This window comes from Musca vetustissima, unplaced genomic scaffold, assembly GCF_032173495.1.
Source record: "Musca vetustissima isolate MV318-11 ecotype Yass unplaced genomic scaffold, APGP_CSIRO_Mvet_v1 utg14208, whole genome shotgun sequence".
Lineage (NCBI taxonomy): Eukaryota > Metazoa > Arthropoda > Insecta > Diptera > Muscidae > Musca > Musca vetustissima.
The window spans coordinates 259,362-393,572 of NW_026882685.1; the positions used below are offsets into that span (position 1 = coordinate 259,362).

Sequence of the window (134,211 nt, forward strand, 5' to 3'; positions counted from 1 at the left end):
TTGCATAGAGTCGTCTTTTGTCTGCAGGCAGGTCAAGTTCGAAGATGGGATATATCGGTCCACGTTTAGGCATAGCTCTCATATAAGGGTACCCCAATTTTCAGTATTTTGAGGTTCTTGAGCGCGTTTTTCAGCCGAATTCGCTGAAATTTGGTACATTGGGTCCTTATTTTGTCTGCAGGCAGGTCAAGTTCGAAGATGGGATATATCGGTCCACGTTTAGGCATAGCTCCCATATAAGGGTACCCTCAATTTTCAGTATTTTGAGGTTATTGAGCGCGTTTTTCAGCCGAATTCGCTGAAATTTGGTACATTAGGTTCTTATTGGGTACCAAATTTCTCCACTAAAAATTATAAAAATAGGTCCACTTTTTCTGGTAGCCCCCATATAAGGGTACCTCCCAATTTCCAGTTTTTGGGGGGTTTTGACCGGATTTTTTACCGAATAGGCTGTAATTTAGTACTTTGAGTTCTTATTGGGTATCGAATCTCTCCACAAAAAATTATAAATATAGGTCCATTTTTTCGGGTAGCCCTCATATAAGGGTACCCCCAATTTTCGGTATTTTGGGGTTCTTGAGCCCGTTTTTCAACCGAATTCGCTGAAATTTGGTACTTTGAGTTCTTATTGCGTAGCAAATCTCTCCACTAAAAATTATAAATATAGGTCCATTTTTTCGGGTAGCCCCCATATAAGGGTACCCGCCAATTTTCGGTATTTTGGGGTTCTTGAGCACGGCTTTCAACCGAATTCGCTGTAATTTGGTGTAATTTGGAAAACACAAAGTAGTTGCTAATTCCTACACAATGTTGTCAATATTGGTCCCGCTTTAGTATGCCTCATATATAATATTGGAGTATTTTCAGGATTTTATACACATGTTTCACCGTACCATGCGTTAATAATATATTTCAACATTTTAGGGTATTAAGATTTTAGGAGAACCCCCATTGAAATTGCTGAATTTTCTATTTGGTTTACAACAATCGATTGGAAGAATTGTAGTTATATGTATGTTCCCTATGTTTTCATTTCAAAAATTTGTCAGTATTTCTATGGTGGAGGGTATCCAAAGTACGGCCCGGCCGAACTTAACGCTTTTTTACTTGTTTTTAATTCACGCCTTTGTACAGTTTTTGAAAAAATATTAAAAAAAACTCGAGTCTGTATTGAGCCCTTGAAAAATACTTTAAAAAACCACCCCAGGATTGAGTCTTTAAAAAAATATTTTAAAAAAAGTACACGCATATGTAGATTATTTAAAAATATTTTTAAAACTCCACACCTATAGAAACATATTTAAAAAATCTTCGCCTATTTGGGGTCCTTGAAAAATATATTTTTTTAAATTCTATGCATTTGTTGAGTCTTTGAATATTTTTTTTAAATGCATGTCCTTGAAAATTTAATTAGAAAAATCCACTCCTATGTTGATGACTTTAAAAAATATTTATAAAACCGGACGAACCTTTGTTTTCTGTCTTAAATGATGGTACCTCCGCAATATATTCGCGCATTTTGGTCCATCCAGTTCCATCCATTTTAACCGCTTCCTTTTTGTTATTTTATTTAAAATCTCTTGTTTCCCTAGGAAACATAAGCACCATCATCACCAGCACCACTGCCTCGGTGTTTTGTTAACTTTTGTTCGTCCCTTTATATCCTGGCAGACCGTGTCGCACAGACACACTCAAACACACACACACAGCGACAACAACAGAACAAAACATTTATTGTTGTTCATTTTCCCCAAAAGGCTTGATTCTCTCTCTATCCCTTTACACACCGCCTTTGCTGATGTTGCCCCGCTGCTACGCCGCTTGGCTTATTTAGTTGTGTGTGGTGTGAACCAGCCAGCCAGTCAGTCGTCTGGAATGGGTTATGTCCATGTGGTTAACACAAATGTACTGCTAACACAATTGTAACACAAACGGATGGATCTCTGCACATCTGTACATCCGCATTTATTTGAATGAGAGAGCACGCGGATGTGTTCTGATGGTGTTGTTTTTGTTGTTGTTGCTGTTTCTGTTGTTTCGCAACATTATTACTTTTGTGATTTTTTTTTTATTTTTTATTTTGGTTTGTTTTGTTATTTGATGTTGTTTTGCATTTGTAACAGCAGCAGCAACAACAACAACAAGAACAATAATCATATTCGGGTCGGAATGGGAAAAGTTTTGTAATACAGAACATCCTCATTCACACCAACAACAACAACAACATTAGCTTCCATATGAACTCTGAAGCTTTACGCAAAATGTAGGCAGCTTTGTTACAACCAGAAACCACCACTTCGGAGTACATATATTCACAAAAATATTATCCTACATTCGAATTCAGTCAACCGGACCGGTTGCCTTCCTTGTATTCAATTATATCTCGGTGCCCTCCTCGGCCTATCCTGTATTGAGGTGCAAATTTTTGTTGCTTTTGTTTTTGTGCAAAAAGTTATAATTAAAATACCATAAAATGTTGATATGTGAGTTGTCGATGGTGGCAAGCGGGGCGGTCGTAGCCTTTGTCGAAGGAATGGTAATGGCCTAAAGTGTTTTTTTTTTTTGTTATTTTGGAATAAAATTGTGTTGTGTAGTATGTGGGACAAGGTCCGGTCATGTTTTTCATAAGTTTTTTTGCGGTAAAGTAAACTTTACTCATTAAAAATAAATAAAATTTAACAACATTTTAATTCGTACGAATGTTTGTTGTTGCATGCGCTTTGGATAAGCTCAGTGAAAATTGACAACAAATTTGTAGGTTAGGTTCGTCTAGGATGAATGAATTTTACTGAATGTTACAGGAGCAAGCGGAGAGGGTAGTGTGTTTTGAAAATTTCCTCAGGGCGAATGAATAAATAAATATAAAAATGGATTTATATTAATTTGTATGCAAAAAATAAATAAAAAATAAAATAAAACCAGTGAGCGGGGCAGTATAGTCGGACAGGGCCGACCATACGATACCCTACACAACTTCCATGAAAATCTAATTTTGTGGTTCTATATTCTGAGATTGGGCAATATTTCGCGATATTTGCACACTTTTGACCTGGCTGGAGGTCAGAAAATGTTACTAATAATCAGTACAGCCCCTCTAATTACTTGTCCAGATTCCCTTCACCGTAAGTTGTGTTCTGATGTTCGGCTTTCGACTCGAAAAGTACAAATAATTACGTTTTCGGTCCACTTCATCAGAAAAATTATTATCTGATCATCACCTAACAATATAGGCGTTATCCTTGACCATAACTGGAACCTCATGGAACATTTCAAAGCGATCAGGCTATATATCCACCCTAACGTGTTGTAATAGGTTACTAAGTAATATATGAATACGTAAGCACCTGTAAATATTTAAGTGTAACTCCCGCATCCGTGTACCTACGACAATATGATTGGTATCAATTTAAAGGTCAACCACTCCTCTTGGATATACTATCAACTTCTCGGGTCTAGTCCTTCAGGAGTAAATATATATGCCATAGAAGGCAAATTTTGTAATTTTTCACACAAAAATCAGGGTCCATATGACCCGCTGAATATTGACCAATCTTAATGAAAACAGGCATGCTAATTCTTTGGCCCGACCTCCTTCTCCATGCAAAAATTCGCGGTGTTTGGGCCATAATTGCGGCCTCTGGAGCGACCAGAAAAACCGACAAAATTAAAGTTTTTGGTCCATTTCATCCCCTAGATATTAACCGATTTTTACCAAAAACAATAGGGGTCTTCATTAGCCAAAACCCATCCTACATACAAAATTTCGTTAAGATTGGTCTATATGTAGCCATTAAAATATTTTTCAAAAATCCACCTCTATGTTGAATACTTCAAAAAATATGTGTAATAAATCCACGCCTATGTAGAGTCCTTAAAAATATGTTAAGTTCTTGAAAAAATATTTGTAAACCAGTAAGGAAAATAGTAAAATAGGACTGGACCGACTATATGATACCCTTCACCTTCACTTTTGTATATTCTACATATGTATCCTAACAGACGTCGCCTTTTCGAAGGAACATTGACAGGAAATTGAACGAACTTAAATGTGCGATATTTATCTATATGTAAACCGACAAACATCAATCCCAACACATGCCATTCTGCAACCTGTTCTAAATTTTGTAAATAGATTAACCCTACGGTCAATAAATAAAAAAAGTATATGCAAATCAATAACCGTCGTACATTTGTACCCATCCAAAGATAGCTCTGTAACTGATTAAAAATTGGACTATCGTGAGTTTTTTTGCTTTAAATTAGTCTATACGGATCTGATCTAGATGTAGGAACTCAAAATTATATATACATTTAAATAAAATATATTTAAATCCATGCTTAAATGATAATCGATCTAAAACAATCATAGTAAATCCGTTATAGCTTTCGAATGGGTTAAGCTTTTTTAGTTATTTTTTCATTGGGATCTTATTTAGGTGTTCCTCAACCCCTCTGCAAATTTTTGTGGCCCTAGACAACATGGGGCCATCAGGGCGTCTCGTGGAAATCAGAAACTACATTGGAAACTATCTTTGGTATACAGGGACTAAAACAAGGGCAGCTATATATACAAATCATTCTGGACCTTATTCAGTACCCTATGTCAAATTTTATGCATATCGAAAGGTTTGTAGAGACTTTGGAGCCCCATTTACATTAAATCGGACGAAAATATATATGGCAGCTATACTTATATCTGAACCGATTTTCTTGAAACTTGGCACACGCCATTCTAGACTCAATTCAGTACACTATGCCAAATTTCGTGCAAATTGAGAGATATATATAGGGACTTTGATGCACCATTAACATAAAATCGGACAAAACTAAATATGGCAGCTATATTTCATAATATCGGACAAAACTATATATGGGCGCTATATCTAAATTTGAACCGATTTTTACGAAACTTAGCACACATCATTTTGGACTTAATTCAATACCCTGTGCCAAATTTCGTCCATATCGAAAGATAAATAGGGTCTTTGGTGCACCATTTACATAAAATCGGACAAAACTATATATGGGAGCTATATTTAAATCTTAACCGATTTTCTCGAAACTTGACACACATCATTCTAGACTCAATTCAGGACACTGCAACATTTCGTGCAAATCGAAAGATTTGCAGAGACTTTGGTCCACCATCTACATAAAATCGGACAAAACTATATATGGGCGCTATATCTAAATTTGAACCGATTTTTACGAAACTTAGCACACATCATTTTGGACCTAATTCAATACCCTGTGCCAAATTTCGTCCATATCGAAAGATAAATAGAGTCTTTGGTGCTCCGTTTACCTTAAATCGGACGAAAATATATATGAGAACTATATCTAAATCTGAACCGATTTCTAAACTCTATTCAGTACACTATACAAAATTTCGTCCAAATCGAAAGATATATAGGGGCTTTTGTGTAACATTTACATAAAATCGGACAAAACTATATATGTGAGCTATATCTAAATCTGAACCGATTTTAACGAAACTTAGAATACATCATTATGGACCCAATTCAGTACTCTATGCCAAATTTCGTGCAAATCCAAAGAGGGACTTTGGTGCCCCATTTACATTAAATCGGACAAAACTACATATGGGAGCTATATCTAAATCTGAACAGATCTTCTTCAGTTTCAATAGGGTTCGTCCTTGGGCAAAGTAAGGGATTTGTGCCAAATTTCATCCAAATCGGATCATAAATGCGACCTGTACTTTGTTTACAATTTAACATCTACAGACGGACGGACATGCATAAATCGACTCAGAAAGTAATTCTATGCATATTCTTAATAGGAACCATATGTCCATCTCGCTTCCTTTTGCCTGTTACAAACATATGCACAAAGGCATAATACCCTGTACCATAGTGTAAAAATCAACGCCTATGTTGAGTCCTTGAATAAAAAATGTTTCAAAACTCCACGCCTATATGGAGTCCTTAAAAATATTTTTTAAAAAATCCACGCCAATATGGAGATCATAGAAATATATTTTAAAAAAATCCACGCCAATATGGAGTCCTTAAATCCACGCCTATGTAGAGTCCTTAAAAATAATATTTTTTTAAGAAATCCACAACTATGTTGAGTCATTAAAAAAATATTTGTGAAAAGTTCGAGCCTATGTAGACTCCTTGAAAAAATACTTTTAGAGAAATCCACAATTATGTTGAGTCCTTGAAAAAATATATTTTTTTAAAACCTTGCCTTTGCTGAGCCTTTGAAAAAATATTTTTTTATGTGGAGTCGTTTCGGCGATTTGTGGGTACTTAAAAAATATATAGAAATAGTCCTAGTCCTTGATGTTTGTTGAGTCATCGAATGAGTATTGTTTAAAAAAATCAAGTCTATGTTGAGTTTTTGAAAAAAAGTCAAAATCTCAAATTAAAACCAAATGGATTGAAAAATATGTCTAAAGTTCTCAAAATAAGGAAAATGTGGGGTACCATTATAAGGGGTCTATACTAAACGGACCATGGGGAAACTGATTGCCAAGATTTCAGAGAGTTTTTTGATCACTTCTACAGTAAGCTGCTCATCACCTCAGATTCTCAAATAAATATGTTTTCTGATCCTTCTTAACGACAATATCAAAAGAGCTTTGCACCTAAGAGCTTCTCTTCACCATATACTTAGATGCAATATTTAAAAAAAAAAAACTTTTTACTTCATGAATTTAAAATTTGTTTCCTTTCTTTTTACAAATTGTTTCACATTATCGAATAGAAATTTTCAAATAAATATTAAATCGAGCAGCTTCAATATCACTTAATCGTAGAATATCTTCATGTCAATAAGTTGTTTCCTTTCAAATTATCCCTTTAAAGCTTCAACTCAATTTTTTTGCAAAACAAAAAACCAAGATATCCCTACAGATAACTTTTCACATTTGCACAATAAATTGAAGCTGAGTAAGTTATTTATTAATCCTGCAGCAGAGCCTCAACTTACATGCCTCCTTAAAAAGCTACAGCATCGTTCAAAGTTTTTTGTTTTTCGATTTTCTATTTTTTTTTTCGTGCAGTTGCACTGCTCTTGGTAACGGTACAAATTTAACCTAGTTGGACAAGTTTATTCCTGACAGCAGTTATCCTTATTGTTGCTGCTGCTATTCTTACTTGTAGTGCATGTTGTCGATTATGGCCCAAAAAAAAATCCTAGTTGCCGTTGTCGTTGCCATTGGTGTCCTTGTCATTGTCATTCATTCTATTTTCGGTGTTGTTAACTTGGCCCAAAATAGAGGCGATTGCTTTTTAAACTTGCCTTGCCTTCCAATCAACTTGTACTACTACTTCGTCGTATTCATGCCCTTTCGCTTCCTAGCCCTAGATATTCATTTGATTCATAGTAGACGTTTATTAAATGTCAACGTACATGACTTTATTACCCTCATTTCGGGGTTTTTTTGTGGAAGCAGCACCAGTAGCCGAGGCAGTCGGGGTGCAATACGGAGAACAGCAAAATTTTCGAAAATGTAACGTTGCTATTTTTTGTGTGCAATCCATTGTTGTTGTTGCTGCAGCTGTTGTTGTTTTTTCTCCTCTCAGCTATCTTAAAAGTTTAACGATTGCATCAAGATTTAACACCAACTATAGTTTTTTTTCGCTTTAGTTGTTCAATTATTTTTTTTTAATATGGGACGTGTTATAGGAAGCGACATGGGCATTTAAAGAAGACAAATACATACTGCTCTTCTATAAGAAGACCTCCTGCTCTTCTATAAGAAGACCTCCTGGCCTTCTATAAGAGCACCTCCTGGCCTTCTCTAAGAAGTCCTCCTGCTCTTCTGTAAGAAGATCTCCTGCTCTTCTATAAGAAGACCTCCTGCTCTTCTTTAAGGAGACCTCCTGCTCTTCTATAAGAAGACCTTCTGCTCTCTTCTATAAGAAGACCTCCTGCCCTTCTATAAGAGCACCTCCTGCTCTCTTCTATAAGAAGACCTCCTGCTCTCTTCTATAAGAAGACCTCCTGCTCTCTTCTATAAGAAGACCTCCTGCTCTCTTCTATAAGAAGACCTCCTGCTCTCTCCTATAAGAAGACCTCCTGCTCTCTCCTATAAGAAGACCTCCTGCTCTCTTCTATAAGAAGACCTCCTGCTCTCTTCTATAAGAAAACCTCCTGCTCTCTTCTATAAGAAGACCTCCTGCTCTCTTCTATAAGAAGACCTCTTGCTCTCTTCTATAAGAAGACCTCCTGCTCTCTTCTATAAGAAGACTTCCTGCTCTTCAATAAGAAGACCTCCTGCTCTTCTAAAAAAAGACCTCTTGCTCTTTTATAAGAAGACCTTCTGTTCTTCAATTATAAAAATAAAAAAGAAACTCCTGGTCTTATAAGAAGACTTTAATTAGAAGACTGGTTTTCTAGACGAACTCTTCCGTGTCTACTATAAGAATTCTTCGTGGATTATATAAAAAGACTTTCCGACCTCGACTCGTATCTATAGGCCTGAGGTCTTCTATTATAATATCTCTAATGTTTAGATAAGGCCTTTTATTATACAAAAAGAAGACCTCAGAAAGACCACCGGTGCTTATTTGAGGAGACCTAATGCCTTAGCCTAGTCTTTTTGGCCTTCACTAGGAAAGCCTTTTGGTTTTGTATATGTCTTTTGTATGGAATCACCCATACTCTATGCATTAACGTCATGCATATTCAAGTCAATGCACATACATTTTTATGAACTCAATAGAGGTACCGGGGGAAACTGGTCTTAACCATTGACTGCTCTGGCATTTGGACGGCTCTATTTTGTTGCTCGCTACTACACACACACACAACGAGGCGAAGCAAAACAAAATAACTTGGTATAACATCATATTTGTTGTTGTTGCTATTATGCTGATGATGTCTGAACTTTTACTTTCTGTCGAGTCTTGTTTTTAAAGTTTGAGCCAGCCACTTGGCTGTTGTTTTAAGTTTACGCTTTTCTTTTTGGTTTTGTTTCGTTGTAGTCTTGGCCAGCCGTTGCTTCTTGCAGGTCTTTGTTGTTAACATTTAGTTTCTTTACACTCTGCTGGCCAAATGTGGGTAACAAAGAGAACTCCAGCGATAGAGAGCGAACAAGAGAAACAATGGACGAATGTTAACTATTTACTTGCAAATATCTTTATAAATAGTAATTAACATAAAATGGGTGGTTGGTGGTGTTGCCACCTTGAACAAAATATTTCTACCAAAATACGTTTCTAAAGTAGAAAATAATGATCTTAGTTTCAGTTAAAGTGACTATGAAGAGATCTCCCCTCCCGTGGTGAACACACAATCAAATTAGGTTTCTATAACTAAAAATTGGATCATGTGCTACGAATTAGGATCTATCTTCTGAAGTAAATTGTTAACTTGCATGGAGAGGTATATCAGACTTACTCCCAACCATGTCGTTTCCCGATGCATGTGAATGAACATGAAATCATCTAAAAATCCATCTTATAAAATTAAACGATCAAAATATATATCGAACCGTTCCTTAATGTGATATAACAATATTTCAAATAAAGCTTTGCATTTACCCATTGCGTTTCTTCTATTCCCAGAATGTTTGGTATTAAAAATGTATGTATAGCACTTATAAACAGCACTCCTAAATATTATTGTAGGCACGATATTCAACCAAATCTAATCTAAATTGATATTTTTGTTTTTCATTTGAGGATTCGAGTGGCAAATCCTCCTAACAAAAAGTTATTAATATCGGTCCATGATTTGGTATAGCCACGAGACATTTATCCTGGGGCTTTTACGTGATTCCCGCTTTACGGCTTTAACCATGGTGTTCTAATTTTCGAAATTGAGCGTCGACCAGCGTCCCATTAAAAACCCCCGAGTACTTAATGAGACCTGTGAAGTCAACTCGCAGTTACCAATTCGAAATCCGCCTTAATGTTTCCTCCTTGGTGAGGAATCGAGGACTACTTAAATAACTGACTTTATATATGTTAGGCACCCGGTTGATAATGCAACTACACATCAAGCCGAAGTCCTTAGTCCCAAGACAGGCTGGAAGTCTGACATGGCATTGACCCCCATATAAATGTTCCAATCCATTTTTTTTTTTGAACGTCCACTACATAATAAAGGGTATACAAACATCGACCGACCGAACTTATAGCCTTTTTATTTGTTTTTTTTTCATTCACAAGGTCCTCGACGAATTATTGTTTTTTTTTTGCCTGGTGCATAAGAGATCGCTGACTTTTTATTTAGTCACTACTTTGGCGAAAGACGACGGCTAACTATTTACTGCATTCTCAAAGTCATCCTCAAAGACGGAATGACCAAAGACTCCTTTCGGTTTTTTGAAGTGTCGGTTCTGATGTTTGAGAAAAGAGTGCGTGAACATATTCCGAGAGTTTTGCAATGTTCAAATCTTCGTCGTATCTAATATACTTCGCTGTTTCTTAGTGATTCCAAACAAAAATGTTTGATGGTATTGTTGTTCGTTAATATAAAACACTGAATATCTAAAGCCTGATTACTCTCTTTGAGAGTTAACAAGCACACCTATCCGTCAGGCATAGCTTTTTGGACATCAGTCGGTGTCAGTAGGTGTTGCCGACAGATATATACCCTCAGTCTATGGTTTGCGTAGGTCTTCGAAACTACAAATAGGTTCAATTATTCGATTTATATAAGGTATATGTATATGGTATATAAGGTATACAAGTTTATAAAATACTAGCATATACCCGTTAGCGAATATTGGAATTCTTAAAAACAGAAATCCAGCTCTATACGAAATTTAGTATCATTTATAACCCTTTATGCTCTTGTAATACTTATATCCAAAACCAGTAAGGAAAGTAATAAAGTCGGCCTGGGCCGACTATATGATACCCTTCACCACTTTGGGGATATTCTACATATGTATCTTTACAGATGTCGTCTTTTCAAAGGAACATTGGCATGAAATTGAACGAACTTCAAAATGTGATCTTTATATATAAGTAAACCGACTAACATCAATCCTTACACATGCCATTCTGCAATCTATTCCACACTTCGTAAATAGACTTTAAGCAAACTTTACGCACAATATTTGGTATGCTTCACTGTTTAAAATGTAACATCAATCAAGCACCCATTGATTATTTGGTTTATAATCAACATGAATAGGTCGAAATTATATATGGAAGCTATGCTATATCTAAATCTGGCCGAGATTAATTTATATTAATTTCAGTACGTTTTGCCAATCGTAAACCTGAACCAATTTCAAGAAAACTTGTCACACGAAAAGGTTACAGTAATGTACTTCAGTACATTGGTTCTTTAGTGCACAATTTACATTAAATCGGACGAAAATATATATTGGAGCTATATCTAAATCTGGACCGACTTTCACAAAACGTAGCACACATCATTCCGGACCCAATTCAGTATCCTATGCCAAATTTCGTGCAAATCCAAGGATATATAGGGAGTTTGGAGACCGATTTACCTTAAATCGGACGAAAATATATGGGAGCTATATCTAAATATGGACCGATTTTCTCGAAACTTAGCACACATCATTCTGTACCTAAGTCAGTACTCTATGCCAAATTTCGTTCAAATCGAATGATATATAGGGACTTTGGTGCACCATTTAATTTAATCGGACGAAACTATATATGGAAGCTTTATCTAAATCTGAACAGATTTTCTCGAAACTTGGAACACATCATTCTGCACCTAATTCTGTACTCTGTGCCAAATTTCATGCAAATCGAATGATATGTAGGGACTTTGTGCACCATTTACCTTAAATCGGATGAAACTATATATGAGAGCTATATCTTAATTGAACCGATTTTCTCGAAACTTGGCACAAATCTTTCTGGACCTAATTCAGTACTTTGTGCCAAATTTCGTGCAAATCGAAAGATATAAAGGGACTTTGGTGCCCCATTTACATTAAATCGGACGAAAATATGTATGGGAGCTATATGTAAATCTGAACAGATTTTTCCCAATTTCAATAAGGTTCGTCCTTGGGCCAAATAAGTGACTTGTATCAATATTTCATCCAAATCGGATCATAAACAAAAATACATGGACGGACGGACAGACGGATATTCCTAAATCGACTCAGAAAGTGATTCTATGCATATTCTCAAAATAGGCCCAGGGTTTATCTCGATTATTTTTGCCCGTTACAAACATATGAACCAAGACATAATACTCTGTACCACAGTGTGGTGAAGGGTATAAAAATTACCATTACTACCTACATTATGCAATCCAATGGAAATCGTAGTAGCCAATTTTAGGATTCCGGTTCTTTCAGTTCACTCTAAATCAAATTGTATCAAATTTAGTGCCATTTAGTACCCATAAGTACAAATTTCCAAATCCTACACTTCAACAGTAATTTTAATTCCAAATTTCACGATTCCAGCTCTATCGGATCACCTAAATACAAATTGTATCAATTTTAGTATCATAAGCCCAATTGTCCATTACTACCTACATCATACAATCCAATATCAATTATATATCCCAAATTCAGGATACCAGACTTATCGGTTTATCCTAATTCCAAATTGTACCACATAATTACGAATTTCCATAAATATTAACATACCTCAAATCTATCTCACTAACAGTAATTTAAAGTATAAATAATTAGTATCAAATTGTATGAAATTTAGTGCCGTTTAGGAACCATAAGTACAATTTTCCAAAAATCCCATCTATGTCCACCATCCTACACTCCAATAATAATTTTATTTCCAAGTTTCAGTGTTCCAGCTCTATCGATTCACCTAAATCCAATTTGCACTAAATTTAGTACCAATTAGAAAATATTAGTCGAAATTTCCCAAAAAACAAATTTCCAAAACTACTTAAATATCGCTATCCTACACTCCGACGGTAATTAATTAATTTCAAAATTCAGGATTCCAGCTCCATCCGTTTCTCAAAATTCAAATTGTACCAAATTTAGTACAATGTAGTACTTTTCGTATATATGAGTACACGCCTTCAAAACCGCCTACTTATATCGACCCTACATCTTAACCATAATACGCATACCAAATTTCAATCCATTAACATGCTACGAAATTGTAACAAATTGAGTACCTTTTAGTACTTTTTGGATACTTCGGATATGGAAGTTCGAATGTCAAAAAAAAACTCCTTTGGTACATCTATCTTACACTCCATCAGTAACCCTCAATCCAAACTTCAGAGTTCTAGCTCCATCATTCCCCAATAAATGGTACCGTTTTAGTATTTTTTAGTACATTTCGTGTCGTTCTAGTACGAAATTCCAAAACCCAGCCTTATCTGTAGCCTTTGGACCAAGAGTGCCACTCACCTAAAATTTCAGGATTCTAGCTTCAGCCGTTTCGTTTGGACGTTTATGAATCCATAAGTGAGTCAGTCAATCACTTTACTCTTTTATTAGTATAGATTGATGTTTTGTGAATGTACCAGACGGAGCGGCACGACGGGTCCCAACTTTCGGCTGATATTGGATTTATAAATATGGAAAATTTTGACTCCTTGCGGGGGAGGTGCCAGACGGAGTGTAAGGATAGGCCTCCCCCCGCCCCCTAGGCATTTGTAATAGGTTGTAAGTTTGGTTAAAATCGGATAGTCCCTTCGCAAGAAATTATTTTTTGCACAATTTTGACCATTTTAAGGGAATGATACCAGAAGGTGTAGACCGATATTCCCCATCTTTGAACTTTAACTAAGTTTGAAAGAAATATAATAATGTGCTAAGTTTGATGAAATCGGTTACTCCAGATTTCAAAGTGACGAATAAAAATAATAGATGAGATAATACATGAATACAATAACCAAAAACAAAACAACATAAAAAACGATATTCAGAAAATTAATTTTATCAGTGTACCTTACATACCGAACTTGACTGAAACAAAAAACTTGCGAAACATCATAAACGACGTAACAACAACAATAGCGCACAGATCAAACAGTACAATCCAAATGATATTTAAAAGAACGAAACCAAAAGAAGAGAAACAAAAACAAAACAATGTTGTATACGAAATAACATGCAAAGGCAGCGAAGATCAAAAATGCGGTAAAGTTTATGTGGGTACAACAAAACGTATGCTAAGCGTGAGAGTAAGTGAACATCAAAACGACATAAATAAAGGAACAGAAAAAACAGCACTCTCACAGCATATAAAAGAGACTGGCCACACAGCTGACTTTAAGAACGTCAAAATATTAGACAAAGCTAAAAATGAAAACAAACGATACACATTAGAAAGTCTGCGAATACAACAAAGAATTGCCAGATCAATAAACACAAAGGAAGACAAAGACAATACCAAGCTTCAGTATTCTATTGCAATTAGTTAACACCAGTTCTGTGATATACCTAATTTTTAACTGTGATTTATTTATTTATTATTTATGTTATTATTTATTTTTATTATATAAATGTTGGTGGAGTCCCGTTTTTTTAAATATAAGTAAATAATAGAAAAATGACAAATAATTAAAGTAAGTTAAAAATAAGTGCAATATTTAAAATGTAATAAAAGAAATTACATCTTCATTTTTATTTTGCCAATAGATTAATAAAATCAGCTCTTGATAATGTTGGAAAAAAGCCAACGAAACGTCGAGCGAAATATGGAATAAAAATCGTTTTATTTTCATAAAAAATTATCTGACCGAAAAAGCCCAACAAGAAACATAAAGATTCAAAAATATATGAGACCTATATCTTAATCTAAGCCGATTTAAACTTTTGTAACGATACTTTCATTACAAAATATAATTGACAGATGAGGACATACTTAGCTAGATCGACTCAGATTATCGAGATCGGTATACTAAAAGTGAAGGGCCAACATTTTTTGCGTCCACGAAATACGGAAAATCGCGAGTTATTTGGGGGACCATACTTCAGGAACTTGGTAACTAAAATTATGGCTAACCCATTGAAGTGAATATGTAGATCATCTTCGAACTTGACCGGAATGCAGACAAAATATATTAGTGAACAAACTTTTAACATCCTGTTGCTATATGTTAGAAGATAGCTTCGTGGTTTCATGGTTATATTATCTTAAAATTTACCCCAATCAATAGGTATTTCGAAGAGTACGAAAATATTGAAATAATCGGTCCATACCAGAAGGTGTGGACCGATATTCCCCATCTTTGAAGTTGAACTAAGTTTGAAAGAAATATAATGATGTGCTATGTTTGATGAAATCGGTTACTCCAGATTTCAAAATGACCAATAAAAATATACGAGACCTACATATTAATCTAAGCCGATTTAACGATGTAACGATGGAATTATAACTGCGACCTATACTTTCATTACAAAATATAATTGACAGATGAGGATCGACTCAGATTATCGAGATCGATATACTACATGAAGGTGAAGGACCAACGGAAAATCGAAATACGGAAAATCGCGAGCAGTTTGGGGGGCCATGCCTTAGGAACTTCCAAACTAAATTATAGCTAACTCACTGGAGTGGGTAGGTAGATCATCTTCGAACTTGACCGGAATGCAGACAAAATATATTGGTGAAGAAACTTTTAACATCCCACTGCTATTCGTGGGAAGATAGCTTCGTGGCTTCATGGTTAGATTATCTTAGAACTTACCCCAATCAATTTGTATTTCGAAGAGTATGACAATATTGAAATAACCACCATTCTAAGATGGAAGACCCAGATGTAGTCGAATATACATAGTCCGTAGTGTTACGAATGTTCGGGAAATATAATTTTTCACTTGCTGGAAATTATGAAAGTTGTAGTCCTACCACTTTATATCGACCAAATTCAACAGCAACGATGTCGAAGATGAGGAGATGCGTCGAAAAGGTTGGCAAAAATGTCAAGTCTTAAATTCTCTCTTGCCTTATTAGTTGTTTTATTGTTGTTTGTGACTAATCGTTTGTTACTGTTTATATTATTCCCATAGTCGTTGTTGGCGTTGTTTTTGTTGTTGCTGCTGTTATTACTGGAGCTTATGCTCTCTCGTAACGTGGCTAAAAACTTGTTTGGCGCCTTGTAAATGCCACTCACACCAAAAGCGTCTGCCTTTCTTCTTCTGTCTGTTTTTGGAATATTTCGTAATATTTATTGCAATAAATTTACATAAACAAAACAACGACAACAACAACACCACCAACAAAGCAACGACTATTTATAAACAATTATGCGCAGCAAGAGCGGGAGATTGGGGGACAAAGAGGGCTCATAGACATCCATGTTGACAGATCTGCGAAGAAAGCTCACAAAGGAACGTTGAAGAAAAAGCAATTAACATTTAATAAAACTCATCAATCACGCTTTTTGCCAAGTGGGTGGGGTGGGGTGTGGTGGGAAGAGTGTGGTAGAAGGAGAAGATTAGCTTGCTAATCTCTATAAATCGACAACGAAGACGACAACGACAATGGCGCGAGTATATTAAACTGTCATTTGATATTTAGACCATCAATTATTGTATGAAAAAAAAGGAAAAACAAAAACAAAGAAACAGGGAAAACAACAAAATAACGTCCCTAGAGACATGGCTGTGGAGGTTCAAGCATCACAAATCTGGTACATAAATCTTCAATTGACATTGGGAAAAATTTTCTGTAGGAAATTGAAAAAAAAGAAAACGTAATTTATGTCTTCAATATAAATGGGACGTAAATTGAAAAAAGTGATTTAAATTCGTTCGCCGTCCTAAAGGTTAGGTTATAAATTTTGTTTTATAGCAAAAATGTCCGGGAAATTAAAAATTAATTGAAATTAAGGACAAAGTAAAATTGCGGAGCTTTTTGTTGGTTATTGGGTCAGTAATTTACAATCCTACACAAATTACAATATTTGAATGACTGTGGAGTAAAGTAACAATGGCAAAAGGTACCTAAATTCAGTCTGGCAGGATTTTGCACACCTCTATTAAATCAAAATTAAATAATTAATATGAAGAAGTAATGCAGATTTTGATTTATTTTTCTGCGGAATAAATCCTAAATTAAGTTAACATCTGGCGAAAATAATATGTATTCTCTTGTTCGTTACTCGAAGACCAATTGTGGTGTACCATTCCAAATTTAAAGCCCTACGCTCGATTGAATTTTTAAATTGGTTGAAAATTGAGTTTAGCACTAAAATGAGTTTTATATATTTAGGATTTTAGACGTTTGGGCTTATTTTCGAGTTGTTATATATTATGAGACTTGTAGTAGAACTTTATAGCAAACATTTCTGTAGAATATTTTGACCTGCGTTTAATAATCCCGTTTTAAATGAGTTCTCAATCATTTCTGAGACAAAAGGATCAAACGTATTAGACAAAAATAATCCACACATGTATATCAGACATATACCTTAAATGCAAGGTTTTCAAGAAATCCTAATCCGAATATTTCCTAATTTCTTAAAATGATACCTTTCTTTAAAGATACCTCCCGAAATAAGCTTTCAAAAATTTTCGTCTTGAGTCGGATTTGAATTATTTTTTCCGACTGATAATCCATCAAAATTGGCCGACAGCAACTCCACATCCCGGCTTGAAACGGTCATTTGTCTATGAATAAAATAAAAATTTTATAACACCACAGTTGACTTCTTTAGTAAAAAAATACAACACTTTCTCTGTAGGATGTTTCATTGGTTATGGAATGCATTTACATATTAGATATAGTTAATGATTAGTTTTAAAGAAGCAAAGAAGGTATAAACAAGTAAAAAAGTGGCAGTCGGTGTTGCGACAGATATATGCCCCCAGCCTATGGCTTGCGGAGTTCTTCGGAATTACACCCAGATTTTATAATTAGCTTCTAATTAAATGTATACGTTTATAAATATTGACCATTTGTGAGGGAGATACCGGAAGGAGTGGACTACTGGGTCCGATCTTCGCAATTGATGTAGGCTTGGTACAAATTATAGGTTATGCAAAGTCGTATCGGACATTCCATTCGCCTGATATTGCCTTTATAAAGGTTGAAAATTTGTATCATTTGTGGGGAATGTACCAAAAAGAGTGATTTAGCGTTGGTACAGATAATAGATTGTGCAATTGTTATAGTACGTTCGCATGATATTATAAAATTACCAAATTGAGGGGACCGATATTCCCCATCTTCGAAATTAAACCAAGTTGGAATGAAATATTACCATGTGCATAGTTTGGATGAAATCGGTTACTCCCTTCAGCTCGCCAATAAAGATTCCATACATCTCACTTATAAAGACATAGTTTAGCTCGTATATGGAGGCTCCATTCGACTCGTCTATATTAAGACCCTTTAAATATTCTTTGAGGACACCCATCAGATCGTCAATATAAATTTCATGTAATCGGTTATTGATACTTTCATCATCTCACCTATATCGTTTATAAAGATTCGCTTCCAATTCTCGATTGAGACTCATATCAGCTTCCTAAAAATACATTCAGGTCGTGTATATAACCTCCTTAGCCACAAGGCTGAGGATATAAAAAATATGAACACTATTAGGTTGCATATGCAATTAGGTTGCTTTTGGTGCTTTGAGAAAATTAAATGCCATGGATCTATATTGAATTTTTTTGGAATTTTATGAATAACACCACTTTGCGGGAAAATGGGTTCAAATTAAAAATTGTGAAAACTCTTTATATGAGAAATATGTCGAACGTGGACGTATATGGAAACCTTCTGCAAAGATGTTTTCACCCTATGAAAACTTGGATCGCCACTTTGGTGGAGAATTTCGTTTAAACTTTAAATATATCGAAAAAGGGCTGGATCTTTAAATGTGGTCAATATCAAAATATTAATCATTATCGCCATAATTCTGCCGAAATGTTTCTAAAACCGTAAAAATGCCGAAAATGATACGAGACCTTAGGTACAGAGGATGAGGTATTTTTATAGCAGTCTAAGGGGACTTCAGTCAGGCCTTTTTACAGAAGGACTACCAACATATAAACACTTTTTAATGTGTTTTGAATTTAATACTTTCCAGACAGTTAGGAGTCGATTTACAAATGGCCGTCCGTCCGTCTCTCTAACCGATTGGAAATTTTGGATATCGCAATTTTACTTCCAAACTTTGTTCAAGTTCGAAGATGCCGAATTTCGGTCCACTCTTTTTGGTATGTTCAAAATTGTGCTAAACATTATTTTTTTAATATCAGGCAAACGACTATCCGATTTGAAACAAACTTTGTCCAAGCTAATATCTTTATCAAGTCTATATCAAGTCTGAAGATGGGACCCATTTATCCACTCCTTTTGGCACAAATGGTTAAAATTTTCAATATTTATAAATCCCATACTAAACGAATGGAATTTCCGATTTAAACCAAACTTTGCATAACTTATTATATTTACCAATATTAAAACCCGACAGGCCTCTCTTTCTGGTACCTCCCCCGCAAAGGTTCAATATTTTACAAACTGGTAAATTATATTTGAAGCGAATTGAATAACCGATTTGATCAACATTGAATCGGAAACGTCTTTGATAATAACATATGTCTTATATAAAGCGAATAATAAAACCTGTGTGTAATTCCTGGACGGACACTTTTTTACTTATTTAAAATATATTATTGTAGGGGCTATCACTAAGCGTATATTTTACAATATTTTCAGACGTGAATTAAAAAATATGGGGAATAAGAAATCCATTATTTTCATACGAACTATAGGACTGTACTTAACATGCTTCGGAATGTCCACCACATTGTTGTATGATTTGTTGGCATTTTAGAGGTAACTTCATGAAGTCCTGCTCTCTATTTGCAAAAAACTCTAGTAGCCGATTTTCACAATCCTCCCTAGATACCAATTTTTTATCATTAAAGATATTGTGCAATCCAAAAAAAAAAAAAAAAAAATGATGATAATCGCTTGGTGCTTAGTCCGGGCTGTATGGCAGATGCATTTAAATTTCCCAACCAAGCTTCCGAAGTTTCTGGCGAGTGGGTGGCCTAGCGTTGTCCTGGTGGAACACGACACCTCTCCTGTTGGCCAATTCTGGCCGTTTCTGGTCAATTAGAATCTTCAAAGAGTCCAGTTGTTGACCGCTGAGATTAGAATTTAGGATTGGGTCATATGGAAGCAACTAATAATAAATAATCCCCTTCCAGTCCCACCAAATACATAGCAGAACCTTCCTGGCCGTTAGTCCCGGTTTGGCCACCGCTTGAGTGCTTCGCCGCTCTTTGACCACGATCGTTTTCGCAAAGGGTTGTCGTATGTGATCCATTTCTCATCTCCAGTCACCATCCGTTTAAAAAATGTGCTTCGCAGATAGAAACTCGATCCATCCTATTTTTTTTCTGTTAATTGGTGTGGCACCCAAACATGGAGCTTATTTTTGATATCAGCTTTGTGTAAATGGTTTAAAACAGTGTTATGGTCGATTTTGAGCTCCTGGGCGATGTGACGACTGATTACATGGCCGTCAACTTCCATCATTTCTCCCATTTTATCGACATTTTCGACATAGCTTTCTTTTTCCCCAACCTCTTATTTTATTAATGAGGCTTATCGACATTCCCTAAGAAAATATTTTTGACATATTTTTTGTAATCCACCCTTTCAGAAAATATTCTTGATAGTTTTTATACCCTACACAACTATGTTGTCAGAGTATCGATCTGGACATGTGTGTCCTCCGTCTGTCCATTATAATTTGTAAAAACGATACAGGCCACAGTTATGGACCAATCTTCACGAAATTGCATGTAGAATGGGTTCTGGCCATGAAATGGACCAAATACTTTATTTTTGTCTTATTTTATGGTAGCTCCAAAGGCCTTAATTTTGGCCCAAACATCGCAAGTAGTTGATCTTTAAATTGATACGAATTATATTGTCGTATGTACTCGGATGTGGGAGAGTGAAAATATTTACAGGTGCTTATGTATTCAGATATTATTTAGTAAGCCATTACCACACTAGAGGGCGGAAATATATGGTCAAGGACAATGCATTTAATATTCGGATAATACAATTTATTGTTCAGATAATAATTTTGGGATGAAGTGGACCGAAAACATCACAACACCGAACATCACAACACAACCCACGGTGAAGGGGATCTGTACTGAAGATTAGTAATATTTGTCGGTCAAGAGGGTGCAAATATCGTGAAATATTGCCCAAGTCCAATGGACAAGTAATTAGAAGGGTCTGTACTGAATATCTTCTATATATGTATATAAAAATTAATTGCTGTTCGTTAGACTCGCTAAAACTCGAGAACGGCTGAACGAATTTTTCTTATCTTAGTCTTGAAATGTTCGTGGAGTTTCAGGGAAGGTTTAAAAGGTGAAAATCGAAAAACGCGAAAAATTTGCAAAAAATATTATGAAGCATATTTGCATTTCCACGAATTTAGTATCGAGCTATTTTGATTGGACCCCTTCGTTTTTGTTATTTGAAGATATTTTGGGCGAAATTGGTAGCGTATCAAGCCTTTAAGCCATGATTTGTCAATTTATGGAAATTTTCAAAATACCTATGTGTGTATGTATGTATTTTATTTTTTTTTTCAATTGGATTGTCATTGTATTGAAAATACTTGAGGTGAGAATACAAAAAATAATTCAGAAGTATATCATTGAATGTACACGCGATCATTGTATGCACACGTTTTCCAAAGAATTCACGAATTTTTGGGGCAAATATATATGGATGCTGTGTCTCCATCTGCGCTAATTTCACCAACACGTAATAACGGCATTCAAGAGTCAATTTGATACGTTTTGCAAAATTTCGTATCGAGCTATATCAGTACATTGTACAAAATTGCGTGTCAATCGTACAAACTTTGGGTCTTTAGTGCACAATTGACCTGAAACCGGAAGAAAATGTATATAGCAGCTATATATAAATCATTTATTTTCATAAACTTAGCACATATAATTCTAGACTAAGTTCAGTACGCTATGACAAATTTCATGTAAATCGAAAAATATGGTGCATCATTTACATAAAATCAGACGAAACTATATATGGCAGGTATATCTAAATTTGAACCGATTTTCACGAAACTTAGTGCATCATTATTCTAGACTCAATTAAGTACGCTATGACATTATTTAAATTTATTGCGTGTGTGCTATAGCTTCCAATGTAACGATCAAAATCGGTATATGGCGAAATATATTTCTTACCCAGAAAAATTTTGTATGCAAGTATGAATAAAAAAGCAAAAAGAAAAACAAATCTGATATACTAAGAATTATTTCTTAACAATATTGTTATGGCAAGACAACGTTTGCCTTGAGCTCAGAACTACTCCGCAGAAAGTTAGATTTTCGTGGAAGTAGTGTAGAGTATCATATGGTCGGCCCCGTCCGACTATACTGTTCCGCTCACTGGTTTTGATTGTCTTTCAGGCTGCCATTATTAACCCAAGCTTGTTGCCATTTCTTCAAGAAATACTATTTAAAATCCATGCTAATCCACTATTTAAAATCCATGCTCTTGGGAAAATACCTGTAAACATCTACGCTTCTTGAGATTCCAAAATATATTTAAAATCTCCACGCTTACTGACAGTCCTTAATAGTTTTAAAAATGCACTATTATTCATCATCCTTCATATATTATTAACTTCAAAGAATACTTTGTGGAAATCCAGGCTATTTTGATCCGAATTTCCTTGTACAAATATTAAAAAAATCATCGCTTATTTAGTCCTTCATAAAAATAAATCTAACTCTATAAATCCTTAATCGTCCAAGATATTAAATTTATATGTCCCTTCTAATCCGATTTTCCTCTCAAAGAATTATCTTCACTTGATTTGTATAGGAAATTTGACTCCCCCGCTCAAAGTGAAGGCGCTAAGAGTATGAAGGGACATTCCCCTTGTATCCCCCACTAAACTAGCTTCGATTGTTGTGAAAATTGTCTTTTTGAAACTTTATTATTTCCATGAAATAATTTCGTGCTTTTATTGTTGTTGCTGCTGCTGTTCTATAGCAGTTTGCCTTGTTATTGATATCCTGCTTCATCCTCGGCCAGAACTGTTGTCGTCATTGTCCTTCGTTCTGATACTGTTAATATTTGCTTAAAAAATTATTACATTATTCTTGGCATATTGTGATTGTTGTTATTGCCGTTGTTGCTGCTGTTGTTGTTGTTGTCGTTTTCTTTTTATTGTGGTTATTGGCGGCTTTCGGCAGCATCTTCTTTTCGTCCTTCTTGGAACAATTTGCCAAAAACTGAAATCTCCAGTTGCCTAGATGTTTGTGTTGGTCGGTGAGTGTCTGTGTGTGTATTTGTGTTACAGGATTCTGTTGCTTTTTAATTACGTTGTGTTGCTGTTGTTGTTGATGAGCTGTCTTAATGGTGGCTGCTGGAAACTTTAACGTTCAACATGAGCAGCTGCTAATTGGCTTTCTTGTGCAACTTGTTTTCCTCCTGCCAACCAACCAGCCAACCAGCCAATGTTTTGTTTTTCTTTCCTACTTCTTATCCTCTACGCTGCCTAATTGGTCTTGGTTATTTTGGTCTTATGGTTCGAGATTTCATGGGTATGATGGAGCTATGCATCGTTGGGCGATATGACTGTTTAATTTTTTTGTAGGGTTTGGTTTTTTCTTTTGGGTTTTTGGCTTGGCATAGCTTTTTATAGCGAGAGGGAGATTTTTTTACTTTTGAAAAGAGTTGAGTAGAGTGAAGTAGTAATATTTCATGTTAGACGATTTGCCGTTGTAATCTCTGGGCCAGCTAGAGTTCTGTGCCTTTTTTTGGTAATGGCTTACGATAAGGCTGCCCTCCCAAAAAACTACAAATTTTGTGTTGGTTCGGCTGGTTGGGAAATACCAACAGCTAAACAGTTGTTGATTTTAAACTTCCACCCGAGCTGGGGTAGCGGATTTGATGTTTTGTTGTTGCTTTAGTTGTATTTTTCCTTTGCTCTGTGATTCTGGGCAGGATGGCTGTCTGTTTGCCGTTTGCTAATTGCTGTTCATAATTCATTTTCATGCATTTGTGCAGCCATTGTTTAGTTTGGCCTAATCGCTGTTCACTTTGTTTTTCCTGTTATCCGCTGCAGCTCCAGCTCTAGCTGTTGCTGTTACTCATGCTTTGTTTCCGTTTCCGTTTGTACTTTGAAATTTACCGTAATGCAACGATGACAACCCCGTCGATGTTGTTGCCACTGCTGTCGTTGCCATTGCTGTTGCTGTTTGGCCTCCAACGTCTTTTTCTTATTCGTCCGCATAACTACAAATGTCGGGTATAAATCTTCTGGTAGATTTCTGTGAAAGGGGTACGGAATCATGCAGGGGGATTTCTTGTTTCTGCTGTTTGTTACCATTCATTCATCTTCCAGTTGAAATACACAAAACATAGATGGGGACCAGCAACAGCCAACATCATATAATGGGGAAACTTGTGATGACGACAATACAAAAGACATTCCCGGCAAAGCAGCAGCAGCAGAAGAAGAAGATGATGACGACGACGTCGATGGCAAGAAAACAACTGCAATTTCAAATATGAATGAATGAATGGATGAAGGAATGAATGTTCTAAAAAACCAGGAGGGTTAGAATGGGGTCCACCAGAAATAATGCCAAGCCGAACAGAAGCCAAGTTGAAATAATCATAAGTTTTCTTATTCCAAGAACAAATAACGTCAACGGTCCCTTGTTTAGTGACCAAAAACCAAGAAAAAAAATTGTTTCACTGCAGTATTTCTTTTTTGGAGAGGTTGCAAAAATTCATGATGATGGTGTTGATGATGCTGACGTTGCAGCATTAATAGTTGTGTCCTTCTTAAGATTTGTGGAAATCGTATTTCGTATTGCAATTAAGAAAATATACAAAATTGTCTAATTATTTTTCATGTTGTTTATTATTATTGTAAATATAACAACTATAAAAGGTAGACGAAACGTTTCATCTATAACAACAAATAATTAAACAAGCAAAATTTTCTAAGACCAACGACGATGTAAATTATTAACATTAAACAATTGAAAAAAACTTTAAGTTCGGCCGGGCCGAAATTTAGATATACTCCACTGTAGGAATACTGAAATAAAAATATGGGGAACATATCAAAAAATTGACCTATAACAACATTTCTACCAATCGATTGTTGTAAACCATACTTTAGACCATAATAACCCTTAAATTTGGACCTATATTATAAAGACATGGTAGGGTGAAACATGTGTATAAAATTCTCAAAATACTGCAATTTAAAGGGCAAAGTTATATGAGGCATACCTATAGCGCGACCAATATTGATAAGGGAAGAATGATTACAACAGATGGATAAATCGACTATATCTTCTTACAATTCCATACTATGTAGGGTATAAACGGAAAATTTCGAGTACAGCATATCCCTCGTACTATGGTGGAAAACTGGTGTATGGAGGCAACCCCAAAAGCAGGAACAAATCAGTTAACTATTTTAATATAAACAGTAAAAAAGCGTTAAGTTTGCACGGGTCAAACTTTGGATACACTCCACCATAGATATATTGACAGGTTCAGGAAAATATAGGGAACATACCAAAAAGTGGACCTATACCGACATTTCTAAAAACGGATTATGTAAACCATAATACAAATTTTAGACATTTTTAAAGGATAATTAACACGGTGAAAATGTGCCTCATCGAAATATTGGTTCTAGACCCCATGTTTCTTTGGACCAAATCCGTTTCAGAAAATTTTAATTTCATCCGAACTTTGCCCATCTTATTATTTCTTCCAAGCTTATATCAAATTCTGGAACTTCCAATCAGGGACTAATATTTTATCTCTCTATCCTCCGCAGGTGAAATGATTACAAAAGAGTCTTAGAATCAAACTCAAAACGCGGAACAAATCCGACAACTATTTTAATATAAACCAGTAAGGAAAATAGTAAAGTCGGACGGGACCGCCTATATGATAACCTTCACCACTATGGGTATATTAAACAGGACTATTAACATGTAATGGGATGAAATAAAATATGTGATATTTGTCTAAATGCGAATCTACGTTGATCTATCCATAAAGTATGTAAATCGACTTCAAACAAATATAAATAGGTCATCCGTTGGGCTATGTCTGTACTTCTAAAAAACGCATCTACGCAATTCAATGCTCAATTTTGTACGTTGTAAAAAAATTGATGTTAATCTGACTAACATGAAGAGTTTGATGCCCAATTTACTTGAAATCGGGCAAAAATATATATGGAAGCTCTATCCAAATATTAAGCGATTTCAAACAAACTTTTCACAGGTTAGGTTATAATAATTTCAGAACCTTTTGTTCCTATTGGTTCCTTGGTGCGTCAATTACTTAAAATCAATCTATAATAAAAGGGAGCTATATCACAGGTTAGGTTATAATAATTTCAGAACGTTTTGTTCCTATTGGTTCCTTGGTGCGTCAATTACATAAAATCAATCTATAATAAAAGGGAGCTATATCTAAATCTGGACCGATTTTCACGAAACAAGGCAGACATCACTCTAGGCTCAATTCAGTACGTTATGCCAAATTTCGTGCAAATCGAAAGATATATAGCGACTTTGGTGCACCATTTACATGAAATCGGACGAAACTATATATGGGAGCTATATCTAAATCTGGACCGATTTTCTCGAAACTTGGCTGACATCACTCTAGGCTTAATTCAGTACGTTATGCCAAATTTCGTGCAAATCGAAAGATATAAAGGGACTTTGGGGCTTCATTTACATGAAATCGGACGAAACTATATATGGGAGCTATATCTAAATCTGGACCGATTTTCACGAAACTTGGCAGACATCATTCTAGACCTAAATGATTGGGCTGTACCAAATTTCGTGCAAATCGAAAGATATATAGGGACCGTTTACATTAAATCGGTTAAATATATATATATGGGAGCTATATCTAAATCTGAACCAATTTTTCCCAATTTCAATAGGGTTCGTCCTTGGGCCAAATAAGTGACCTATGCCAAATTGCATCCTATTCGGATCATAAATGCGACCTGTAGTTTGATTACAATTTAACATGGACAGACAGACGGACGTACATACATGCATAAATCGACTTAAAAAGTGATTCTATGCATATTCTCAAAAGGAACCATGTGTCTATCTCGTTTCCTTTTGCCTGTTACAAACATATGCACAAAGACATAATACCCTGTACCACAGTGTGGTGAAGGGTATAAAAAGCGTATATACGTCTACAAAATACCAAATTGCAGCGAATTCGGTTGAAAAACGCGCTCAAGAACCCCAAAATACCGAAAATTGGGGGTACCCTTATATGGGGGCTATCCGAAAAATGTGCCTATATTAAGAACTCAAAATACTAAATTACAGCCAATTCCTTGGAAATATACGATAAAACCCCCAAAATACTGAAAATTAGGAGGTACCGTTATATGAAGGCCAGTAGGAAATGTGGCGAATTCTGTTGTAAAATGCGCTCAAGAACCCCAAAATACCGAAAAATGTGGGAGTACCTTATATGGGATCTATGCCTAAACGTGGACCGATATATTCCATCTGCCTGCAGACAAAAGGCAGACCTATGCAAAATTTCAGCACCCTATCTCAATTCCTTTAGAAGATAGAGTGATTACAACAGACGGACCGACATTGCTAGATCGTCTTAGAATTTTACCCTGATGAAGAATATATATACTTTATAGGGTCGGAAATGAATATTTCGATGAGTTTCAAACGGCATGACAAATTTAATATACATTCCGTACTATGGTGGAGGGTATAAAAAATTCTGAAGGAATATAAAAAGCGAGGATTAAATATAAATATATAATGTAAACATCAGGCGTGGATTTATTAAAAATATTTTCTTTTTTATAAATCTCTTTCTATATCATCAAGCGAATAGCATGTCTGATTTTTTCAAACAAAGCGATGATCAACTTTATTCTTTTATTCCGAACTTACTTGTTTTTTTTTTTAATTTTTATTTCCACTACCATCTACCTATCCGGAAATTTAATCATCCTCCTCCTCGTCTGGAATATATTTACCACTTCACTCACATATATAAATACAAATAAATACCCATACGTAAACAGTGTGTGTTTGTGGGTATGTGTTGTGCTCCTGCTGCTGGAAGTTGGGAATTAATGAAATTATAAATTAAATAGACACCAGTGTTGTTGTGGTAGTTGTTGTTGTTATTGCTGCTGGCACGAAACAGAACGAACGAAGAAAAAACCTAGTTCGATAAGTTCTTGGAAATTTTACGATATTACCAAGATGCAGGGTGTAGAAAACCCAAACTACAACACCAACAACTATTAATTGTTAATGAAAAGTGCATTTTCTCAATTAAATTGGAAACATGCAAGAATGTTTCTGTTCTGCTGCTGGAAAAACTTCTTATGTAATTACAGTTTATTAAATTGTTTTCTTTTCCATTAGAATTAAGTAGAGATTTTTTTATTTTTTTTTTTTTTTTTGAAATTGAATTACACTGATTGAAAACTTATGTTTGTGTTTTTTTTTCTTTTCTGTATCTTTTCAGATTTCTCGATTCTCTGGACAATTGAAAAAATTAAAATTCTTTGGAAATTTGTATGAAGGGGGAAAACAATGAATTAATCGGATTCATTTTTGTATTTTCGATGGAAAGGAGTTACATGGAATAACAGTTTGTTCTTTGAAATTACGAATATTAAATATTATTACAAAAGTTGAAAATGAGAAGAGATTGTATTTAATCTCTTAAGATGGCGATAATCGCATTTGAAAACGTTTAAACCGGGAAAGGGTGGCAAAAAATAAAATATAAAATGTCTTAAATTAATTTTTCTTTTCAAAAAAAAAAATATTTTTGTGTAGGCATAAGATCAGAAAAAAAATCCAATACTTCAATGACTGTGAAAATCAGAAATTAATTATTCTCGAATTAATTTTTTTTTCGAAATAAAAATATTTTTTGTGTAGGAATTTGTTGCATAAAATCAGAAAAGATTGCTAATACTTCTAATGACTGAAAACATTTACGGTTAAAACCTTCAAAAACATAAAATGCAACTGAAAATTTTTATTGAGGTATTTATATGAAATGCTGCTAAATACCTATACATGCCAACAATATGTATACATTTTCAATACAAAATAATAGCATTGCAGGAACACAGTTCCAAAGCTCCAAAACATTCAAATCCGCCAACAGACGGACATTAATAACCAACCTACCTGATGGCCATGGGTAGCGATAGTCGATATATGAATATCAGTTTACTAAACAAGGTCATAAAAAACTCTTGGCGCCACACAAACTCACAACATAGTTGTGTAGGGTATGAAAATTTCGCCAATCAATTTATGTGGACCCGTGTGTTATACCGCCATATCAAAAATCTGACCTTTATTGACAACTAGCATATTCCCGCAACTTCGTCAGCGAATGTAGGAATTATTTAAACGTGAATTCACATCGACCATAAATTAAATTTGAGTACCATTTAGTACCAAATTTCATGATTCGAGCTCTAAAGATTCACCCAAATCCAAATTTTCCAATTAGCATCCATTATTTCCATAAGAACCCTGTTCCACAATCCAACAAAATTTCATGCATACCCCAATCCTACACCCTCACAATGATTCTAGATTCAAATTTCAGGATTCCAACTCTATTGATTCACCCACAATTTAAATTGTACCAAATTTAGTACACATTAGTACGAATTTCCAAAACTTCCTAAATACCCCAATCCTACACCCCGACAGTGATTCTAAACCCAAGTTTCATGATTTCAACTCCATAGGTTAACTCACAATTCAAATTGTACCAAATTTTGTACACAGTAGTACCAATTCCAAAACTTCCTATATACCCCATCCTACAGTGATCCTAAATCCAAGTTTCAGGATTCTAACTCTATCGGTTTACCCACAATTTAAATTGTACCAAATTTAGTACACAGTAGTACTTATTTCTAAAACCTCCTTCTTACCCCAAACCTACACTCCCACAGTCATCCTAAATCCAATTTTCAGGACTCCAACACTATTGGTGCACCCGCTATTCAAAGCGTACCAAATTACCAAGTTGTACCAATTTCCAAAACTTCCTACATACCCCAATCCTACAACCCCACAGTGATCCAAAATCCAAGTTTCAGGATTCCAACTTTATGGGTTGACCCACAATTCAAATTGTATCAAATTTAGTACACAGTAGTACGAATTTCCAAATCTTCTTACTTAACCCAAACCAACACCCCCACAGTGATCCTAAATCCAAGTTTCAGGATTCAAACTCTATCAGTTCACCCACAATTTAAATTGTACCAAATTTAGTACACAGTAGTACGAATTTCCAGAACCTTCTTTTTACCCCAAACCAACATCCCCACAGTGATCCAAAATCCAAATTTCAGCATTCCAACACTATCGGTTCCACCCACAATTTAAATTGCACAAAGTTTAGTACACAATAGTACCAAATTGCAAAAATGCCTACTTATCCCAATCCTACACCTTCACAGTGATCCTAAATAAAAAGTTAATGATTTCAACTCTATCGCTTCACCCACAATTTAAATTGTACCAAATTTAGTACACATTAGTACAAATTTCTAAAACTTCCTAAATATTTCAATCTTACAATTTAACTGTGATCCTGACTCCAAATTTAATGATTATAGCTCTATTGATTCACCTAAAATAAAAATTTACCAAATTTAGTACCATTTAGTACCCATAAGTAATAATTTGTTAAACTGAATCCTGACCCTAATCCTACACCCCTACAATGATCCTAACTCCAAACTTCATTGTTCCAGCTCTGTCGGTTCACACAAATCCAAATTGTACCAATTATAGTACGATTTAGTACTTTTCGTACACATAAGTAAAAATTTCCAAAACTGCGTACATATCCCAATCCTACACTCCGACGGTAATGTTACGTTCAATTTTAAGAATTCCAGCTCGATTTGTACCTCCAAATTAAATTTGTACCAAATATATTAGGTCCATACTGATGTCTGCGAAGTTTTGTTAAAATCAGTTCATATTTAGGTATAGCTCCCATATACAGGGTTGCCCATATTCGACGGACCCATCTGCCAACGCCATAACTTTTGACAGAGATGTCACATCGCTTAATGACATACCGCGTTTGAAGCGTCAGTCCAAGCAGATTTTTACCATGAACCAATACACGCCACGCTAGTGCTCTGAAATAGTTGAAATTTACATTCAACAGAAGAAGTCAATTGTGAAAACTCAAATGTGAGAAGTGCGCCTTCTAAGAACACCATTAAGCGTTTATACGAAAAATTTTCGACTCTTTCTAATCCAAAGAGGCCATATAAAAGTCGACCAAGGCCATCGGCCGAGAATATCGCTGCCGTACGAGCCAGTGTTGAGAGGTCCCCAACATCCCAAAAACGCCGTTCTCAACAGTTGGGCATGGCTCGGTCCATTTTACAACGGATTATTCGCATTGATTTGCATTTGTTCCCTGACAAAATTCAATTGACGCAAAGAATGTTGCCTGCGGACAAGCCTCGTCGATTGGAATGGACCCAAAAAGTCATCGAAAAGTCATCGAGATGACGAGCAATTGTGGAACAAAATTGTCATGTCCGATGAAGCCCATTTCACATTGAATGAGACCGTAAATAAGCAAAATTGCCGTTTTTACGCCACTGAAAATCCTCAGGAAATCCAAGAAGTGCCTCTTCATGACGAAAAAGTCACAGTATGGTGCGGCGTTAGGGCGAAAACAGTCATTGGGCCGTTTTTCTTCCAAAATGAAAATGGCCATGCTGTTACCATCAATCAGGAGCGTTATCGCGACATGATGACCAATTTTGTGATGCCAATTATTCGTCGAAAGCGTATGAGGCAGTTCTGGTTTCAACAAGACGGCGCTCCACCTCACACAAGTCGCATAACAATCGATTTTCTGAAGAATTTGTTTCCGGGCCGTTTGATGTCGAAAAGTGTTGATTTGGACTGGCCACCGCGTTCGCCCGATTTGACGCCGCCTGACTTCTTCTTGTGGGGATATTTGAAGTCAAAGATTTACGTTAACAAGCCAAGGACCGTAGAAGAGCTCAAGGACAAGATTCGTGAAGAAATAGCCGCTATTCCGGCCGAAATGTTGGCAAAAACGATGGAAAATGCAGCAAAAAGGGCACAATACGTCATCAACGCCAGAGGCGGCCATTTGAGAGATATCATATTCAAAAATTGATGTAAACAAATCGACTTGGAACAAATTAAATGATTAACATTTCCAACCGCCAAATTTTTATTTTTTTCTTTGATTTAAACAAAAAAACATGGGTCCGTCGAATATGTCTATCTGTCCATGTTAGTTTCGACCGATTCGACTCCCAATATTTGTCCGATTGAGACAACAATTAGATCCAGATTAAATAAATTAGATCCAGACTAAATTAGATCGGCGAAGTTTTGTCAAAATAGGTTCAGATTTTGATGGTGGTCTTATATATATTTTTATTGCAATGGTTGCTCAATTAGGTAAATGTGTTTATATATATATATATATATTGCATGCAAATGGTACACCAAAGAATCCAAGTCTGCCCGTTTGACATGCAATTTTTCATTGATTTCAGAATGGTATGTGTATAGGTTTTTTTCAATTTGTTCAAATATCTATCTAGATATCACATTTATGTAAATGGTGCACCAAAGTCCCTACATATCTTTCGATTCGCACGAAATTTGGCATAGCGTAATAAATTATATCTAGAATGATGTGTGTTAAATTTCCTGGAAATCGGTCCAGATGTAGATATAGCTCCTATATATATTTTCGTCCGATTTAAGGTAAATGGTGCGCCAAAGTCCCTAAATATCTTTCGATCTGCACGAAATTTGGCATAGCGTAATAAATTATATCTAGAATGATGTGTGATAAATTTCCTGGAAATCGGTCCATATTTAGATATAGCTCCCATATATATTTTCGTCCGATTTAAGGTAAATGGTACGCCAAAGTACCTAAATATCTTTCGATCTGCACGAAATTTGGCACAGCGTAATTAATTAGGTCTAGAAGGATGTGTGTTAAGTTTCCTGAAAATCTGTTCAGATTTAGATATAGCTCCCATATATATTTTCGTCCGATTTTATGTAATTGGTGCGCCAAAGTCCCTATATAACGTTCGATTTGCAAGAATTTTGGTATAGGGTACTGAATTAAGTCTAGAATGATGTTGCTAAGCTTCGTGAAAAGATGCATATCTAGGCCGATTGACACAACGTACTGATGTAATATAAATTAGTCTCTGGCAAGTTTCCTTCAAAATCGGTTCAGATATATTCTACATATGTTAGGATACATATGTAGAATATACCGAAAGTGGTGAAGGGTATCATTTAGTCGGCCCAGTCCGACTTTACTACTTTTCTTACTGGTTATATTTACCAGATGATAGAATCGAATTTTGCTTGCAAACAAGCAATAGAAAGTCGAAATTGTAGAAAGACTTTTTCTGTTAATAAACTAAACACAAGTTCTGATTTAATCTAGACTGCCAATTATTTTCTATGACTTCTATTTATACAATATTTTTAATATTTACAGGAATTACATGAACTTTTAATGAACAAATTAAACAAAAGTTACCAAAAACAACATTAAAAAAATTACTTCTTAAAAAAAATGCATAGACCCGTCATGGTCAACCAATAGAGTCCAACATAACTCCAAGCAAAATATGACAATAATAACGATTTTTTCATGCACCAACAACAACCAATTCACAAAATTTTGTGACTAATTAAAAAGAATTGCCTTGGCATAAAGTTCGAAAGTTCACAAACATTCCCCAAACACCCAGAAAGTAGACGAAGAAAAATACGGAACGGAACTTGATGGTCATTAAAAAAACGAGGAAAGGCCATTACAGCATCAACAGCTCTCTGAGTCATTCACTCACTTTCACGGTTATTGAAAGAGAAGAGTCAGCCCGACTAAAAAAAAACACTAATTGACAAACGTCCTTTGCAGCCAGTCAGTCAACCAGTAAACCAACCAACTAACCAGCTGCACCAATAGCCCACGGCGGCATTCTTCTCCTCCTCATCATCATCATCAACATCATCAGAAATTACAACACTAATTACGAAAATTGCCTGTATCAAGGGAAACAACGGAAAAGTGCCAACGATTTTTATTTGGACACCCAACCAGCAAACTTGCCATACTGACGCTGCCACGTGCAACACCATCACCACGGTGACATTGACCAACCAACCAGCCAGCCAGCCAAACGCAGTGAAACAAAGAGGATCCGAAAAAGCAGAACAAAAAAAAACATTGCCCATGAAATTACTTTCTCTGCTACTTGCCAGCAAACACACACACGGACACGGGCACACACACCACCACCACCATAACCACCACAGCACCAACATGTCCCTTTTAAATAAGTTAAGTAAAAAAATGCGCTGGTTACGATGGTCAACGGTATTCGCCATTCTCTTTTATATGTTCTTCATCGGTGTGATATTGCATTCGACCACCTACAAATTACAGCATTCCTTGAAAAACAATCAACAGCATCGACATGGCCACCACAGTAGCGAGGACAGCCAACAGCAACCTGACCAAATGCCAGAAAACCAACACATTTACCAACACCGACTGTCACAGACACAGTCGCGGCATAATGACGAGGAATTCGCCTCACTCTATGAGGACCTGAAGTCGGCCACACATCAAGCCGGCGGAGGTGGTGGCAGTAGCAATGTGTTAACGGATACCCTGACACGAAGTGCTGTGATGCCAGTGCCAGCCGAGGCAGCATCATTGGCCTCGTCCTCATTATCCACAGCGAGCAAACAGGAAAAGAAAGGTACCTCAGCGTCAGCTGCATCATCATCAGTAGCCTCACCGGAAACGGTAATATTGGTAGCAAGTTCGGCTAATGAGAAGCATATTTTGGAAAAGGCTTTTAAAAGGTAAGTCAAATGTTTTTACTTTTTTTTGTAATAAAAGTTCACATTTTAAGAGTAACTTTATTTCGATGTTCCACCCGTTTCGCATAGTCGTGACTTAAATTCTGTTACTGGTTCTGATGGGCGAGGGGGGTAACTGAGTTAAAAGGTGTTAATTTCTTGGCCAAATTTTATTTACGACCTGTCAACGCAATTTTGCTGATGCCTGCTGAGCTTTGATTTACATTATTTTTCAACTAAAAATTGTTATGCATCAGCTTGTTCTACTTTTATGGTGAATTTACACTGAGAGGAATTTTTAATAATATATAATTTGAAAGGACTTCGAGTCAACATATGTGAACTTCGAACCATTGCATACTCATTTCGAATCTATAACTCTAGAAATCGTGTCAATTGCTATTGACTCCGAGTCATGATAATTGACTCCGATTTAATGATTATTGACTTCGATTCAATTACTATTGACTTCGAAGCAATGCTCACTAAATTGATTCAATGTCTATTGACATCAAGTCAATCACTATTGACTTCAAGTCAATGACTATTGACTTCTACTCGATGCCTATTGACTTCTAGCCAATGACTATTGACTTCTAGTCAAAGACTATTGACTTCTAGTCAAAGACTATTGACTTCTAGTCAATGACTATTGACTCCTAGTCAATGACTATTGACTTTTAGTCAATAACTATTGACTACTAGTCAATTACTATTGACTTCTAGTCAATTACTATTGACTTCTAGTCAATGACTATTGACTTCTAGTCAATGACTATCGACTTTTAGTCAATGACTATTGACTTTTAGTCAATGACTATTGACTTCTGTTAATGACTATTGACTTCTAGTCAATGACTATTGACTTCTAGTCAATGACTATTGACTTCTAGTCAATGTCTATTGACTTCTAGTCAAAGACTATTGACTTCTACTCGATGCCTATTGACTTCTAGCCAATGAGTATTGACTTCTAGTCAAAGAATATTGACTTCTAGTCAATTGACACGATGTCAATGTCAATTGACATCGTGTCAATGTCAATTGACATCGTGTCAATGTCAATTTACATCGTGACAATGTCAATTGGCATCGTGTCAATGTCAATTGACATCGTGTCAATGTTTATTGACATCGTGTCAATGTTAATTGACATCGTGCAATGTCAATTGATATCGTGTCAATGTCAATTGATATCGTGTCAATGTCAATTGATATCGTGTCAATGTATAATGACATCGTGTCAATATATACTGAAATCGTGTCAATAGCTAAGATATCGTGCCACTCTCAATTAATATCGAGTCAATGTCTATCGGCATCGTGTCAATGTCAATTGACATCGTGTCAATGTCAATTGACATCGTGTCAATGTCAATTGACATCGTGTCAATATCAATTGACATCGTGTCAATGTCATGTGACATAGTGTCAATATCATTTGACATAGTGTCAATGTCTATTGACATCGTGTACATGTCTATTGACATCGTGTACATGTCTATTGAATTCGTGTCAATGTCTATTGAATTCCTGTCAATAACTATTGACATCGAGTCCGTAACTATTGACATCAGCTCAATAATATTGAAATCGAGTCAATAATATTGACATCGAGTCAATAATATTGACATCGAGTCAATAATATTGACATCGAGTCAATAACATTGACATTGAGTCAATAATATTGAGATTGAGTCAATAATATTGACTGTTGAAATCGGGTCAATGACTATTGAAATCAGGTCAACAGCTTTTGACTCCAAGTCAGTACGATTGAGTCCAAGTCAATACTGTCAATACCAATGACTCGAATTTCAATGTCGATATGTCAATACTCATTGACACCCAGACTATACTCATTGACTCATTGAAGTCATTAATCAATGGCTATAAGTCAATACTCATTGAGTTATACGCAATAGACTTGATGTCATTGATTGCTGATCTGTCATTAATTTGAATGTAACTCTTCGTGCGATTTAATTTTTTTAATTTTTCTCAGTGTGTCCACGATTGCGAATCAAGAACACATCACTCATATGACAAGAGTTTCGTGTCATGTCATTCTACTTTTGGTGTAATCAAGTATTCCAATCTGACAGTGGATTCGCAAATTGTGCTCGATGTAATGCTCGACACCAACATCGACACAGTGTTGGTTTTTGGGTGTGCCTACAAGCTCGTTATCAATGGCCCCAGCATCAGATGCAGCAATCGAGCAACACCATTATCATTACCACCATCATCACAACATCGTCGTCGTGGTAGTTGTCGTTTCCCTCCATCATCGTTATCTCTATCAGCAGCGTAGCCATCATCAACGTCATTATTCTGCAACACACCATCATTTTTGGATCTCTCTTCTTCTTCATGATGATGATGATGTTATTGTTGCTGTAGCTGTTGTTGTTGATGTGATGTCCACTGTCACTTTGTCATTCAGTCATTGTATTCCATCAATTTGTTAGCAGTGTAGGTTGTCAGAATGCATTTTGTGCATTGTTGCCGGCCATAGCAGTAGTAGTGGGTCATTAACAACTGGGCCCCCAAAAGGACTTCTCCTGATATATTGCAATTTATTATATGTTGTGTGAGAGTTTTTTTTTCATGTTTCCTCTTCATCTGCTTTTGTTGTGCATCCAACAACAATGGCGACCGGCCGTGTGTGTGTGTGAGTTATATTGTCACCATGATGTGTAAAACTACATTGATGAGATACGAGATGTGTTTGTGCGTTTGTGTATGGATGTGTGTTTATGTGTCACACAATTTCGAAAAGTGAAATTGGAATTAATTATTTTTCCGTGTCCATTTACTATAAAATATTTTTTTCGTTTCATGTTTGACCGACATTCAGTTTGTTTCATTCATAATGCATACGTACTCGTATGCATGTATGAATGTATGTGTGCCGCAATATAATTCCGCAGATGATACCAAATTGTTATGAATAATTATGATTGTTAAAATGGAGAGTTTAATTTCTATATATAAATATATATTTTTTTTACAAGAGAATAAGTTATTTAAATTATTTGAGGAAGTGATGATGAGAATTGTGGGAAAAATGTTATTATCCTTTTTAATTCATTGGAATTTTTTGTATAGGAAAACTTTTTTATCAGTCACTAATCACTATTGATTTTTTTCCAATCAGAAAAAAGTATTCCTTGGCCACTCATTTTTTTCGTATTAGAAGGAATCTCCTTCGGCCATTGAGAATTTTTTCCTTACGTATTTTTTTCTTATTGGAAAATATTTCTAAAGTTCTTGTAACTCATTTTCGCATAGGAATTTTTTTCTCCGCCACAGAAAATATTTTTCCTATTGGAAAAAAGTTTCCTCCGTTACTGCATTTTGTTCCTATTGCAAAAAGCCTTCATTAGTCACATAGAATTTTTTTCAGTATAAAACCTCTTCCTCCGTCTCTGAAAAAATTCTTGCTCAGTCACTGAGTCATTTTTTTTTTTAAGAAAAAATCTTCTTAGTTAATGAAATATTGGAAAATATTGGAAATATTTTTCCTTAGCGCCTAGGGAAGATTTTCTTATAAGAAAATGTCATCATATATAAATAGTCTTCCTCTTTCTTTGAGGAATTATAGGAAAAAACCATCCACAATGACTAAGGATTTTTTTCCAATAGGAAAATTTTTTCTTTGACTCTGAAGAATTTTTTTAGGGGAAAAATTTATTCTCTATCACTGAGGATTTTTTTCCTATAAAATCTTCCACAGTCACTAAACATAGGAAGGAGGATTATTATTTTTGTCTATAAAAAAAATACTTTTAATTTAATAATATTTTTTCATATAGGAAAATGTGTTTCTCAGTCAATGAGGAATTTTGTCTACAGGAAGAAGCGGACATTTTTTCTTATAGTAGAAATTCTTCTGCAGTTCCTGGGGAATTTTTCCTATTAGAAAAATTCATCATCTGTCACTGAGAATTTTTCCCTAAAGGAAAAATACTTCCTCAGTCAGTGAAGAAATTTTTCCTATGCGAAAACACATTCCAGAGTCACCGGAAAAATTCTTCCTCTATCACTGAGGATTTTTCCCTAAAGGAAAAATACTTCCTCAGTCATTGAAGAAATTTTTCCTATGCAAACATATTCCCGAGTCACCGGAAAAATTCTTCCTCTGACACTGAGAATTTTTCCCTAAAGGAAAAATACTTCCTCAGTCAGTGATGAAATTTTTCCCATACGAAAAAATATTCCTGAGTCATCGAAGATTCACTTCCTATTGGAAAATATATTTTTCGGTCCCTGAGATTTTTGTCTTATAGGAAAACGTTTCCTTAGTCACTAGAATATTTATACCCTACACAACTATGTTGTCAGGGTATTATAGCTTTGTGCAGCCCCAAGAGTTTGTAACGCCGCGAAATATTGGTCCTAGACCCACCTTTAAGAGATTTTTGTCTAATAGGAAAAAGTTTCCTTAGTCACTAGAATATTTATACCCTACACAACTATGTTGTCAGGGTATTATAGCTTTGTCCAGCCCAAAAGTTTGTAACGCCGCGAAATATTGGTCCTAGACCCACCTTTAAGTATACCGATCGTCATATCTCGACTAGCTGAGTCGATCTAGACATGTGTGTCCGTCCGTCCGTCTGTCCATTATAATTTGTAAACATGATACAGGCCACAGTTATGGACCAATCTTCATGAAATTTTGCATATAGAATGGGTTCTGCCCAATGAAGACCCCTATTGTTTTTGGTAAAGATCGGTTAATATTAAGGGGATGAAATGGACCAAAAACTTTATTTTTCTTTGATTTTCTGGTCGCTCCTGGGGCTGCAATTATGGTCCAAACATCGCGAAATTTTACATGGAGAAGGGGATCGGGCCGAAGAATAAGCATGCCTGTTTTGATAAAGATCGGTCACTATTTAGTGGGTGAAATGAACCCTGACTTTTGTGTGAAAAATGACAAAATTTGTATTCTATAGCGTATATATTTATCCCTTAATGGCCTAGACACGAAAAGTTGGTAGTAGGACAACGCCTAAAATGTTAGGTGATGATCAGATATCATTTTTTCGGATGAAGTTGACCGAAAACTTGTACTTTTCGAGTCGAAAGCCGAACATCACAGGGGCTGTACTGATTTTTAGTAACATTTTCTGACCTCTAGCCAGTAAAAAGTTTGCAAATATCGCGAAATATTGTCCAATATCAGAATATAGAACCACAGAAAGTTAGATTTTCATGGAAGCTGTGTAGGGTATCATATGATCGGCCGCGTCCGACTTTACTGCTCCGCTAACTGGTTTTTCTATATGTCTCTCAATCATTGAGAATTTTTTCCTATAGGAAAATATCTTTCTTTGGCAATGAGGATTTGTTTTCCTATAGGAAGAATTTTTACTGTCACGGATGATTTTTTCTTTAAACATGTTCTTCTTTAGTCACTGAGGAATTTTTTCCTATTTTTACAATATTAATTTTGTCCTTATAAGAATGTTTTCCTATGGGAATAAGTCTTTATCAGTCACTGAGGATTTTCCTATAGGAAAAAAATCTTCCTCAGCCACTGTGAATTTTTTTTCCTATAGGAAAAATTCTTTCCAGTCCCTGAGGACCTTTTTGCTATGGGAAAAAATCTTCCTCAGCCACTGTGATTTTTTCCTATAGGAACAATTCTTTCCAGTCCCTGAGGGTCTTTTTCCTACAGGAAAAATCTTATTCAGTAGTAATTGAAGAATTTTATCCAACGGGAAAAACTCTATTCGGTCATTGAATAATTTTTTCCAATAGAAAATGTCTTCCTTTGACATTGAGAAATGTTTTCCCATACAAAAAATTCTTCTTCAGTCACTGAGGATTTTTCCTATACAAAAAATTTTTTCATCAGTCCCTGAGGAATGTTTTCTATAGGAAAAATTTTTCCTCAGTCACCTAGGAATTTTTTTCTAAAGGAAAATTTATTTTTTTCTTAGAGGAAAAAGTTTTCTTAAGTTGCTGAAGATTTTTTCTATAGGAAAAAACCATTGTGAGTATATAAGAATTTTTTTCCTGTGGGAAAAAATTTCCTCAGTCACTGAGGAATTTTTTTCCTATAGGAAAATGTTATAGTATTTTTTCTCATAAGAAAAAATCTTCTTTAGTCTCTGAGAAATTTTTTATATTTTTTTCTAATAGGAGAAAGTCTTCCTTAGTTATTAAGGAATTGATTCCTATAGGAAAGAGTCTTACACGACCACTGAGGATTTCCTCCCAATAAGAAAAAGGTTACGTCAGTCAGGCTCGTTTCTCTTTGGAAAAATTCTTCCTATTTTACAGCTTATTTTTTTCCTATAGGACAAAAGTCATCTTCAGACTCCTATGAATGGTATCCTATAGAAAAGTCTTCTTCAATCTCTAAAAATGTTTTCCCATAAGAACAAATATCTCTTCATCATTAAAAATTTTTTTCCTATAGGAAAAAATCTTTATCAGTTATGACCTTAATTCCCAGCTAATAAAATACTTAGCTATTCACTATGCATCATCACAAAATTAATAATATTCATAATAATTTTATGAAAATCCAATTACAACAAAAATCTACGCTCGTTTGTAACATTTTGGATTGAAATTGATCTCCCCCTTCGATGGCCTTTCACACCGATATGTTTACATAAACTTCTCACTTAAAATGGCTTTTGAAAAATCACAGAGAGAATATTTAATAAAAATTTAATACGTTTTTGTAGCTTTCATTTAATTTATTATTTAATCGTTTATTATAAAGTCTCTTATCGGATGGATGAATCGACGATGCTGGCAATGCACACACAACCCAACACAACACGACAAACATGTGCAGTTGCAGGTACACCTGTTTGTAGCAACTGCCTAGATTCTCATGGTGATGCACTTGTCCTAGTGCCACACTCTGAGCTCTGGAAAATATTCAGAGTTTATCCAGGCGGGAAAGGCAGGCAGCCATGACGAAGCGGCAGCAGCTGCAGCATATGCTGCAGTCAAAGTCATCTGACTGACATCAGAGTAATAATGCCATTGAAAACTGTTTAATCCTATTTTGACAATATACTATAATATGAATATATTTACATGTATGTTTGTTTGTATGTATGAGTATTTAAATATATGAATTTATGGGTAAATAAACCTATACACATAGTTTAGCACATATGTTTATATGTATGTGTGTGTATTTATAAATATTTGCTCTTAGCTTCATGACGATGAAATATGTGATGAAAATATGAATATATGTGTGTATGTACGTATGTATGGTGCACGTATAAATAAAGAATTGCCTTGTTATGATCACACACACACACACAAACACAGATACTTACGTATTACGTGTAAACATGTTTTATAACTTGTATATGTTTAAAGAATACAACAACAACCAACCAACGACGACGAAAAAATTTATGTAAACATGTGTAAATATGTATGTGTGTTTTTCCCATTAGGGTCACTACTACTGGATAAAAATATTTTTTAATAACATAAATATGTAACAAAAACAAAAAATGGAAAATGATATAAAAAACCTGAAATCTCTTTCATATAGAAAATTACTGAAATAATGAAGCTATTATCCGGCTGCATACAATGAAATCGAGTAGAAGAGGAAAAAAATCAGCAACTCATAAAGGTTGAAAGTTATGATGAAGTTTTTTTTTTTTGTAAAACATGAATTCTTGCGAAATGAAATTGTTGACTGCGGAGAGCCTCCTGTGAAGGTAGAGGGAAGTTAGTTGGTTTTAAAGTGCAGCTAATTAAATGCATGTGTATACGCGAATTTATAATTATAATAAGAATATGACCTGATTGGAGAATTGTTATATTGTAATATAATAATATATCAGGGATATAGATTTTGGAAATTTAAACTCCATTCCTATTTCCCGATGGGAAATAATCACAATGAAAAATAACTGAAATTAAAACGAGTTTCAATTCATATAGGAAAAAGTCTTCCTCAACATTTTCCTATAGAAGCATATTTACAAAGACTAGTTATACCCTACACAACTATGTTGTCAGGGTATTATAGCTTTGTGCAGCCCCAGGAGTTTGTAACGCCGCGAAATATTGGTCCTAGACCCACCTTTAAGTATACCGATCGTCATATCTCGAGTAGCTGAGTCGATCTAGACATGTGTGTCCGTCCGTCTGTCCATTACAATTTGTAAACACGATACAGGCCACAGTTATGGACCAATCTTCACGAAATTTTGAATGTAGGATGGGTTCTGGCCAATGAAGTCCCCTATTGTTTTTGGTAAAGATCGGGTAATATTTATGGGATGAAATGGACCAAATACTTAATTTTTGTCGCTTTTTCTGGTCGCTCCAGAGTCCGCAATTATTGCCCGAACATCGTGAAATTTTACATGGAGAATGGTATCGGGCCAAAAAATAAGCATGCCTGTTTTGATCGGTCAATATTTAGCGGGTCAAATGGACCTTGACTTTTGTGTGAAAAATTACAACATTTTTATTCCGGGGCGTATATACTTGCTCTTAGGGACATATACCCGAGAAGTTGATAGTATATCCAAGAGGAGTTGTTGACCTTCAAATTGATACCAATTATATGGCTGTATGTACTCTGATGTGGGAGTTATACGTAATTCGGTAAATGTGACTATGTGCATAGTATTACTATTACTCCATTAGAGGACGGAAATGTCGCGCTGATCGCTTTGAAATTGTACATGAGGTTCCAGTTATGGTCAAGGACGACGCCTATAGTTTTCGGTGAAGTTGAGATTTCATTCAGGTGGTGTAATGAACCGCAAACATTAATTTTGTCAGATTTTCTAGTCGCTCTAGAGGCAATTATTATATGCAGAGCATCACATATTTTACAAGGTGAAGGGGATCTGATCAAATACTGATGACCGGTCAATATTCCGAGGGTCAAATCAACTAAAACCTAAAGTGACCAATTTTTTTATTTTATGGCGTAAACATCACTTCAAGAACAAAAAAATGGAAAATATGACAGGATTAGAACGTGGAGTTGTTGATATGTAATCGGTAAAAGGTAACAAATATCATGAAATATGGCCCAGGCTCAGAATATAGAACCGCAAAAGTTTGCTTTTCGTGATAGTTGTGTAGGGTATCATATGGTCGGCCCCGTCCGACTATACTGCTCCGCTCACTGGTTTCATATAGGAAAGTGTTTTCTTCATAAACTTAGGATTTTTTCTGTAGAAAAAGAGTCATATATGAAGATGTCTTCCTCAGTCACTGAGTATTTCTTTCTGTTAATATTTTCTTATTGGAAAAAAGTCTTCGCATTAACAGATGATTTTTTTCCTATGGGAAAAAGTCTTCTTCAGACATTAATGGATTTATTTCCTATAAAAAAGTAGTTCAGTCATTAAGGTATTTTTTCCAATTGGTAATATTCCGACTGATTTTTTTCCTATGGGAAAAAAGTCTTCTTCAGACATTAATGGATTTATTTCCTATAGGAAAAAAATATTTCCTACGTCACTAAGGTATTTTTTCCAATTGGAAATATTCCGCCTGAATTATGTTCCTATAGAAAAATCTGTTTTACTAACGAGCAATTTTTTCAATGGAATTTTTTCCCATTGGAAAAAGTCATCCTCATTCTTATAGGAAATAGTCTACCTTAGTCACAGAAAATTTTTTCCTATAAGGAAAATACTTTCGAAAGAAATGGGTTTCCTCTAATGTGTCATTGCAAAGCATGAGGTGTGATGAAAAATAATCATTCGCTGATATGTTTCTTTTATAGGAAAAATTTTTACTTAGAACGGAATTAGCCATATCACACACTGCATTTCTTACGTTTCGATAAATTAAAAGTGAACTCAGTGGCGTATAAATGTTGTCACAAATCATACGCCACATATGACTGTGAAATATTTTGATTGGTGTTAAATGGGTGCAGATAGTTTGTTTGAACATATAATCCGGACGCACCTTTACATCAATCATAAAACTATCTCAGTCAATTTATTCAGTAAACGGAACATTTTCGTCATGAATAATCATGAGCTATGATTAACAACAACTTTATTAAAACCCTGCCTAAGTCTAATACTAATAAAAATTATTAATACATGTTTGAGCCTGCTTCAGATACAATGGCACTGTTATGATCACTTTTTTGATCATATGTGTTAAGCAGAGTCCCAATATTTATTGAATTTTTAATACGAGTGATTTCCTTAACTTGTGCGAGTACAATAGTCCGTAATGGGTTAAATTCCTTCAAAGTAATCAGCATCAGACCAATGCCAGATTGTTTTTCCCAATACTCGAAACACAACATCGATGAGTGATCTGTGATTCCTCATTGACCATACGCTCTTTTGGCAATAATTACCGAATAATTGACCGGTATTCAAGTGCTATATACAATCTTGGCACTTCTGGGCGCATCCATTAGGCATCACCAGTTATAACCAATTTGAGAAAATTTTGGATTGTCGGTATTGACGTTCAACACTCCCTGCGCTATGTTGGTTTTAAGCAGAATTAAATAGAAAACAACCTGACAATTCAAAACCTAGTCCAATACTGATAATTTTGTCCAATGAGGATCAAAACTATAACACAACAGACAATTTGTTTGAAAACCATACCCAAAGCCCTCAAATTCCCCACTGGAACTTCTTTCTACACTTCTATATTAGTTGAAAGGGACTACAGTGACATATATGTACATTCACATATCATACGTCATCTATAGTTGCTAAAGAATATGGCACATCTACCACAGCTTCAATTTCAATTATTCAGCTTCAATAATATTATTTCATCAAAATATTTTAGATTAATTCCAGGTGGCGTATAAGTGGTATCGCAACACTTATACGCCACGTAGTTGACTTTTAAGTATTGTGGAAGTGTAGAGTATAAATAGATCTCAAGTCGCACAGAAAACCCATATTCCCGTAAAGAGATATTTTTGGCGCTTGTAATGTTTTCCTTTTGGTCCTGGCTTACTAGTGACATATATAATGGCAGTTAACTTCTTATTCTTTGATTCCAGAATGAAATGAATACGTATCCACATGGTCGTATTAATAAAAATTCTTCTGGTAGCAATAACCTTCTAGATATACCTTCAGTGAATCTGAAAAAGATTGGTAATCTACATAGACTCCTACACCGGATCTCTCCGTCAGATTTAAAAAATAGCATTTTCAATAGCACTTCAAATAATGGAATTTGATGTAAGATTTCGAAATTAGGAAGAAATCAAAAAAACTTATAGCAATAACTGGTGGCGTATGATTTGTGATAGCAGTCATGCGTCACTGTGTCGGCTTTATATTATTTTTGATTTGTAGGCGAATGCTTTGGTATTTTCTGTGAACCGTTTCGATAAGATATTCCATGGAAATTAATATAAAAACAAGAAAAAAATTTACAGTCGATATTGCGGAGGGTTTTATTTAGGATTTATTAAAGAGTTCACCATATGTGGAAGGTACCAGAAGAAATACCGCTGTATACCACACCTTCGGATTTAATCAATGGATAAAATCGGTTACTCCATTCGTTTCAAAATGTTTAAAATTTTAACCCTTTGTTGGGGAGGTATCACAAGGAGTGGAAGGACTTGAAAAAATATTAGGTTGTGCAAAGTTTGGTTCAAACCCGATGTTGATACTTTGTTTGGGACGTACCATAAGGAATGAAATGATGAGTCCCATCTTCATTCGTATTGGATTACCATTTTTTTTATAATTTTGATATTTTGTTGGGGACATACCACAAGGAATGAAATGATTGGTCCCATCTTTGAACTTAATCTAGGTTGGGTGAAAATATTACAATTTGCAAAATTTGAATCAAATGAAACATTCCATTCGAGCTATAAATATTCATAATTTGAATACTTTTTAGGGGACAAGGAGCGAACCGATGGGTTCTATCTTCGAAAGTGTTGGTAAAATATTACGATTTGTAAAAAAATATTTGAGCAGTATTCGTTCCAGTTTAGGAGAATATCATTGAGCTTCATAAAGGCACATTCCATTTGGCAGCTGCAGATTCCTTTCTTGGCTTTTATGTAGATCGCTTTCAAAGGATTGAAACCTAACTCATGCTCATAAAAAAGAATTTTCGGTACTACATACAAGTAGATTGCTCTTCAGGTCATCTAAAAATAAATATTCTTCAAGTGAGATGAAAGGAGCACTTGCTCATAATCAGTCCAGACCTTTGATTCCCTTCTGATCCACTGAATTGACTACATAGTGTTCTATCCTGCCTTCTGCTTGTTCCTTTACACTGCTCTTCTATAATCACTGGCCCTTATAATTTCAATAAATCCACCCGTCGGCTCATCTTTTCAGTCTCTCGTCAGCTCATTATCAGTTCACCTAAATAAACTCCAATCAGCTCTATAAAGATTGTTTTATGGTTATATATAGGACTACCGTCGTCTAAGGACTCTCACCTAGTCAATAGTCAATAAAAATTGACTATATTATTATTTTGTTATAAACCTCTCAATCCACGCAAGCTTAATATCAGTATGTTTTTTTTCATCTTCTTACCTCCATAGAATTTAATTAGCCATTTGTCATTAAAAAAATAAAACGAAAATAAATAAAATATATTGCTTTTAACAAAAAATTGTATCGGACATCTATAACCAGAAGCAATTAAAATCCATCATTTATTATCAAATATATAGTTGTTAACAACTCTACATAAATACATACATATGCAAACAATCCGTTCTTGTTTTTGCTGTTGTTGTTGTTGTTTACAAACGCTTTAACAAGAAGTTTACACTAAATTCAACACAGATTGCCACTTTTTTTGTTGCTGTCGTTGCCGTTGTTGTTTTTGCTGTTGTTGCCATTAAAACAACATCAATTAAAGTTTAAACATCGACAATTAAAATCGACCAACCACAGACCAGCAGATTGTTTGGAAATATTCGATTAGGGTCAAAGAAATTTAAAGTGTTCGTTCTCTCACTCTGTCTATCTCTCTTCATGCTGGCCAATATTAATATTATTATGCACTCAATTTATGGCAACGCTTAGAAAAGTGCAACAACAAAAACAAATGGCATGGAAAAACTAAATAAATTTTAGTTTTGTTGTTGTTGTTTTTTGTCTTGGCAAATAAAACAAATTCAATTCATATTCGAAAGAAATTTCTATTTGTATTTCTTTGCATCCTTTTGAATAGACTTTGAAATGAAAGAATGTTTAGAAATACATTTTTTGGTATTTGGAAAAGAAATCCTTTTGGAGATGTTTTGTATTTTCTAAATGCCAACAGAAATGTTTACACAAATATATACATATGTTCATATGTATGTATGTGATTGGCCATTTGCATATGTAGGAAGGTAGAGTTGTATGAAAATGCTCTAGGTGAAGTTAATTTTCGGAAGATATATTGGTGTTCTATATACAACAAGATTTCTATATATTCTATATGTAAGACCTTTTCCTTATAAATAGAGATCACTTTTTATCCAAAAAAAAAACCTTTTCCTCCCTGAAGGTCTCATTTAATCTGATATGAAATTTTGAAACAGTTTTGTAACAATTCCTGGTGGCGTATGATTTGTAACAACACTCATACGCCATTAGAGGTCTGGAACAATTCCGTTGAACCATCTGACATTACCATTAAAAGTTTTGAAATTTTTTAGCAACAAAAAATTCTTAGTATGGCCATGTGACGTGGACTATCACAACAAGAGTGAATCGATGAATTAATATCTTTGTAAGCCATTGAAGCACCATCCGTTAACATCGTTTCCGATGCTCACTCAAATAGGGTCATCTAAAAACGGCCTTTGTGTTACAAAACATTAATGCCGTGCGTACCTTGAGAATCCAAATTACAGCAATTTTTTAAGAGACATACCAAACCGCGAACCGATATATCCATTTCTATACATCCTTGCAGTACTGAAAATGTCTGAGCAAAATGTGAGAGCTCTATTGCGATTTCATTAGCCGGATAGACAAATAGACGGACATGACTAACTAGATATAGAATTTTATGTTTTCGACAATAATTTCAAGGCGTTGCAAACGAAAAGACAAATTTAATATACACTCCACCTTATGGTAGAGGTTATAAAAATATTCCTAAAATTAGGAGGAATTAGGCGAAGGAAGAAGAAGTAAAAACACTTCGGAACAAGTAGGTTGTTCCATTCTAAATAGTACACCACTATTTGTTTGCCTGCAGTCATGAATGAATGAATTCAAAGACGCCCTTAAGCTCGTCTACAAAAGCCCATCAGCACTTTCACGAAGGAGGCCTTAAATAAGCCCCCTTCTGATCGTCGCCAAAACACTTGAGCACGTCTATAGTGACTACCTGACGTTCAGCTCTTCTACAAAAACGTCTTGGCCACCAGCTCTTTTATAAAAAAAACTCCCTGGTCCTTCAGATCAATATTATAGACTCCCGAAACTTCAGCTCGCCTATACAGACTACTTGCTCTTCAGTTCCTCTATAACGACTCCATTCACTATAGGTCTTCTATATAGACGCCCTTACACTTCAGCTCGCCTGTAAAGACTCCCCTTCAGCTTGCCGGCAAAGATACCTTGGCCCTTTTACTCGTCTTCAAAAACTGACTTTCAACTCCTGGCCCTTCAGATCAATTGTAGTGTCTCGCGACCTTTCAGGTCGTTTGTAAAAACTCTCAGCACATTAGTTAGTATGTAACAAATCACTGCACTTCCATTCGTCTTTGAAGACGTCCTTACCATAAGTTCTTCGTCTATATAGACTTCATCTCGTCTTTAAGACTAGCTGCCCATCAGCAGGCCTTTAAGTACAACCCGATTTTCAGCTCGTCTATTAAAACCCCTTGTCCTCATGCTTGTCTGTAGCAACTCCCAGGCGCTTCGGCTCATCTACATAGATTCTACGAAGAAAATTAATTTGGTCTTCTGGTGGCGTATGATTGTTAACGACACTCATACGCCACTCTTAACACGTGTTCTACTACATATATGATCTTCTTCAACGAAGTACACCTATTGCTCTCTTATGAAGAAGACACCATTTTCTTCTGTGAAGCAAGCCTATTACTTTTCTATGAAGAAGATCTTTTGGTCTTCTATGAAGAAGACATATTGGTCTTCTATAAAGAAGACCTCTTGGTCTTCTATAAATAAGACCTCATGGTCTTCTATTAAGAAGACCTGTTGATCTTCCATGAAGAAGACCTTTTGGCCTTCTTTGAAGAATACCTTTTAGTCTTCTACGATGAGGACCTCATGGTCTTCTATGAAGAAGATCTCTTGGTCTTCAAAGAAAGAAGACATCTTGATCTTCTATGGAAGAAGACGTCTTGATCTTCTATTAAGAAGACATCTTGGTATTCTATAAAGAAGACCTCTTGGTCTTCTATAAGTAAGGCCTCATGGTCTTCTATTAAGAAGACCTGTTGATCTTCCATGAAGAAGACCTGTTGATCTTCTATGAAGAAGATCTCTTGGTCTTCTATGAAGAATACATATAGGTCTTCTGTGAAGAAGACCTCTAGGCCTCTAATGAAAGAAGACTTCTTTGTCTTCTATGAAGAAACACTATTTTTCTGTGAAGAAGACCTGTTCGTTTATGAATATCTCTTTGCCTTCTATGAATAATAACTTTAAGTTTTCTATTGAAGAAAACCTCTTGGTCTTTCATAGAAAAAGACATCGTGGTGTTCTATGAAAAAGACCTTGTGGTCTTCTAAGAAGTAGACCTCTTTGTCTTCCATGAAGAAGACCTCATGGTATTCTGTGGAGAATTCCTCTTGGTCTTCTATGAAGAAGACTTCTTGGTTTTCTATATTAAAGACTTTTTCTGCCAGAAACTCCTTTTGATCTACTCCTCTAAAAAGAGTTATTGCTCCCCTTTTTCCTGAAATGACAAAGGGCCTATTGTCTCACTGCTGTTGTATTCCCCTAAAGGGATCATTCATTTATTCTCATGCATGTACATACATACAAATACCTCTTTTCCTTTTGATATACGTGTATGTATGTGTACGTGTGTGTACGCGTGTGTGTTTGAGAATGCAGTTATTTTTGAATATAATTCATTTCATTGTCCATGGATGGATGTGCTTTATGAAAATGTTGTTCACATATGTGTAAGCATGTATGTAAGTTTGTATGCATGTTCACAGACACACACACACATTGTTTTCCCTCCTGGGAAAGATATCCGCCGGGATATGGAAATGAGGACAATCGAATGGATTTTTACGTTGTCAACAACAAATTGTACTGTCATGCAACAAATACTATATGTGACACAAAATGCTCGACTACAGTTTCCTGGCACAGCACACCTCTCTCGATCACCCTCGTTGAGTCTTTTCATTTTTCATGTATCGGCAGGCCTCTGCAACCCATATATGTATATATATGTATGTACGATTATATATTATTTTACATAAGTATAAAACTCCATGTCTCAATCATTGATTTACGGCATTCAATAAATTGTTGGTCCTCTCGGTTATTTATTTTACATTTCGTATCTAGAATTTAAATTAAATGTAATCGTTGCTCGTTCGTTCATTCGTTCGTTTCGGTTTGCAAACAAAAAGGATTTCTTATTCAATACCCGGTCTGTGTTCTATAGAGAAATAAAATTTATATGTGAATGAGAGTGAGTGTGTGTGTGAGAGTTTGTGTCCCATTCAAATACATTTGTTAGGACATAGAAATAAAATACACCAGCCGACAGACAGAAATGCACAATCCTGGCAAGACTAGGCAACCTATTCATCCTTTCAGCCAACCATTTCGAAAACGTGCACCACCATCACCACCACATTTGATGAATGTGAATAGAGGATAAAAGCTGGATGTTTATCCGTTTGTTCGTTTCGGTTGTTGTTTGTCCAACCATCAAAACCACCCAAAGGGCTAAAGAGATTTTATAGAAAATTCAGTGCTTTTGTCAAAATGAATGTGGATAATAATAGATAGGAAAAATGTCGATGCAGCAACATGTAGTAGGATTTACACCTGTGTAAATGACAAATAGAAGAGGGAGAAGCGGAGACTGATTGCGGTTGATAGGATTTGGGGGGAAAATAAATGAAAATGTTGTGGCAGAAATATTTGTAACCAACTTTTTTGGCCACCAGCAAAATGTTACCATTAAAAGTGAGATAATATCCCAGAGAGAGATATGCCAGAATGTAGGGGTGTTTTAATTGAAAAGTTAAGAATCTAAATTAAAAATGTTTATTATTCATATAAAATAGAAATATTTGTAGGGGATGTAAATATTATTAAGGAAATTTATGGGATTTATTTATTTTTATAGATAAATAAATACATTTTAAACTCAAATTGCCTAATGGAAGACATCTCGACATTTTAGAACATTTTGTCTTTTATGGAGAAGCAAGAATTTTTTTGGAATACCAAGAAGTCTGCTTTATAGTGTAAAGATACTCACCAGACTCTATTTCTTCTGATTGTTGCTACCATTGTTACCGACCGTGCTCAGGGATTGGGGGTGTTTTTATCAGAAGAAATAAGCCTCAACCAGTTACATAAATATTTAAGTTTTATTGGTAGCTAAATTTTAATATCTATATTCGCGATAGTCGAAGTTAGTATGAAGAAAGATATTTGAACCTTAGGTGTTTGAGATTCGTCGGTTTTCCCTCCGACTTTTCAGCCCAATAAATTATTAAGAATATGAATACGGTAGATTATGATGAATTTAAGAATTGTTTCATTTTGTATGATCCATGATATTTCGTTATTATACCCTTCACCACACTGTAGTACAGGGTATTATGTCTTTGTGCATATGTTTATAACAGGCAAAAATAATCGAGATAGACCCATGGTTCCCTTTGAGAATATTCATAGAATGACTTTCTAAGTCGATTTATGCATGTCCGTCCGTCTGTTTGAATTGGGAAAAATCGGTTCAGATTTAGATATAGCTCCCATATATATTTTCGTCCGATTTTATGTAAATGGTGCACCAAAGTCTCTGTATATCTTTCGATTTGCACGAAATTTAGCACAGCGTAATGAATAAGGTCACGAATGATGTGTGCAAAGTTTCGTGAAAATCGGTTCAGATTTAGATATAGCTCCCATATATAGCTTCCCCCGATTTTAGGTAAATAGTCCGCTAAAGTAACTGGAAATCTTTTGATTTGCACGAATTTCGGCATAGTCTACTGAATTAAATCTAGAATTATGTGTGACAAGTTTTGAGAAAATCGGTTCAGATTTAGATATAGCTCCCATATATAGCTTCGCCCGATTTTAGGTAAAAAGTCTACTACTCGCACGAAATTTGGCACAGTGTACTGAATTAATTCTAGAACAATGTGTGTTAAATTTCGTGAAAATCGGTTCAGATTTAGATATATTTCCCATAAATATTTTCGTCCGATTTTAGGTATATAATGGACCAAAGTCCCTATATATCCTTCGATTTGCACGTAATTTGGCATAGCGTACAAAATTAAGTGTGGAGTAATGTGTGTTAAGTTTCGTGAAAATTGGTTCAGATTTAGATATAGCTCCCATATATATTTTCGTCCGATTTTATGTAAATAGGGCACCAAAGTCCCTATATATCCTTCGATTTGCACGAAATTTGGCACAGCGTACAATTGACAATTGATACGTAAGCAATTTCCAACAGATGGCTTTTCCTCTGTTATTACGATATCATAACAACAGAGAGAACAATAATTAACGTTTTTAATGCTATATCTTAAGCTTATAAAATGAAAATACATATTTTGAGTGCAGGCCTCTAATTTTATTTACATTTTATTCACACATTTTCGCGTATTGGCGTTTTTATTCTTAACATGCCTCTGTTAACCTTCATTCCCCCTGGATATTTTTTCATAAACTATTTTGCCAAAATGCATTTTGTCGAGTCTTTACGGTTTCTATGTCTTTGGACAAGTTTCGATGAAATCGAAATTTATTTACATAATTTTGTCCCATTGTAAGGAGCAACTCTATATCTAACCAAAATTTAGTATAGGTTGCGGAATGAAATGTATAATTTAATTTTAATGGTCCTTCAAAAATGCGACGTCTGTTAGGATTTCATCTGTGGAATATACCAAGTGGTAAAGGATATAGTCGGCCCGTCCGACTTTACTACTTTCCTTACTGTTTTTTTTTATGCTTGAGTTCCAACACCAAGGCGCCATTATTTATTAAAATTTATGTCCATTTCCATCAACGAATGGTAGTTGGTCTCTTATTAAAAAAAATTGGCAAGGAAAGAATTCCGCAATAATCCAATATCTTAAAAATTTATGGTTCAATATAATCCGGGATTAAGGGCTGCTATCGATTTTATTAGCGGCTGAGAATATATGCAAAATAAAATCCGCATTATCCGATATCCAAATTAATTTAATAGCAAATTGCAAAAGCGAAAGTTTACGCTGTATTATATTTTTTTTGGCTTCTCGTTTAATCCTTTCTTTCAGGAAAAAAAATTACTTCCTTCTAGCCCGAAAATCAAAAATCGAATCCCCCGAATAAAATTCCTCAAACTTTTTCTCGTTTTGTTTTCCTTTTAATTGTACTACCAAGTATATCTGATACAAAGTATTCACTTAATAGAAGATCCAAAACAATTCTTTATAGAATTCCAAATATCTTCTTCATAGAATACCGACAGGGTTTTATTTTAGAAGAAAAAGAGCCCTTATTCTTAGAATATCGAAATGTCTTCTTTATAGAAAACCAAAATATTCATCACAGAAGACCAAGTTTTCTGACCAAAAGGTCATCTTTATAGAAAGCCAAGACATCTTCTTCATAGAAAATCCAAACTTCTCCGTAAAATAAAAACATGTCTTCTTTATACAAAAATGACTTCTTTATAACAAACATAGTGGTCTTCTGCATACAACACCAAGAGTTATTTTTCACAGAATACCAAGAGATCTTATTCATAGAAAATCAAGAGGTCTCCTTCTTAGAGGTCTTAGTCATAGAAGAGCAACAGTTCTTCTCCATAGAAAAGTGAAAGGGTTTCTACACAAAAGAACAAGGGGTCTTCATAGAAGACCGATGTAAAGACCAAGAGGTTTTCTTAAATGGGCCTCCTTCGCATAATCGTGCCAGACGATCATGAAGTCTTTATTATAAAAGCCCAATATGTATTCTTTATACAAGACCAAAAGGAATACCTTCGAAAGGAAAATAGTATTTTACAGCGAATGAACTTTATAAGTACTCATACCAGGATACAAAAGAATTCTGCGGCGGTAGACCTCAACAAGGACTGAAACTAGGATATTACAAAATTATACTGCAAGAGATCTAAAAAAAACAGTAAGGAAAGTAGTAAAGTCGGACTGGGCCGACTATATGATACCCTTCACCACTTTGGGGAATATATGTCTTTACAGATGCCGTCTTTTCGAAGGAACGTAGACATGAAGTTAAACGAACTTAAAATGCGATCTATATCTATAAGTAAAGCGACTAACATCAACCTCTACACATGCTCATATATAGGAACTTTGGTGCTCATATATATGGACTTTGGTGCACCATTTACCCTAAATCGGGAGCTATATCTAAATCTTAACAGATTTTCTCGAAACTTGGCACACGTCATTCTTGACCTTATTCAGTACTTTATGCCAAATTTCGTGCAAATCGAATGATATATGGGGACTTTGGTGCACCATTTACATGAAATCGGACGAAACTATATATGGGAGCTATATCTAAATCTGAACCGATTTTCTCGAAACTTGGCATACATCATTCTGCGCCTAATTCAATATTCTATGCCAAATTTCGTGCAAATCAAAACACATATAAGGACTTTGGTGCACCATTTACAATAAAACGGTCGAACATATATATGGGAGCTATATCTAAATCTGGACCGATTTTCACGAAACTTAGCACACATCATTCTTGACTTAATTCAGTACACTGTGCCAAATTTCATGCAAATCGAATGATATGTAGGGACTTTGGTGCATAATTTACCTTAAATCGGACGAAACTATATATGGGAGCTATATCTAAATCTGAACCGATTTTTCCCAACTTCAATAGGGTTCGTCCTTGGGCCAAATAAGTGACTTGTGCCAAATTTCATCCAAATCGGATTATAAATGCGACCTGTACTTTGTTTACAATTTAACATCTAAAGACGGACGGACGGACGGACATGCATAAATCGACTTAAAAAGTGATTCTATACATATTCTCAAAAGGAACCATGTGTCTATCTCGCTTCCTTTTGCCTGTTACCAACATATGCACAAAGACATAATACCCTGTACCACAGTGTGGTGAAGGGTATAAATACTCAAGGAAGGATACTACCGCATTCTGGTAAGCAGGGCAGGTATTCGAGAAAAAAGAGACCTGGATAAGAAATCTTGGACGGGCATGTAAAAATTCGTTATGCATTGCAACATACCTCAGGCTGATGATGTAACGTACCACTATTGTTGTATAGCTATTTATAGAAACAACGCAATTTTCGGTATTTTGGCGGTATCTTGAGCGCGTTTTCCAACCGAATTCGCTAAAATGTGGTACGTTGGGTTCTTATTGGATACTAAATGTCTCCAAAAAAATATAAATATGGGTCCACTTCTTCTGGTAGACCCCATATAATGGTACTTCCTAATTTTCAGTATTTTAGGGGTTTTGATCGTATTTTTCTTCCGAATTGGCTATAATTTTGTATTTGTAGTTCTTAATAGGTACCAAATTTCTCCACAAAAATTATGAATATAGGTCCATCTTTTTGTTTTACCCCCATATAAGGGTACCCCCAATTTTCGGTATTTTGGTGTTTTTGAGCGCGTTTTTCAACCGAATTCGCTGCAATTTGGTATTTTGTAGTCGTATATGGAAACGAATCTCCCTACTAACAATTATTAATATTCGCTCTTTTTTGGGGTAGTCCCCATATAACCCCCTTTTTATATTAACAGTTATGTTAACAGTTATCTGATTTGTTCCGCGTTTTCTGTTTGGTTCTAAGACTCCGTTGTAATCATTTCACCTGCAGAGGATATCAAGATAAAAAACTAGAACGTAAGGTTCTATAATGAACTATATATGAATTATAACCCGCATTTAGGCCTAGCTCCTGTGTGGGAGGTACCGGAATGAGTGGACCAATATTCCCCATCTTCAAACTTGAACTAATTTTGGAAGAAATAATAATATTTCGATTAGGCAAATGTTCACCATGTCAAAGTGTATACACCCTTATTAGCCATAAGGCTCAGGGTATAATTATCCATTTCGAAAAAATTTCGGAAATTTGTATTATGGTTTACATAATGGGTTTGTAGAAATGTCGGTATAGGTCCACTTTTTGGTATTTTCCCTTTATTTTCATTTCAAGTACTTGTCAGAATATCTATGGTGGAGGGTATCCAAAGTTCGGCCCGGCCGAACTTAACGCTTTTTCACTTGTTAATATTTATCATCTTATTACAAATAGAAGTGAAAAGTACCAATATAATGAGGTAATTGGAGATCGGGATCAGTTTTCCATCGACCATTATGTTCTGTAGAAACTTCATTTCAGTCAGCCAAGTAGTGAGTGTGTGGCTCTGGACTTAGTGGTGGATATATTTGAATATTCCTATCAAATTTCAGCCGGATCGTTCACTATGAACAACAGTTATGACACTCTCCAACATCAACCTTGAGCAGAGGCTTTTCTCAGATCTGAGGGGATAGATATATAAATCATTTTGAAACGATGTCAATCTGATTTCTCGTGGTTCAGGAAAGTACAGATTTATGGTTGAATAGAGGGAAGTGACCGGTTGGCAGGTTACCTCATTTTTCAGATGGTGCCACTATTGTGGTTTGCGGCGATCTGTGGCAATCTCCTACCATCCTCATTCATCACGCAACATGTAGAGGTATAGATATATTCAGTCAACGCTGTTGGGCTCTGGTATTGAAATCCCCTAGTAGTGGTGTTGAAATCCCCCTTTTAAAAAATCATTTCAGTAACCAGTAAGTGGAGAATTGTAGTCGGTCGGATACCCATACCATTCTCATAGCTTGGATAACCCATCTAACTACACTTTTTTCATATTTCCTATTTGAAAAATATTGATAAACACATTTCATAATTTTCATAAATTTATTTATTTTTATTGTTTAAATATAAACCAATTCAATCCTTCCACTACTGGCTTAATATCCCCAACATTATATACCAGACACAATAAATCGATATTAAACAATTGCAATTAAATGAATACCGAGCCATAGATATCTGAAGCTAATCTCAAATAACTACAATGGCACAACAATTAAATTCTAATCAAAATGAATGTTCTACTCGTGTATAGATTTATTTTTGCCGTTATCAGCTAAATTAATTATAGAAAATTACATGGGAAATTACAATGCTGCAGACACAACACATGCTCCTGTTCGCATGGCCAATGCATATTTCAATTCGTAATACAAGAACCGTAGGAATTTATCTCTGAGTGGGATAGACAGCAGAAACACACAATAGCAAATACAAAATCCTCGAAATGAATTGTAATCCGAATATGAAAATTAATTACTTAATTATACGACCACTACCATCACCACTAATGTAATAAATAACAATAAGGATTTTTATATAAGTGTGTACAATGGGATATGGTATTGAAATGACATTGAAAACGCTATAAAGAAAAAAAATTAGGATAAAATTGGAAGTGCTTCGAAAATAATTTTTAAAAAAATCCATAAAATTATGAAATGCTTTGGGAAAAATATTTTTAAAAAATCCACTCCAAATGACAGTCCTTCAGAAATTTTGTTTTTAAAAATCACGCCAAATGATAGAGCTTTAAATTTGTTAAATGTTAAAAAGTCCACGTTAATATAAAAAATATAAAAATTTTTCAAAATCCGCTTTTATTATAAGTCTATGAGAACGCATTTTAAACCAGTAAGGAAAGTAGAAAATTCGGACTGGGCCGACCATATGATACCCTTCACCACTTTGGGTATATACAATTTCATGTCAGTAATCCAGAAGTGAACCGACTAACATCAATCCATGCCTTTCTGCAACCTATGATAAATTTCATTTTATTCGGGCAAATTTAGAGTCGTTTGCGTACAATTTGACTAATCGATTTAAAACAAAGCTGATATACACTATTCGGTATACCGCCCAGTTCAAAATTTAATCCCAAAGAATAATTTATATAAATTTCAGTACGTTTTGCACCATAGTGTGTCAATCGGCAAAACTTTGGTTCTTTAGTGTACAATTTACATAAAGTCGGAAGAAAATATATATAAGAGCTATATCGGAATCTGAACCGATTTTCACGAACCTTAGCACACATCGTTCTAGACTCAATTTAGTACATTATGCCAGATTTCGTGCAAATCGAATGATATATAGGGTCTTTATATTTACATTAAATCGGACGAAAATATATATATATAGGAGGTGTATCGAAATCTGAACCGATTTTCCCGAAACTTACCACACACCATTCTAGACACAATTCAGTACGCTATGCTAAATTTCGTGCAAATCGAAAGATATATAGGGACTTTGATGCATCATTTACATAAAATCGGACGACATTATATATAAGAGGTGTCTAGACTCAATTTATTACACTATGCCAAATTTCGTGCAAATCAAAAGATTTAAAGGAACTTTGTTGCACTATTTACTGCACCGATTTTTCCCAATTTCAATAGGGTTCATATGTGGGAACTATATCTAAACCTCGACCGTTTTCACAAAACTTGGCAGACATCACAGTCATGCAAAATTTCGTACAAATCGAAAGATATATAGGGACTTTGGTGCACCATTTACATTAAATCGGACGAAACTATATATAGCAGCTATATCTAAATCTGGACCGATTTTCACGAAACTTAGCAGACATCACTATGGGCACAATTGAGTACGTCATGCCAAATTTCGTGCAAATCGAAAGATATATAGGGACTTTGGTGCACCAATTACATGAAATCGGACGAAAATATATGGCAGCTATACCTAAATCTGGACCGATTTTCACGAAACTTGGCAGATGTCACTCTAGGCTCAATTCAGTTCGCTATGCCAAACTTTGTGCAAATCGAAAGATATATGGGGACTTTGGTACACAATTTTCCTTAAATCGGACGAACATATATATGGGAGCTATATCTAAATCTGAACCGATTTTCATGAAACTTAGCATACATCATTCTCGACTTAATTCAGTGCGCTATACCAAAATTCAGACAAATCGAAAGAAATATAGGGACGTTGGTGCCCCTTTTACCTTAAATCGAACGAAACTATATACGAGAGCTATATCTAAATCTGAACCGAATTTCAAAAGGGTTCGTTTGGCCCAAGGACGAACTTGCGCCAAATATCGTCCAAATCGGATCATAAATGCCTCCTGTACTTTGATTACGATTTAACGTCTACAGACGGACGGACATGCATAAATCGACTCAGAAAAAGAGTCTATGCATATTCTCAAAAGGAACCATGTTTCTATCTCGTTTCCTTTTGACTGTTACAAGCATATGCACCACAGTGTGGTGAGGGGTAAAAAATCCAACTCTTTCAGAAAATATTTTTAAACATCCACGTCTTTTAAAAAAGTCGCGCTTATTTTAAAGCCCCCCGAAAATACTTTTAAAAATCCACGCTTTTTGATAGGCTCTCAGAAAATATTTTTTTTTTATAAAACCACGCTTTTGAAAAGCCCTTACAATCCACGCTAATTGATATGCCCTTAGGGATTTTTTTAAAATCCACACTTTTTTAAAAGCGTTAGAAAATAGTTTTCTTTTAATCCACGCTTATTGTTAAGCCCTCAAGAAATATTTTTAAAAAATCTAAAATTATTTTAGTCCTCCACACTTAAAGTCACATTGAATAAATAAAACAAATGCAATTAAAAACGTTGTCAAAATTATCCTCTACAACTACTAACTGCCATTCTCATACAAAAACAACACCAACAACAACAAAGAACCTCCAAAAAGAATTAAAACTGTAAACACAAAATAAAAACCTCCATTTCATTAGCACCCATTGTTCCAAAATGAATAGAGTTTTGTTGTTTTTGTCTTTCATTCTTTTTTTTATTATTTTTTGTTCACATTTCCCATTTGTCGTTGTCCTCTATCTCTATTGAATATCGTTGTTCCTCTCTCTTTCGCTCTGTGTTAATATTTAATGAATTTTCGCTTGGTACTTGCCAAGCGAACATTAAATACACTTTATTTATGTATTTAACCGAGGCATTTATAGAGCAAATGACATTAAGTGCAAATTGGTTAAATTTCGAATGAAAACCGCACTGCACCGCACCGCGCTGCGCTGTGCTTCACGGTCAACAATAAAAATGCCAATAAATATACACACTGTCGACGATAGGATGGAATATGGCCGGCATAGAATGATACGGCCAATTGTTAAAAACCACCGCCAACAACATTATTGTTCAAGGCCCCCAAATGGAGTGAACCCACACACGCACACATTATATTCTATAGATACTAGCTGCTGACACGGTTCGTAGAGAGGATGCAACAAAAATTAAAATGATGTTGTATTTGTCCCGAACACACTCACACACAGCCACTTAGGAAGTGATGCCATTTGAACATTTTTCTACCAGAAAAGTTTTAAAAACCCGACGCCTGATGATAGTCCTTGAGAAAATATATTACAAAACCAGCGAGCGGAGCAGTATAGTCGGACGGGGTCGACCATATGATACCCTACACAACTTCCACGAAAATCTAACTTTGTGAGGTTCTACATTCTGATCTTGGGCAATATTTACACTCTCTTGACCTTCACCGTGGGCTGTGTTATGTTCGGCTGTCAATTGTGGCTTATAGATCGACTCGAAAAAACACAAAAAAACATTAAATATTTTCGCCCTCTAGAGTGGTAATGGGTTACTAAATAATATTTAAATATGTAAGCACCTGTAAATATTTAAGTGTAACTCCCACATCCGAGTACATACGACAATGTATTTTGAAGGCCAACCACTCCTCTTGGATATATTGTCAACTTCTTGGGTCTATTTGACCCCCTAAATAATGACCGATCTTTATCAAAACAGGCATGCTTATTCTATGGGCTGATCACCTTCTCCATGTAAAAATTCGCAATGTTTGGGCCATTATTGCGGCCCCTGGATCGACCAGAAAAAGTGAAAAAAAATTAAGTACAGGGTTGCCCATATTCGACGGACCCATCTGGCAACGCCATAACTTTTGACAGAGATGTCACATCACTTAATGACATACCGCGATTGAAGCGTCAGTCCAAGTAGATTTTTACCATGAACCAATACACGTCACGCGAGCGCTCTGAAATATTTGAAATTTACATTCTAAGAACACCATTAAGCATTTATACGAAAAATTTTCGACTGGTAAGGCTCTTTCTAATCCGTAGAGGAAATACAAAGTCGACCAAGGCGATCGGCCGAGAATATCGCTGCCGTACGAGCCAGTGTTGAGAGGTCCCCAAGAACATCCCAAAAACGCCGTTCTCAGCGGTTGGGCATGGCTCGGTTCACTTTACAACGGATTATTCGCATTGATTTGCATTTGTTCCCGTACAAAATTCAATTGACGCAAAGAATGTTGCTGCGGACAAGCTTCGTCGATTGGAATGGGCCCAAGGAGTCATCGAAATGGCCGAAGATGACGAGCAATTTTGGAACAAAATTATCATGTCCGATGAAGCCCATTTCACATTGAATGGGACCGTAAATAAGCAAAATTACCGTTTTTACGCCACTGAAAATCCTCAGGAGAATCAAGAAGTGCCTCTTCATGACAAAAAGTCACAGTTTTGTGCGGCGTTAGTGCGAAATCGGTCATTGTGCCGTTTTTCTTCCAAAATGAAAATGGCCATGCTGTTACCATCAATCAGGAGCGTTATCGCGACATGATGACCAATTTTGTGATGCCAATTATTCGTCGAAAGCATATGAGGCAGTTCTGGTTTCAACAAGACGGCGCTCCACCGCACACAAGTCGCATAACAATCGATTTTCTGAAGAATTTGTTTCCGGGCCGTTTGATGTCGAAAAATTGTGATTAGGACTGGCCACCGCGTTCGCTCGATTTTACGCCGCCTGACTTCTTCTTGTGGGGATATTTGAAGTCAAAGGTTTACGTTAACAAGCCAAGGACCGTAGAAGAGCTCAAGAACAACATTCGTGAAGAAATAGCCGCTATTCCGGCCGAAACGATGGAAAATGCAGCAAAAAGGGCACAATACGTCATCAACGCCAGAGGCGGCCATTTGAGTGATATCATATTCAAAAATTGATGTAAACAAATCTACTTGGAACAAATTAAATGATTAACATTGCCAACCGCCAAATTTTTATTTTTTTCTTTGATGGGTCCGTCGAATATGGGCAATCCTGTATTTGGTCTATTTCATCCCCTAAATATTAACCGATCTTTACCAAAAACAATAGGGGTCTTCATTGGGCCATTGGGTCCTACATGCAAAATTTTTGTGAAGATTGGTCCATAACTGTGGCATGTATCGAGTTTACAAATTACAATGGACAGACGGACGGACACACATGTCTGGATCGACTCAGCTAGTCGAGATATGACGATCGGTATACTTAAAGGTGGGCCTAGGCGTTACAAACTCTTAGGCCTGCACAAAGCTATAATAACCTGACAACATGGTTGTGTAGGGTATAAAAATTCACGTCTGATGATAGTCCTTCAGAAAATATTTTTTTAAAATATCCACGCAAGATGAGAGTCCTTGGGAAAATATTTTTAAAAAACCGAAAATTTTTAAAAAACAGTAAATATATTTTTTTAAATTTACGTCTAATGTTCGTCGTATACGTAGATTGATCATCCTTCGAAAAATATGTCTAAAAATCCTCACTTAATAATAGTCCCTAAGAAAATATTAAAGAAATATACAAGCTTTTTGATAGTCGTTGCGAAAATATTTTGTGAAATATATGGCAACCCTATCCCCTTTAGTCAGAATATTTATTTAAAAACAAAACAGATTTAATTGATGCAATTGCAAGCCATTTAAAATGTGAGTTCAAAGTGCTAGGCACTCAAATACCAAAATGCGTTTATAATGCTTTTTATATGCAACCACACACACGCGCCACTCATACACATACACAGGCATGGATGCATACACACACACCAACTATACACACTTCCTGTATTGTACGTGTGCAATAACATGGATCTCCATAAAGAGTCTCTCAGGGCTCATTGTAGTTCGTGTTTTTGTCCTGGTGAACCAGCATTTAACAATGACTAAATGACTGACGGTCATTACGGGGGAGAGAAGTGGCAACACTCGAGCTTCGAAATAACACGGAAAATGTGAATAACATTTAAAAAATGTTAATTTAATTGCCATTATATGAGGCCATAATTAAAAAACCGCCAATAGAAAGGAATGTAATTTAAAAAATTACCATTACCATTCTTGTGTGTGTGTGTAGGAATCATTGCCAAAACGGTTACAGTATTAGAGGATATTTTTCCATGTTTTGCCAATGCATGTTGCGACATTCAATACTACTCCCCCACCACCTTCTTCCATAAAGTCCTCCAACCTCTACTTTGTCGATCTCAAGGCCTATGTGTGTGTGTTTTCATGCCACAGCATCTGAATATCGTAGAAGACAGGAACCAGAGTAATAAGTAGAGCAATTTTCAGTGGAAGTGAAAGATGGGTGAACTAAAGAAAAAAGAAATATAAACGGAACACCAGCACAAAATAAACACACAGAAAATTATACACTCTCCTGACATAACGCCCCAATAATTGTGCAATTAAGAACAGAGGACTAACCGAATAATTTATATAAAGTTAAGCAAAGAACTGAGTGGGTAGCACACAGAGAACGGAGAACACCACACGGAACGAAGCAGCAAGGAGCACAGCAAACAGCCTCACCACCATCATCATCGTCATCCACGTCATCATCATTATCACATCTCAAACAGTGGTTTATTCAATAAAACCAAGGTCCCAATTAACACAGGATGATTAAAGGACAACATGGAAGTGTTTACGGTATAAATATTTACGAACAACATGTAAGGATAATGTATCAATTGGCAGATGGATACAAGGAAAATTAATATTTTTTGATTTATTTAAAGTAGTGTTATCATCAGATTTTTTCAAACATATTGTCTGAGGGCGGATTTTTTACATATATTTTCTGAAGCACTATAGTAAGGCGTGGAGTTTTTGAAACTATTTTCCAAGCAACTATAAGAAAGTTTGGATTTCCAGCTTGGATTTAAAAAAAATCCTCAAGGAATATCATCAGGCGTAGAACTTTTACAAATATTTTCTCAAGGACTATCATCAGGTGTCGAATTTGCAAAAATATTTCCCAAAGGACTATCATCAGGCGTAGATCTATTAAAAATATTTTCTCAAGGACTAAAATATATTCTCAAGGTTTTTGTTATTTGAATTTTGCCTTGTACGGGCAGTGATCATATGAAAGTAATTTTAAGGAGACCCCCCCATTCTCGGGGTCAAAATTTTTGTTGATATAATTCGAATCCACACTGATTAAAGAATGTCTCTACAAAATTTCAAGTAAAAATCTCAAGAACACTTGAAGATATAGCCGATTTATTGTGTCAGCATCAAGTGACGGCTGAAGGGCTTCTCAAACTTTAAACGCGTTTTTCTCTAAACATTTTTTTGCGAATGGCGGGCACGATAACTCAAAAACTAATAACCCAATCGGTTCCAAATTTTGCAACGTTTCTCTGGGAGTGTATAGCTCTCGTATGAACTAGGATAAAGCCAATTGGTGAAGATCTTCCTTATTTTTTAACTTGGTTTTAGGTAAAAAATCGGCGATTTTCCAAAAATATGTTTTCAAAGGTCCACCATTTTGTTAATTTTAGAGCGAAGTCAATAATCCTAGTTCATACGAGAGCCAGACATGTACTCTTTCTAACACCGTTGGAATTTTCGGATTCCGATGTTCCAGTGAGGAGTTATCATGCCCGCCATCAAAAATAAGGACTTTTCTTTAATTACAAAAAACAACAACAAAACAATAACAAAATTTTTTTGTAAATTATTTTTCTTCTCTTTTAAATCTTCAAATATATATGTGAAAAGTTACAAACCTTAACAAGCATTTGTATTCATTTACCAACCCATTGAAAATCTTGAAAAATTAAAATCGAGAATGGGGGGGGGTTCCCTTAAGTGATTACGATTAAGTGGATCATCAGGCGTGGATGATCCACTAGAATATATATCCTGATAATAGTCCTTCAGGCGTGGATTTTTAAAAGCTATTTTGAAGGACTATTTCATCAGGTGTCGATTTTGTACACATATTTCACAAAGGACTATCATCAGGCGTGGATCTTTTAAAAATGGACTAAAAAAAGGACTATCTAGAGGCCGCAATTATGACCCAAACATCGCGAATTTTTGCATGGAGAAGAGGGATCGGGCCATAGAATAACCATGCCTGTTTTGATAAAGATCGGTCAATATTTGGATTTTTTTTTAAACATATTTTCTTAAGGTCCATCCAGTTATCGAGGGTTTTTTGTAAACATATTTTCTGAAAGTCCTTCCAGTTAGCGTAAAAATATTTTTTCGAGGATTAGCATCAGAATTGGATTTTTTTAAAAATATATTCTGAAATATTATCATCAGAATTGCATTTTTCAAAAACATATTCTGAAGGATTATCATGAGGCGTGGATTTTTTAAATATATTGTCCTTCCAGTTAGCGTGGATTTTTAAACATATTTTCTGAAGGCCCTTCCAGTTAGCGTGGATTTTTTAAAAATATTTTCTAACGATCTATCATCGGACGTGGTTGTCTTAAATATATTTTCTCAAGGACCTGATAGTGAGTTTCTTTAAAATATTTTTTCGAGGGCTATCATCAGAAGATTATCTGTGCGTCTAGATCTTTTAAAATATTTTTTGACGGACTACAAATAATTGTAATAATTTCTTAAAACATTTTTTTAAAGGACTATAATCAAGTGTGGAGTTTTAAAAATATTTTAAAGGACTATCGTCAGGCGTGGATTTTTTTAAATATAGGCAATAGACAATATGATTTGATGACCTCCGAAATATTTTATTAAAATTGCAATCACATTTCACTTCAATTTATCAAAGTGCAATTTTATTTGTTAATCCTTGAAATATCGAGTATATCTCTTTGTATGTGCAATGTGTGTATGTTTTATTTTTCCATCTACCAACCAAGCATATAATCACCTTTCCGCTTCTTTCGTAATGCCAAATTAACGCCCCACGTTGGTTTTTTTGTTCTTTGGTAGCCATATAAATCCCCGAAAAAAAAACATTCCTCTTCTTTTTCGGCTTTTGAAATAAAAACTCAAACCACCAGCAAGACTAGAAAGAAGCTTAGGAGAGTAGAAAGCACAAAACCCATATCTAATAGAAAAACCGAAACAACGACGACGACGAAATACCGCCGGCAACATGAGACCACAGTATCGTATTATTTGCACCCAACAACAGCAGCAACAGAAAGCCACTAGTTAAGCAAGGAAACGGAAATGATAGCATGGAACTTTATACTCAGCTCAGCTCTACTCCGCTTTCCCAGTCACGATATTCGTTTCCATTGCCTCTATGCGTTTGCTCTATGTCAAATATGTGTGTGTGTGAGTGGGTTTTTTGTTGTATCTACGTCGCATGGCATTATTTGGCTGCAATGTTAGTTTTTTAGGCACACGGATGTAATGTGACGTCTATATGTGTGTGTGTGTACTTAGATGAAAGTATTTGTATAGCAAGCCTTTGCAAACTCAAGCGCCAACTCAACGACATCCGACATCCTCTGCCTCTGCAGCCCAAAAAAAATGAAATAAAAAGTCATGGTAGAAAATTAAAAATATTTTCGCTGCTGCATAAAATTAATACCATTTAAATGCCAGCACGAATAAACGAATGAAATGCTGGCGCAGGATGGCAGGCTGCCTGACGGGGCAGACGGAGTGAGGGTGTACAGCTTTAATGGCAATACAAGTCAAATTATGCTGCAATTATACACAAGCACACCCCCTACACAGGAACACACGAGCACACACACATACAAGCACACTCATTCACACGATTACAAAACTGGAGTTCATGCAGTCACATCATTTAGAGGCAAGAGCTCACATTAACTGTGGCCCAGTTAACCCTCATATGAGACTTGGGATGTTTTTAACTCAACCTTAATAACGAACATTCCATACTAGGGTATCGTATGGTCAGGACGAACACACATGTCTAGATCGACTCAGCTAGTCGAGATATGACGATCGGTATACTTAAAGGTGGGTCTAGGACCAATATTTGGCGGCCTTCAGAAAATATTTTTAAAAAATCCACGCCTACTTTTAGGCCTTCAGAAAATATTTTTAAAAAATCCACGCCTACTTTTAGGCCTTCAGAAAATATTTTTAAAAAATCCACGCCTACTTTTAGGCCTTCAGAAAATATTTTTAAAAAATCCACGCCTACTTTTAGGCCTTCAGAAAATATTTTTAAAAAATCCACGCCTACTTTTAGGCCTTCAGAAAATATTTTTAAAAAATCCACGCCTACTTTTAGGCCTTCAGAAAATATTTTTAAAAAATCCACGCCTACTTTTAGGCCTTCAGAAAATATTTTTAAAAAATCCACGCCTACTTTTAGGCCTTCAGAAAATATTTTTAAAAAATCCACGCCTACTTTTAGGCCTTCAGAAAATATTTTTAAAAAATCCACGCCTACTTTTAGGCCTTCAGAAAATATTTTTAAAAAATCCACGCCTACTTTTAGGCCTTCAGAAAATATTTTTAAAAAATCCACGCCTACTTTTAGGCCTTCAGAAAATATTTTTAAAAAATCCATGCCTACTTTTAAGCCTTCAAAAAATATTTAAAAAAAAATCCACGCCTATTGAAAGTCCGTTCGAAAATATTTAAAAAAAAATCCAAGCTTATTGAAAGTCCTTGTCCCTTTTAGGATCCCCTTTCCACTTGAGGGTTAATGCAAATCGCATTTAAGCATAGATATAGAAAATTCTATATAAAGTGTTTTTAATGTGTGTTAGTGTATCACTGTATGTATATCCTCGAATATATATATATATATAGATTTGTGTATGTGTTTTTGAGTGTTTCTGTGTATGCATGTAAGTGGAAATATATGGAAATTTTTGTTTGATAAAAATTAGAATTTTAGCAAATGCCACTCCTATCGTGAGCAAACAAATATTTCTACAAATAAAGGCACAAACACACATACAAATTTATCTATTTGTCGTATGTGTGTTTTTGCGCATACAAATTATTATATACTGCCATAGATGTTAATTTTTCGTAAAATCTTCTTCATTGCCGACTGAATGTTATCGTTTAAATGCAGAAATTTTCTCTCAATTTATACCCTGAAGTCATCTACAGGTGCCGGATATTAAAAAGTTTATTTCGCTGCGGAAAATATATTTTCTAATTCCGTTAATATGACGACGTTTCGTACGACTTATAATCACATTTATAATTTGGTTGCATTAAGTGCGATTTTTAACGAGTTCAGATAGTTTGTATGGGTGAGAGAATTTCTTGGTATAATTTTGAGGTTAGGAGGAGTGGATTTTTAAAAAATATTTTCTGAAGGACTATTATCAAGCGTGGATTTTTTAAAGATATTTTCTGATAGTCTATCATCAGGCGTGGATTTTTTAAAACAAATTTCTGAAGGACTATCATCAGGCGTGGATTTTTTAAAACTATTTTCCGAAGGACTATCATCAGGCGTGGATTTTTTAAAACTATTTTCTGAAGGACTATCATCAGGCGTGGATTTTTTAAAACTATTTTCTGAAGGACTATCATCAGGCGTGGATTTTTTAAAACAATTTTCTGAAGGACTATCATCAGGCGTGGATTTTTTAAAACAATTTTCTGAAGGACTATCATCAGGCGTGGATTTTTTAAAACAATTTTCTGAAGGACTATCATCAGGCGTGGATTTTTTAAAACAATTTTCTGAAGGACTATCATCAGGCGTGGATTTTTTAAAACAATTTTCTGAAGGACTATCATCAGGCGTGGATTTTTTAAAACAATTTTCTGAAGGACTATCATCAGGCGTGGATTTTTTAAAACAATTTTCTGAAGGACTATCATCAGGCGTGGATTTTTTAAAACAATTTTCTGAAGGACTATCATCAGGCGTGGATTTTTTAAAACTATTTTCTGAAGGCGTGATTTCTATAGAGTACTTAATAAATATTTGCTGAATGTTTTGTGTCCATTTTCCTTTTCATGCCCCACACCACACTGTGGTACAGGGTATTATGTCTTTGTGCATATGTTTGTAACAGGCAAAAATAATCGAGATAGACCCATGGCCCCTTTTGAGAATATGCATGGAATCACTTTTTAAGTCGATTTATGCATGTCCGTCCGTCCGTCTGTCTGTCTGTCGATGATAAATTGTAAACAAAATACAGGTTGCATTTATAATCCGAATTGGATGAAATTTGGCACAGGTCACTTATTCGGCTCATGGACAATTTGGAAAAAATCGGTTCAGATTCAGCTCCCATATATATCTTCGTCCGATTTAAGGTAAATAGTGCACCAAAGTCCCTATATATCCTTAGATTTGCACGACATTTGGCATAGCGTACTGAATTAAGTCTATAGTGATGTGTGTTAAGTTTCGTGAAAATCGGTTCAGATTTAGATATAGCTCCCATAATATAAGTTAATCTCAGGCAATTCCCATTGAAATCGGTTCAGATTTTGATATAGCTTTTACATATATATTTTCGTCCGATTTTACACAATATTGTAACAAATTTTGCACAACGTACTGAAGTTAATATAACCTAGAAGTTGGATATAAGTGCTTCACCAAGGTGGGTCCAATCGGCACAAAATTTTGCACTACGTACTAAAGTCCAAAACATAACGTGTGACAAGTTTAGTTGAAATCTGTTTAGATTTAGATATAGCTCTAATATATAGTTTCGTCCGATTTTAAATGGTTCACCAAAGACCAAAGGTTGGCCGATTGACACACAATTTTGTTCAACGTACTGAAGTTAATATAACCTGTGGAAAGTTTTGAAAGCGTGTGGAAAGTTTTGAAATCGGTTCAGATTTAGATAGAGCTTCTAGATATATTTTCTCCCGATTTTAGAATGTGGCCGGTATGCACAAAACATATGGAATTTAGTATAACTTAAACTTGAGAAGTTTCGATGAAATCGGTTTAAATTTCCGTATAGCTTATATATATAGCTTATATATATATATATATAAAAGAGTAAAGTGATTGACTGACTGACTGATTTAACGATTCATCAACGCCCAGACGAAACGGCTGAAGCTAGAATCTTGAAATTTTGGTTGAGGGTCACTCTTGGTCCAAATGTGACAGATAAGGCTGGGTTTTTGAAAGCCATTTGTATTTGGTGAACCGATAGAGCTAGAACTCTCAAATTTGGATTGGTGGTCGCTGATGGATTGTAGGATAGGTGTAGCAAAGGGTTTTTGGAAAATCGAACTATAACTATCCGAAAGGTACTAAACTGTACTTAATTTGGTACAAATTCGTAGCATGTAAATAGATAGAGCTAAAAACTTGAAATGTGGAATGCGAATTTGGATTGAGATGTAGAGTCTATTAACACTAGAAAGACGGGAATTTTGTATATACCTATATTGCCTAAAATCGGTCAAAATGACTTCATTCTGAAAAATCTTTTATTGTGTAAAGAAATTTTTCTAAACTATTTTTTTAATATTTGTTACATTATTTACAATCATACAAAACGTTGTTATTATTTGTTTTCGGTGGTAGGGCTCTCGGGTTTCCCCTTTTGAAAAATAAGAGCGCGGACAAAACGTTCGAAAAAAGAGGAAGACTTTATATAATATGAAATCGACTGGAAATATAAAATTAATTTTTCCCGATTTGTGTGTTCGTATGTGTTTCTAGAGTAGCAAACGGGTTTCGATGTTGTTGTACCGATCTGGTCATATAAGAAATTTACTTTATACAGTAATAAAAGTAGTTTGATTATTTAATATTTCAAAAAGGTCAAAATGACCGCTTTTAGGCTATTTAGGTATAGCACATGTGAATACGGGGAATGAAAGAGGGGAGGAAGCAGCTACTATGATTAATAAACGTAGTTCTATGTGGTAGAAAAAGTCACCAAATTTTAAAAAGCTGAGTCATAATATACACAATTGTTTTTGTACTTGAAATTTAAAAACCGTCAAAATGACTGCTCTCGGCAATCTAGTGTTAAAGGAGATGGCTTTGAAAGCGTGTACTCATGTGTACGCAAAGTACTACATGGTACTATATTTGGTACAAATTGAATCTAGAATAATAAAAGAGTAAAGTGATTGACTGACTGACTGATTTAACGATTCATCAACGACCAGACGAAACGTCTTAAGCTAGAATCTGGAAATTTTAGGTGAGGGTCACTCTTGGTTCAAAGGTGTCAGATAAAGCTGGGTTTTTGGAAATTCGTACTAGAACAGTACGAAAAGTACTAAATGTGATACCATTTGTAGTTGGCGAACCAGTAAAGCTAGAACTCTGAAATTTGGATTAAGGGTCACTGATGGAGTAGATGCAGCAAAGGGCTTTTTTGAAATCCGAACTATAAGTATCCGAAAAGTACTGAAATGTACTAAATTTGGTACAATATCGTAGTATGTGAATGAATTGAGCTAAAAAATTGAAATTTGGAATGCAAAAAAAAAACTTGAGAAGTAGAGTCGATATGAGGAGAGTTTGGAAAGCGTGTACTCATGTATACGAAAAGTATAATATGGTAATAAATTTGGTACAAATTTAATTTGAAGGTACAAATCGAATGCTTAAAATTGAAAGTAGCAGTAACGTCGGAGTGTAGGATTAGGATATGTGCGTAGTTTTGGAAAATTTTTACTTATGTGTACGAAAAGTACTAAATCGTACTATAATTGGTATAATTTGGATTTAGGTGGATTTAGGTGAACCCTTAGAGCTGGAACAATGAAATTTGGAGTTAGGATCATTGAAGGGATGTAGGTTAGTGTCAGGATTCAATTTAACAAATTAATACTTATGGGTACTAAATGGTACTAAATTTGGTACAATTTGAGTTTTAGGTGAACCAATAGAGCTAGAATCATGGAAATTGGAGTCAGGATCACTGTGGAGGTGTAAGATTGAAATATGTAGGAAGTTTTAGAAATTCGTACTAATGTGTACTAAATTTGGTACAATTTAAATTGTGGGTGAGACGATAGAGTTGAAATCATGAAATTTTGATTTAGGATCACTCTGGAGGTGTAGGATAGGGGTATGTAGGAAGTTTTGGAAATTCGTACTACTGTGTACTAAATTTGGTACAATTTGAATTGTGGGTCAACCGATAATGTTGGATTCTTGAAACTTGGATTTAGGATGACTGGGGGATGTTGAAGTGGGGTATGTAGGAAGTTTTGGAAATTGGTACAACTATGTACTAAATTTGGTATAATTTGAATTGCGAGTGCGCCAATAGAATCCTGAAACTTGGATTTAGGATGACTGTGGAGTTTTGGTATGGTATGGAAATTGTGTGTGCTAAATGGAAAATTTGGATTTGGGTGAACATTTAGAGCTCGAATCATGAAATTTGGTACTAAATGGTACTCAAATTTAATTTATGGTCGGTATTAATGTGTGGATTGTTTTTTCTGACATATATATATATATATATATAATATGTTAATACAAGTTTAAATATCTCCTACTTTCGCTAACGAAGTTGCGGGCAGGAGACGTCTGTTAGGATTCATCTGTTTTCTCAAGGACTGTCAGGAGTGATTTCTATAGAGTACCTTAATACACATTTGCTGAATGTCTTGTGTCCATTTTCCTTTTTTTATTTTGTTTGTCTTCTGTCTTCTTTCCGCGTTTAATTACAATTTATTTGCTTTCCTTACTTTCCTAACCCAACAAAGGATATAATAATTATAAACTATCCACATTAGAGAAATCCTAATGTACGAATGCCACATACATGTTGACTTATATAAATATAAGCACGCACATTAAAGAGATACACATGACGGTATATACATATGTGTGTTTGTCTGTGACTGTGTGCATAAGAACACCTGTAGTTGTATTACCACACCATCATATCCTTGCATCCTGACTAATTATAAAGTTCATAGTAATTTATTGTTTGGTGGCGTTGGCGGGGAGTGGCACTGCCGGTGGTGGTGGTGGTGTTGCCATCGTGTTTGTAGTGGCGATGTTGCGGTTAATTATCGCAAAGCACCTCCCACAACTTTACGCTTGCTGGCAGGCAGACAGACTAACTTTTAGTCTTTTATCATCTCAACCACATGGCAAAACTTTTCGAATTAAAGATACTTTTCGGGTTGAGCTTTTAGTTTTTGAGGTTTTCACATTCATGGGATCAACGGCTGTCTCGATTTCGATGGAGTTAATGGTTAATAATGTAAAGGTGCCAGAGAGTGGGTTATCTTTCTTGTGGTTGGTAGAAGAAATAAATTGATATTGTTAATGAACTTGAAGTTAATAATAATTACCGAAGACTTTACTAAAGAATATAAGTGTGTGTGTTGGCCCTGCAGGAAGGCGTGGATTTTTTAAAAATATTTTTTGAAGGTCTACCATAAGGCGTGGATTTTTTAAAAAATATTTTTTGAAGTTCTACCATTATGCGTGGATTTTTTAAACATATTTTTTGAAGGTCTACCATGAAGCGTTGATTTTTTTAAATATTTTTTGAAGGTCTACCATAAAGCGTGGATTTTTTTTTAATATTTTTTGAAGGTCTACCATAAGAAGTGATTTTTTTATATTTTTAAAAAGTCTACCATTAGGCGTGTATTTTTTAAAAATATTTTTAAAAAGTCTACCATTAGGCGTGTATTTTTTAAAAATATTTTTAAAAAGTCTACCATTAGGCGCGATTTTTTTTAAAATATTTTTAAAAAATTTATCATTAGGCGTGTATTTTCTATAAATATTTTTAAAAAGTCTACGATTAGGCGTGGATTTTTTTTAAATATTTTTTGAAAGTCTACCATTAGGCGAAGATTTTTTTTAAATATTTTTTTTATTATTTTTTTTGAATGAATATTTTAAAGATCTGTCAATATTCATTCTGCATTTAAAAAAACAATTCCCCCTTTTTCTCTTTTTTACAGAGCCGATCGGAATCACGACAACTATTTAACCATCAAAGAATTAGGACAATATATCAATAAAAACATTGTGGACCATATCGATGAAGCCATACAATTAAATCCTCGAGAATTCCGTCGCGTTGATATATCCCCCGCCGATGGTCTGGTTACCTGGGAAGAATATCATCGTTATTTCCTGAAAGAACACGGCATGACCGAAGCCGATATTGATGAACATAATGAAATTAAACATACCGCTCTGAATCGTAAAGCACGTGAAGATATGATGCGTGATAAGGCCCGATGGTCGGAGGCAGCGCGCACTGATCTTTTCACCCTAACCATTGATGAATATCTTTCATTTCGCCATCCGGAATCAAGTATAAGTAATTTACTCGAATTGGTCGATGATTTGTTGAGACAATTCGATCAGGATGGTGATGATCAGCTGAGTATAGAAGAATTTTCCGAAGTGAATGTGGCGGATGATGATGATTTGATACGGAAATCATTGATATCGAAAACGGTTGTGGAAAGGAGAGAAGAATTTAAGCGGATAATTGATAAAAATCAAGATGGCAAAGCGGATCGTGGAGAATTGTTGAATTATGTAAATCCCAAAACGCCCAGATATGCTCTTCAGGAAGCGGCCACCCTTTTCAGTTTATGTGATGAAGATCGTAATGGCAAATTGACACTGAAAGAGGTAAGAGTAATTATTGAATGGGAGAACGTTGAGAGCAAGTGGAGGGTATTTTTCTTACTTTAAGGCATAGAAATGTAGAAGACTACTTGCAGTTGCAGCACAAGAAGTAGTATTCTTATTAAAAAATATTATTTCTAAAACCAATGTGAAATTAATATTGGCGCTTTAGAAGAAGGTTCGACGTTAAGTTTTTTATAAAAATGGGTAATATTTAATAGAGCTTCGGTTTAGTATTTAATGTGCGAACTATATTCAGAAGATCCGACTCAGAAATCAAAGGAGGAAGTTTTATGATACACTATGATACTTCAGAAGTTTCAGCTGATGTACCACTACCCTCCCTATGTAATATAATTACATTTCGATCTAGTTCTGCCTCCAAGAATCCTGAATTCATCTTGTAGATCCTGAAGAAAATTTTCGAGTTTTCGATCCTTGAAGACATAGTCGTTTTTGATTAAACTCAATACTTTTTTAAAGTGTTGCAAGCAGCTCATTTCTCTTAGGATGGATCAGTATTACGAGTTTTAGAAAATTGGCGCTTTTAACGAATTACATGCAGTTTAACTTTTTTTCTGGACGAATCTACTTTATCAATGTGTTAATCTCATGCATTAACTCGTAATGAGTTCTAAAGCACTCGTTCCAATTTCATTTCTTTAAGGGGACCCCCCCCATTCTCGGGGTCAAAAATTTTGTTGATATAATTCGAATCTACACTAATTAAGGAATGTCCCTACAAAATTTCAAGTGAAAATCTCAAGAACTCTTGACGATTTATTGTGTCAGCATCAAGTGACGGCTGAAGGGCTTCTCAAATTTAAAAGCGTTTTTCTCTAAGAATTTTTTGTGAGTGGCGGGCACGATAACTCAAAAACTAATAACCCAATCGATTTCAAATTTTTGCACGTTTCTCTGTGAGTGTATAGCTATCGTATGAACTAGGATAAAGCCAATCGGTTATTATATTCAGTTATATATGTGCAAAGTTACAAACCTTTACAAGCATTGGTATTAATTTATCAGCCCATTGAAAATCTTGAAAAATTAAAATGGAGAAGCACAAAATTTGCAGCTGCTGTAGTCGCTGCGAGACTTCAAATATACATAGACTTTTTCACACTAGGCATCTTGACATTTATGAATAGTTATTCCCTCCGCTGGTGCAGTCGGAAACTGCTCACCGTCGATATTTTCGTGTTGATTGGGTATATATTGAAATGTTTTTACACAAACATGAATTGGTGTTCATGATAATTCGGACAGATGCCTTCGTTTAGAACGAGATAAGACTTTGGTATTTTTCCGTGGAAATTAAATCCGGTAAAGCAGGAATTTATTCCCTAAGGTGGTACCTAACAATCACTAGAGCTGTAAAAAAAAAATCGATGGCAATATCAATAGTATTGATTCTTTTCTTAAAATTGAATATCGATTGATAGTTTTGGCTATCGATATTATCGGACAAAATAACATAGGTTAGGTTTTGCCAATACGTCAATATAATTTGCGCGCCTTTTCGACTTTGTGTTTGTGAAAAATGGTATTGGAAAATACGTATTATCCAAAACCGAACAATGTAAATTTGCTTAGAAGCACGTACTTTTCTCAGAAACGCGAAAAAATTCCAACAATCGTAAAGGAGGATACATTGCGCCAGGCAAACCACTGACAGTGGTTCTCTTTGAGGTAGGGGCAGCTGATATTTACTTTCATATACCATCCCCACATATGTGTTAGTACGAATTATGTGAATTATTTTCAAAACCACGAAAAAGTCTACAATGTGTTACAAAAATGATTAATATCATCGGTTTAACAAAAGTCAAACATATACATACCTTCAATTTTGTATTTGTAGATTCGGCATTTGTTTTTGAATCAACAGTTCTGCACTTTTGTGGTTTTTTAATAAATAGTTTCTTCTCCGATAATATCGATAGCAATCGATAGTTTGAAATGAAATATCGGAACTATCTAATGCTTGGAATATCGATGTTTTTACAGCTCTGACCATCACTGGTGTAATATTAACAGTTCCCATGTATTAGGCTGTACTTTTTAAGATTAGATCATACGGTAAACCTCGAGATACTTTGAATTTTTTAATAGATTAAACAATTCTGTTTCTATTTTCGTATTTTAGCCCCGTGGACTTGCAAATGACATTCGACAGATACTACCTCTTCCATAGGGATAGAATTAGCTTCACAGTACTATTTTGCCGCAGAATATTGATACCGTGCGTGAACTGATAATACAAGATCGTCCTGTGTTATGTAGTCAGATAGAAAAACGCTGCAAGCGTCGTCGATTCATTCGTTCGCGAGCATTTGTTGTTGAAGAGCATTCTTTTGAAAAACTCAAAAAACAAATGTTCGCGAATGTCAGAAAGAATTTCAACCACGAAACGAACGAACGTTGTTGTGCACTCTCACTCGTTTGCTATGTGTTGCGACCATTATTTGGCGAATGTTCGTTTGGTAAAGAATTTATCGCCATAAATTCATTCATAAAATGAGCACAAAACGAAAAGAATGTATTTTGAATCATTCGCGAGCGAATTTTTTCGCACCCTTGTCACATGTGATTTTCAAATCCGATGGGATAGCAAATGAAAATATTACAGAATCTGTTAACAATTTCGAAGCAACCGAAACTAATGCCCAGCGGGTCGTAAAAAATACTAAAGAAAATTTGGAGAAAAATCGATCGACACAGGCGATGAATGATGGATCTATCCCTTCCTCGAAGACGAGACAAATCCAAGCATTTAGAAGTAAATGATAGCTTGTTTCTTCGGCAAAAATGTTCATGTGACATCTGTTCCATTAGAGGGACGTAGGACGGTCAATTCTGACCAGTACACCACCAAAACGAACAAGAGTAGCAGATGATGTTATTGTAGGTGTTTTAGAGAGTTTTCAATCACAGTGGAAATGTGCTTCGAGTGTCTTACACAGATTTTTTCATAAGGCATCCGGCATACCAAAAATCGGCCTTTTCGTTTGGAATATATGACGCTTCTAACCCTCCAAAAAACCACATTCCCGAAATGACAAATATAGGCTTTAATTCGATTGCAAAATTTGGCTAAATTCTTTATAAAAAAATTGACCCAGCCGAGCTTAACGACTTTCTATAGTACCTAGCGTGTGTGCTTCCATGGTCAATACGCTGGTTTACTGATTTTATATATTTTTTATTCCTAATGGTGCATAGGGCGCTTCCACAAAACTTAGCCATCTTAAACTCAATTAGTCCTTGTATTAGCTTTGTTTATACTTGTTTTTTATTGCACCTAAGGGTGATGCAGATGCCATCTACCGTTGCCTAGAAACAATTCCTTTGAATTTTGAACAGCGATTGTGGTCTTTGCTTAGTTAATGCTGTCGTTTTTCTCTAGATGGCGCTAACTTCTGTCATCACTATTTTGTATTCCGGTCATGTGTTGATGTTAATGACGCTTTCGGGGTCTTCCAACGCTTTCCTTTGGAAGAGAATTAAGGTCAATTTTTACAAATTTCGAAATCCACTTTCTCTAGGAGCATAGGGCCGTCACGGATCATCGACATATTTACTCGATTAGTCTTTGTGTTTATTTCGTTTATCATTGTTTTGTATTATTCCAGCTAAGTTGACGATTCGTCTGATGTAGCCTAGGTGATGCGGCTGCCACCCATCGTTATCTAGAAACAATGTTTCCTTGCATTTTGTGCAGTGCAGTGATTGTGGTGAAGTCATTTTCCTCTGTGTGACACTCCTGTAATTCCTATTTAGGTGTTATCCTCATGTATTGTTGATGTCGGTTTTGGTTTTTAGAATGTCAAGATGCTTCGGCTGCATTTCATTTCATACATAAGCCTATTTTTACAGATATGCGAAGATCCTTTCTTCGTCTGCTGCACTACCTAATATTGTATGTATGTAGTCAGGTTACAATATTCTTAAATTTAAAACTATTTTTAGAAAATATACTCTACTTGCCCTCGACTACAAAATATTCTACAAATATTTCCAATTTTAATTATTTTATTTTTTCATTTTCTTTCAGATCCTCTCAAATGCTGAAATCTTCCTAACATCCAAAATGATTGATACGGCTCAGAGTTTTCATACCGAATTTTGAATTTTATACTGTAATCAATTTAATCTCTAGACAAACTATGGTTATTACTACCACTACAAAAAAACTACTCTACTCTCTGTGACTCGAACATATCCATTGTGAAGTAATTGGTAGTGTTTTTTGTATTCTTTAAAAAAAAAAACAACAAAAACAATATATTATAACTGAAAAATTCTAAGGGAGGATGGGTAAATCAATGCAGGCAATATATTTTGAAACATTTCGTTACAACATTGTATTGTATTTTTATCTCTAACGGGGATGGGATAGTGCAGTGGATGGTGTATCAAACTACAAACCGATGGATCTCGGGTAAATGATGAAATATTTTTTTAAATGGTTTTGGAATATTTACTAAAAAATAGACTTGAATTGAAACGCATCCGAAATTCCCTGACATTCTAATTACCAACCACGGCATGAACAAATACGAATAACATAAACTAGGAATGTCTGGAGATAGCACCACCAAAAGAAAAATGGCAACACTAACTAAGCAAAGATCACAACCACTGCAAGAATTCCAGGATGTTTCTAGGCAACGATAGATGGCAGAACAGACAACTATAAATTCAAGGAGATGATGTTTCTAGGCAACGATAGATGGCAGAACAGGCTACAACAAACCAAGCATCTGCTTCGCTGAAATAAAAAAATTAATGAAACTATGACAAGAACTTAATAAGATGGCGATGCGTTGTGGAAACCTTATGATCCCAAGAGTAGCAAAAAAACTATCTTCTGTAATAAACACCTGAAACTTTATGAATATTGCCAGCACTGATTTTCCATCCCATATTTTTTAAATTTTTTATAGATATATAATCATTGTAAATAACTCGTAGAAAAAAAAAACTATTTCTTTCATATTCGCAGTTTTGTTAAGTTTGTTAAATTTATCGTATTTAAATTGAAATTTATTTTTACCGTCCTTTGGATCTTTAAACAAAAAAAAAATATATACTCGAAAAATTAGACAAAATATTTGTAGCGATGAAAGTAATAAATAATAATAAAATTAAATTGTGAAATTGTTATAGTGATATTATTTTTAAGTTTTTCGAAATAAAAAAAATAATTCAAAACACAAAATGGAACAATAGTAATAAATAAAAAAACAAAAACAATACAATACTCTTTTTTTTAAATAAAATAAAAATACAAAAAAAACATATATATATATAAAATTTGTAGTTTAAGTGTATTTGTATAAAAATGATATAACGGAATCAATAAATTTCATACATTTATGCAATGAAAACAAAATCAAAATTAAGAATTGTTTAATTAAAAATTTAGTACGGAACAAATTAGAATTTTGATGGAATTTTAAATTTACCCTCCACCATAAGATGGAGCATTTAGGCTTCAATATATATCCAAATTATGACATAGATAACATATTTCCGATGATTTATAAATTTTCGAATGTTAATCCTTTGAGGGAAAGAAACTAAGACCAATAAGCCTCCTTCTGCAAAACTACTTGGTGAAAATATTGGGTTGTGTCATATTTTGGATCAATTCGGATACTTCGTATGATATTATAAAATTCATTATACCCTTCACCACACTGTGGTACAGGGTATTATGTACCATGTTTGTAACAGGCAAATGGAAACGAGATAGACACATGGTTCCTTTTGAGAATATGCATAGAATCACTTTTTAAGTCGATTTATGCATGTCCGTCCGTCTGTCCGTCCGTCCAAATATTTTTGTTAACAAAGTACAGGTCGCATTTGAGATCCGATTTGGATGAAATTTGGCACAGTTCACTTATTTGGCCCAAGGACGAACGCTATTGAAATTGGGGAAAAACGGTTCAGATTTAGATAAAGCTCCAATATATATTTTTGCCCGATTTACGGACTTTAGTCCCTGCAAATCATTCGATTTGCCCGAATTTTCGCATATCGTACTGAATTTAGTCTAGAATGATGTGTGCCAAGTTTCGTGAAAATCGTTTCAGATTTAGATATAGCTTCCATATATAGTTTCGCCCGATTTTTGGTATATGGTGCACCAAAGTCCTTTAAAATCTTTCGATTTGCACGAATTTTGGCACAGCGTACTGAATTGATTCTAGAAGATGTGTGTTAAATTTCGTGAAAATCGGTTCAGATTTAGATATAGCTCCCATATATATTTTCGTCCGATTTTAGGTAAATAGTGCACCAAAGTCCCTATATATCCTTCGATTTGTACGAAATTTGACACAGCGTACTGAATTATGTCTAGAACGATGTGTGTTGAATTTTTGAAAATCGCTTCAAGTTTAGATATAGCTCCCATATATATTTTCGTCCAATTTAATGTAAATGGTGCACCAATGTCAATTTCTATCTTCCGATTTGCACGAAATTTGGGGTAGCGTAATGAATTAGGTCTAGAATGATGTGTGTTAATTTTCCTGAAAATCGGTTCAGATTTAGATATAGCTCTCATATATAGTTTCGTCCGACTTTAAGTAAATGATGCACCAACGACCCAAAGATATATAAATTTTTTCCCCCGGTTTTAAGTAAATAATGCACCAAGAACTCAAAATGTATTTGATATGCACAAATCATACTGAAATTAGTATAACCTAACCTGTGACAAGTTTCGATGAAATCATTTTAGATTTCGATATTTTGCCTTAAATTTATTCATTATATAATTTTGTCCCATTGCAAGAAGCAACTCTATATCTGTTCAAATGAAAACTTTAGTATATATTGCAGAATGACATGTTTGATTCCATGTTAATTTTCCATCAAAAATGCGACGTATGTTAGGATGCCATCTGTTGAATACACCCAAAGTGGTGAAGGGTATCATATAGTCGGCCCCGTCCGAATTTACTATTCTCCTTACTGGTTTTCAGTATAATTTTGATCATATTGTGTAGGAGTTACCAGAAGGAGTGGACCGACATTAGAACTTGATTTATGTTTGAATGCAATATTAGGATGTTCAAAGTTCGGATGAAATTGGTTACTCCGTTCGAGAGTTATTCAGATGCACACACAGACGGAAATTCTTGAATCGATTCCTATTAATTCGTCTTAATTTTATCAATCCGTTGGAATACGATGGAAAGATCAAGTCGAAGACAACATTGCCAAAAATGGTCTTTCAAATTGGAAAAACTGCCCAAAAGACCGACGCGCCTGGTAATCTTTTCTAAGCTCGGCGTATGGAACGAAAGTTCTGTCACAAGCCAGGTAAGCAAGTAAGTTTGTAATTCATCGAAATACTCATTTAATTGATCTGTCGTTGCAAACTTTTCATGATATTGACCCCCAAACTTTATTTTGGGTGGAAGCTGTGTCTACTTTAGTGTAAAACCAGTGAGCGGAGCAGTATAGTCGGACGGGGCCGACCATACGATACCCTACACAACTACCACGGAACTCTAACTTTCTGCGGATGGTTTTTCCGAGCCTGGGCGATATTTCGTAATATTTGCTCCCTCTAGGCCGATTAGAGGTCAACAGCACATCTTCCTTACAATATTACTATTCATATTCAGTACTGCCCTTCTAATCAATTGATCAGATTCACTTCACCGTGGGTTGTGTTGTGATGTTCGGCTTATTATTGGCATCGACTCGAAAAAAAACATAAAAAAAGTATGTATTAGGTCCACTTCATTCCATAATTATAATCTGATCATCTCCGAATATTATAGGCGTTGTCCTTGACCATAGCTGGAACCTCATGGAGAATTTCAAAGCGATCAACGCTATATTTCCGCCCTCTAGTGTGGTAATGGGTTACTAAATAATATCTGAGTACATAAGCACCGGTAAATATTTAAGTGTAACTCCCACATCCGTGAACATACGACAATATAATTGGTATCAATCACGCCAAAGAATCCAAATTTTGTCATTTTTCACACAAAAGTCAAGGTCCATTTGACCCGCTGAATATTGACCGATCTTTATCAAGGCAGGCATGTTTATTCTTTGGCCCGACCCCCTTCTTCATGTAAAATTTCCCGATGTTCGGGCCATAATTGGGAACTCTGGAGCGACCAGAAAAACCTACAAAATTTTAGTATTTGGTCCATTTCATCCCCTAAATATTAACCGATCTTTACCAGAAACAATAGGGGTCGTCATTGGCCAGAACCCATCCTACATGCAAAATTTCGTGAAGATTGGTCCATAACTGTGGCCTGTATCGTGTTTACAAATTATAATGGACAGACGGACGGACGGACACACATGTCTAGATCGACTCAGCTAGTCGAGATATGACGATCGGTATACTTAAAGGTGGGTCTAGGACCAATATTTCGAGGCGTTACAAACTCTTGGGGCTGCACAAAGCTATAATACCCTGACAACATAGTTGTATAGGGTATAAAAATGTGTAAAAACAGTTTGAGGCGAACCAGTTTTTATACCCTACACAACTATGTTGTCGGGTATTATAGCTTTGTGCAGCCCCAAAAGTTTGTAACGCCGCGAAATATTGGTCCTGGACCCACCTTTAAGTATACCGACCGTCATATCTCGACTAGCTGAGTCGATCTAGACATGTGTGTCCGTCCGTCCGTCTGTCCATTATAGTTTGTAAACACGATACAGGCCACAGTTATGCACCAATCTTCACGAAATTTTGCATGTAGGATGGGTTCTGGCCAATGAAGACCCCTATTGTTTTTGGAAAAGATCGGTTAAAATTTAGGGGATGAAATGGACCAAAAACTTTATTTTTGTCTGATTTTCTGGTCGCTCCAGAGGCCGCAATTATGGCCCAAACACCGCGAATTTTTGCATGGAGAAGGGGATCGGGCCAAAGAATAAGCATGCCTGTTTTGATAAAGATCGGTCAATATTTAGCGGGTCAAATGGAACCTAACTTTTGTGTGAAAAATTACAAAACTTGTATTCTATAGCGTATATATTTACCACTGAAGGACATAAACCCGAGAAGTTGATAGTATATGAAAGGGGAGTGGTTGGCCTTTAAATTGATACCAATTATGTTGTCGTAGGTACTCGGATGCGGGAGTTACACTTAAATATTTACAGGTGCTTACGTATTCATATATTATTTAGTAACCTATTACCACACTGGAGGGCGGAAATATACCGCTGATCGCTTTGAAATGATCAATGAGGTTCCAGTTACGGTCAAGGACAAAGCCTAAAATGTTAGGTGATGATCAAATAATAACTTTTCGGATGAAGTGGACCGAAAACTTAATTATTTGTACTTTTCGAGTCGAAAGCCGAACATCAGAACACAACCCAAGGTGAAGGGAATCTGGACAAGTAATTAGAGGGCCTGTATGATTATTACTAACATTTGCTGATCTCTAGACAGTCAAAAGTGTGCAAAGATCGCGAAATATTGCCCAATCTCAGAATATTGAACCACAGAAAGATAGATTTTCCTGGAAGTTGTGTAGGGTATCGTATGGTCGGCCCCGTCCGACTATACTGCTCCGCTCACTGGTTTATGTTCTCTATCGATTTGTTACTAAGCCATTCATATCACGGTCTTCGTGTCAAAGTAAAACTAGAAGCCAACAAAATGTGGACTAAGCCCCTTATGTTTATCTTTGTTCAGAATGCTCAGCTTCAGAGTAATACTCATCCAAATGTGAAAATTTTGTGCGATCAAATTTCTAAAAAAACCCTATTTTTGGGCCAAATTTTTAGATCTGTCAATTGAATGATATGGGTACCCGCGATCAGTAAGGTTTTTTTACTTTCGGATGAAACAAAATCGTATTCGTGAAAATCTATGTACTAGAACGGCAGGAACTGGCCTTCCAAAAACACGAAATTAGGCAAAACATGATTTTGAAAATATCGCGGATTTAATTGCATTTTCTGTGGATCATTTCCGTTTCAATAAATGACCATATACGGATTTTGAACTTTTGCGAAAACAGAACTTTAAAAACTTAAGTCGAAAGAGAGATGAACCCAATTTATCTCAAAAATAGTGTGAGCTGGTCATCCATGGTTCTTAATGGACCACATTGAAATGTATGTAGATCGATATATTTTTTTAGGGTGCACACCGAATTCGGATGCGCGTTAATAGCATACGGAGTTTTCGGAAATTATTCGCGTTTTACGAATTTTTGGGAACTTCAATGCAACATGTGGCACTCTTACCCGTCAAATGAAATATGGCAAAACATAGATGGATTGGAAGATAAACTTCAGTACTTCCTGGAAACCGCATGCGCATCAAATGACTTTGAGAATTACGCGATTTAGACGCAATTTAAAATGTATATTTCATAATATAGTTTTATTTCAAGATTTACTCCTACTTATAGCACCCCAAGAATTATCGGAAGGGTCTTGCTATAATCCGCAAGGTGTATACTTATACACAAAAAGTGATTGATTTTTGTTAATTTGTCGGCAAAATTCGGGTAAAATAGAAGAATAATCCCAAATTTTTTTTTCTGAAATTTCTTGTACAAAATTAAAAAAATAAATATGAAACAAGTATTTTCCCTCAATATCTTGTTTTGTTGTCGCTGTAATTTACAAACCGCTAAACAGACTTGTGTGATTTTCATATAATTTGATTCATCATGGTGTTTAGATTATGTAGATATTTTTAAATTAATTTTTTGGATGATACATGTCATTAATAAAATGAAAATAATGACGTAATCTCCAAAAATTTGATCGCGAACGGTTTCGGAGTCAGAACATTTTTCTCTATATCTGTACCAAAAATCATTGATGTAGGGGAGACTGGGGCACCTTCGGCACTTTTTTTTAGAGCTCTATATCTCAGTACTTATTCAACATATATAACAACTTTATGGCTGATTATTGTCCTCTGACACTTAATTATAAAAAATAGTACCAAAAATATATAAAAAATAGCATTAGTTAAAAAATTTTACCGTTTTTTTTAAAAAAGTAAAATTCGCCGAATGTGCCCAACCCGGGGTAGCTTCGGCATTTGATGGGGCTCATTCGGCACCATAGTCATAGCCGGGTAATTGTCATCGCTATCATCTGGTTGAAATTCTGATCCTCTAAAGGCTCTATTAGGTTTTAATACGCCACAATGTTTGAATTATATGGCTTTATTTTCGAGTGGCGGACGTTTACATCTCAAGATCGCACACACCATTAGAAATAGGGGGTTTCTGTCCCATTTTCGTCAATACAAGCACGTTTGATCTTATATATGCAATTTCAAACCATATTAAAGGATTAGTTTTAAAAACAAACTCAAAAACCTTTTACGGAAATAATATTGCCCAATCTGTATATGGCCGAATGTGCCCCACTTTAAAATGCCGAATGTACCCCGAATGTACTCTTTATAGTTTTTTTCATTTTTTCGATCAGTCTTGTAAAAACATTATATTTTTAAATATTTCTATAATAATACACATCGTAGTTAACCACTTTTTAATAATATTCTCTTAAAAATTTAAAAAGTTTTATACACAAAATACTTATGATATGGAGTTGAAATATTACAGAAACATCTATAAAAATACAAAAACCCATGTATCTAAATAAGCTTATTAGCTAGAAATTTCAAACTTTGTGTCAGTTATTTATTTCGATATTCGATACCTATGTATCGAAACTAGTTATGTTCGGTGAGAGCTTCATATCGAAAACGCGATTGCCGCAAGTGTCCCATTCTCCCCTACCACTAAAACAAAAAAAGCCAATTTTTATACCCTTCACCACACTGTGGTACAGGGTATTATGCCTTTGTGCATATGTTTGTAACAGGCAAAAGGAAACGAGATAGACACATGGTTCCTTTTGAGAATATGCATAGAATCACTTTCTGAGTCGATTTATGCATGTCCGTCCGTCCGTCTGTCTGTCCGTCTGCATAGGTCACTTATTCGGTCCAAGGACGAACCCTATTGAAATTTGGTACAGCCTAATCATTTAGGTCTAGAATGATGTCTACCAAGTTTCGTGAAAATAGGTCAAGATTTAGATATAGCTCCCATATATAGTTTCGTCCGATTTCATGTAAATGGTGCACCAAAGTCCCTATATATCTTTCGATTTGCACAAAATTTGGCATAATGTACTGAATTGAGCCTAGAGTGATGTCTGCGTTGTTTCGTAAAAATCGGTCCAGATTTAGATATAGCTCCCTTTTATTATAGATTGATTTTAAGTAATTGACGCACCAAGGAACCAATAGGAACAAATTGTTCCGAAATTAGTAGAACCTAACCTGTGACAAGTTTGCTTGAAATCGCTTAATATTTGGATAGAGCTTCCATATATATTTTCGCCCGATTTCAAGTAAATTGGTCATCAAACTCCTCATATTAGTCAGATTGACATCAAATTTTGCACAACGTACAAAATTGAACATAGAATTACGTAGTTGCGTTTTCTAGAAGTACAGACATATCCCAACGTATAACCTATTTATATTTGTTTGAAGTCGATTTACATACTTTATGGATAGATCTAAGTAGATTCACATATAGATAAATATCACATATTTTATTTCATCCAATTTCATATTAATAGTCCTGTTTAATATACCCATAGTGGTGAAGGGTATCATATAGTCGGCCCCGTTCGACTTTACTACTTTCCTTACAGGTTTGAAAATGGAATATTAAAAATTGTCAATATTGCCCATATATTCTTAATCAGGGTAATGATCTGTCTGTTGAGGTTGATATAGGGAGCTGAAATGTTACATAGACTTAAATGTTGTCTGTAGTCTACATTTCCGGTAGCCCCCGAAATGGTTATAATTTGGATTTTTTTTTTTTTTTTTTGGATTCCCAATTAGCCCGAAATCTCTTTGCTAAAAATCATAAAGATCGGGCCACTTTTTAGGGTAGACCCCAAAATAAGGGATGTTCTAAAAATGGTCAGTCAATATTTATAGGGCCAACTGAACGAAGCCTATTGTTTAAAAAATAATAATTGTTTTAAAAATCGAATGGCGTAAATGTTTACTCCGAAAAAAATGATTTGGCAACTATGACAGGGTAAAAAAGATCAAAACTGTTGACCTCTAATAAATTAAGAAGATGCAAATATCGCGAAATATGGCACAGACTCGGAATCTGCAGATAATTATAGTTCGGTGGTGGTTGGGAGGGGTATCACATGGTCGGCCCATGTTTATACGCTTCACCACACTGTGGTACAGGGTATTATGACTTTGTGCTTATGTTTGTAAAATGCAAAAGGAAACGAGATAGGCCCATGGTTCCTTTTGAGAATATGCATAGAATCACTTTCTGAGTCGATTTATGCATGTCCGCCTGTATGTCCATGTTAAATTCTAAACAAAGTACAGATTTATGATCCGAATTGAATGAAATGTGGCATAGATCCCAAGGACAAACCCTATTGAAATTGGAAAAAATCGCTTCAGATTTAGATATAGCTCCCATATATATTTTCGTCCGACTTAAGGTACATTGTACACCAAAGTCCCTATATATATTTGGCATAGCGCACTGAATTAAATCTAGAATGATGTGCATAAAGTTTAGTGAAAATCGGTTCAGATTTAAATATAGCTCGCATATATATTTTCGTCCATTTTAATAACATTGGTGCACCGAAGTCCCTATATTTCTTTCGATTTACACGAAATTTGGCATAGGGTGCTGAATTAAGTCTTAAATGATGTGTGTTAAGTTTCGTGAAAATGGGTTCAGATTTAGATATAGCTACCATATAGATTTTAGTCCGATTTTCGGTAAATAGTGTACTAAGCCCCCCTATTTATTAGAATTGCACGAAATTTTACATATCGTACTGAATTAAGTCTAGAATGATGTGTGTTAAATTTCGGTTCAGATTTCGATATAGCTTCCATATATATTGTCGTCCGATTTTATATAAATAGTTTACCAAAGCCTCTAAATTTCTTTCGATTTGCACCAAATTTCGCAAAATGTACTCAATTAAGTCTAGAATCATGTATGCTAAGTTTCGTAAAAATTGGTTCAGATTTCGATATAGCTCCCATATATATTTTCGTGCAATTTTATGTAAATAGTGTAAAAAATACCCTATTTATCTTTCGATTTCCACGAAATTTCGCATATATTTGGATAGGCAACCGACATGTATATACCAAACGTTGTGTATCCTATAGTCGGTCCAATCCTTTCTCTACTAATTTAAATGTCAATCCGTCGAAATATTTCATAATTTTATTTGTTTTTTTTGTTTTCAACCTTGAATAAGATAGGTTGTTATTCTACTACCAATCTCTAAATGCATTCGTAATTCAAAACTCGTATTCTTCTCAAAAGTATAACCTCTAAAACTATTATTATTATGTTATTTGGAATTCCAATGACAAATTGCATATCCTTGATAATGATATACGCTTGAGATTTTCACAATAGTTCGGTTATTCTTTGTTTGGATGTGGTACATTTTCCGTCGGCCGATCCATCCATCCGCCCATTCGCCCATCAATGTGACTGACTGTGACACAACAAAATGTTACGTCAGCCAGTCATCCAGCCAGCGGATGTTTGCATGCAAATCAGGAAATGTAAAATTAAAAGTCTTGTGTGTGTGTGCGTGTGTGTGAGTATGCATGCGTGTGTGCTTAGTAGGATATTTTCATACATTTGTATTTGTATTTTGAAATGAAATGGAAGCCAGTGCGGAAGATGGAGGTGGATGATGAGGGAGATCCGTTGGTGTTTGTGTCTACCAAAATGACAATTGCAATTGGATTGGTATTTGCAAATGTGTACAAAATTGAAATCCAAACTTTGTACCCCTCTCTCGCTCCTCTCTCTCTCTCTCTCTCTCTGTGATATTAATTCCATTTCATCAGATTGACAGCAAATGCTTTTGAGCCTCACATTCGCATCCATTCATTTATAGCTGACAAGTCAGATAAGTTCGATACGGATTGCATGTATTGTATACAAACAAAAATTCGTTCATACACACACATACATCTATTTGTATACGCTTGCGTTGAGGGTCATGTTGCATTTTATATATATACAGACATATTTGCCGCTTGAGTGAAATTACTGTTTGCTTGAATGATTGTGTTTGTATGTGTGTGTGTGTGCAATTGTACGTCTATTCAATATTAATTAAACTCAAAAATATGCCAAAACTAATGAAATGTTTTCTATGATCATCATCAATGTGAAATAACTCAGATGGATATTCTTGCTAAAAGGATATTTCCTAGGAAAACATAATTAAATGGGACATGGCAAATATTACTCGAATTCGAATTGCAATTGAAATTTTGATTGGATATTTTGGTAAAACTAAAAATTAAAACTAATTTTCATTGTGATATACGAAACCGTACCAATACGCAATACAGTAAGCTATGCCAAATTTCGTGCAAATCGAAAGATATATAGGGTCTTTGGTGCACCAATTACCTTAAATCGGATGAAAATATATATGGGAGCTATATCTAAATCTGAACCGATTTTTAAGAAATTTTACACACATCGTTCTAGACTCGATTCAGTACGCTATGCCAAATTTCTAGCAAATCGAAACTTATATAGGTACTTTGGTGCACCATTTACCTTAAATCGGACGAAAATATATATGGGAGCTATGTCCCATTTAATTATTGTAACTCTGAACCGATTTTCACGAAACTTAGCACACATCATTCTAGGCTTAATTCAGTACGCTGTGCCAAATTTCGTGCAAATCGAGAGATATTTAGGAACATTGGTACACCATTTACCTTAAATCGGACGAAAATATATATGGGAGCTATATCTAAATCTGAATCGATTTTTCCCAATTTCAATAGGGTTCGTCCTTGGGCCAAATAAGTGTTCTATGCCAAATTTCATCCAATTCGGATAATAAATGCGACCTGTACTTTGTTTACAATTTAACATGGACAGACTGACAGACGGACGGACATGCATAAATCGATTCTATGCATATTCTCAAAAGGAACCATGTGTCTATCTGTTACAAACATATGCACAAAAACATAATACCCTGCACCACAGTGTGGTGAAGGGTAAAAACATGTCATTCTGCAAACATAATTTGGCACACCTTGTGTTATAGCAACTTTAGTACTTACTTACTTTGCTGGCTTGTTACAGAACGGTTGTTCCATAAGCCGAGTTTAAAAAAGGGCACGTTCCAAGATGTTGTTTTCTACTTCATCTTTCCATCTAATTCGTGGCCTTCCCCTTCTACGGGAACGATCAGTATGCTCGCTTTTATACACCCTTTGAGCTGGGGCATACTCATTCATTCGCTCAACATGGCCTAGCCACCGTAGTCGCTGCAGCTCAATACGACTGACAATGTCGATGTCCGCGTATACATTGTAAAGCTCGTGGTTCATTCGACGCCGATATTCACCGTCGATGCAGATCGGCCCATAGATCATTCGTAGAATTTTTCTCTCAAACACCCCAAGAGCTGCCTTATTTGTTTGCGCGAGTACCCATGCTTCAGATCCATATAACAGCACGGGTAGTATTAGCGTCTTATAAAGTGTGAGTTTCGTCTGGCGGGAGGTGGCCTTGTTTCTAAACTGCTTACTTATACCATAGTAGCATCTGTTGGTCAATACTATTTTTCTCCGAATTTCAAAACTGATGTCATAAGTTTTATTTTCTTCTCCGAATTTCAAAACTGATGTCATAAGTTTTATTTGTGGCGGTACCAAGGTATATAAAATCTTTAACTACCTCGAAGCTGTAGTTCTCAAGTTGCACAGTTGGTCCGAGTCTACTGGACGTCTTGCGCGTTGATATCATTAGCTGGGTCTTTTCGCCGTTTACTGCCAGACCCACTTTTGCAGACGCCTTCTCAATTTTTTCAAAGGTGTCTGTTGCCGCTGGCAATGTTCGACCCATTATGTCGATGTCATCGGCGTACACAAGTAACATATGCTGTTTGGTATACAGAGTGCAATTTCTGTATGTGTCTCTTATGACCTTTTTCAGCAGGATGTTAAAAAGGTCACACGACAAACTGTCACCTTGTCTGAATCTTCGTTCAGTATTGAAGGGCTCCGATATGTCCTTTCCGACTTTAACTGCCGATCTTATGCCAGTTAAAGTTATTCTGCATAGCCGAATTAATTTTGCAGGAATGCCGAACGCAGACATGACTTTAAACACCTCTGAACGAATAGGGCTGTCGATTGTGGCTTTATAGTCGACGAAGAGGTGGAATGTGCCGATGTGTTTTTCGTGGGTTTTTCCAGGATTTGGAGCAGTTTGAAAATCTGGTCAATGGTGGACTTGTCAGGTCTGAAGCCACATTGGTATGGTCCAATAATGTCGTTGACCATTGGCTTCAGTCGTTCACACAGCACGCTGGATAGCACTTTATATGCGATGGGAAGGAGACTTATTTCTCTATAGTTGGCACATATCGTCTTGTCTCCTTTTTTGTGCAAGGGACACAGGATGCTGAGATTCTAATCATTGGACATGTTTTCCTCTAGCCAAATTGTACTAATCAGCTGGTGCATGCTCCTGACCAGCATCTGACCACTAGTCTTGAATAGTTCGGCTGGTAACCCATCGGCTCCTGCTGCTTTATTGTTTTTGAGCCGATTAATTACTTTTATGACCTCTTCTTGGCTAGGTGGTGTACATTATATACCGTCATATCTTATTGGTTCAGGGGTATCTTCTTCACAACCACTATTTGATACCAGAAGCTTTTCAAAGTGCTCCTTCCAGATCCTCAACACGATGTCTGTATCTGTCACCAGGTTTCCTTCTTCATCCCTACAGGAAGATGTGCCTACACCAAAGCCTTCGGTTTGGTGTTTTACTCCTTGGTAAAATTTCCGGACTTCATTCTGACTTCTCGATTTGCTGTACATCTCGGTTTGCTCACACTCACGTTTTTCTTTTTCTTTCTTCTTTTTTTTTGAAAACACGTTTCTCCTCTCTCCTTTTCTTCCGATAATTCTTAATCACATTACGTGCTGCTACTGTCTGCAGGGTTGCCCTATACGCTGCGTTTTACACATCGGTAACATTACGACACTCCTGATAGTAGCAGGGGTTTCTTTATGGTGGTTTTTGTGGTACCCAAGTGTTGCTTTTGCTGCAGTTTGCCATAGTACTTCTATACTATTATCGGGACAAGAATGCCTTTCGTCAAGCAGGTGGGTAAGTTGAGCGGAGTAGGCTTCTGTTACCTGTTGTGTTTGCAGTGTTTCAACGTCGAGTTTCCGTGTTGCTACATTAAGAGGAGTGCGAACCTTGGCTGCGGTCCGTATCGATATTCGCTCCTCGGGTCGATCGAACATCTAATACACTGGATGAATGCCTTCCGTCTATCACAACATGATCAATTTGATTTCTCGTTACTTGATCAGGAGAGATCCAAGTGGCCTTGTGTATATCGAGATGCTTGAACCTGGTGCTGCCAACTACCATGTTTTTTGCTGCGGCTCATACGTTGTCGGATGTTTCTTCATGGAGGCTGAATTTTCCGAAGATGAGGCCAAAGATATTTTCCCTTCCGATTTTTTATTAAAATCTCCAAGCAGAATTTTTATAACATGGCCAGGGCAACGGTCATATACTGTTTCTAGGCGCTCATAAAATATGTCTTTGATCTGCTCATCTTTGTCTTTGGTCGGAGCATGGGTACACATGAGACTGATGTAGAAGAACTTCGCTTTTAAACGAATTATCTGCAGGAGTAAATGTGGATACGAAGTCTTTTATTCTCCTAATAACCAAATTTATGTCTCGTTTCATGGCAGCTATAATACAGTGCGTAATCGTCTGATTTACTTACGCCTGTCCCTTTTCATCGCATTTCCTGTAAGGCAATAATATCGGCTTTGAACTTCTTGAGTATATCCACCAAAGCGATAACTCCGCCTGTTCTGTACAACGTGCGCACATTCCAAGTGCAGATTCGCAGATCGTGGTCCTTTATACGTTTGCGGGGGTCGTCAAATAGGGGGGGTTGATTTTCTTTTTCTTTGCTTTCTCATGGTAGGAGGGGTTTTTCGAGTGTGGGCAACAAACCCGACGCCTCGACCCATTTTTTCAGCTCACTATTTCAACCCCAGGTGGCACCGCGGGGAGGTCAGTGTTCACAATTGAGATGAAAGACGTACCAAGATAAGCCTGGACTTCGCCATGTTAGAGCCAATCAGAACCGTTGCCTGGTATCTATCATCCCCTACGCCACCGTTTTATTATTTACACAATTTAATTTAATCTTTTCATATATTTAACGAGATCAGTAAAGATAACAGGATCAGAAGAAGGAACGACATCAACTAAAGGAACGTTCCTATAATGGAATAGTTCGAAAGGTTGAAAACTTTGGTTAAAACCTTCAAATCTCGTTGGAATTTTTTGTTTTCAAATGTTTTCATTAAAAAACAAGTTAAGTACCTGACCTTTGTCAGTTGCGATTTTTCAATTAATTGCGTATGCTAACGGGATATCCTGCCCTTTACTTATTTGTATGATACTGTCCAATCAACCATTATCATCCAATACCCAACCCATCCCATTTGTTTGCCCACATAACAGCTAATTTAAATTGCAATATTCCGATGTTCGTATCGATGTGAATAGTAAATTGAAGATTAGTAACCAAAGAGATGCTGCTGACGCTGATTTCGCAATAACTGAGTGGGGGGGGGGGGGGGGGGGGGGGGGGTGCAAGAAGGACCAAACGTTGGCTTATTACGCAGTTAATCCTCGGCATTATTATTACAGAAAGAGAGAGACTTCACAGACAATTGCTTCTGTTGATGCTTTGAAAGTTGTTTGTTAGTCGTTCGCATTGTGTGCGTATGGATGTGTGTTTGTGTACGCTTGTTGAACGGATTTGCGATCAGGATAATTATAAAGAGGATATGCTGCAATTCCTTTCATTGCAGCACTTAAGTTAACAAACCGTAGCCAGGCTAATAATGCGATTATTGACTGCATTTTGTATGTTTGCCAAATTTTTGTTGTTGTTCGATAATTGCAATTTTTGTGTTAGCAATTAAGTGCAGATTAGAGATTTCTATTAAGGTTCAGGGAAATACTATAACAATCGAAAGATATTTAAATCGAACAAAAAAGGGAATTGAATAATGAAAAATTCTTTTAAGGTAAAGAGATGAAAAACATTCGAAACACCCTGCCATTTTTATAACCAATAATAAATACCGGAAATGCCTCCACCCAGATGAAAATTCGGCCGGGCCGAACTTTAGATACCCTCCACCATAGATATACTGACATGTACTGGAAATGAAAATATAGGGAACATACCAAACCAGTAAGGAAAGTAGTAAAGTCGGACTGGGCCGACTATATGATACCCTTCACCACTTTGGGTATATTTTACATATGTATCCTAACAGACGACGCGTTTTGTTATAAATCTAATATCTGAACCGATTTCAGGGAAACTTGCCAGAGACTAATTTATATAACATCAGTATGTTGTGTCAATCGGCCTATCTGTGGATCTTTTCACGAAGCTTAGCAAAATCATTCTAGACTTACCCTATACCAAAATTCGTGCAAATCGAAAGATATATAGGGACTTTGGTGCACCAATTACCTTAAATCGGATGAAAATACATATGGGAGCTATATCTAAACCTGAACCGATTTTCACGAAACTTGGCAGACACCATTCTCGATCTTATTCAAATTTCCTGCACATCAAAAGATTTCCAGGGACATTAGTGGACTATTTACCTAAAATCGGGCGAAGCTATATATGGGAGCTATATCTAAATCTGAACCTATTTTAACGAAACTTTGCACACATCATTCTATATTTAATTTACTACGCTGTGCCAAATTTCGTGCAAATCGAATTATATATAGGGACTTTGGTACACAATTAATCTTAAATCGGACAAATATATATATGGGAGCTATATCTAAATTTGAACCGATTCTCACGAAACTTGGCAAATATCATTCTAGCCCTTATTCATTACGCCGTGCCAAATTTCGTGCAAGTCAAAATATTTCCAGGGACTTTAGTGGACTATTTACCTAAAATCGGGCGAAGCTATATATGGGAGCTATATCTAAATCTGATCCGATTTTCACGAAACTTTGCACATATCATTCTAGACTTAATTTAGTACGTTGTGCCAAATTTCGTGCAAATGGAAAGATATATAGGGACTTTGGTGCACCATTTACCATAAATCGGACGGAAATGTATATGGGAGCTATATCTAAATCTAAACCGATTTTTGCGAAACTTTGCACACATCATTCGTGACCTTATTCATTACGCTGTGCCAAATTTCGTGCAAATCGAAAGGTATATAGGGACTTTGGTGCACCATTTACCTTAAATCGGACGAAAATATATATGGGAGCTATATCTAAATCTGAACCGCTTTTCCCCAATTTCAATAAGGTTCGTCCTTGGGCCAAACAAATGAGCTGTGCCAAATTTCATCCAATTCGGATCATAAATGCGACCTGTACTTTGTTTACAATTTAACATGGACAGACGGACGGACGGACATGCATAAATCGACTTAGAAAGTGATTCTATGCATATTCTCAAAAGGAACCATGGGTCTATCTCAATTATTTTTGCCTGTTACAAACATATGCACAAAGACATAATACCCTGTACCACAGTGTGGTGAAGAGTATAAAAATGGACCTATACCGACATTTCTACAATCCGATTATGTAAACAATAATTTTTAATAGAAAATTATACCCTCAGCCTTATGGCTAATTAGTGTGTATACACTTTCACACGGTGAATATGTGCCTCATCGAAATATTGGTTCTAGACCCCATGTTTCTTGGTACCAAATCCGTTTCAGAAAAATTTGATTTCATACCATTTTATTATGTCTTCCAAACTTAGTTCAAGTCGGAATTTGGGGAATATCGGTCCATGCCTTCTGGTACCTCCCACACAGGGGCTACGGCTAAGCCTAAATGCGGGCTATAGTTCACATATAGTTCATTATCGAACCGTACGTTCTAGTCGTTTATTTCGATATCCTTCGCAGGTGAAATGATTACAACAGAGTGTTAGAACCAAACCCAAAACGCGGAAAATCAGATAATTATATTAATATAAACCAGCAAGGAAAGTAGTAAAGTCGGACAGGGCCGACTATATGATACCCTTCACCACTATTAGCATGAAATTGGATGAAATAAAATATGTGATATTTATCTATATGTGAATCTACTTAGATCTATCCATAAAGTATGTAAATCGACTTCAAACAAATATAAATAGGTCATCCATTGGGCTATGTCTGCACTTCTAGAAAACGCAACTACATAATTCTATGGTCAATTTTGAACGTTGTGCAAAATTTGATGTCAAACTGACTAACATGAGGAGTTCGATGCCCAATTTACTTGAAATCGGGGGAAAATATATATGGAAGCTCTATCCACATATTAAGCGATTTCAAACAAACTTGTCACAGGATAGGTTATACTAATTTCAGAACGTTTTGTTCCTATTGGTTCCTTGGTGCGTCAATTACTTAAAATCAATCTATAATAAAAGGGAGCTATATCTAAATCTGGACCGATTTTTACGAAACAACGCAGACATCACTCTAGGCTCAATTCAGTACATTATGCCAAATTTTGTGCAAATCGAAAGATATATAGGGACTTTGGTGCACCATTTACATGAAATCGGACGAAACTATATGTGGGAGCTATATAGAAATCTGGACTGATTTTCTCGAAACTTGGCAGACATCACTCTAGGCTCAATTCAGTACATTATGCCAAATTTAGTGCAAATCGAAGGATATATAGGGACTTTTGTGCACCATTTACATTAAATCGGACTAAACTATATATGGGAGCTATATCTAAATCTTGACCTATTTTCACGAAACTTGGCAGACATCATTCTAGACTCAATTCAGTACGTTATGCCAAATTTCGTGCCAATCGCAAGATATATGTGGTGCACCATTTACATGAAATCGAAGGAACTATATATGGGACCTATATCTAAATCTGTACCGATTTTCACGAAACTTGGCAGATATCATTCTATACTCAATTCAGTACGTTATGCCAAATTTCGTGCAAATCGAAAGATATATAGGGACTTTGGGGCACCATTTACATGAAATCGGACGAAACTATATATGGGAGCTATATCTAAATCTGGACCGATTTTCACGAAAATTGTCAGACATCATTCTAGACCTAAATTATTAGGCTGTACCAAATTACGTGCAAATCAAAAGATATGTAGGGACTTTGGGGCACCATTTACATGAAATCCGACGAAACTATATATGGGAGATATATCGAAATCAGGACCGATTTTCATGAAACTTGGTAGCCATCATTCTGGGCTCAATTAAGTACGTTATGCCAAATTTCGTGCAAATCGAAAGATACATAGGGACTTTGGGGCACCATTTACATGAAATCGGACGAAACTATATATGGGAGCTATATCTAAATCTGGACCGATTTTCTCGAAACTTGTCAGACATCATTCTAGACCTAAATGATTAGGCTGTACCAAATTACGTGCAAATCAAAAGATACATAGGGACTTTGGTGCACCATTTACATGAAATCGGACGAAACAATATATGGGAGCTATATCTAAATCTGGACCGATTTTCTCAAAAGTTGGCAGACATCATTCTAGGCTCAATTCTGTACGTTATGCCAAATTTCGTGCAAATCGAAAGATATATAGGGAGTTTGGGGCACCATTTACATGAAATCGGACGAAACTATATATGGGAGCTATATCTAAATTTGGACCGATTTTCTCGAAACTTGGCAGACATCACTCTAGGCTTAATTCAGTACGTTATACCAAATTTCGTGCAAATCAAAAGATATATAGGGACTTTGGGGCACCATTTACATGAAATCGGACGAAACTATATATGGGAGCTATATCTAAATCTGGACCGATTTTCACGAAACTTGGCAGATATCAGTATAGGCCTAAATGATTAGCCCGTACCAAATTTCTTGCAAATCGAAAGATATATAGGGACCGTTTACATTAAATCGGTTAAATATATATGGGAGCTATATCTAAATCTGAACCGATTTTTCCCCACTTCAATAGAGTTCGTCCTTGGACCGAATAAGTGACCTATGCCAAATTTCATCCAAGTCGGATCATAAATGCGACTTGTACTTTGTTTACAATTTAACATGGACAGACAGACACACGGACGGACGGACGGACATGCATAAATCGACTTAGAAAGTGATTCTATGCATATTCTCAAAAGGAACCATGTGTCTATCTCGATTATTTTTGCCTGTTACAAACATATGCACAAAGACATAATACCCTGTGCCACAGTGTGGTGAAGGGTATAAAAATGGGGTTAAAAGGGGGACTACGCCTAAAAAGGGTTGACTATTAATAATTTTTGGTAGGGAGATTTGTATCCATATACGGCTAGAAAATACCAAATTTCAGCGAATTCGGTTGAAAAACGCGCTAAAGAACCCCAAAATACCGAAAATTTGGGAGTACCCTTATATGGGGGGGCTACCAGAAAAAATTGACCTATATTCATAATTTTTTGTGAAGTGATTTAAAACCTATTTAGAACTCAAAGTACTAAATTACAGCCAATTCGGCGGAAAAATACGACCAAATCCCCAAAATACTGAAAATTAGGAGGTACCGTTATATGGGGGCTACCAGAAAAAGTGGGCCTATATTTAAATTTTTTTGTGGCGACATTTAGTACCCAATAAGAACCCAATGAACCAAATTTCAGCTAATTCGGTTGAAAAACGCGCTAAAGAACCCCAAAATACCGAAAATTTCGGAGTACGCTTATATGGGAGCTATGCCTAAACGTGGACCGATATATCCCTTCTTCGAACTTGACCTGCCTGCAGACAAAAGACAACCCTATGCAAAATTTCAGCACCCTATCTAAATTCCTTCGGAAGATAGCGTGATTACAACAGACGGACATTCGGACGGTCATGGCTAGATCGTCTTAGAATTTTACCCTGATCAAGAATATATATAATTTATAGGGTCGGAAATGAATATTTTGGTGAGTTACAAACGGAATGACAAAATTAATATACCCTCCATACTATGGCGGAGGGTATAAAAAGCAAGGAACCCAACGATTGTACAAAATTCAAGGAGTTGTCAAAGAATATTACCTATTATGTCAAAAAAACGGTTTCGGTGGGAAAACGGTTTATATGGGAGATATATGTAAATCTGAACTGATTTCAACAAAACTTCACACACATCATACTGGACTTATGGTGTGCAAAATTTTGTCTCAATCGGTCAAATATTGGCAGTTTGGTGCACCATTTACATAAAATCGGACGAAAATATATATGGGAGCTATATGTAAATCCAGACAGATTTCAACAAAATCTTCACAGATGTCAAACTGGAATAAATTCCGTACGCTGTGCAAAATGTTGTCCCAATCGGGAAAATATTTTAAGTTTGGTGCACCATTTACCTAAAATCGGACGAAACTATATATGGGAGCAATATCTAAATATGAACCGATTCGAACAAAACTTCACATACAGTGAGCAGCAAAAGTCAAGGTACCCCATACAAATAAAAACATATTCAGTAATTACTCAAAAAATATTTTACAAAATTTAAAACTATTTTTTTTATTTTATGTATTCACTCCTATACTTCAACAACGGAAAGTAATATTTAATTTATTTGTTCCAACAAGCCATAAAAAAATCGAGATCGTATCAACTCCAAATTTTTGCACAGCATAAGTCATGGTACCCCTGGTCAGAGCAGATATTACACATCATTTATGGGATAAAATCGTTTAGAAAAATGGGTGGCAACTATTTAGAGTGTTGTCAAATTCTATTTTAAAACAATAACGGTACTTTCCACATTTCCAAAAGCATTTGCTTAGAGCAACAAGTGAAAGCAAGTACTTTTTAAAATGCCTAGAAAAGAACTAACAGTTGAAGAGCGAAAAATAATAATTAATAACCATGAAATGGGAAAATCCTATTCCGAAATAGGTAAAATGATAAACAGAACCAAATCAGCAGTCCAAAAAGTGGTTAATCGATACAAAAAAGAAAATATAATTGAAAATAAACCGCGATCAGGCCGTCCCAGGAAGCTCAACATCAGAGAAGAACGAAAAATTGAATATATTATTAAAAAAGATCCATTTACCAGCGCTCCTAAAATCGCTGCAGACCTTAAAGAATCATTTGGGAAATCAGTTTCAGCAGACACGGTACGTAGGTGCATCAAGAAGTGTGGATTCAATGCTCGCATTGCCCGCAGAAAACCACTTGTTAACAAAACAAACAGAAAAAAGCGCGTCGATTTTGCAAATGATTATAAAAACAAGACAAATGAGTTCTGGGAAAAGGTTATTTTCTCCGACGAATCGAAATTTAACATATTTGGGTCGGATGGACGCTCTTTGGTGTGGCGGAAAAAAGGCGAAGAGCTCAATCCAAAAAATACTCGCAAAACAGTAAAGCACGGAGGGGGTGGAGTAATGGTATGGGGATGCATGTCAGCAACTGGTGTTGGAAATTTGGTATTCATTGAGGAAGTAATGAATAAAATAGTTTACATCAATATTTTGAAACAAAATTTGAATCAAAGTGCTGAAAAACTCAACATTCGTGATAATTATTACTTCCAACAGGACAATGATCCAAAACACACTGCGATTGACGTTAAGAATTGGATAGTATACAATACACCACACATGCTGATAACACCTCCACAAAGTCCCGATTTAAATCCGATTGAGCACCTATGGGATCATCTAGATAAACGAATCCGAAATCATACAATTTCCAGTAAGGCCCAACTCAAAGAAATACTTCTGACAGAATGGGGAAAAATATCGTCGGACTACACTAAAAAACTTGTATACTCAATGCCCGAACGATTGAATGAAGTTTTAAAACTCAAGGGATATCCTACCAAATATTAGGTAAGTCATTTTAATTGTAAAAATTAAGTTATATTAAATTATTCATTATTTTTCTCCAGGGGTACCAAGACTTATGCTGTGCAAAAATATGGACTTTTCACAATATCTATTTAATTATATATTTTGTTTTAATAAAAAAATGAAAATTTACTTTAATTTGTTGTAGTATAGGATTGAATACATGAAATAAAAATATATATTTGAAATTTTGTGAATTACTTTTTGAGGAATTACTGAATATTTTTTGATTTGTATGGGGTACCATGACTTTTGCTGCTCACTGTACATAAATTTCAGTACGCTGTGCAAAATGTTGTGTGCCAATATGCGTAAATTTGACTCTTTTATGCTTCATTTACATAAAATCGGACGAAACTATATGTGGGAGCTATATCTAAATCTGAACAACAAAACTACATATCAATGTAGACCAAATTCAATACTATGTGCTAAATTTTGTCTCAATCGGACCAATATTAGGAGTTTAGTACATCCACCATATACATTAAATCGGACGAAAATATATTTGGGAGCTATATGTAAATTTGAACCGATTTTCACTAATTTCAATAGGGTTCGTCTTTGGGCCAAATAAATAAGCTGTGCCAAATTTCATCCAAATCGGAGAATAAATGCGACATGTACTTTGTTTACAATTTAACATCAACAGACGGACGGACGGAATGCATAAATAGACTCAGAAAGTGATTCTATGCATATTCTCAAAAGGAATCAGGGGTCTATCTCGATTCCTTTTGCCTGTTACCACAATGTGGTGAAGGATATAAAAAAGGGGTGGTCGGTGATGTTCGGCTTTCTTGGAAGGTCGAACCAATAACTGAAGTTCCTACGGGTCAATTGTGGTTTTCTTGAAAATCAGGCTGGATAATTAGAAAAGATGAAGCCAAAAAAATTATCGGTTTGTGATGCAAAAAAGATGACGTATAAAAAAATGAATCGTAAGGGATTACCGATAAGACCGACAGCTTATTTTCATTGTTTAGCGTATTATAATGATTTAACCTAAAAAAAATAAAATGGGTGGCGTAGGGGATGATAGATACCAAGCAACGGCTCTGATTGGCTTTAATATGGCGAAGTCCAGGCTTATTTTGGTCCCACTTTCATCTCAATTGTGGACACTGACCTCCCCGCGGTGGCACCTGGGGAGCTATTCTTATCACCCGATGAAATAGTGAGCTAATAAGTGCCGCGAGTTCCCCCATAAGAACTATAAAAATGGGTTGAGGCGTCGGGTTAGTTGCCCACTCTCGGAAAACCCAACCTATGAAAAACCTAAGAAAAAGAAAATCAAACCCCCTTAATGTTGACGACCCCCGCAAACGTATAAAGGACCACGATCTGCGAATCTGCACTTAAAATGGTCACACGTTGTACAGAACAGGCGCAGTGTTCGCTATTATTGCTTTACAGGAAATGCGATGGAGAGGGACAGGCGTAAGTAAATCAGACGATTACGCACTGTATTATAGCTGCCATGAAACGAGACATGAATTTGGCTGCGGATTTATGGATAACAGGAGAATAAAAGACCCTGTCTCCAGATTCACTCCAGTAGATAAGCGAATTGCTATAATCCGTATAAAAGCAAAGTTCTTCAACATCAGTCTTATTTGCGCCCATGCTCCTACCGAAGACAAAGATGAGCATACCAAAGACATATTTTATGATCGCTGCCTGGCCATGATCTCTGCCCTGGCCATGACATTAAAATTCTGCTAATTAATGCAAAAATCGGAATGGAAAATATCTTTGGCCCCACCGTCGGAAAATTCAGTCTTCATGAAGAAACATCCGACAACGGCATGAGGCTGATTGACTTCGCGGCAGCAAAAACATGGTAGTTAGCAGCACCAGATTCAAGCATCTCGATATACACAAGGTCACCTGGATCTCTCCTGATCAAGTAACGAGCGAATATAGATTCGGACCATTACCTTGTGGCAGCCAAGGTACGCACACGTCTTAATGTTGCAGCAAAGGGGCGATCTAATACAACACGGCAACTCGACGTCGAAAAGCTGCAAACACAACAGGTAGCCGAGGCCTACTCCAGTCGACTTACCCATCTGCTTGAAGAAGGCACTTCTTGTCCCGATAATAGTATAGAAGCACAATGGCAAAGAATTGCCCACTCCCTACAAACTGCAGCAAAAGGAACAATTGGGTACCAAAAACCACAACCAAGAATCCCATGGTACGATCAGGAGTGTCGTAATGCTACTGATGTGAAAAACTCGTAACGTGATGGAGAATTATCGGGAGAAAAGGAGAGAGGAGAAACGTGTTTTCAGAAAAATGAAGAAAAACATGAGCGTGAGCAAATCGAGATGTACAGGAGTCAGGATGAAGTCCGGAAATTTTACCAACGAGTAAAACACCAAACCGAAGGCTTTGGTGCAGGCACATCCTCCTGCAGAGATCGCATATAAAGTGATATCCAGTGTGCTGTGTGAACGATTGAAGCCAATGGTCAATGACATCATCGGACCATACCAATTCGGCTTCAGACCTGGTAAATCCACCGTTGACCAGATTTTCAATCTGCGCCAAATCCTAGAAAAGACCCACGAAAAACACATCGACACATACCACCTATTTGTCGACTATAAAGCCGCATTCGACAGCCCTATCCATTCAGAGGTGTTTAAAGTGTCTGCGTTCGGCATTCTGCGTTCGACATTCCTGCAAAATGAATACGGCTATACAGGATAACTTTAAGTGGCACAAGGTCAGCAGTTAAAGTAGGAAAGGGCCTATCGGAGCCCTTCAATACCGAACGATGTTTCTGACAAGGTGGCAGTCTGTCGTGTGCACTTTTTAACATCCTGCTGGAAAATGTCATACGAGACGCAAAGGTTAACAGAAATGGCACTCTGTACACCAAACAACACATGTTACTCGCCTACGCCGATGACATCGGTATAATGGGTCGAACATTGCGAACGGTAACAAATTGAGAAGGAGTCTGCCTAAGTGCGTCTGGCAGTTATCGGCGAGAAGACCATACCGTAAATAAAACTAATGACATCAGTTTTGAAATTTGGAGAAGGATTGTGATGGCCAACAGATGCTACTGTGGTCTAAGTAAGCAGTTTAGAAACAAGGGCACCTCCCGCCAGACCAAACTCACACTTTACAAGACGCTGATACTACGTGTGTTGTTATATGGACCTGAAGCATGGGTACTCGCGGATCTTGGGGTGTTTGAAAGAAAAATTCTCCGAAAGATCTGCGGGCCGATCTGCGTCGAACCACGAGCTTTACAATTTATACGCGGACATCGACATAGTCAGTCGTATTGAGCTGCAGCGACTACGGTGGCTAGGCCATGTTGTGCGAATGAATGAGAATGCCCCAGCTCAAAAGGCATATAAAAGCAAGGCTTCTGATGGTTCCGTAGAAGGAAAGGCCACGAATCAGATGGAAAGACCAAGTAGAAAACAACATCTTGGAACGTGTTTTTCAAATTGGAGGAGATGCGCACAAGACCGACACACTTGGAACTCTTTTTAAAACTCGGCTTATGGAACAACCGTTCTGTAACAATTCTGTAAAAATTAACCGATCTTTACCAAAAACAAAACGGATCATCATTGGCCAGAACCCATTCTACAAATTATAATGGACAGACGGACGGACACAAATATCTAGATCAATTCAGCTAGTCGAGATATGACGATCGGTATACTTGAAAGTGGGTCTAGAACCAATATTTCGCGGCGTTACAAACTCTTGGATCTGCACATAGCATTAATACCCTGACAACATAGTTGTGTAGGGTATAAAAATCGACGCTTAGAGATCTGATGGTGATTATATATTTGCTGCTTAATAAAAGGGGCCATAAACATCAACTTAAAAATATTTTAAAACTAACACATTGTTGGTCCTTAAGAACACACAGGACTTCGGGTACTATTATTTATAAGAAATCCATGATTTGTGGGTCCTTCAAAGATCTTTGCTTCTCACAAAGTGCCAATAACGTAAAATTTAAATTAACGAAAAACGATTGTAGAAACTGTATTTTTCCCGATTTGATAAACCTCTTCGATTTCAAATTGTATAAAAATGTCTAGTTCTTAGTCCGGTGTATATAATCTACTGTCATTTCTACCTGTCTCTTCCAAAGAAATTGACATTTTAATTACAATTGTTCTGCAGATTTTCCCCTTTATGGGTTATTGCTGCGAAATACGTTTCTCCATTGCGGAATTCCAACAGCCTGTCCATTTATTTGCTCCATTTTATTTGTTTCTTTTCTAATGGTTCCACAAAAAACAGGCTACATAACAAAAACTGAGATTTCTATGATACAGGAAGAGAACACAACCACTTTTTCAAAATGAAAAACACAATGACCAGCCTGGTATATAGATAAACGTGAGAGTGTTAGATATTGATGCATCCATTCTAACAGCCACCCCCCTCAGCATCAAAGTCAATGTGCCAATATTCATTGTCCGCACGTTTCATTGCACATTCATCGACAATGTTAGGCAATGCATCTAGCTTTTGTAAATGCCCTTTTTTAGAGGAGGATATCTTTAAAATGGTAACTGGATTTTGTGGCATGGAAATGGGTGGGTGAAGGGAAAGGGGGAGAATGTTTCAGAAACAAAGACAGAAACAAAAGGGTCATATAGTTATGTGGCTATTAACAAACAAAAAACTTTTTTGTGATATGGGAAGGTGTATGTAGGTATAGATCTGTTTTTCTTCTTTCATATTGGTATTGAAAAATTGTATTTTCTATGGTTTTCTGCTGAGAAAAAAAAATTATTTAAAAATCCACGCCTATTGGACTGATAGTCGGTTGAGAAAATTTATTTAAAAAATCCACGCCCATTGGACTGATAGTCGATTGAGAAAATTTATTTAAAAATCCACGCCTATTGGACTGATAGTCGATTGAGAAAATTGATTTAAAAAATCCACGCCTATTGGACTGATAGTCGGTTGAGAAAATTTATTTAAAAAATCCACGCCCATTGGACTGATATTCGATTGAGAAAATTTATTTAAAAAATCCACGCCTATTGGACTGATAGTCGATTGAGAAAATTGATTTAAAAAATCCACGCCTATTGGACTGATAGTCGGTTGAGAAAAGTTATTTAAAAAATCCACGCCTATTGGACTGATAGTCGATTGAGAAAATTTATTTAAAAAATCCACGCCTATTGGACTTATAGTCCGTAGGGAAATTTATTTAAAAATTTAGTTAAAAAGTTCGTAGAGTCTTTAATATAGAATTTTTACAATGCCTTATTTTAAATTTATTTTCCTTAAAATTGACTTTAAAAGTATTTTGAATATTCTTCCATGGAGTTTAATGTAACATAAATTATGTGCATTAGATAAAAATATCCTTCGCATGTATCCTTTTCTTTGAATTTACTCCAATAACATTTTCTTCTTTCAGGGTTCCGTCCTTGTTTTTCTGCATTGTTTACCGATTCGTACACTCACACACCCACATTCACATATGATATTTTATTGTTACATACTAGAAAAAGAAGAAACCACACAACCGTTTACATAACCCAACTTTTTATGCGAATTTCATGTAAATTTCAAAATTATTTTGGGGTTTCTCTTGATTATCTCTGGGGTTGAATAGCATCCTTGATGAGGATGCTGATGACGATGCGGAAGATGATTACGATGATGATTTTGTGTCTTTTTCGATAATTTATATGACTTTGGTTGGTTATGTGGGAGAAGGAAAATAATGTTTTTGTTGTTGTCGTTGTTAACAAAGATTCGGTTTGAAGGTTTATTCAAATTCATGTTTTGAGGTTGAACCACAAGAAATCTGAACTATGTTTTGCTACAAAAGTTGAGATAATAAAATTCTGTTCATGGAAATTACTTTCTCGTTTCATATGCTTATATATTTGACCACAAAGTAGTGAAAATAATAATAATAATAAGGATAATGAAAAGGACTATAGTTTCTTTTGTTAAGTTCATATGATGTGGTATTAATTTGGGAGATTTATGAAGTTCAGTTTATTTAAGTTTTATTATTATGTTCGATAAGAAAAAGGATACAATAAGGACTTCCTAAAAACCATTAGGCCTTAATAATTTGTTTTTAACATAATTTCAGATTTTTTAAATAAATTTTCTCAACCGACTATCAGTCCAATAGGCGTGGATTTTTTAAATAAATTTTCTCAACCGACTATCAGTCCAATAGGCGTGGATTTTTTAAATAAATTTTCTCAACCGACTATCAGTCCAATAGGCGTGGATTTTTTAAATAAATTTTCTCAACCGACTATCAGTCCAATAGGCGTGGATTTTTTAAATAAATTTTCTCAACCGACTATCAGTCCAATAGGCGTGGATTTTTTAAATAAATTTTCTCAACCGACTATCAGTCCAATAGGCGTGGATTTTTTAAATAAATTTTCTCAACCGACTATCAGTGATTACCCTTATAATAGCTCCACTTGCGGATTAAAATCTTAACGAACACAAATAAATGTCATAACATCATCATCTAAGCTTTTACCTAACACCCTTCCTGCAGCACCCCCATCCCACGACATGTGTCGCTTTTCAAATTAGTCTTCCCTCCATTTCGTTTAGCAACTACGCAATTCGCACTTTAGATTAAAATAAAAGGTTACGTTAAAAATGTTTACTAACTCCCCTTGTAGTTTCATTCTCAGAACACATCCTTCGAATGAATTCATCTCCATACCCTGCTACAATATATAAGTGCCGGGTAACCATCCTGCATTCTAATGCGCAATAACTAGTTATGTGGTCCTTTTGTAAACGTGTAATCCTTTGGTAATGAACTTCAAACTATGTTTTACTTGCTGCTGTTGCTACGACCACTGCTGCGAAACTCATGAGTGTTTATGAAACCTCACGTTTTACAGTTGAGCAGAAAAGTTTTAAAAACACCATCCCTACCTTCAATCCAAAGTTCAGCTATTCAGATTTTTAATAGAAATTTACAGGACAATAAATGAAACGTAGAAATGTTAGGGTGTATCCACGCCCACAGAAAATATTTTTTTTTTAAAAATCCACGTCCACAGAAAATATTTTTTAAAAAATCCACGCCCACAGAAAATATTTTTTAAAAAATCCACGCCCACAGAAAATTTTTTTAAAAAAATCCACGCCTGTGGATAATCCCTCAGAAAATATATATTTTTTAAATCCACGCCTCTGGGTAGTCCATGGAAAAATATTTTTTAAAAATCCACGAATGTGGATAGTACGATAGTACGCATCGTATAGGGCAAGCCTGCGGACAGTAGCAACACGTAATGCGATGGAGAACTATCGGAAGAAAAGGAGAAAAGAAAAAGGTATTTTCAGAAAAAAGAAGAAAGAGCAAGAAAAACGTGAGCGTGAGCAAGTCGAGATGTACATGAGTCAGAATGAAGTCCGAAAATTCTACCAACGGGTAAAGCACCAAACCGAAATCTTTTGTGCAGGCACATCCTCCTGTAGAGATTAAAAAGGAAACCTGGTGACAGATACAGTCAGCGTGCTGAGGATCTGGAAGGAGCATCTTGAAAAACTTCTGGTATCAAATAGTAGCAGTGAAGAAGATACCCCAGAACCAATAGTAGATGACGGTATAGAGTGTATACCACCTAGCCAAGATGAGGTCAGAATAGTAATCAATCGGCTGAAAAATAATAAAGCAGCAGGTGACGATGGGTTACAGGCCGATCTATTCAAAACTGGTGGTCAGATGCTGATTAGTACAATTTGTCTAGAAGAATGCATGCCCACAGGATGTGCACGGTACACAGTATGCTAAGGTATCCTGTGTCCCGTGCACAAAAAAGGAGACAAGACGATATGTGCCAACTATAGAGGATTAAGTCTCCTTCCCATCGCATATAAAGTGCTATCCAGCCTACTGTGTGAACGACTGAAGCCAATGGTCAATTACATTATTGGACCATACCGATGCGGCTTCAGACCTGGCAAATCCACCATTGACCAGATTTTCATTCTACGCCAAATCCTGGAAAAAACCCACGAAAAACACATCGGCACATTCCACCTATTCGTCGACTATAAAGCCGCATTCGACAGCCCTATCCGTTCAGAGGTGTTTAAAGCCATGTCTGCGTTTGGTATTCCTGCAAAATTAATGGGGCTATGCAGGATAATTTTAAGGGGCACAAGGTCAGCAGTTATAGTCGGAAAGGAACTATCGGAGCCTTTCAATACCGAACGAGGATTCAGACAAGGTGACAGTTTGTCTTGTGATCTTTTTAACATCCTGCTGGAAAAGGTCATAAGAGACGCAAAGGTGAACAGAAATGACACTCTGTACACCAAACAACACATGTACCCCGATGACATCGATATAATGGCATTGCGAGCGGTAACAGCCGCCTTTGAACAAATTGTGAAGGAGTCTGGCAAAGTGGTTCTGGCAGTAAATGGCGAGAAGACCAAGCTGATGGTATCAACGCGCAAGACGTCCAGTAGACTCGGACCAACTGTGGAACTTGAGAACTACAGCTTCGAGGTAGTCAAAGAATTTATATACCTTGGAGAAGGATAGTGATGGCCAACCGATGCTACTATGGTCTGAGCAAACAAACCACCTCCCGCCAGACCAAACTCACCCTCTACAAGACGCTGATACTACCCGTGCAGTTATATGGATCTGAAGCATGGGTACTTACACAAGCAGATGAGGCAGCTCTTGGAGTGTTGGAGAGAAAAATTCTCCGATAGATCTATGGGCCGATCTGCGTTGATGGTGAATATCGCCGTCGAATGAACCATGAGCTGTACCAGGTATTCTCGGACATCGGCATTGTTAGACGTATTGAGATGCAGCGACTACGTTGGCTAGGTCATGTTGCGAGAATGGATGAAGATAAATCCACGCCTGTGGATAGTCCCTCAGAAAATATTTTTAATAAATCCACGCCTGTGGATAGTCCCTCAGAAAATATTTTTAATAAATCCACGCCTGTGGATAGTCCCTCAGAAAATATTTTTAATAAATCCACGCCTGTGGATAGTCCCTCAGAAAATATTTTTAATAAATCCACGCCGGTGGATAGTCTCTCAGAAAATATTTTTAATAAATCCACGCCTGTGGATAGTCCCTCAGAAAATATTTTTAATAAATCCACGCCTGTGGATAGTCCCTCAGAAAATATTTTTAATAAATCCACGCCTGTGGATAGTCCCTCAGAAAATATTTTTAATAAATCCACGCCTGTGGATAGTCCCTCAGAAAATATTTTTAATAAATCCACGCCTGTGGATAGTCCCTCAGAAAATATTTTTAATAAATCCACGCCTGTGGATAGTCCCTCAGAAAATATTTTTAATAAATCCACGCCTGTGGATAGTCCCTCAGAAAATATTTTTAATAAATCCACGCCTGTGGATAGTCCCTCAGAAAATATTTTTAATAAATCCACGCCTGTGGATAGTCCCTCAGAAAATATTTTTAATAAATCCACGCCTGTGGATAGTCCCTCAGAAAATATTTTTAATAAATCCACGCCTGTGGATAGTCCCTCAGAAAATATTTTTAATAAATCCACGCCTGTGGATAGTCCCTCAGAAAATATTTTTAATAAATCCACGCCTGTGGATAGTCCCTCAGAAAATATTTTTAATAAATCCACGCCTGTGGATAGTCCCTCAGAAAATATTTTTAATAAATCCACGCCTGTGGATAGTCCCTCAGAAAATATTTTTAATAAATCCACGCCTGTGGATAGTCCCTCAGAAAATATTTTTAATAAATCCACGCCTGTGGATAGTCCCTCAGAAAATATTTTTAATAAATCCACGCCTGTGGATAGTCCCTCAGAATTTTTTTTTTAATAAATCCACGCCTGTGGATAGTCTCTCAGAAAATATTTTTAATAAATCCACGCCTGTGGATAGTCCCTCAGAAAATATTTTTTTAATAAATCCACGCCTGTGGATAGTCCCACAGAAAATATTTTTAATAAATCCACGCCTGTGGATAGTCCCTCAGAAAATATTTTTTTTAATAAATCCAAGCCTGTGGATAGTCCCTCAGAAAATATTTTTTTAATAAATCCACACCTGTGGATAGTCCCTCAGAAAATATTTTTTTTAATAAATCCACGCCTGTGGATTGTCCCTCAGAAAATATTTTTTTAATAAATCAACGCCTGTGGATAGTCCCTCAGAAAATATTTTTTTAATAAATCAACGCCTGTGGATAGTCCCTCAGAAAATACTTTTAATAAATCCACGCCTGTGGATAGTCCCTCAGAAAATATTTTTAATAAATCCACGCCTGTGGGTAGTCCCTCAGAAAATATTTTTTTAAGAAATCAACGCCTGTGGATAGTCCCTCAGAAAATATTTTTAATAAATCCACGCCTGTGGATAGTCCCTCAGAAAAAAAATTTAAAAAATCCACGCCTGTGGATAGTCCCTCAGAAAATATTTTTTTAATAAATCCACGCCTGTGGATAGTCCCTCAGAAAAAAATTTTAAAAAATCCACGCCTGTGGATTGTCCCTCAGAAAATATTTTTTTAAGAAATCAACGCCTGTGGATAGTCCCTCAGAAAATATTTTTTTAATAAATCCACGCCTGTGGATAGTCCCTCAGAAAAAAATTTTAAAAAATCCACGCCTGTGGATAGTCCCTCAGACAATATTTTTAATAAATGCTAGCCTGTGGGTAGTCCCTCAAAAATATTTTTAATAAATTCTCAGGCTTGTGGATTGTCCCTCAGAAAATATTTTTAATAAATCATAGTCTTTCCAATCTCTGAGAATTATACCCTAAACCTAACCACTCTAATACACCTATATCACAATCACCCCCTCGAATAAGTGACTCCATCAATTCTCAATTTTGAAATCCTGTTGATGATGACGGTGTGTTGAGACATCATTTAAATGAAAATATTTTGCACGTGATTTCATATTGTACTCATCCACCCCACACCTTGACACTCGTCGCACTCACACACACACCCATACACTTTGATTGCACTCAAACACTTCACTGTATAAGTGTGTGTGTATGTTTGCGCATAAGTTTTCCTTTTCATATATGTATATGTTATTGACATTGTTAACGTTTCGTTTTACTTCCCGTTTCTGATTGCAAGATGTCTTTCCTTTTCCACCAGAATCTTTTTAGAAGTGGCACGTCAATTGGCGTCATAACTACAACAACAACAACGACAGCAACAACGAAAAAATTCAGTTTCTTGAATCTTTCTAAACTATGTTGTTAATATGATTGTTGTTGTTGCTGCTGTCGTTATCGTTGCCGTCATTTTCCCAGTTAACGTCAAACCATAAGACGAAGAATTTTGTCAACGAGGAATTTCAATTTTAGGATGATTGAGTGAACCGAGGTGGGGGGTTGGGGGGTATTGGAGCCGACAAAAGGAAAAGATTTGAAAAAGTTATAAAATCGCAATTGACTTGTACGACATCCTGTTACCGGGCGATATTATTGATATATTATGTGTGCATGTATAAGTGAAGGTGTGTGTGTGAGCGCGTGTGAGCGTTTGATAAAAGTTTTCTGTTAAATTGTGTATCCTTATGTAGATGGAGATTGGAGGGGAAATTTTAAACAAATATAGGTGTTAGAGAAAATTGTTTCAGATTATAGTTTGAAGAAATAGTTGAGGTTGTGTTATGACAGGTTTAGACTCCCATGACATCAAGCAGGAAGCAGTTATCATATATGTTTGTAGATAGATTAAATTGAATAATAAGGACATATAACAACTAGAAACGAGGTTAAGACCGAAGTAATTCGAGAATTGAAAATATGTGGACGAATCATTGTGCACCACGACAAAGTGAGACTCTCAAAAAATATTTTCCCTCAAAAAATCCCTCAGAAAATATAAAAAACCCCATGCTTATTATTTTTAAAAAATCCACATTGTTATAGCCTTTGGAAAAATATTTTGTAAAAAACCACGCTTATTAATAACACCTAATCCTCGCTTATTGATAGTCCCCCACAAAATATTTAAAAAAAAAAATCCACGCTCATTGATAGGCCCCTAGAAACTATTTAGAACCTGTGAGCGGAGTAGTATTGTCGGACGGGGCCGACCATATGATACCCTACACAACTTCCACGAAAAACTAACTTTCTGTGGATTTATATTCTGAGCTTGGGCAATATTTCGCGATATTTGAACCATCTGGACCAACTAGAGGCCAACAATTATTACTAATGTTCAGTACATCCCTTCTAATTACTTGTCCAGATTCCCATCCCTGGTGTTGTGATCTTCTTATTCCCATTGGAGCCTATAGATCGACTCGAAAAAACACAAAAAATTAAGTTTTCGGTCCTCTTCATCACAATATAATTATCTGATCGTCACCGAAAATTATAGGTATTATCCTTGACCATAACTGGAACTACATGGAACATATTAAAGCGTGGTAAAGGGTTACTAAATAATATCTGAATACATAAGCACCTGTACATAAGCACCTTAAGTGTAACTCCCACATCTGAGTACATACGATCATATAATTGGTATCAATATAAAGGCCAACCACTGCCCTTGGATATACCAACAACTTTTCGGGTCTATGTCCTTCAGATGTGAATCTATACGCTATAGAATACAAATTTTGTAATTTTCACACAAAAGTCAGGGTCCATTTGACCCGCTAAATATTGACCGATCCTTATCAAAACAGGCATGCTTATTTTTTTGGCCCGATCCATTTCTCTATGTAAAAATTCGATGTTTAGGTCATAATTGCGGCCTCTAGAGCAACCAAAAAAAACGATAAAAAATATTTCATACCCTAGATTTTAACCGATCTTTACCAAAAACAATAGGGGTCTTCATTGGGCAGAACCCATCCTACGTGTAGATTGGTCCATAACTGTGGCCTGTATCGTGTTTACAAAATATAATGGACGGACACACATGTCTAGATCGACTCATCTAGTCGAGATATGACGATCGGTATTCTTAAAGGTAGATCTAGGACCAATATTTCGCGGCGTTACACAGTGGGCGAAAAGGCTCATCTAGCGGTGTTTAATTAATAGCGCTTAGTGATTTTGTATTTTATTTTTTGTATTATTTTTTTTTAGTTGAAAATAGATTAAGCTACAGAGTTAAGCAAAACAAAAAAAATTTTAATGTATTTATATATATATATATATATATTTCATAACAAAAATTTAATTAATAACAAAAATTTAATTAATTATAAATCAAAAAAAGGAAAAATACAAATCGAAATAAGAAACTATTATTACTATTGTAATAATAGTTTCTTATTCCGATTTGGATACACAATGTTCTGACAAAAGTTGTAATCTTTCTTTTTTTTTGGTTGCCTTGTGGTTTGCGTAAATTTGAAATCAAGGGATCTGATTAACACAAAAGCGCATGCATTAAGTATTTCATTGTATTTAATCGGGATGCCTTTCGCATATGATGCTCACGGAAATTGCGGTAATCTTCGCCGAGCTTCCATTTCATTTTTCCTAATTGAAGTGGTGATACTTTAATTATATCGGCTCCATGTATTAAGATTTTATGTATGGAACACGGCATATAAAACCAAGGATAAAGTATGATAAAAAGTTCTGCGTTCTGTAAAGCATATTCCATAAAAGACTCAATATCGATTTTGAGCCCGCAAGAAATGAGATTCTGCTCACTCCGTTCAGCAACATTAAATTCTGATAGAAAAATGAGCTTCTTCGAGGCGCGTAACAATATGATCTACCATATCTTGTAAAGGCACTTGAGCTGAATAGTTCGTAAATTGGACTCCATTTGGATAACATTTAAGTTTCGTTTTGTTGTAACATTCGTCAAACTTCTTATAGGGTGTTCCACGATTAGTCAGTGGATTAACTAATAAAAGTTATCCGTCTAACCATTCCTTGTTGTTTTCTTCAAATTTGTAACGGCTTCTATGGTCGAATTTCCATTTCTCAAATTTTCTACAAATTTTCTATTTTTTGCTTATTAGAAGAACTTTATTAGCATCGCACATGTTGATATTAATAATATTATTAAATATATGAGTTTCAATGACAGAATTTATTTTAGTACGCACAGGCTCGTTGCGCCATAGTAAATAAACTTCTCGTCTGAGCAACGACATTTTTCCTAAAAAATGCAATATCATGTAAAGTTGCAGGTGGCTGCAGATCATTTGGACATTTTACAATCACAAATCGATATAGTAATTTAAAAAACCATATTTTAGCGCGAATACACACGAATATCGGAAGTTCCGGTCTACGGAAGTCTTACTTTGGATTTTTTCAAGCAGATGAGTGGTATAGTACACTTGAACTATATTTTTTCTACAACTATTAGGCACAGGTCACAAACAAAATTTTTTTTAGTTAATGCATACCTCTAACAATAAATAAATCAACTTTTCATTCACTTAATTGAGACAAATGCTACTTTAGAGAAAATTTGTCAATGCAAAGAAAACACGTGTTGAAGCTTAGTTATACATAGGCTGAAACATATGTTGTGTTTGACAGCTCACAGCTGTTCAACTAGATCATATCAATCAGAATAGAATCGATATATTAGATCAGTGGGATAGTAGTAATCGATAGAGACACAATTTTGGCCCAATTAAACACTTTGAAAATTGAATTAAACGACAAACTCTTAGGGCTGCACAAAGCTATAAAACCTTACAACATAGTTGTGTAGGGTATAAAAATCCACGCACATTGATAGGCCCTCAAAATATATTTTTGAATAAATCCACGCTCATTGATAGGCCCCTAGAAACTATTTTTGAATACATCCAAATATTTATATCCTTCACCAGATTTAGATATAGATCCCATATTTATATATATATATATGTTAAATTTCGTGAAAATCGGTTCAGATTTAGATATAACCCCATACATTTTTTCGTCCGGTTTTTTGATAAACAGTGCACCAAAGTCCCTATATATCCTTTGATTTGCACGAAATTTGGCATAGCGTACTGAATTAGGTCTAGAATGATGTAAGTGAAGATTCGTGAAAATTGGTTCAAATTTAGATATAGCTCCCATATATATTTTCGTCCGATTTTATGTAAATAGTGCACCAAAGTCCCTATATATCCTTCGATTTGCACGAAATTTGGCATAGCGTACTGAATTAAGTCTGGAACGATGTGCGTTAAATTTCGTGAAAATCGGTTCAGATTTAGATGTAGCTCCCATATATATGTTCGACCGTTTTAATGTAAATGGTGCACCAAAGACCCTATATATGTTTCGATTTGCACGAAATTCAGCATAGCGTTCTGAATTAAGTGTTCGTGAAAATCGATTCAGATTTAGATATAGCTCCCATATATATGTTCGACAGTTTTAATGACCAAAGTCCCAATATGTGTTTCGATTTGCACGAAATTTAGCAAAGCGTTCTGAATTAAATACAGAATGATGTGTGTTAAGTTTCGTGAACATCGGTTCAGGTATAGTTATAGCTCCAATATATTTTCGTCTGATTTTAGTTAAATAGTGCACCAAAGTCCCTATATATCCTTCGATTTGTACGAAATTTTGGCATAGCGTTCCGAAATGGAGTCTAGAATGATGAGTGTTGAGTTTCTGGAAAATCGGTTCAGATTTAAATATAGCTTCCATATATATTTTCGTCCGATTTTATGTAAATGGTTCACCAATGTCCCTATATAACTTTCGATTTGCACGAAATTTGGCATAGCGTACTGAATTAGGTCTGGAATGATGTAAGTGAAGATTCGTGAAAATCGGTTCAGATTTACATATAGCTCCCATACATATTTTCGTCCGATTTTATGTAAATGGTGCACCAAAGTCCCTATATAACTTTCGATTTGCACGAAATTTTGGCATAGCGTACTTAAAGAAGTCTGGAGTGATGTGTTTTATGTTTCGTGAATATCGATCCAGATCTAGATATAGCTCCATATATTTTCGTCCGATTTTATTGAAATGGTGGACCAAAGTCCTATATAGCCTTCGATTTGCACGAAATTTGGCATAACGTATTGAATTGAGTCTAGTATAATGTATGGTAAATTTCGGAATAATCGATTCAGATTTCGATATAGCTCCCACATATGCATATATATTCGTGCGATTGTTCCGATGTTTGTCCGATTAACACGAAATTTTTCAGATGCAGCCATAGCTTCCATATGTGTTTCGAACGGGTATCTGATTGTAATTAAATTTTTAACAGTGCGGCGTACCGAATAGCGTGTATCAATTTTGCTATAAATCGTTTTCCATAAATTTGTCCCATGACACGCAGACGACTCTAAAACTGCCCGAATGAAATTAAATTTTATCACAGGTTTCAGAAAGACATGAGTAGGTTCCTTCGATGGAACATTGACATGTAATTGTAAGGATGGTGAAGAGTATCATATAGTCGGTTCAGTCCGACATTACTACTTTCCTTACTAATTTTTTAATAAAATCACGCCTATTAATAGTCAGTCTCAGAAAATATTTTTTAATGAATCCACGCCTATTGATAGTCAATTGCAAAAAATATTTTTTAATGAATCCACGCCTATTGATAGTCAATTGCAGAAAATATTTTTTAATGAATCCACGCCTATTGATAGTCCATCAAAAATATATTTTAATGAATCCAAGCCTATTGATAATCCATCAGAAAATAAATTTTAATAAAATCAACGCCTATTGATAGTCCCCTAGAAATTTTTGTTTTAACAAATCACAATTTTTGTCCCTAGAAAATATTTTTTAATAAATCCACGCCTATTGATAGTCAGTCTCAGAAAGTATTTTTAATAAATCCACGCCTATTGATAGTCCCTCAGAAAATATTTTTTAATAAATCCACGCCTATTAATAGTCCTTCAGAAAATATTTCTGATGTTGTTTTATTTTCCACCGAGAAATTATTTAAACCCCCATTATTACCTTCTTCACCCCTTTCCTCCCAAAACTTCTATCAATCGTCAAACTAATCAGAATTACACCCCAAACCCTTTTGTGAATACTTCCTCATCTGTCAAAGGCCTGTCAAACATATCAAATAAATTAAACATGCCACTATCAGACACTTCAAATTTTCCACACACACACACACACTCTCACCTAATGTTATGCAAAGATAAAAAGAAACCCACCAGTCTCCATATTGATACAATAGCCACACACACCAAAAACCCGATACAATATCCAACAAATCTCTGCAATAGACACAACATCGCACAACTGAAACCCTAACCGCCTCACAACAAGTGGTAAAGTCGAAACAATGCAGCCAAAAACAAAACAAAAAACTATCCACAATCCACTCGATACAATAACAAACTATGCGAAAGAAGAAGAAGCTTTGTTCTGCCCAACAGGGGGCGAATTACTCGCTTCGATGGCTGGGTGGCGAGTCAAGGGGTTGTACGTATAAGCTCAACAGCAAGCATACAGACAGATGCCGGCTAAATGCATTTTTGCGAACAAAAACAAAGGCAGAAAATCAACCCTTCCCCCCACTCCCCTTAGAACCCCATGAACAACAACAATTATTACTACAACTAATTGTTGATATTGTTATTGTTGTTGTTGCTGCTGCAGTTTAGTTGAGAGACCCCCCCCCCCCCCCCCCCCTTAGGAACAACAAAGCCCAAGCAAGCAATAGCAAATAGTTTACCCAAACGTTTCCAGTCGAACTGAGAGTACATTTGCCAATCGTCGGTTATTGCGGCCAGTCGGACAACTACGGCAAATCGTCTCAAGTTCTAATCGAGAAAAAACTTCTAGTGTTTTTGTTTTCAATTTTCTTTTCAAAACAAATTCAAACTATTTGCAAGTGGAAACTAAATCAGCCAATAATTTTAAAGAGCAACAACAACAAATACGTCTTAATTAAACATTTTTTATTATTCATTTCTTGATTCATTGAATTTGCGGGTCCATTTTGGAATGTCGGTGAATATCCATTGGTTCCGCCATGGCCTACGTTTGCACGATAATCCCGCTCTACTAGAAGCAATTTCGGATAAAAGCAGAGGCATTAAATTGCTGCCGGTCTTCATCTTTGATGGCGAAAGTGCGGGTAGGTGTTTGAAATTGAGAAGCTATGACAATTGCCAGTGTTGTCAATGTAGTGAGAATAATTTAAAACGCTTTTTGAATGGCTAACTAAAAAAGTAGTTTTTTATTCGTTGCCGTAACATATTTTACAATGTTCCAAAACCTTTTGAAAATAATTTTAAAGACATAACAGTACGTTTACATTTAACCGGATTTCGTTAACCCAGTGGGTTTCAATTGTCAATTCCTTTGCATATGTGTCAAATAACTCCTCATAAAGTAGGTTAACCCGGTAAAATGTTCTAATATATATGCCGTTTAATATTGAATTTTTCAAACATATTTTCTATCAACAAGCTTGGATTTTTTAGAATATAAATTAGGGACTACCAATAGGCTTGAATTTATTAAAAATATTTTCTGAGGGACCATTCACAGGCGTGAATTTGTAAAAAATATTTTACCAAGGACTATCCACAGGCGTGGGTAGTCCGTTTGGTATGCTGCAGTACAGAGCGCTGTCCACAATTTTATCTCGTGTATATGGAACAGACGTAGGCTCCTCGGTGCACCATTAACCAAAAATCGGACGAAAATGTATATGGGAGCTCTCTCTATATCTGAACCGTCTCTAAATCACAAAACGTCGTATAAATTAATATGAACCTATCTCAATACGCTGTGCCAAATTTTGTATTAATTGGACAATCCTTGGGAGTTTGTTGCACCATTTACCAAAAATCGGTATGGGGGAACTATATCCTAATCTAAACCGATTTTCACAAAACTTGCATATAATCGGATAAACTATATATGGGAGAAATATATCTAAAACTGAACCGATTTCTTCAAAACTTCACGTACATCAATATGGACCTAATCTAGTACGCTTTGTAAAAGTTTGTCTCAATCTGAATAATATTGGAAGTTTGGTACTCCATCTATATAAAATCGGACGAAACTATATATCGAAGCTATATCTGAATCTGAACCGATTTTTACGAAACTTGGCACACATTACTCCTTGCGCAATTTAGTACGCTATTCAAAATTTCGTGCAAATCGAAATATATATAGGGACTTTAATGCACCATTTCTATAAAATCGGACGAAACTACAGGGCAGCTATATCTAAATCTGAACCGATTTTTACGAAACTTGGCACACATTACTCCTTGCGCAATTTAGTACGCTATTCAAAATTTTGAGCAAATCGAAAGATATATAGGGACTTTAATGCACCATTTACATAAAATCGGACGAAACTATATAAATCTGAATCGATTTTCATGACATTTAGCACACATCTTTCTAGACTTAATTTAGTACGCTATGCCAAATTTTGAGCAAATCGAAAGATATATAGGTACTTTGGTGCACCATTTACATAAAATCGGACGATTCTATATATGGGAGCCATATCTAAATCTCAACCGTTTTTTGCGAGACTTAACACAGATCATTCTATACTTAATTCAGTACGCTATGCCAAATGTCGTGCAAATCGAATGATATATAGGTACTTTGGTGCACCATTTACCTTAAATCGGACGAAAATATATATGGGAGCTATATCTAAATCTGAACCGATTTTTTCCAGTTTCAATAGGGTTCGTCCTTTGGCCAAACAAATAAGCTGTACTATATTTCACCCAAATCGGATTATAAATGCCACATGTACTTTGTTTACAATTTAACACCAACAGACGGACGGACGGAGGGACGGACAAGTATAAATGGACTCAGAAAGGGATTCTATGCATATTCTCAAAAGGAACCAAGTGTCTACATCGTTTCCCTTTTGCCTGTTACAAACATATGCACAAAGACATAATACCCTATACTACAGTGTGGGGAAGGGTATAATTAATGGACTATCAAAAATTGTGATCAAGAGCACTATCCGAGAGTTAAACATGAATGTTCTAATACAATATTTAACAGATGAAATTATTTCAGGAACCTGGTGACGTATGATATCTGACACAACTCATACGCCTAATGGAAGATATTTTGCTTTATTTAGTTTTCTGAATTCACTTTCGATATTCCCAATCTACATAAGATAAATTCGAAATATAATTAAGGTAATCCATGGAATAAAATACAAATATATATATATATATATATATATATATATAACCAAAATAAATGACGATGGGATGAAATTTTGATCCGGTGCCCCGGCAGAAGTCAAGAACATACGCAAATTACTCATAGCTTTCATGTTACGTTCGGTGACCAAAGATAAATCGATCATAGACACCAATTAGGCATTTTTTTCATCCGAAGACTTGCACCTCTGTTATGCAGGAATATTTTCCAAAAATTCACGTTTATTGATATTCGCTCAGAAAATATTGTGAAAATATCCGTGCCTGATGATAGTTCCACAGAAAATATTTAAGGGAACCCCACCCATTCTCGATTTCCATTTTTCAAGATTTTCAATGGGCTGGTAAATCAATACCAATGCTTGTTAAGGTTTGTAACTTTGCACATATATAATTGAAGATTTAAAAGAGAAGAAAAATAATTTACAAAAAATGTTTGTTATTGTTTTGTTGTTGTTTTTTGTAATTAAAGAAAAGTCCTTATTTTTGATGGCGGGCATGATAACTCCTCACTGCAACATCGGAATCCGAAAATTCCAACGGTGTTAGAAAGAGTACATGTCTGGCTCTCGTGTGAACTAGGATTATTGACTTCACTCTAAAATTAACAAAATGGCGGACCTTTGAAAAAATATTTTTTGAAAATCGCCGATTTTTGACCAAAAACCAAGTTAAAAAATAAGGAAGATCTTCACCGATTGGCTTTATCCTAGTTCATACGATATCTATACACTCATAGAGAAACGTGTACAAATTTGGAATCGATTGGATTATTAGTTTTTGAGTTATCGTGCCCGCCATTCGCAAAAGAGAAAAACGCGTTTAAAGTTTGAGAAGCCCTTTAGCCGTCACTTGATGCTGACACAATAAATCGGCTATATTTTCAAGAGTTCTTGAGATTTTCACTTGAAATTTTGTAGGGACATTCTTGAATTAGAGTAGAATCGAATTAAATCAAAAAATTTTTTGACCCCGAGAATGGGGGGTCCCCTTAAAAAAATCCACGTTTCCTCGCCTAATTAGAATTCATAAAGAAAATATTTAAAAAATACATGCCTTATAGAGAATATTTTTCTCAGAAAATATTTTTTTTTCTTTTCCAGGTACCAAATGTGTCGGCTATAATCGTTTTAAATTCCTTTTGGATTCCCTCAAAGATCTCGATGATCAATTTCGTGCCATAAGTGGCGGTAATGGTGGCCGCCTCTATCTCTTCCAAGGAAATCCTGTACAAATATTTCGAAGTCTTCATGAACAATTTGGTATCCATAAGCTGTGTTTCGAACAGGATTGTGAACCTATTTGGAATGAAAGAGATAACTCGGTAAAGACTCTGTGCCATGAATTGGGTATCGAGGCAGTGGAGAAAATATCCCACACCTTGTGGGATCCTCAGACAGTCATTGATACCAATGGCGGTATTCCACCGTTGACATATCAAATGTTTTTGGTAAGTTATGGGAAGAATAGATTGTCATTTTCTTAATACGCCTCCTAATATTCTTAAAAATAATTTTAATGAAATCCCAGCGTCCTAAGAGTTCTTCAAAAAAAAAAATTAAAATATCCACACCTTTTCATTCAAAAAATATTTTTAAACAATTTACGATTCCTAATTCTCCAAAAATATTAAAAAAATCCATAGGTCTTCAAAAAAATAATTTTACTTTTCAGAAAATAAACGACCATGGCATATGAGTTGTGCCAAATATCATACGCCACCATGTTGCCTTTAAGAGAATTAAATAAATTATAGCCAGACCATTAGGCGTATAAGTAGTGTCAGACATCATACGCTACCATTTCCAACAACTTATTTCATCTCTTACAAATTTAAAAAAGTCCCTGCGTGCTCTGCGACATTTCTCTAGAAAATATTTTTAATAAATCCTCGCCTAGTGATAGTCCCTTCGAAAATATTTTTTAAAAATCCACACCTCATAATAGTTCTTCAAAATATATATTTTTTAAAAAATGCCATATACTTACTTACTTAGCTGGCTTGTTACAGAACGATTGTTTCATAAGCCGCTCTAAAAAGATTTCCAAGCACGTCGGTCTTGTACGCATATCCGCCAATTTGAAAGACCACGTTCCAAGATGTTGTTTTCTACTTGGTCCATCTAATTCGTGGCCTTCCCCTTCAACGGGAACCATCAGTAGGCTCACTTTTATATGCCTTTTGAGCTGGCGCATTTTCATTCATTCGCACAACATGGCCACCTAGCCACCATAGTCGCTGCAGCTCAATACGACTGACTATGTCAATGTCCGTGTATAAATTGTAAAGCTCGTGGTTCATTCGACGCCGATATACACCGTCGACGCAGATCGGCCCGTAGATCTTTCAGAGAAATTTTCTTTCAAACACTTCAAGATCTGCCTCATCTGCATGGCAAGTATCCATGCTTCAGATCAAATGTGGCTGTTACCGCTCGCAATGTTCGACCCATTATATCGATGTCATCGGCGTACCCAAGTAACATATGCTTTTTGGTGTACAGAGTGCCATTTCTGTTCACCTTTGCGTCTCTTATGACCTTTTCCAGCAGGATGTTAAAACAATCACAAGACAAAATATCACCTTGGCTGAAAACTCGTTTCCAGGATTTGGCGCATAGTGAAAATCTGGTCAATGGTGGATTTGCCAGGTCTGAAGCCGCCTTGGTATGATCCAATAATGTCATTGACCGTTGGCTTCAGTCGTTCACACAACACGCTGGATAACACTTTATATGCGTCTTGTCTCCTTTTTTGTGCACGAGACACAGGATGCTGAGGTTCCAATCACTGGGCATGCATTCCTATAGCAAAATTGTACTAATCAGCTGGTGTATGCTCCTGACCAGCATCTGACCACCAGTCTTGAATAGTTCGGCTGGTAACCCATCGGCGGCTCCTCTTGCTTTATTGTTCTTGAGCCGATTAATTGCTTTTATGACGTCATCTTGGCTAGGTGGTATACACTCTACACCATCATCTCTTATTGGTTCTGGGGTATCCTCTTCACCGCCACTATTTGATACCAGAAGCTTTTAAAAATGCTCCTTCCAGATCCTCAACACGCTGTCTGTATTTGTCACTAGGTTTCCTTCTTCATCTTTACAGGAGGGTACAAATGAGACTGATGTAAAAGAACTTCGATTTTATACGGATTATCATCTACTCGAGTGAATCGTTTTTATACCCTTCACCACACTGTGGTACAGGGTATTATGTCTTTGGGCATATGTTTGTAACAGGCAAAAATAATCGAGATAGACCCATGGTTCCTTTTGAGAATATGCATAGAATCACTTTCTGAGTCGATTTACGCATGTTCGTCTGTCCGTCCGTACATGTATTTTTGTGAACAAAGTACAGGTCGCATTTATGATCCGAATTGGATGAAATTTGACACAGCTCATTTGTTTGGCCCAAGGACGAACCCTATTGAAATTGGAAAAAATCGGTTGAGATTTAGATATAGCTCCCATATATAGTTTCGTCCGATTTTAGGTAAATGGTGCACAAAGGTCCCTATATATCTTACGATTTGCACCAAATTTGGCATAACGTATTGAATTGAGCCGAGAGTGATATCTGCCAAGTTTCGAGAAAATCGGTCCAGATTTAGATATAGCTCCCATATATAGTTTCGTCCGATTTCATGAAAATGGTGCACCAAAGTCCCTATAAATCCCTCGATTTGCACGAAATTTGGCATTACGTACTGAATTGAGTGATGTCTACAAAGTTTCGAGAAAATCGGTTCAGATTTAGATTCGCTCGATTTTAGGTAAATAGTCCACTAAAGTGATATCTGCCAAGTTTCGAGAAAATCGGTTCAGATTTAGATTCGCTCGATTTTAGGTAAATAGTCTACTAAAGTCCTTGGAAATCTTTTGATTTGCAAGAATTTTGGCATAACGTACTGCATTAAGTCTAGAATGATGTGTGCAAAGTTTCGCGAAAATCGGTTCAGATTTAGATATAGCTCCCATATATAGTTTCGCCCGATATTAGGTAAATGGTGCACAAAAGTCCCTGGAAATCTTTTCATTTGTACGAATTTTTGAAAAGATCCATAGCTAGGCCGATTGACACTATGTACTGAAGTAATATAAATTAGTCTTTGGCAATTTTCCCTGAAATCGGTTCAGATATAGATATATACCCAAAGTGGTGAAGGGTATCATATAGTCGGCCCAGTCCGACTTTACTTTCCTTACTGGTTAATTCTCCTGTTAGCCATAAATCCGCAGCCAAATTCATGTCTCGTTTCATGGCAGCTATAATACAGGGCGTAATCGTCTGATTTACTTACGCCTGTCCCTTTCCATCGCATTTCCTGTAAGGCAAGAATATCGGCTTTGTACTTCTTGAGTACATCCGCCAAAGCGAGAACTACAACGTGCGCACATTCCAAGTGCAGATTCGCAGATCGTGCTCCTTTATACGATTGCGCGGGTCGTCAACATTAGGGGGGTTTGGTTTTATTTTTCTTTCCTTTTTCATAGTGGGAGGGGTTTTCCGAGTGTGGGCAACTAACCCAACGCCTCAACCCATTTTTTAGTTATTATAGTTCTTATAGGTGTATGTCTCCTTATAGTTCTTCAAAAGATATTTTTAAACATACATGCCTCCAAATAGTACTTTAAAAAGGATATTTTTAAAAAACCCCATACCTCCTTATAGTATTTAAAAAAAAATTTAAATTCATACCTTTTTATAGTAAACTCGAAATATTCGAATCTGGAGCCCAGGTACACGTTTAATTTAATTTACTTTTTACTTTACTTTTACTTTTAGCACACCGTTCAGGTTATAGGCCTCCCGCCAAGACCAGCTGATGATCCTGACTGGACAAATGTCGAATTCATACAAATTGATGAAGATCTCATTAAGGAATTTAGAGGATTCTTAGAGGTAAGTAGAAATCTGGCTAAGGAGGTCACTCATATATTTCTAAATAATTTAAAAAAATTCCCTACAGTTCCCAACACCCGAACAATTTAACATTTTCCCTGAAAAACTTAGCTACCTGGCCAAAACCAAATGGATAGGTGGTGAAACCCAAGCTCTACTGCATTTACGGGAACGTCTGAATGTCGAAGAAAATGCTTTTCGCTGTGGCCGTTATCTACCCAATCAAGCCAGTCCGAACATACTCGAATCTCCCAAATCGATGAGTGCCCATTTGCGTTTCGGTTGCCTATCGGTAAGGAAATTCTATTGGGATGTCCATGATCTGTTTCGCACGGTCCAGTTGCAGGCTGAGGGTTTTGGTATGCAAATGTTTGGTGGGGCACATATCACCGGGCAACTTATTTGGCGCGAATATTTCTATACAATGTCGGTGAATAATCCTTATTATGATCGGATGGAGGGTAATGCCATTTGCCTGACCATACCATGGGCACCCACCAATATTGAACAATTAAAACGTTGGACAGAGGGTCAGACGGGATTTCCCTTAATTGATGCGGCAATGCGTCAGTTGTTGGCAGAAGGGTGGCTACATCACACACTACGTAACACTGTAGCCACATTTCTGACTCGTGGTGGCCTATGGCAAAATTGGGAACATGGTTTAAGGTATTTCCTGAAGCATCTCCTCGATGCTGATTGGTCAGTGTGTGCCGGTAACTGGATGTGGGTTAGTTCATCGGCATTTGAACGCCTACTCGATTCTTCGTTGGTCACCTGCCCCGTGGCCCTGGCTAAACGTCTAGATCCTTTGGGTACATATATCAAGCAATATGTACCCGAATTGTCCAAAGTTCCACAGCTGTTTATGTGAGTATGAAATTCAAAATCCCTAACAATATTTTCATCTTCCATATTTCCTCTTCCCTCCTAGTCACGAACCCTGGCGCATGGGATTGGAGGAACAAGAAAAATCCGAATGCCTAATTGGTGTCCATTATCCCAGTCCCATGATCGATTTGTCTTTGGCAACCGAACGCAACATGAAAGCTATGCGTGATTTGCGTATGTCCTTGACATCTGCTGGGGCACCGGATAAAACTCCACCCCATTGCCGGCCATCGAATGAGGAAGAAGTTCGTCATTTCTTTTGGTTAGCTGATTAAAAAAAAACTATAGATGGATTATCATATTTATATAACGAATTTATCTCATGTAGATAATCAATTGGAAATATCTGTACACGCATATACCTACATGTACCTACCTACATACATACAAATATACCTAATGGAATTTGTTGTCGAAATATACAAAGTTTTTTTGTGTTTTGAAAATTAATAAATGTTAATTGTGAGCAAAAATAAAATATTTTTTTCGGTCTTTACTTTTCAGGGAACTAATGACCATTATGCGTATGAGTAGTGTCAGACGTCATACGCCACCATATTACCTTTTAGAGAATTAAATAAATTAATGACTGGCCATTAGGCGTATGAGTAGTGTCAGATGTCATACGCCACAATTAAAAACTGGCCATTAGGCGTATGAGTAGTGTCAGATGTCATACGCCACAATTTCCAAAAAACAAATAAAAATCAGACCCTCAGAAAATATTTTTTTGGATAGTCCATCAGAAAATATTTTTTTTATTTAAACCACGATTGGATAGTCCCTCAGTAAATATCTATACTAATGAAATAGTAAAGTGATTGACTGACTGATTTAACGATTCATCAACGCCCAGACGAAACGGCTGAAGCCAAAATCTTGATCCAAAGGTGACAGATAATGCAGGGTTTTTTCGAAAATTCGAACTAGAACGGTACGAAAAATACTCAAAAGTACTAAATGTGATACCATTTGTATTTGGCGAACTCTTAAATTTTAAATGAGGGTCACGGATGGAGTGTAGAATAGACATAGTAAAGGGTTTTTTGGACATTCGAACTATAAGTATGCGAAAAGTACTAAAATGTACTAAATTTACTACAATTTCGTAGCATGTGAATGGATAGAGCCAAAAAACTTGAATTTTGGAATGCGAATAAGGGTTCAGATGTAGGATCTATTAAAGGAGATTGTTTTTAAAGCGTGTACTGATGTGTACGCAAAGTACTATATGATACTATATTTGGTACAAATTTAATTTGGAGATACAAATCGAGCTGGAATCCTGGAATTTGAAATTAAAATTACCGTCGGAGTGTAGGATTGGGATATGAACATAGTTTTGGAATTTTTTTATTTATGTGTACAAAAAGTACTATAATCGGTGCAGTTTGGATTTGGGTGAACCGATAGAGCGGGAACATTCAAATTTGAAGTAAGGATCACTGTAGGGGTGTGGGATTGGGGTCAGTTTTCAGTTTAAGAAATTATTACGTATGGGTACTAAATATCACTAGATTTGGTACAATTTGAATTTTAAGTGAACCAATAGATCTAGAATCATGAAATTTGGAATCAGGATCACTGTTGAGGTGTCAGATTGAGATATGTAAAAGTTTTAGAAATTTATACTAAGTATACTAAATTTAGTACGATTTGATTTGTAGGTGAACCGATAGAGTTGGAATCCTCAAATTTTGATTTAGGAACACTGTGGAGGTATAGGATCGGGGTATGTAGGATGTATTGGAAATTCGTACTACTGTGTACTATATTTGGTACAATTTGAATTGTGGTTTAACCAATAGAGTTGAAATCCTGAAACTTGGATTTAGGATCAGTGTGGAGGTGTAGGATTGGAGTATGTAGGAAGTTTTGGAAATTCGTACTGCTGTGTACTAAATTTGGTACAATTTGAATTGTGGGTGAACCAATAGAGTTGAAATTGGTAATTAATATCATATTGAGGGAATTGGACGGGAAAGGTATCAAAGTTGTAGCTTACGCGGACGACGTGGTGATATTGATCTCCGTGGTGATATTGATCTCCGGCAAAGAGCCTTACTGACGCTGTCACGCTGGGCCAGGGCAAATGGTGTTAGTGTAAATCCAACGAAAACGGAACTGGTAATGTTTACTAGGAAGCGTAAGCTCGGCGTCTTTGTTCCACCAACATTGGATGGAGTGCAACTTCACCTATCTCCCGAAGCAAAGTACCTCGGCACAATCCTGGACTGTCAACTACGATGGAAAAGGAACGTTGAGGAGCTGGCGAAGAGAGGAATGATTTCAATCTATTCATGCAAGAACTCCATTGGGAAAAGCTGTGGGCTAAAACCATAGACTATACATTGGTTGTATAACACTGTGGTGAAGCCCATCTTGTCCTATGGCTCTCTTGTTTGGTGGAACTGTCAAGTCGACATCTAATAAATTAGACAAGGTACGATTTTAGTTACAGGAGCGATTTAGTTACAGGAGCCAGAAGGAGTACGCCACAAGCAGCTCTGAACGCAATGCTGTACTTCAAGCTTTTGGGCCTCAGCATTAAGTGTCAGGCTGCGCGTAGCGCCATAAGACTGCATGAACAAAAACTCTGGCGGAACTGTACCTTTGGGCATAGTAGTGTTCTTAATGAACCAGGTATAGCATTGGACCAACGCGCTAAACTAAGCGACTATATATCACCAATCCTTAGATTTGACGTAGATGTAGATGTCGTTATTCCTAGTAGAGACGACTGGAAACGAAGTAACCCTCCTCTGGACGGTCTGGCCCTCTATACAGACGGATCCAAGATGGAAGAAGGTACTGGGGCAGGCGTCTACTGTGAAAGGTTAGGCCTTGAGTTGACCAACAAGCTGGATAGTAACTGTAGTGTTTTCCAAGCTGAAATCTTCGCGATCTGAAAGGCAGCGGAATTGATAAAAAATCTGGATGCTGAGGTCGTTGAACTGGTGACTATCTTTGTGGATAATCAAGCGGCTCTTAAAGCCATCAAATCTTGTCACATCAAATCCGAAGCCGTCCTCAAGTGTAGAGCAGCTCTGGAAGAACTTAACCATTGCTATCGGTTGTGTTGGGTACCAGGACATTGTGACATCTTGGATAATGAAAGAGCGGACGAACTAGCTGGACGAGGGTCTCAATCCACCGATCTTGAAACTGATGACTCAATCAAACCACCCATATGTCTTTTCTATAGGAACTTTGAGGCATTCTTTGACGAAACAGCCTGCAAACTTTGGCACAACGAACCTAGGTGCAACGTGTCAAGATCAATTTGGCCGACTCTGTCCACCAAAAGAACGCACTCACTATTGAACCTGAGCAAAGCTGAAATTAGAGTGATGACAGGAGTCATTACTGGTCACTGCAACATCAGGGCTTTTACTAGTAAATGGGATTTGGATGCAACTGATTACTGTAGACTTTGTGTTGACGAGGAGGAGACGGAGACAACTGAGCATCTCCTGTGTCATTCCCCAGCCCTGGCTCACAAGCGACACAGAATCTCAGCTTCTTCTCAACAACCGAACCTGCTCAACCTTGGCACGTAACGCTTTTTCTGTCTGACTCATAGGGCTATCGACCTTCATTCATTCGTCACTCCTTTAATTTACTAATCTTCTCTCCTTCTCTCTGAACAGTGTTGCTTTTGATTTATTGGCAGATATTTTCATATTCCTCTGTTGGAAGAAATAAATTACAACAAGCAGCTGTGCTAATATTTAGAACGACAACAAAATTTGTATCACAAAAAATTGGATCAACCTTGGCACGTAACGCTTTTTCTGTCTGAATCATAGGGCCATCGACCTTCATTCATTCTTCACTCCTTTAATTTACTAATCTTCTCTCCCCTACAGATCTGTCTTTGATCTCTTCTCTTCGCTGTATCTCTTCTTGTGGATGATCACAACGGACCTAACCGGTCTCAGAGTGTTGTAGTCACACATGTGACTGGACATCCCCAAACCTAACCTAACCTAATAGAGTTGAAATCCTGAAATTTGAATTTGGAATCATTGTGTAGGATAGGGGATATGCAGGAAGCTTTGTTTGTATTCAAATTCAGTTTATGGTCGATATTAATGTGTGGATTGTTTAGTTTTTCTGACATATGGAGTTTTCTGTGAAATCCACGGATAGATAGTCCCTCAGAAAAAATATATATTTTTTTAATAAATCCACGCCTTTGGTTAGTCCCTTCGATAGTATTTGTATGGCCTCCTTTGAATAAAACAAAATTCAAAAAATGTATAATAGATTTTTTTTTGTTAATTTTATTTATCTATAGTTCTCAATTAATTTAAATAATTTTTTTTTTGTTTGGTTTCAATTTCTTTTGGATTTTTTTTGTTTTGTAATTAAAATGACAATCAATACGTAATTTAATTAATTGTAATTATGTTGGTTTGTTTTTTTATTTTTAATGGATGTTTTTTTTGTTTCATTTGTTAATAAATATATATTTTTTCGTAATTAATTTGAATTAATACGCAATGAACATTAAATTTTGTTATGAACTTTATTCTTTGTGTTTTTGTTTTGTTGTTCTTGTTTTTTTGTTAGTATTTATTTCCGTTTTCAAAGAAACCGAAGAAAAATTTTGTAGGTTTTTGGTTTTTTGGACTTTTAATGAGAGAAAAAAATTCTATGAAGAAAATTCGGTACACATTTTAAAATTTTTTGTTTGTTGTAGTTATTACAATTAAAATACAATGTCACATAGTGTGTATTTTTTTTTTATGTATAGACATATTTCTAATCTTAATGTGTTTTTTTTTTTTGGTTAATAAAATGTTTTGTTCTTTGGTTTGTTTTTGTTTTTACTTCTTTTTGTTCTAAGCAAATTTTTTTGAGTGTAGTTGTGTCTTGGGTTTGAATAATATTAAGGTAGAAGGGCAAAAAGGGTAACATGAGCCGAGTGGTAATGGATCTTTGTCGGATTTTTTTCCATTATATCCCTTTTAAATATGTCTTTACAGTTCATTATAACCCTTCAATTGCCATTCTACTTTTAGTTTTGTATCATTTTCCTAAAATGTTGTATGTAGATTTTTTTTAGTTTTTTTTTTTAGATTAAACATTAACATATTTATATATTTGTTTTTAAATATTTATAGAGATTTCTTTTCCGGTTTGTAGTTTTTTTTTGCAAATGCTTTGCAATGGAGTTTGTATTTTTTCTTCTATCTTTTGTTTAGCATTTTTTTGGTGTTAAGAATTAAAATCTATGTCGATTTTTTGTTGTTTTTGTGTTCTTGTTGACGAAAATATAATTACAACAACATAATAATAAATTAATTAAATAACATTTAGAATTAAAACAAAGAAATATAAGACATAAATTATTTGTTGTTCAATATTT

The 134,211-nt window shown here is 35.8% G+C and overlaps 2 protein-coding genes across 2 annotated transcripts; both read left to right on the forward strand.

The window, feature by feature from the left end:
• Window positions 1-34,379: 34,379 nt before the first annotated feature.
• Window positions 34,380-79,958, forward strand: LOC133329289 (45 kDa calcium-binding protein). Its single transcript, XM_061537778.1, has 3 exons — window positions 34,380-34,897; window positions 75,137-75,821; window positions 79,876-79,958. The coding sequence occupies exons 1-3, from the start codon at window positions 34,380-34,382 to the stop codon at window positions 79,948-79,950; spliced, it is 1,278 nt and encodes a 425-aa protein (XP_061393762.1). The 3' UTR covers window positions 79,951-79,958.
• Window positions 79,959-120,807: 40,849 nt separating this feature from the next.
• LOC133329292 (cryptochrome-1) lies at window positions 120,808-129,163 on the forward strand. The gene is made up of 5 exons (XM_061537782.1): window positions 120,808-120,946; window positions 124,142-124,488; window positions 127,830-127,946; window positions 128,014-128,816; window positions 128,881-129,163. The coding sequence occupies exons 1-5, from the start codon at window positions 120,814-120,816 to the stop codon at window positions 129,110-129,112; spliced, it is 1,632 nt and encodes a 543-aa protein (XP_061393766.1). The 5' UTR covers window positions 120,808-120,813; the 3' UTR covers window positions 129,113-129,163.
• The last annotated feature ends 5,048 nt before the right edge of the window (window positions 129,164-134,211 follow it).

Coding starts and splice junctions, on each gene's coding strand:
- LOC133329289 (XM_061537778.1), top strand. CDS start 34,380: ATGCGCTGGTTACGATGGTCAACGGTATTCGCCATTCTCTTTTATATG. Junction 34,898..75,136: donor TTGGAAAAGGCTTTTAAAAG/GTAAGTCAAATG, acceptor TCTTTTTTACAG/AGCCGATCGGAATCACGACA. Junction 75,822..79,875: donor GCAAATTGACACTGAAAGAG/GTAAGAGTAATT, acceptor ATTTTCTTTCAG/ATCCTCTCAAATGCTGAAAT.
- LOC133329292 (XM_061537782.1), top strand. CDS start 120,814: ATGTCGGTGAATATCCATTGGTTCCGCCATGGCCTACGTTTGCACGAT. Junction 120,947..124,141: donor CTTTGATGGCGAAAGTGCGG/GTAGGTGTTTGA, acceptor TTTCTTTTCCAG/GTACCAAATGTGTCGGCTAT. Junction 127,947..128,013: donor AATTTAGAGGATTCTTAGAG/GTAAGTAGAAAT, acceptor AATTCCCTACAG/TTCCCAACACCCGAACAATT.